The sequence below is a fragment of the Phalaenopsis equestris genome, unplaced genomic scaffold (genome assembly GCF_001263595.1).
Source record: "Phalaenopsis equestris unplaced genomic scaffold, ASM126359v1 Scaffold000002, whole genome shotgun sequence".
Classification (NCBI taxonomy): domain Eukaryota; kingdom Viridiplantae; phylum Streptophyta; class Magnoliopsida; order Asparagales; family Orchidaceae; genus Phalaenopsis; species Phalaenopsis equestris.
The window spans coordinates 67,649,051-67,792,795 of NW_018164444.1; the positions used below are offsets into that span (position 1 = coordinate 67,649,051).

At 34.3% G+C, this 143,745-nt stretch overlaps 12 protein-coding genes and 1 non-coding gene across 20 annotated transcripts in view; 3 read left to right on the plus strand and 10 right to left on the minus strand.

Annotated features, from left to right (window-relative positions):
* Positions 1 to 2,556: 2,556 nt before the first annotated feature.
* On the minus strand, positions 2,557 to 4,578 carry LOC110032468 (pentatricopeptide repeat-containing protein At5g08305). 2 transcript variants are annotated; one of them, XM_020736115.1, is made up of 2 exons: positions 2,848 to 4,578; positions 2,557 to 2,763 (listed from the first exon to the last, which is right to left on the minus strand). In XM_020736115.1, the coding sequence occupies exon 1, from the start codon at positions 4,532 to 4,534 to the stop codon at positions 2,942 to 2,944; it is 1,593 nt and encodes a 530-aa protein (XP_020591774.1). In that variant the 5' UTR covers positions 4,535 to 4,578; the 3' UTR covers positions 2,557 to 2,763; positions 2,848 to 2,941. The 2 variants fall into 2 exon arrangements, with proteins under 2 accessions (XP_020591774.1, XP_020591782.1); XM_020736123.1 differs by having other exon boundaries at positions 2,841 to 4,578.
* Positions 4,579 to 5,270: 692 nt separating this feature from the next.
* LOC110033298 (kinetochore protein Nuf2) lies at positions 5,271 to 13,109 on the plus strand. Of its 3 annotated transcripts, none has more exons than XR_002294929.1 (11): positions 5,271 to 5,531; positions 5,625 to 5,843; positions 5,938 to 6,028; positions 6,557 to 6,736; positions 8,747 to 8,836; positions 9,298 to 9,405; positions 10,716 to 10,769; positions 11,234 to 11,348; positions 11,502 to 11,659; positions 12,401 to 12,474; positions 12,615 to 12,694. XR_002294929.1 is itself a non-coding variant. In XM_020737233.1 (11 exons), the coding sequence occupies exons 1-11, from the start codon at positions 5,368 to 5,370 to the stop codon at positions 12,832 to 12,834; spliced, it is 1,299 nt and encodes a 432-aa protein (XP_020592892.1). In that variant the 5' UTR covers positions 5,271 to 5,367; the 3' UTR covers positions 12,835 to 13,109. The 3 variants fall into 3 exon arrangements, 2 of the variants coding, with proteins under 2 accessions (XP_020592892.1, XP_020592887.1); XM_020737233.1 differs by lacking the exon at positions 12,401 to 12,474 and adding an exon at positions 12,811 to 13,109 and having other exon boundaries at positions 12,615 to 12,710; XM_020737228.1 differs by lacking the exon at positions 12,401 to 12,474 and adding an exon at positions 12,803 to 13,108 and having other exon boundaries at positions 12,615 to 12,710.
* Positions 13,110 to 15,604: 2,495 nt separating this feature from the next.
* Positions 15,605 to 26,926, plus strand: LOC110039404 (lysM domain receptor-like kinase 3). 2 transcript variants are annotated; one of them, XM_020744444.1, is made up of 12 exons: positions 15,605 to 16,557; positions 19,523 to 19,556; positions 19,649 to 19,659; positions 19,750 to 19,908; positions 21,400 to 21,593; positions 23,194 to 23,283; positions 23,676 to 23,772; positions 23,856 to 24,007; positions 24,098 to 24,189; positions 25,588 to 25,726; positions 25,881 to 25,979; positions 26,571 to 26,926. In XM_020744444.1, the coding sequence occupies exons 1-12, from the start codon at positions 15,945 to 15,947 to the stop codon at positions 26,733 to 26,735; spliced, it is 1,845 nt and encodes a 614-aa protein (XP_020600103.1). In that variant the 5' UTR covers positions 15,605 to 15,944; the 3' UTR covers positions 26,736 to 26,926. The 2 variants fall into 2 exon arrangements, with proteins under 2 accessions (XP_020600103.1, XP_020600105.1); XM_020744446.1 differs by having other exon boundaries at positions 21,463 to 21,593.
* Positions 26,927 to 28,214: 1,288 nt separating this feature from the next.
* LOC110039606 (cytochrome b-c1 complex subunit Rieske-4, mitochondrial-like) lies at positions 28,215 to 40,715 on the minus strand. The gene is made up of 2 exons (XM_020744734.1): positions 40,476 to 40,715; positions 28,215 to 29,068 (listed from the first exon to the last, which is right to left on the minus strand). Exons 1-2 carry the CDS (start codon positions 40,642 to 40,644, stop codon positions 28,425 to 28,427), a joined length of 813 nt encoding a protein of 270 aa, XP_020600393.1. The 5' UTR covers positions 40,645 to 40,715; the 3' UTR covers positions 28,215 to 28,424.
* Positions 40,716 to 40,793: 78 nt separating this feature from the next.
* TRNAK-UUU lies at positions 40,794 to 40,866 on the plus strand. The gene has a single exon. It is a non-coding gene; the product is annotated as a tRNA-Lys (tRNA).
* A 3,939-nt stretch (positions 40,867 to 44,805) lies between these two features.
* On the minus strand, positions 44,806 to 51,483 carry LOC110026564 (glycine--tRNA ligase, mitochondrial 1-like). The gene is made up of 9 exons (XM_020727546.1): positions 50,987 to 51,483; positions 50,360 to 50,742; positions 50,143 to 50,260; positions 48,031 to 48,225; positions 47,500 to 47,724; positions 47,067 to 47,126; positions 46,819 to 46,899; positions 46,332 to 46,737; positions 44,806 to 45,234 (listed from the first exon to the last, which is right to left on the minus strand). Exons 1-9 carry the CDS (start codon positions 51,464 to 51,466, stop codon positions 44,999 to 45,001), a joined length of 2,184 nt encoding a protein of 727 aa, XP_020583205.1. The 5' UTR covers positions 51,467 to 51,483; the 3' UTR covers positions 44,806 to 44,998.
* Positions 51,484 to 52,966: 1,483 nt separating this feature from the next.
* LOC110018021 lies at positions 52,967 to 62,062 on the minus strand. The gene is made up of 6 exons (XM_020715232.1): positions 61,666 to 62,062; positions 58,352 to 58,715; positions 58,012 to 58,082; positions 54,295 to 54,393; positions 54,036 to 54,192; positions 52,967 to 53,054 (listed from the first exon to the last, which is right to left on the minus strand). Exons 1-5 carry the CDS (start codon positions 62,014 to 62,016, stop codon positions 54,085 to 54,087), a joined length of 993 nt encoding a protein of 330 aa, XP_020570891.1. The 5' UTR covers positions 62,017 to 62,062; the 3' UTR covers positions 52,967 to 53,054; positions 54,036 to 54,084.
* A 1,412-nt stretch (positions 62,063 to 63,474) lies between these two features.
* Positions 63,475 to 68,608, minus strand: LOC110039168 (uncharacterized protein At1g04910). The gene is given in 6 exon segments (XM_020744139.1): positions 63,475 to 64,433; positions 66,059 to 66,280; positions 67,825 to 67,870; positions 67,873 to 67,906; positions 67,982 to 68,052; positions 68,200 to 68,608. Coding segments are annotated over 6 exon segments (1,389 nt in total). The 5' UTR covers positions 68,483 to 68,608; the 3' UTR covers positions 63,475 to 63,700.
* A 1,713-nt stretch (positions 68,609 to 70,321) lies between these two features.
* LOC110039173 (probable receptor-like serine/threonine-protein kinase At5g57670) lies at positions 70,322 to 73,454 on the minus strand. Its single transcript, XM_020744153.1, has 7 exons — positions 73,046 to 73,454; positions 72,704 to 72,958; positions 72,472 to 72,629; positions 72,314 to 72,393; positions 72,099 to 72,234; positions 71,845 to 71,994; positions 70,322 to 70,906 (listed from the first exon to the last, which is right to left on the minus strand). Exons 1-7 carry the CDS (start codon positions 73,251 to 73,253, stop codon positions 70,754 to 70,756), a joined length of 1,140 nt encoding a protein of 379 aa, XP_020599812.1. The 5' UTR covers positions 73,254 to 73,454; the 3' UTR covers positions 70,322 to 70,753.
* Positions 73,455 to 78,941: 5,487 nt separating this feature from the next.
* LOC110020634 (protein MEI2-like 4) lies at positions 78,942 to 94,617 on the minus strand. The gene is made up of 15 exons (XM_020718798.1): positions 94,056 to 94,617; positions 93,539 to 93,757; positions 93,229 to 93,274; positions 91,098 to 91,388; positions 90,401 to 90,828; positions 90,134 to 90,292; positions 87,119 to 87,235; positions 86,888 to 87,039; positions 81,674 to 81,768; positions 81,104 to 81,544; positions 80,391 to 81,033; positions 80,214 to 80,298; positions 80,052 to 80,120; positions 79,513 to 79,692; positions 78,942 to 79,404 (listed from the first exon to the last, which is right to left on the minus strand). The coding sequence occupies exons 2-15, from the start codon at positions 93,638 to 93,640 to the stop codon at positions 79,246 to 79,248; spliced, it is 2,967 nt and encodes a 988-aa protein (XP_020574457.1). The 5' UTR covers positions 93,641 to 93,757; positions 94,056 to 94,617; the 3' UTR covers positions 78,942 to 79,245.
* Positions 94,618 to 108,148: 13,531 nt separating this feature from the next.
* LOC110035229 lies at positions 108,149 to 111,610 on the minus strand. Its single transcript, XM_020739464.1, has 5 exons — positions 111,507 to 111,610; positions 109,676 to 110,507; positions 109,424 to 109,582; positions 108,430 to 108,691; positions 108,149 to 108,319 (listed from the first exon to the last, which is right to left on the minus strand). The coding sequence occupies exons 2-5, from the start codon at positions 110,498 to 110,500 to the stop codon at positions 108,189 to 108,191; spliced, it is 1,377 nt and encodes a 458-aa protein (XP_020595123.1). The 5' UTR covers positions 110,501 to 110,507; positions 111,507 to 111,610; the 3' UTR covers positions 108,149 to 108,188.
* Positions 111,611 to 119,128: 7,518 nt separating this feature from the next.
* LOC110034905 lies at positions 119,129 to 122,152 on the minus strand. 4 transcript variants are annotated; one of them, XM_020739168.1, is made up of 5 exons: positions 122,034 to 122,152; positions 120,094 to 120,925; positions 119,843 to 120,001; positions 119,493 to 119,754; positions 119,129 to 119,382 (listed from the first exon to the last, which is right to left on the minus strand). In XM_020739168.1, exons 2-5 carry the CDS (start codon positions 120,916 to 120,918, stop codon positions 119,255 to 119,257), a joined length of 1,374 nt encoding a protein of 457 aa, XP_020594827.1. In that variant the 5' UTR covers positions 120,919 to 120,925; positions 122,034 to 122,152; the 3' UTR covers positions 119,129 to 119,254. The 4 variants fall into 4 exon arrangements, with proteins under 4 accessions (XP_020594827.1, XP_020594821.1, XP_020594812.1 ...); XM_020739162.1 differs by having other exon boundaries at positions 120,094 to 120,985; positions 122,034 to 122,150; XM_020739153.1 differs by having other exon boundaries at positions 120,094 to 121,006; positions 122,034 to 122,150.
* A 20,685-nt stretch (positions 122,153 to 142,837) lies between these two features.
* LOC110035644 overlaps positions 142,838 to 143,745 on the minus strand; it is a 2,055-nt gene continuing 1,147 nt past the window's right edge. Inside the window, 3 exon segments of the mRNA XM_020739913.1 lie at positions 142,838 to 143,132; positions 143,233 to 143,434; positions 143,437 to 143,511. Coding sequence (XP_020595572.1) covers positions 143,005 to 143,132; positions 143,233 to 143,434; positions 143,437 to 143,511 — 405 coding nt within the window. The 3' untranslated portion in view covers positions 142,838 to 143,004.

Here is a 143,745-nt window from a genome sequence, read left to right on the forward strand (position 1 = left end):
CTCCAATTTCACCGCTGAAGGAAAAAAAATCTTCCACCAAAGGCTTTCTCCAGGAAAGGAATCTTATCAGCAAAGGCAATTCAAAGGAAATTTGTGAAATCAAAGATTCCTTATTCTTTTCCGCCCAGCAAAATTTCCTTTCCTGCGCGCTACCTCCGTCGCCCGCGGAAGCTAAACAGGAACTTCGCCGCACATAGAAACCTGGCTGAACTCCGCCTTTGCCTCTACCTGCGTCGCAACCCTGCCGCAAATCTTCACGATCCTATTGAGAGTCGCGATCAACTTCTTCCCTCCGAAATCTGAACGATCTCCCTGTCGCAGAACCGTCCGAGCCGAAATCTGGACTGCCGCCAACCTCCGAAATCGTTCGCCGAATTCCTCCGAACCGTCAAAAACCTACCCTTCGAACTCTTCTGCGCCGCCGAGACTTTTCTTCGTTGCCCTCGAACCTGTCTCTGATACCACTTGTTGAGCAAATTAGGACGAAGAAGAAAAAATCGACACAAATCCAGAAGAACACAAAGATTTAACGAGGTTCGGCAAAGATGCCTACGTCCTCGGGAGCAGAGCGGCGAGTTCCTTTCAATATTTAGAAAAGAGGTTTACAGAAATCAGGGATACCTCCTGGGGTTACTAACAGACCTATTTATAACCCCAGGAGTAAACCTAGTCACAAAATGTAATTACTAAATTACCCCTGTACCAAGCCGCGGGGCTTTGCCCCCGCACCCCAACCCCCAACCCACGTAACTTACCCACGTAACTTCCCAAATTGGACAGATTATTCCGCTCCGCTCCGCTCCGCTTCGATCCAACATCTGTCCCGATATGGTATATGAGCCATACCATAACACATAAAAAAATACTACCATCCAAACTTTCAAAAAAATGAAGATATATTTTCATGCATGGTTAATATAAACATTTAAAAATTTTAGTTTAGGTGTTTTAAGATATGCAAATACATGGGAATTGAGTGGTATGTATGTAAATTTTCATTGTTATTTTTGCTTCCTACCTCTTTAATTACGAAAAATTGTTCCGTGCGGACACCGAATTCATCTCTCTGATGCGACGTCTGATCTCCACTGTCCATCAAGGCTTTGATGGGAATTTTTTTTTTAATGAAAATGGGTCCACCGAAAGCCGTGATGGACGGTAGAGATCGGACGCCACATGAATCTCTGCGGTTATCAAAATTTTCTTTCCTCTTCCATGAGAGAATTAATGGCAGGAAGCTTCATCCCCGTCTCTTGGGAGACAGGCATCCTATTTCCTAAATTTAAAGGGAGCGTTTGGTCTTTATTCAATTCTTCTGTTGCAATTCTTTGTAAATCTTTTATTTCTAAGGCCATCTCTAATATGCTTTTTATGAACTTGTTGGAGCTCTACTTAGGTTCCTTTATATATATATATATATATATAATGAATGTAGAGGCTATTACATGAGCCTCCAACCACTCTTAATGTGCCTAATGATTTAAGTATCACCTTCTTATGATCAACTCCGATAGAATGGACTCGAACCACTGACTTGAGCGGTCTTTTACCATCGATGCCAACAAATTGGTCGGGTATGCGATACATATATGCAAGTGGGGATGTCAAATCAGCCACCATTTAGTGGGAGGGGGGGGGGAGGGGGGGACTAATTAAGCCAATTTGACTCAAGCTCAATTTGTTTAGTGGCTTCTAGTTAGCTTTAACTCAACTAGTTAGCTTATGAGCTGATTTATTTTTAAAAAATATATATTAATATAAAATATATTAAAATTCAGCTTATTGTTTTTAAATTATTAAAAATATTTTAAAAATGATATTTTTATATTTGGGATAATTATTTACATAGCACTCAAAATATTATTATTTACAAAATTTAACATTCATGTGAATTTTTGACTGTTTTCACGTGTCATGATTAAATCATTATGAATTTGATAAAAATAAAAAAATATGGGTTTGGATTTTATTATAAATTTTGATATTTAAGTGAGATTGCAAAATGGATGAAAGTGGGGACTACATTTGTAAATAGTATTGTTTCAGGTGCTATATATGTAAAGAGCCCTTCATACTTAATATCAAATAATTGATTATTATTATTATTATTATTCCAATCGCTTATTTTATTTGTAATTTTATTAGAACCCTAATTTAAATTAATATTATTTCTCTTTTTTTTATAATAAATGATTCAGCACCTTGCTGAAACATTTTGATTAATTAAGACACGTAATTATGATTTTGTATGGTGAAACAATATCGTATGAATTTAACCATTTTATTTAGAAATATTTACATACATACCACTTAATTCCTCAATATTCATAAACCCACCTAATAACCCAAAAATGAATAAGCTTAAGCTTCTATTTCCTAAAAAAAATAGAGAAATTTACATGTATACCACACGATTTTGTTGTATTTACATATCAACACCTAAAAAAAATAGAGAAATTTACATGTATAGCACACGATTTTGTTGTATTTACATATCAACACCTAAAATTTGATATTTACATTTAACACTACAGTGTCACCAACCTATGCATGAAAATGTCTATTTCTATTAAAGATCTAGTAGTGGTGATGTTTTTTAAAGATTGGATTTTTATGTATGTAATTATGAAAGTTTAGTTGTTGGATATGTAAATACGTAAGACTTGTGTGTTATGTGTGTAAATGCACCAAAATAAATGATAAATAATTCAACCTGGTTATAAATCTCTTCTGACTGCTTCAATCAATTTTGCTCCCTTGAACCTGCAAAAATTTCAAGATCTATTTTTAGAAACCATTATAACAGATTCAATGAAAACATTGTAATAGATTCAAACAACCTCTTACCAGCCTTTGTGCCAGCTACCGCCACTGAGGAGGAAGAAGAAGAAACACCATTACAGAGCACCATTACCAGCTCTAAAGACCAACTGTCCCCTCCTCATTCCAACAGCAACTCTGAAGTAAAGCTCTCCAACTCCATCTTCATCTCCTTCGTTACAAAACTCAGCATCCAATACACCTCATTTGAATCTGGATGAGACATATCATGAGCAATAAACCTCTGCAGAGCTCCTCCCACCTCAATCTCACTCCTCCCAGGAGCCTTCCTCACCCCCCTCTTCTCCATCTCCTCCCTCATCTTCTTCGCATCCTCCCACCGTTCCGAACCAGCCAAAACATTCGACAGACCCACATACCTTCCATCATGTTCCGGCTCCAACGCCACCAGCTTCTTCCCCACAACCTCCCCAAGCTCCATCCACCCATGAGTTTGACAAGCGCTGAGCAGAGCACCAAGGAGAGACCCACTTGGCTCCATTGGCATTGTCCTCACCAACTCATACGCCTCCTCCATTCGCCCCGCACGCCCCAACACATCGACCATGCATGCGTAATGCTCCACATGTGGCCTGAGTCCCTGCTCACGAATCGATCCGAAGAACTCCCAAGCTTCTCCCACGAAGCCTCCGTGGGCACAGGCGCTTAGTAGTCCCAGGTAAGTGATTTCATCTGGATTCATGCCTGCTCTGAGCATTTCCCTGAACATTTCTACAGAATCTCTTGCCATCCCCTGCATGGCAAGCCCCCCAATTATGGAATTCCAAATCAAAACATCGGTTTTGGCCGCCGGAAATGACCTGAACACGTTCATGGCTTCAGCTATTGATCCGCATTTGGCGTACATATCCACCAAGGAGGTTGTGACGGCAAGGCTTTGTACCAAGTTGTTGTCTTTTATGTATTGGTGCAAGCTCCTTCCTTTTTCTAGTACGCCTAAGTGTGCACAGGCGCACAACAAGCTCACCATGGTAATCTCATTAGGTTTAGGTCCATGGATCTGCATCCTCTCGAAGAGAGCAAGGGCGGCTCTATAATCCCCACCTTTGACATAACCATCAATCATGGCGCTCCAAGAGACAACATCCCTTTCAGGCATTTCATCAAACACCCCCCTCGCACCGACCAAATCTTCACATTTTGCGAATCCGTCGAGCAGCGCATTCCATGACACCAAATTCGGAAGAGGAATTATGTCGAACGCCCTGCGAGCGTCGGGCATCTGGCCGCACGAAGCGTACATGTGAATCAACGAGTTGACAATGAAGAGATCCAGTTCGTGGCCATGCCTGGTTATATGGCAATGTACTCCTCGGCCAAGGAAGAGGGAGGCGAGGCGCGCGCAGGACTTGGCGAGGAAGGGGAAAGTTAGGTGGTCCGGCTTGGTATGGCTGCGGAGCATCTGGATGTATAATGAGATGGCCCGGTTAGGGTTTCTGCTTCGGGAGAAACCACGGATAAGCGTGTTGCAGACGAAGGTGGAGGGAGAAGTGAGGGCGAGGAAGATACACTGGGAATAGTTGAGGTCCCCGGAGTCGGAGATGGCGGAGAAAAGGAGTAGTTTGGAGACAAGGAAGCTGTCGCCGGCGAGGCCGAGGGTGGTTAGCTGCGCTTGGATTTGCTTCAGGTCCGCCATGGATTTGCAGCGGTCAGCCAAAACGGGGAGCCTCGTGAGGTGAGAGCTAACCACCATGGACGGCTTCTTAGCTTCGGAGAACTGAGCGGCCTGGCACTTTCATCGATTAGCATGAATTAAATCCAATTTTTATTTGTTCCGTTCATTAAATTCGAATTTATTAAATTTACAGAAAAAAAAAAATTAAATAAGTTTATCTCAAACACCTCAAATAAATTTAATTATGTTTAATTTTAATTAATTTAATGTTATTTAGATTTAGTAAATTCAAATTTTGCTAATATCAATAAATTGAGTGGCTTAGATATATAAAAATTAGGGCTGTCAAAAAAGCTTCGCGTTAAGTAAAAGAGCAAAAAATGAACAAGTCTTTAAAGCTCGAATTATAAATGAGCCGAACATGAATAACTCTTTGTTCTAACTCTTTGTTCGCTCATGTTTGCCTCACTTTAGCTCAAAAAAAAATAAAAATAAAAATAAAAAAAATAATATATATATATATATAATTTAAATCATAATATGTGGTTATGTGACTTTTTTTCTATACATTTGGTCAATGTTTAAATCCAACATTTTACGTTTGTTTTTTTTTAATTTAATTTTAACAAGTCAATTTCAAGCCGCACGAATATAAACATAAATATTAAAAATTAACCGAACACGAATATACCATTCACAATCCAATTTTGAATGGGAGTAATTTTGAACGAGAACAACACGAGCCAGAGCGTGCGCTCGACTCAAACCCGGCTACTATACAGCCCTAATAAAAGCACATAGTGTAAGGCGGCAAAATCTTTTTGAAGGGTCCGCAGGCTACAAAGCGAGAGAGAGAGAGAGCACTCGTCGGTCGGACAGAATAATTTTCCGAGAAAGAGAGGAGCAAGAATATGTCGTCAGCCTTCTACTGCCCGGAGATGTCGGCGGCGCAGATTGCCGGCGTTCTCAACGATAGCGGCATCGCCAACATCTCTGAGTCGGACCTCGCCGCCCCCACTGCTGACCTAGCTTGCGCTCTCTATGCCAGCGTCATCAACTACTTCCAACCCCTCCGGTACCGAAAACCCTAAATCCCAAAGCCAAAACCCTCATACATTCCTTCGCGGGATCCAAGATTTTCATACTGGTTTATTTATCTACTCTGCAGTGAAGACGTCAATGCCGACCTTGATTTTGGCGCTCTCCAGCTGCTGGACAACCCCGAGTACCACGAGGAGGCCATCCGAGCCATTAACCTATTCCACCGGATGAATGAGTTCCTTGTTTCTATAAATTGCGATGGATTCAAGCTCTCTGACTTGTTGATGCCGGAACCCCGGAGGATGATTCTCATCTTTAGCGCCATTGTCAATTTTCTCTACTATAGGCAAGATTTTGTAGATTGAAGGAGGTTTGCGTGGTTTTTGTAATAATTTGTTTTATCATGGGCTTATTTTTGCTGTTTTCTTTGAGTATTTCAGAGAGGAAAAACTGGCCGCTTTGCAAGTGTTTATGGATAAGCTACCTGCGTGCGATGAGAGAAGAAGTGAACTCGAGGAGAAGCTTGCAGTGGTATGTTTGTATCATCGCTGGGTTGTAGATGGAAAAATTTTTATATTTATGTTTCCAAGTTGCTGATATGTTTTAGGTCTTTTGGTTTGTGCAATGAAAACAAGCACCAAACCTCATTGATGAAAAAATCCTTTCTTTATTTTTTTGGTCACAATGGAAAATATATGACACTGGGATCTAATCTTCTTGGAGTTAGGATTTACTGCCCTTCATTGTTGTTAGCACTTTTCAGGCAATATGATGATGTGATCACCAACTTAAAATTCTAAGTGTTCTATAAATCTTTTTACAGTTTATATGTAGTAAAACATACAGGAGAAGCCATTCTATGCTATGATTCTTGGTGAACTATATCAGGAAATTTTGTATACAGTTGAAACTTTCTGAAAGCTTTACAGAGCAGAATGAGCCCTAGAGCTGAAATTTTGAGAACCTGTTGTTTTGATTGAATTATCATTTGCTTGCTCACCCACCATAGCAGTTTTAAAGGAATATCTATCAGGATTTGTTTTTATGGAAATCCCGCAGTTAAAGAAGCAATGTATGGATTATGAAGTTGCACGGAAAAAGGAGGAGCCTATGGTTCATGAGTTGGATGCAGACGTGAACAAACTAAAGCAATCTATACAGGAATATAACAAGCAGCAAATGTTGATGAGGAACCAGGCTAAAGAGCTCAAGGAGAAGGCTGATGCCATCGATAGCAAGGTTTGCTACTCATTCATTCTTTTTTATAATTCTTCAAAAAATATATCTTATGGAAAATATAGTTCAAAGACTTGCTTTCTCTATTTCATGCCAGGTAATAAAAATTTATATGCAAGAAGATAATGCTTCAATGAACATTATGAGTACTTGTTGATGGGTACTTCTAGTAATAATAAGTTTTATCATTTATAGGATATGCGCTTGGATGTGAGGGTGTTTCTAGTAGCTTTTGATTGATCAAACCCTTTGCATTGCAGTAAAGATAGGATTGGAGGTTCATTTTTGTTTGATGTCCAACCAAGGAGTTGGCGTGGATTAATTTTCTTAAGTGGTAAAGTGAATCTACACAGACTTTTCAAAATTTAAATTGATAAGTTTATCATAGATAAGATGTAATTAGCTAAAATTTATGGATATTTTGGTGTTGTTCTAAAGTTGGCAATCTTTCTATTTCTAATAATATAGTGTGAGATATTTTCTTTTCCTATTTTCGCTTAGTTATTCTCTATGTATACGTAATGAGTGCATAAATAAGTACAAAAATATCCTTATTCTACTACTCACAGATGGAGATTGTTTTTCATATGTCTAAACTTACTACATATTTCATATGTCTACAGATTAAGATCCCAATATTAATTTTGAAGAATATGTATGCATGTTGATCTTGAAATCATATAGATTCTACACAATTCACTTTTTATTTGCAAGATAATACACTTATACTTCATGCTTGTATGATAAACTTGAGAGAGTTGTGCCTATTGTTGTTTGAATGTATCATATAAGTACATTGGTTATTTTGGATTATTCAACCTCATTTCGGAGATGTTTCTTACTAGATCAAATGTTTTTTGTGCTTCTTCATTCTCAATTCTTACAATTAAATTTAGGATAGTGTACCTTTTGTTCTGTTTGAATCTATCATCCTACATCTATTTTCTAATTAATTTAAACAAGCTCTACACGAGCTGAAAACGATATTGTTTACGAGCCATTTCATGCACGAGCCAATTTTAAACCAAAAAAAAAAAAAATAAAATAAAAAAACCAAATACAAACAAATGTTTAGCTTGCTTAAGCTCGGCTCGTTTACACCCCTATTTGTCACTATCGCCCAAGCTTGGTCTCTTTGGGTCTCATTGACCCGCACTAGCTTTGCTTCGCCTGATCACCATTTCATTTGCTTACAGGTTGCTGCACATGTGCTAATTCACTCGCTAACTCTCCGCTACACAAGCATTGATTTGTTTTCTTGCTATGATTGCTTGCAATCCTATTTGCCGCTCGCAATCTGTTCACAGCTTGCTGACCTCTCTACAAGTTGTCCTATTGTCTCGTGCTGGCCCTTCCATTGCTACTTATTTCGCTAACTTGGATATTCATTGCTTCTTAATTTCTTTGCTTTTGTCATGTCTTGAAGATCCCATGACAACCTGTGAAGATCCCTCAAATATTTGCATGAATCTTATGAGGATCCTATATCTCATGATTATTTCATTACCTTTGGTTTTGACAAATGTTGGCCCAATGTTAATTTCTCAATTGGTCCTGATTTTCTACTAGAGAACTCAGTTTATCATTGATTTGCTTAAATTGACAATTTTGAAAAGCTGTTAAATATTCCTTACTTTGATCTCTTGGTTCTTGCACTATACAAACTCTCTCGATTGCTTGCTATAACTTCATAAGTTTGTGGGAGGGTGTTGAAGGAATTTAGAATTATTAGGTTACCATATTGATATTATTACATGGCTTAATATAGCGAAAGAATTCTTAGTATTTTTATGCTTGCCTTGAGTTTTTGGCCATCTGATTGTCTCCTCTTTGTTTTGTTTGTGTCTAAATGCTTATCCATGTAAGCTTGTGTTGTTGTCCTAGTATGCTAATTTGCTATTCTTTTGAGTTCTAGTTCTTTTTTAATCATTACTTATGATGCTTGTGTTGATAATTTCAAATTTTTATGCAGTCATAATCATATTTTTTTTCTGATTATAACTTTTTTCGTAGATCTCACAAGCAGATTTTGAGCTATTGAAGAAGGCGGAAGAAAACAACAAATTATTGTCTGAAGTTGTTCAGTCTCCAGACAAACTACAGGTGAATTTTACAGAATTTTTTTTTTACCTATCCTCTCTGATTATTCTGTACGTTTTTATAGGTCTTAGTGAACTTAGTGGATTGGAATGATTTAATTGGAGTAGCTTGACTTTTCTTAGATGGCCTTTTTAGTTAATCATTACATATATTTGATTGTAAATCAGCTGACCTTCTTTCTCAAGATTGATTTTTGATAGAGCTTTATCTATATTTACTGTCATGCCATTACAGTCATTTTATTTGACTCCCAAATGTATTTTTGTACAAGCAAGCTACATTATCTGCTCCTATTTTACTATTGTAGATGCAAATTCTACCTGCTTTGAATCTGTATCACATGTTTTTTCTTCCCGGCCAAACTTCATTTTGTTTGATATATTGATCAAAATTTTTATTGTTATTATATTCATTTTAAAATGATTGCTTTCTAATATATATATTTTTATTTTATTTTGGTGCAGCGGACCCTCGAGGAAAAAAGAAAAAAACTTTCTGAGGTGAAGAATTCTGAGAGAATGTCAATTCAAAGTGTCCATGAGAAAAACACGGCTCTAGAGGTGTGCTCTAAGGTAATGAAGAGTGTTCCATTGTACAAACTGATAGTGCAAGTTGCAAGTTTCCTTTCTATATGAAATTGATTCTTTCGAGAAAATCATTTTGGTCTTTATTGTTCTTCTATATTATGCTTGATGATTCATGCTAGACTTAATTATTTGTTTGAGATCTGCCTTATCTTGTATTTTGGGGACTTCTGTTTGTTTTTTTTACCGCTTTCATGGAACAGCATAAAACATTTCCAGGATAGATTTGATAGGTTTTTTTGTTTTGTTTTTTCTTGAAGGAGTCTTGATAGTTCTCACAAATTTAACCCGCCACAAACATCCTTGTTTTCTAAGAATATTGAACACCATTATGATCTATTTCAATAGAAATGGGTTGTACTAGCAGAGCCACTATTTTTTATATTAGTTTATAAACAAAGATTCCCACTTAGTGGAATAAAGGCTAGTTGCTGTTGTAGTAGTAGTTTGTAAATCGAGATATAGGGTTATTCACCCAAACTTCACATTATATTGTCATTAATCTTTGGTAGCCGCTCCCCATATTATTTAGGATTTAATTTTTACTTTGGCTTCTAACTATTAATTCTTAGGCGGTTATTGTACTGATCTTCTGAAAATATGTTCGAAGTGCTTTTTATACATGGAAACATGCAATGCTGTCCCGACGAGTTCGCTTTCTGGCACAACTCAGAACTAGGGGTGTAAACAAGCTGAAGCTCAGCTTGTCTTTGGCTCGTTAAAAAAAATACTATTCTTTGTGTTCGGCTGGATTATATTTCGAACAAAAAAAATTTGTTTGTGTTCGGCTCGTTTGCTTAACGAGTTGAACCCGAGTTGTTCGCGAACAAAAAGCAATTTTGATAACCCTAATCACGTAGCAGTTAGATGTGAAGGGTAAAGGCGAGATTTAAATCTTATTATTTATATTAAAGCATCATTTAAATATAATTTAATATATTTTTATTATATTTTTTAAATTATTAATTTTAATTGATTATAAATCTTTGTAGCATTATAGTCTAAATATATATATATATATATATATATATATATAGATGTACCCAAAACAAGTCAAACACGGACGAACAAATCTTCGTTTGTGTTCAGCTCGTTTATATATCAAGCACAGAAAAATTATTCGTGTTCGTCTCGTTTGCTTAGCGAACGAATTAAACACTAGCTTTTTAATGAGCCGAACATGAATTATTTGCGAATGACGAGTCATTTTGACAGCCCTACTCAGAACAGAAAGTTGTGTTTATTTATTTATTTACTCATATACTTTGCAATGATAAATTTTCTCTTTTGCATTGCAGGCTTCTGAAAAATTGTCAAAACTTTTGGCCCTAGGCCAGGCTACTCAGGAACAAGTATGCTTGCCAATTTTAATTTTCCAAGCCTAATGCTTATATCTAGTCAAATGTCCATTAAGTAGTAATAAATGTTTTCATTTCAATGTATAAAAAAATTGATACCTAAGAAGGATTTTTAATGGTGCCTAGATTTTAAAATTCATGAGTATTTCTTTTTTAATGGTACCTATAGTCTGTGCCGGTATAGCATAAAATGAACATGTTTAATTTGTCTTGACTTATATTGATTAGCTATGCCAACTTACAGAATTGATGGGTGATTGATCAATCAACTATTTTACATTCATCTCAAAGTAATTCTAATAGAGAGAAAATTCACCTTCATTAAATTTTAGTCTGATATCCTAAGTATCCTCCCTGTGATAATGTTACGTATCATTATCTTTCAGTCGCATCAATTAAAAAAATAAGTCCAATCACATAAGATACTATTCATAATGCTGCATTGCTCACTGTTTCAGATAAATTCAGCTAAAAATATAGAGAAGGACTTGAAGGCTTTGAAGCTCAAGTTGAGTAATGATGCGGTTTCTGATATGTCCCTTGAAGCAAAGATGTTTGAATTGCAAGGGAAAGGTTGTGGTTATTGTAATTAATGTAAAATTATTTTATATCTTCTGCCAGCATTTTTACTAAAAAACCAACCCTTTTTTTATTGCTATGAGTTATTTTACCATTACTTTCACGGTTAATCTTTGTTCTGCAAACAAAAAAAATGTTCTTTTTCAGTAAAACAAGCTGAGGAATTGCTGAGAGCAACAGAAAAGGAGAGACAAGTGAGACAAACAGAGGATATTCAGAAACTCAATAATGCGAGGGCAGAAGTGGAAGAGAAGCTGAAAAGCCTCGAGCAACGTGAAAGGAAGCTTGAAGATATGGTTGCCAGGGTAAATCTCCTCCACAAAAAAACATTTAAGGGCAGTTACATTCTTACCACCCAATTCCTATGCATTTACATATATGACACCTGCTCTACTTTCACATTCATATCACCCAAATCTTTCATACCACATCATAATATCACTATTTTAACTTTAAAAAAGTGACATACATATTTTTATGCATAGGCAAGATGACGTACATGTAAAAATTAAAGTTTCGGTGTAAGATATGTAATACATAGCAGTGTTATCAAAGCACAAATCATAATACAATGTTTAAGATTTTATTTGTGCTCTAAAGCCTAAAACATAAAGTGAAGTGACGCTTTTATTAACCAAATCACTATTAGGTTATACAAAACTATTAAGATATAATTACATTCATTAATTTTTATAAAACATAAAGTATGACTTAAAATTTGATATAAAATAGAAAAAAATGGTTGTACAATACATAACTTGAAAGCAAATATTGAGGTTAAACCTACAAATTAACATTTCAAATAATTTTTAATAATTTACAAGAATAATTTAAAACTTAAAAATTACAACAAAAAAAAAAAAATGTCAACAAATTAATTTCAACTCTTTGAAATGTGTTTGCGAATATAAGCGAGCATCACACGCTTTGTTTCTCTTTTCTCATGAAGCATGCTTTTATAAACCTTGATACATAGGAATTAAGTGGGATGTATGTAAATCTTCCAAACATCTATTCTAAACAAAGGCAATCATTCAACTATACAGGTTTAAAGGGAATGAAAAAGCAAAACATTCGAGTCATGTTGGGTCTCAAAATTATTGAATATGCTTTCAGATGAGTAAGATACATGAATAATCAGTTGAAATTCATATTGATTCATCTCAAAGTAAATACAATCCTGACAAAAAAGGAAAAACAAAAAGCTTTGCAAAGCATTTGCTTTAAATTTTCTAACATTCTTTTCAATTATTATGTAAGATTGACAGTTTACGTCAAGAAGCTGATTCAGTTAGAGAACGTGAAAAATTAAAGCAGCAAAAGCTCTTGTCCAAGCTCGAAGAACTTGTACATGCGGTATGCCCACACTGTTGCGAATTTACAGATATACCTTGAAAAATATATATATATATATATATATATATATATTAATTTTCTCTTTATTTTAGTTTCACAGCTACCAAAGAAGCAATTCACTTGAGATATCTAGAACTAGTGATGTCTAAAAATAGCATCCACTACATGGTTCCTCCCACCTGATGTGAAAAGTGATGCTGCTCTGTTTCTTTTTCTTTTTGTTTTTGTCTATTTTGCTTTGGTTAGTTTTGTTTTGTGTGTGTGTAAATACAATGAGATTGAAATGTTATGTGTTAACTGGTTTTTTCTTTTACTTTGCTAGCATAAATATTTGTTTCATTTGCAAGTAGGGGTGTTAAAGCTCGCTCGTGTTTGGCTCGTTTATATTTCGAGCTCAAAAAGTGTGTTCGTGTTCGGCTTGTTTGCTTAGCGAGTCAGCCACGAGCCGTTCACGAACAAAGAGTCGTTTTGACAACCCTAATCACGTAGCCATAAGATGTTAAGGATTGTGGCAAGATTTAAAACATTATTTGAATCTAATTTAATATTTTTTATTCTATTTTCTTAATTAATACTTTTAATTGATTATAAATTTTTGTAGTCTTGTAGTCAATTAAACTTTTTAAAAATACTACTCATCAAATATATATATATAATTGATCAGTAGTATTTCGAGCCAAAACGAGTCGAACAAGAACGAATAAATATTTGTTCATGTTCGGCTCGTTAACTTAGCGAACGAGCAGAACACAAGCTGTTCGCGAACAACGAGCTGTTTTGACAGCCCTATTGGCAAGAAATTCTGTCATTTAACGTAATATGATGTTTATTAAGATTCATAAAGGAACGAGTTCCATTAACTGAACAGTAAGAGCAAGTAATTGCAGTGATTTTTTTTTTCCTTGCTTGTAATGTAAAACAGGCATAATCATGGTGGGAATTTAGTCCTGTGTGTCTTATTCTCTACAATAAAGTACATAATCTACTAAAACAAAATCTTAATGTACTTCTTAACACTGCATGAATCAAATTTTGAATTTTTATATGAGAAACAAATTAACATTTCATAAATTTAATTTTAGCTTAATTTTTCCAAGCTAGAAAATGAAAATGAAATACATTGAATATATTGAGATGTTTTTAGCTTGTTTTAAATGGAGATGGTGGAAGTTTTTCATAGTGGTAGTCTTAGCCATTATGCAGTTCTCATTTTGTTAATATCATGATCAATGGTGGAATTAGGTTATGTCAAAGGTAGTTTTAACATATCAATTTAAAATATTAGACCACTATCCAAGTCTCCTCTCCACCAAAACTTATCTGAAGAAGGTTTGAAAGGGAGAAAGCATTATAAATGGTGGTTGAATAAAGTAAGAGTAGATGGACCATTCTTATGGTGCGTTCTTATTTATATGCAAATATATTCTTTTCTAAAAACTAGCACAAAAGCCTTGTCTAAATCTATTAGTTTTATTTTTTCATATTTTTTAACATAGAGCGTAGTCGTGAGCTGTAATAACATTTGTAAGATACAAAAGGTTAGTGTTGGGTGCTACATGAGTTGCAGATTGCATAGGTGATAGTTGTTCACATATGTCATAGTGTTTAGCAGTAATAGCATCAATGGGTCACAGAAGCTAGAGTTGGGAGCTGCATGAGCCACGAACAACGTATGTCGTAGTGTTGTGTTGTAATAACATATATAAGCCAATAAAACTAGGAGTTGGGAACAACATGAGTTGTTGGCCACATGTGTCATAGTGGAGAGATTTAAGGAGAGAGCTTTATGGGTATGATTGTTGTAAGCAATTATTACAAGTATTTATCGCCAGATCCTTGATATGATGCTATTCATGATCATTTTTGGAATATGCCGTTGCAACGTATACGTCATGTGTTGTTACATTGTCATCTGAGTGTTTCATTGCACAGCATTCGGGACATTATGATGTTACCTTGCACAGAACTCCATTGCGAAGTATGTTGTTACTATGTGAGGTCCATCAATGGCGACGAGTAGGAGGCAGCCAATGGGGGGTGGTCGATAATGGTCATTGCTAGTGAGACAAGAAGTGATCACCGGACCTTCGGTTCAGAACAACTCTGGAAATTTTCTCCTTCTCTTCTCCTTCTAGTCTAGCTCTAGCTCCTCAGTTCCCCTTCATGAAACGGGCTAGACATTATTTATAGAGTTTGGGATTGGTCTCCCTTACAATTAAGAAATGAATCTAGAAAACTTCATCGAACTCCCCAAAGATAATCTCTCGATTAGATGATATTTTGTAAAAATAGAAGTGCCATGATAATGTTGGAATCGAGTGATCATATTCATTGGATTCATCTCATCAAGATATTCAATACTATAAACTTGTTAAATTTGAAATCCATCTGATCTTGTAATTTGCCACCAAAAACTTCAAAAAGTGATTTAACAGTTTGATATGGACTTGAACTGACTCGGATCAGACCCATATTGGTGCCAACGGGTTGACTGAGTTTCCTAAAATCAAGATTTTGTATGATTTTCAATTTTTGTTTTGAAGTTCTCTCTTAAGAAAATTCTTTAAGATTCATATCAATTACCTCGAAATTCATACCAAATGATCGAATTTTTTGATGACATATCAATGCTGATATCCGTTATCTTATATGTTAAATTTTTATCAGAAAATTTTTTTTAGCTAATCTTATTGACAAGAAATAAATAAAATTAATCATCTTATTTCCATGCAAAAAAAAAAAAATAAAAAATAATTGTCGACTGATTCAGATCTGAAATCTGTTAAACTCCGACTAATAAAATAAGCATTTAATAAAAAATATATTACATTTTCAAAATAAATTTTAATGAATTTGAATTAATCTTCATAAAAAAATGTGAAAAGAATATTCTATCTCGCACTTTACTTCACAAATCCAAATCACGAAATGAAGTATTTTAACCTCACTTCCATCTCCTTTTGTCTGTTCTGTTTGGACACCAACGAGCCCATGGTCTCCTCTGCCGCCATTAATTACGTCAACCTTCTTCACCCCAATCCTCACAAATGGCTGCTCCACCGAGGCCGACCAACCATTCACGGCTGCCGACCAACTATAAACCTCGGCCTGCTCTTCAGTCTGGGGTCCTCCGCTTCTTCTATCATCCGAAGGAGAATGCTTCGCCTTCTCCCGATCAGTGCTGCCGAAATCTAGGGTTACGGTTCGGATCGCTTCTTGTTGCCATCGTAGAAGATGTCTGCCGCCATTCTTACCGTCCTCATGATCGCATCGCTCTTGCCTATCTCTGAGTCGGGGTGCACGAGGGTTTGCGACCTCGCTATTGGATCGTACTACGTCCCCCCCAATCTCAATCTTTCCTACATTTCCGCCCTATTCGGCATTTCATCCTACGATGAGATACAGCCTTACAACCCTGCTATTGTCAATAGAAACAGCATCCTTTCCGGGTCAAGAATTAATGTTTCATTTCCCTGCAACTGTATCGACGGCGGCTTTCTGGGCCACACCTTCACGTATGTGAAAGTTGGAAATGAGACGTATGACCGGATTGTCACTGATTACGCTAATCTTACTACTTCGGATGGTCTATCGAAGGTTAACGGTCATCCGCTCACGAGGATTTCTGATAGGGGGAGGATTAATGTGACTGTTACTTGCTCTTGCGGAAACCAGTCGGTGTCGCTGGACTATGGGCTGTTTGTGACGTATCCGCTGAGAGCTGGAGATAGCCTCGAATCGTTGGCGGACGGCTATGGATTTTCGGGGAAGGAGGAGCTGCTACAGAGGTTCAATCCTGGCAAGAATTTTAGTGCGGGGGAAGGCATTGTGTTTATTCCAACCAAAGGTGAGTTTTTTTTTGTTTTTTTTTGTCTTTGGTGATTACGATTTCTTTGTGAGTTCTATCATATAGACTGCATATCAAGACTCTGGAATTTATGATTGTTTTGCTGTTTCCTGATGCTTTCATGGGACTGTGAGAAACGTCTTTTCTTGTGGGGCATTTGGCTTTATCTTAGGTGTTTATTATATGCTTTGTTATTTCTTAGCGTGGACATCTTCTCCTTAAATGCGGATGTTTTAAGTTACTCTTGGCGGGTTTTTTCTTTTTTTTTCTTTTTTTGCATGCTAAAGAATATATTTAGCAGGTATTCTTGCGAATTCTGCAATCCTCTTTTCAGGGACTTTGGTTCATAAATTTGAAGCTGGTCCGTTTGGCAGTATTTTAATTAATTAATTTAGAAGAAATATTCAGCGGGTTATTATTGTATCATGACCATTGTCTCTTCACCAAAAGACAGAAACTCGATTCTTATCAACCAAATAAGAAAGAGAAGAAAAAACCTTAATATGGTGAAAAGTAATTTTAATTCAATTTATTTTCCTTTTTCACTTTCATTTCCTCTATTTCAATTATGTTCAACCAGAGGGAGCCAAAAATGTAAAGGAATATGTATCTCAATCCTACAGATTATTGATTATTCTAGAAAATTGAGATATTGCTGCCAGTAAACTTATTTTATATCCCCTTTCATGCATTTAAGTATTCAAAGGTTTTTTAGATGCGCTTCTTTATTTCACTCTTGCATCTTAATTTGACCATTTTGCTGACATAAACTTAAGGCTGCGACACCCTGGTTTAGAGTGCTCTATAAATTATTTCTTGTGTGGTGTACATTTTTGTATATTACTTTTATAGCCTATGCATTATATCTTTTTCTTAAACGAATATACCTTATTTATTTTTGGACACAAATTTTTTTGTTCCACTTTTGCTTACGACTTAGCTGTGTTTAGACCTGAGGAGGACTATGGGCTAGCCAACTTCATTAGCTTAACCAGAATTTTGCCAAGAGTAGTACTTTTGTCATATGAAATAGGTACTCTTGTTTGGTGGGCATTGTTAGCATTCCATGACTCGCACCTCACGTTATGTAATGAATATCGATAATGCTGCATTCTTTGGCTAGAACTCAATGCTTTTAAATTTTATTAATAGGCCTTATAAATTGTTTTCTCTTAATGTTTGTGTGTTATAGTTCAAAATTTTAGTTGTCATTATGTATGAATGTATATGTATTAAGAAAGATTGGCCGGAGTGCGGACCCCGCAATCAACCTCATTTGACTAATTGGAGACAAGGCTCGAACCTGTGACCCCGAGGTCTTACTAACGCTGTTAACCAATGAGCCACGGTGGCGTCACTATATATAAATTTGTGCGTGCATGTGCGCGTGTGAAATGGTAAGAATCTTTCTGCAAAGTTTGAAAACTCTATCATCTTGCATTGGGAAAACTTTGTTAGGTTTTACCTGTTTGAGGATTCTGGATTTTTTCATCAATATTTTGACAGGAGTTAGTTAATCTTCTGAATAAATAATACCATGTCATATTGATTGGAGTTTCTTTGAGAAAATTGAACTTATTGCAGCGGCCTTCATTATTTATCTTGATAGCTTTTTGAGAGAAGTAAGCGAAATTCAGTTGTGTTCCTGACAATTTACAATGGTATTAGTATTTTGCAGCTGGCCATTCCATGCAGAACATTTCAATTTGGTTTCTGGGAACCATAGACAATTATTAAATGTACATGAATATGCAGTTAGAATTAAAAGTATGAATTATTTATTTGAAATGAAGATATAAAATTATGTTAATCAAATTCATTATCAATACATCAAAATGAGACACATAAAGGAATATTTTTATATATATGGGAGTTTAGCACACGAAATATATGATTTGTACCATTTGAATATATTTTCTGTATTTTTGAAAAGATATTGGAAATTAAACTTGTAAAACAATCCATACATTCATATATTATATATGTGTAATATTTGATTTTTCGAACAAGGATGGGGACCTAGCCTACCAACACTTGACTTTACAGAGAGACATTGGAAGTGATACCAATTTTTGAAAGTAAAATTCATTGTTAATAGGATATCTTTGACCCGAAGAAGTTAACGAGAATAAACCGATTGCATGTTGGAATCCAGTTGTAAATAGAACCACATGACAACTTGGTCAACGACTTTGTCAACATGAAACTAAAAAAAGCCACACTCTAAGATTATCATCTCTTCATGTCATGTTTTTTTTTTTCTTGGCCACTCTTTTTCCTTGGAGGGTGTGATGGAGGGAGAGAGAAACCTAGAATAATTAATTTCTCTAAGCACTTAGCAATAATGAAATAAATAAAAAGGTGGGAATAATAAAGATAATCATATAGAAGGGGCGGGATAGCAGATCATTCTCTGATCTACTGAAGGGTGACCAAACAATCATGGTGAGGTGCTGCCTCAAGATGCTGTTATTTTCTTTGTAATTGTGTTGCTTTTTCTTGATTATTATTTTTTTTAATGTAGTTTTACGTGTGATTTTATGTGATTCGATGAAACTTGAATTTTTTTAACCCACCTTGCCCGGGTTAGTTTGGAGTAACATAACCTTAGTGTTAAATTAGCCTAATGTAGACATTCATGATGTATTAACCTTAGACGAGTTATTTGGGGACTAGGCTTGATAGTTGATAGTGCTATTTTTGATGTGATACTAAATATATGAGTGCTCTTCATGTAAATATGAAAGTTTGGGTGTTAGATGTGTCAATACATAAGAATTGTGTGGTATTTATATAAGTGCCCACAATTTTCTGTTGGAGTTTTGCATAAAATAAATGTAGTGTGGAAAGTAGATAATGATCATGCTTTTTTTTTGTGGTTGCCATACATAGTTTCTATGAACTTATGTTTTGCTTAATTTTGCAATAATATCGTTAGATTGTTTTTTTTTTTGTTTTTGGACAGATCCAACAGGAAGCTATCGCCCTCTTATTTCAAGGTAAAATATGATATTTGAAAAATAGCTCACTATTGAGGTAAACCTTGCAGTATTTTTTATTCTAATGCCAGTTTAATTCATATATTCTGCAGCAACACATCTGGTTGGCCCACAATCTTCACTTTTATAAGTATGGACTGGCAAATTAATGAGAAAGTTATAACTTATTATTTTTTACTTCAAGCTTAAGCAGGATTAACAGGCGGAGCTTTAGGTGGAATATGTGTAGCTGGAGCGGTTGGATTTCTGGTGGCTATTTGCTTCTCTTGCAGGTTTTGTAGGACAAAGAAAGCAAGCACCCCTGCATTGCCTGCACTGCAATTTGACAATAACACAAATATGCATGCAAATGGTAATTATTCAGTAAGGCTCTAATTTTTTTTTCCCCCTTGAACAATTGTGCCGGTGTTTTAGTGTTATATCTTTCTAGTAAATCAGCCGCTGCAAACTTAAAGTTAATTATTTCTTCATTTATCAGATGCTTTTGTTCACTTGCTATTGAATAATCTTTAGATATCCTTGATTCTTTCTTGCCCAAAAATCTTTTAAACTATTTTGATTTAAGCCCTTTGTTTTCCCGTAATGATAGACTGATGAGAACAACCTATTTAAAATGTATCCGTTAATTTTTTAGTACCTGCATTTTTATTGCAACATCTTTATTGTATTCGTATTAGCATTTTTTTCTTTATTTTCTTTTGATATTATGCTTCTCGTGCTCGCTCTCAGGTTCAGTAAATTTCATCATAGACTAGTCTACGCCAACCTTGCCGCTTTATTTTATTGCATTCAAGCTTCTTGAATGGTCGATAAATGACCGCGACCTTTCCAATTCTGAGGGACTCATTATGATAATTACAAGGGGACATTTACATACAGACCATGCAGTTTCTATGTATTTACATATCTAATACCTAAACATTGCTTTCTACATTTATACCACCCCAATCTTTCATTTCATATCAAAGACACCTTTTTTTAATTTGAAAAGGTGAAATGCACCTTTTTTTTTGCGTAGGAATGGTGGCATATATATGTCCAAATTGAAGTTTAGATGTTAGATATGTAAATACATAGCAATTGAGTGGTGTATATGTAAATCTTCTTTATGAAAAATTATATTGTGTAATTTGTTGGAAAGTCGGGTTGATTAGTAGCTTAACTTTGGGGTACATCTGATTGATTTTTGAGGACAATGAGATTGTTTTTAAATCCTTCTGTTATTGACTGTCTTAGTCTCAATGACATGAAATTTTAATACTTTGCCATATTATATTTCTTTTGCTCAAACGAACTTATGGGATGAATCATGAATTATATTTGTTTTTGTTTTATCTATTTATTTGGAGAAGTTAAGGTAGCTTATATTTTTATTGTAATATGGTTGATGATAATGTGTGTACTTAATAAGCTTTACTATTTCATCTGTTGTGCTTTGCTTCATGGCCTCCTCTCCAGTGCAAAATAAGGTAAGAAAAGATGAAAGGTCCTTTTTTAGTTAGGGGCATTTACATGCATACCACCCAATTCCTATGTATTTACATATCTAACATCTTGACTTTGTTTTTTACATTTATACCACCGAAATCTTTCATATAACATAAAAAATACAATCATTTTATATTTCAGAAGGTGAAATATACCTTTTTTATGCATTGGTAAGGTGGAATGTATATAAAAATGGAAGTATAGGTGTGACATATGTAAATAAATAGGAATTGAGTGGTAAATCTTCCTTTTGGGGCTCCATCAATCTAACCACATTGAAAATTCTTCATCAAGAAACAGCTATGAAATTATTATAGTTTTCTATTATTGTAATATAGTTCTTTTCTTGGTGAAGCTTCGGCATCTGCAACAGACAGAAGTCAAGAGCTGATTCCCAGTATTGGTACACCATTCACAGGCATCACTATTGATAAATCTGTGGAGTTTTCTTATCAAGAGCTGGCTAAGGCTACTAATGATTTTGATTTGTCTAATAAAATCGGCGAAGGTGGATTTGGTGCTATTTACTATGCCGAGTTAAGAGGAGAGGTTGGTTGTCATCATTCGATAAAATGTTATGACCATTTTCAAAAGCTATTTTTAAATTATATATTATATTTTATAAATCATTTCTGTAATCAAAATGTTCATGATTCATCAACTGCTTTTTTAAATCCCATCACTGTATGAAATCAACTGCTAAGTTTATTTTGATTGAATACATTGAATCAGATTGAAATTGTGTAAAACTGTTATAAAAGGAAGTAGTAGTTTTAGCCTTATTTTTTTGTATATGATATTAAAATTAGAGTGGTATCTATCTCCTTTCTATTTCATTTACTACTATGTTGCTGAAGAGTAAATTTTATGTTCCTGTTTCATAAGTTTGTGTGAAAATTTGGGTTTATTTTGTCATAAAGGCAAAATTTCATAACTTCTTTTGAAATCTGCTATAAGACACCATGATTACAAATTTCTTTTATGAATTTTATGGTCATGAGTTTTGTAGATCGTGTTTGGCATCGATTGTTGGTATTCTTTTTCGTCTTAATTATTTATCTAAAGTGTAATTGATACTTCACTGGGTCGTATGCTGTTGACTTTTCTTAGTTTGGAAGCAACATCCTTGGATGATTCACAGATTGCATTTGCAATTAGATCTCCAAAGCTTCTTTATTTTTTATGTTTGTCAACTTTTATTCAACAAAAAGAACTTTTAGGTTGTTATGCATTGTTTATGAAGTAAAATACGGCAGTAGATCTTTTATGAATGGATTTAGATAATTTACTTTTTTTTACCTTTTGTCAAAAGTATTAGGATTATTTAATAAGACATGAATGAATCGTGTTTAAAAGAGAGACACTAGATGTGATTAAGGAGTCGTGGTTGTTTAACACACAATGCAGCATCGCCATAAATAATTAATCACATATAAATTTCTTTTAATCATGTTGAATATATTTGGAGGGTATAAAATAGCTAAACATCATTTTTAGTGCCTGTTGGATAAACTAATGAAAATTCAAGCTCCATTGCATTTGAACTCTAAAATTATTACTAAATAGATGATTTTTAACTAGTAAAGTTAAATTACATTAATTTGTAGGTTATATGGTACGGTGATATTCTAATCTTTTGCCACTTTTCATTCCATCGCCGTCCTCATTCATACTTTCTTCTGCATCATTAAATTTATAAATCTTCATCTTAATCTTGAAAATTTACCTTTTTGGAATTGTCAAAGTTTTCGCACCTTCACTTTAACAGTTTATTTTTAGGAGCGCTTTTTAATTTCTTTTTCTTTACTAATGATCAATGTCAAGTTATCGTCATATAATATTAACTCATTGTTGGCATTCAAAATATTATCACACATTTTAAATCAAACAGAACTTTTAAACATTAGGCCAAGTATGTTGCACTGATTGATATTAACTTAATTAGTGGATATAACGTTATAAAAAAAATTAAGTGCGGGAGGCAGTCCATGAATTTCTTCAATGTATGTTTGATAAAGGGATGATAATTATGGGTGGTGACTTAACCTGATGTTTGGGATTATTGTTCAAACTTATGTTGGATGCTTGCTTTCTATTTCCCCATATTATCCACTTCTACTAAAGATTTTCTCTTTTCTCCATCTTGCAGAAAGCTGCTATTAAGAAAATGGATACGCAGGCATCTAAAGAATTCCTCGCTGAACTCAAAGTTTTAACACATGTCCATCACTTGAATTTGGTAAACAAATACTCTTTACTACACATCTCCTTTTAGCTTCTTGTAACTGTCCACTCATCTTTAATCGTCTAGCTTTCAAATATTAGCATCATTTGGGGCTCCTTGGGATCACTCTTGTTTTGTTTTTAGTAGTTTAGTGCATTTTTTTGTTTTTTTTTTGAAAGCAAATTAGCTTATTTTAAAAATACTTGGGGCATTTTAAAGTTATTTTAGTGTTTTTTCAAACAGCTAAATATTTTATAGCATGCCAAGCCTGTTTATTTCAAACAAAAACATAAAATAAAAATAATAATAATAAAAAAATTTATCCGAAACTGCCTCTTTAACTGTCACCATCTCAGAACGAGCAACAAGTAACTCTTCTGAACTAATAATATTCAAAACGCATGCAGGTGCGGCTGATTGGCTATTGCACTGAGAGATCGTTGTTCCTTGTTTATGAATATATTGAAAATGGCAACTTAAAGCAACATTTACGTGGGTCCAGAGGTAAAATATTCGTTGCTTGTCAGCACAATTCTCAGATTATAAATTGTTTTTGTTAAGTCCTTTGAATTTGAATGCTCTTATAGGGAGAGATCCCCTGCCTTGGTCTGCTAGAGTGCAGATTGCCCTTGATGCAGCGAGGGGGTTGGAGCACATTCATGAGCATACTGTTCCAGTATATGTCCACAGGGATATCAAATCGGCAAACATTTTGATTGATAAAAATTTTCATGGAAAGGTTTCTTTTTTTTTTTAAGCAGTAGAAAGGTTATTACAAAATGGCAAACTTTGTGACTATGTTGATGTTAAGAGAACTCATATCTTGCAGGTTGCAGACTTCGGATTGGCAAAACTCACAGAAGCTGTGAGTACATCATTGATGACTCGTCTGGTTGGAACATTTGGCTATATGTCTCCAGAGTATGAAACCACCGTCCTTTTTTTTAAGGGGAAATTACTCTCAACTCTTATTTATTAACATATCTATCTCCTAAATTTTAGTATTCACATTCATAACACTCAGATCCTTATCATGACATTAAAAATACCACTTTTACCTACATTTTAAAATTTAAATCCACGTTTTTATGCATAAGGTTATAGCACCAATATGCTGTAAATGTAAATATCAAATTTTAGATGTTAGATATGTAAATTATAAGAATTGTGTGATATGTATGTAAATTTTTCTTTTTTTTTAAACGGTCACATCTATATGTAAATGCGTCTCCTTTTCCCGACTTACCACCAAACTAATCAATTAATAACTAGTCTAGTTATGATCCTCACTATCCTTAAATCAATTATTGGGAGAGAGATTTGGGGAGGATAGTTAACGTTCAACTGGATGAAAGGTGGATTTTAAGATCAGGACGCTAGCTATATATACACTTATTTATCACTTCTACATAGCATTCCTTATTCTGTTGGTTGGGAGCTTGGACTTTCAAGGCCCAAAATATGCTTCGTGTTTGTGAGTTCTCCATTAAGTTCGCTCCAAATTTAGATAAAAACACTTTTTATCACTTCTAAAAGTTTTTGTTCTACAAATGATGCTAGTTATAGGATAAAGTTGAATTATCAAATTGAAGGTTGAATTATCTTTCTTCACTACGAAATTTTGTTGCTGAATTGAGATCAATTTTTGACGTTCAAATTTGAATATTTTGTGACATGCTGGACTCTTCCACATTGTATAGTAGAAATTTTAAAGGTTGGCATGGGGTGTCTGACAAGTTAGAACGCCATCAACTTCACATGCTTTAGCCATTTTTTTATTACACGCTTTAGCCATTTTTTAATTTCATCAGCAGAATGCATCTCTTATGTTATCATATGCGGATCAAATCAATATATTCTATTATGATAAATTTGGAGAAAAGTGTCAAAGTAGTCCCAACTCTGTATAGGGGGTCATTTTAATCATGAACTTTATATATGTGCTAATTTGGTCTTCATACTCTTTTAGCATGTGCTGAAATAGCCTTGATGGAGGATTATTTCAACCCAAATTTAAAGAGTCCGCAGATTAATTTTTCATTTTATAACGTTGAAACTAAAATAGCCCCATGTAAATAGTCGGGACTATTTTAATACTTGAAAATTTGTTTCAGTTGGCTAGAAATAATTTTCTTGTAGTCGACTTAAAAAGATTCGGGCTTGTTGTATAAAAAATTATCTTAATTTATTAGAATTAAATGAAAATATGACACTCAATAGCACACAATCGAGAAAAAAAAAGGATTCATGTAGCCTATGCCGCTTAGTGCGATGAAGGCTTGCTGTTGTTGGCTAGAAATAATTTTCAATTTCTCTCAGATATGCCAAGTATGGTGATGTTTCTCCCAAGGTGGATGTGTACGCTTTTGGCGTTGTACTTTATGAGCTGATTTCAGCCAAAGAAGCTATAGTAAAGTCTAATGAATCTGCTACTGAATCCAAAGGCTTGATATCTCTGGTAAATTTTTTCATTCACTTGTCAATAGCAATAGTTTCTCAATGTCATCTCTCTTGAACAGTATATTGTTAGCTATCAATATGGTGATTATATTGGCATGAAGCACTCACGCCTGGTTATGCTTAAGATAGATTGAATCATATTTTGAAAACAGTTTGAAGGCGCTCTTAAGCAAGAGGAACCAATGGAAGAACTTCGGAGCCTAGTGGATGCTAGGCTTGGCGACAACTATCCAATTGAATCCGTGCTGAAGGTGATGACCTCTACACACACATTTTGAGTAAAGGATTAAAATGATCTTCTGACATTTTGCTTGGGGACAAAATAGTCTTATAGACTATGTAAAAGATTAATTTACTACCCACTCTGATAGAATTATTTGTCTCAATTTAAAGTGTTGAGGAATAGCTTTTTGTAAAGATAGTTATAAAAGTTATGGTGGGGGAAAACAATTTATTAGAATGATGTAGCGAGAGTTATAAATATTTATTTTTTTCAAACAGTCAATCAGTAGTTTTCTTACAACCACCTTACTTTAACAGGTTTGGTCGTAAAAAACAGCTTTCCACCACAAACACAAAAGTTTTTATAAAGCAGCATTTATAAAGCAGCAAAAAAAAAAAAAGTAATTCTTTAAATATAACTGGGATGACAGTCTGAAACTCAAAGTAAATGTAAAATTGTCCTAGACACTTAATACATATTAAATAAGTTGGGAAATAAATTGACCTTTTGTATAATCTGAAGTAACTTTGACCCCCTATAAACAAGTTTTGATTCTTCTCTCTCTATAATCCTTTCTGAACTTTCATATAGTAAGTTTGTCTGTCTGTCTGGTTTCCAGATGGCCCAGCTTGCCAGAGCTTGCACCCAGGAAAATCCCCAGCTGCGGCCTAGCACGAGATCTATTGTAGTTGCACTAATGACTCTATCCTCCCCCAATGAGGAGTGGGACATGGGATCCTTCTATGGGACCCAAACCCTTGTACATCTCAATCCTGGAAGGTAAAATCCTGTCTTATTTTCCCCCTCCCTGATCTCAACTGAAATTTGTAAATTTGTAAAGCTGAGACTTTGCCGGCTTTAGTAGCTTTCTGCCAATCATTGAAGTTGGTGATTGGTATGTAAAGCTTATGATGGTTAGTTAGCTTGCTTGCTTTGGCCCTTCCAAAAGTATCCTATTTGTATAATCCTAATGTAATCTGCTTGCTTTACATTGGTTCTTTGTAGGGAGCCATTTTAGTCCTTAAATTTTTTTTTTTTTTCCCATGAGAGTTAAAATAATTCTCTTAAATTCATAAATTTTAATATATTTAAAATATAATTTATATTAATTATATTTAAGTAAGCTGGCTCATTAGCTAATAAGTTGTCAAGCTTGAGTTCAAATTTGGTTTGTTAGCTCATAAGCTCAATTTGTGAATCATTTATTAAGTTAGACTTGGAGCGCATTCATGTGAAGGAAGCCACTGAAATACCATTGCCATGTTCATTCTTTTCATTGAAGTGTCATAAATGATGCAAATATTTGTTGCCGACTGTCATACCATTTCTGAAAAAAATATATTATACTGACAAATATTATCAGGCCAGTTGGACCACACCAACTCATTGTTTTGGCCAAAAGAACCACCTTCTAAAATTCTAGTAGGGGTGCTTATATTTCTAATATTAAAGCTATGTTTCTTCTTTAATTTTTTTTTTCCCTTAAGATTTAAATAACTTTTCTTACAAAAATTTCTCAATTGTTAAAGTTTTATTGAGAAATTCGATTTAAACAGATCAAGTTTTAGAAAAAAGTCCAATAATGTTATGTATTTATGCTTCTCACATAAAAAAAATTTCATTTTTACATATCCAAAATTATAATTAAATATATATATATATATATATGTAATGTACATGTCATTAATGTCATTAATTAACTGATCTACATACCGACAATATAAATTTATAGGCCACTTGAAAATACATTTATTTCAAACCGCTCCTAAAAAAACACTTCCTACACATATCTGATATATTTGGGTGATTGTAGTTTTTTTAAAAAATAGTTATAAAATTATGGTAGAGAATAATTTTCTAAAAACCAGGTGTAAATTGTAAATAAATGCCTTTTTTTATTAAAAAATCAATTTTTTTTACAACCATCATATTTTTAACATTTAACATTTCGCCACAAAAAATTCTAGAGGACCAAGAAGGTATTTCTCCTAAATAAAGCATGCTGGGATGATGATTTGAAACATAAAGCAGGTCGAAAATTATGCCAAACTAACTCTTCATTTGTAACTTACAACAATTGAGGGAACAGGATTGATTAAAGAAAAAAAAAAAAATGAAGTGGCATTTACATGCATGCCACCCAATTCTCATGTATTAGCATCACATCAAAGCCCTCAACATCATTTTTTTATTTTTATATCACTCAAATTTTACACAGCACATAAAAAAAATATCACTATTTTAAATTAAAAAAAAAAAAACACTTTTTCCTTGTAAATAGAATCCCACATTTGTGGCTCACAATATTATTACAATGAAAAACAAACCTCCATTAACGGGGAGCCAATTATGATAAAAGCAGTGCAATTCCATCCCATAAAACATCAAAATCCATACACAGTTTAAATAAACAACAAAATTGATGGAAACAAAAGAAAAAAAAAAATTGCAGATTGAGAGAGTAAATCAAACCTCAACCAATCAGAAGCTTATTATCTTCCAGGAAGGCGTATTGTGGCACCTCCAAGTTGAAAGGAGCAGGACCCTTCCGAATCCTCCCAGAAACATCATAATGAGATCCATGACATGGGCAGAACCAACCCCCAAAATCACCAGCATTCGGCAGAGGAATGCAGCCCAGATGAGTACAAACCCCGACGACGATAAGCCACTCCGGATTCTTAACCCTCACAGAATCCTCCTCGGGATCTCGAAGCGACGTCACATCCACCGCATTTGCCAGCTTGATGTCTGCTTCCGTCCGACGCCTTATAAACACGGGCTTACCCCTCCACTTAACCGTCACGGTTGCGCCGGGTTCAATGCTCGAGAGATCAACTTCGAGGGAGGCGAGGGCGAGCACATCCTTGCTTGCAGACATGCTCAGAACGAACTTGAGAATGAAAAGTCGGAGCAAGGAGGCGTAAACGAACCTTCCACCGGTCAGCACGAAATAGGCGAAGGCTCGTTTGGAGGGATCGCCGGGAGGGTAACGTTCGTGATTGTATTCGTCATAGATGATGTTGGAGGATGGGTTCTTTAGTGCGGCCACTGTGGCTGGAAGGTCGATTAAAACCGAATCATGGTGTTTTGGGACGAGAGATTCAGCAGAAAAAGCTGCAGGGTTAAATGGCAGGGAACGGATGAGGAAGAGGAATGGTAACATGCTTCCAAACTATTTGTTTAGATAATGTGATATCCCTCAGTTTATTGATCGATTTGCAATGAATAAAACAATTATATTTGTTCTAAATACATCCAATTCTATTTCGGTCAGATAACTACAAGTTATATTAGGAGTGTAAACAAGCTCTTTGAAGCGACAAATAAATCAAATAAACTTAAAAGAATATAGCCTACATTATCAATTTTCAAGGTTCAGCATGTATTCAAATATAAAGGTGTTTGATGGAATCTATATACGCAAAAACATAAAGAGGTGTTCATCTGCCTTCATCCACGGTACACTGAAAATTTTCATGATGTTCTATGTTGCCATGCTTAGTTCCATACAAGAAATAAGGAAAAAAAGATCATTAACACTATTATGTTTTGACAGCTGTATGAAAAAACTTGTAGAAGATCAATTATTTTGTTGGAATGGAAGAATATGGTATAGTTGCAGCATCAGAGTACTTTCTAATTTGGCAATCAGGCTGGTCAAATATGAATGACAAACAGGCTGACACAATTCACATTCATAAATTATGTGTGAAATGAAAAAAAAAAATCCTATAAAAAATTCACCCCCTCCTATAACATTCGTTGTCGTAGCATTTGAATGCTAAGCCTTGGCACTCTACATAAGCCGTGGGATTCTACAATGCAGTGCTAAAATGCTCGAATTGAGAACCTCGCACTCAAGTCATTACACATAGCAAGCCTATTTTCTCGCGTACTCAAATTTTGGGACTCACCATGAGTTTTTAGATAAGATAAATAAAGATAACTGCCGGTAATGATGTCCCGACCATAGCTTGCTCTCTTCCCTTTCATGTCCTTTAATCCTAAATGACTCCTTTATGCTCTCTATATTTCCTCTGGTATCAGATCGCCTTCTTTCTAATGATGATAGAAGATTAATAGCTGAAGTGTGAAATCTCCTTTGTTGTGTATCAACTGTCAAAATAAGTTATGGTTTTAGCTAGATTTTTTTTTTTCATTCTTTCCTTCATATAATCTATCTACAAATTGTGCTTTAATTCACAATGTTTTAGCAAAATATGCATTAATTATGTTTTTGAAATCATGTTCGATTCTCCCTCACTTACCTTGTCAAAGTACTAATGTTGGTGCAAGGCAGCACAACAATTAGAAAAATGAAGCAAATTCTAAATAAGGGACCCAATGATAGAGAAGAATCAATGAGAAGAGAGGATGGGAAATGAAGAGGAAGAAAGGGACAACGGTGGGGCATCTTTTGAGCATCTCAAGACAATTAATCCACAACTCAATAATAATTCACCATTAGAATCATACGGACATATTTATGATAAAATGAGTGAGAATTATTGCAAGAAACAAACAAAATAAAAGAAAGCTAAATCTCATTAAATAGATAAATCCAATTACGTCAAAGAAAACTCTGATATTTCATATCACTGATAAAGCAGAAAAATGACAAATCATTCTCCCACTATTGATACAAATATACTCAAGTCTCTATAAAAAAATTTTATCCATCGAGACACAATCATGGCCCATCCTTTGCATGTGATGAATTCCTATCACCAAAGCCTTAAGCAACCTGGAAATCCAAACCTATTACACATCGACTGTAAACTCAAACACCGTGGCTATCTGTAGATTTGCTTACCCGTTGTTTGTCTTCCGAAGTTACAAACCTACAACGTCCAATTCTAAAGATCAACCAAATCATTCTAAAAAAAATATTTTTTTGAATGCCTTAACTGATGAATTAAAATTATTCTGAACACTCCATTCTAAAAATCTTCAATTTCAATGGGGGAAATGCCCTGAACAAATACGAGTAAATACATCTCAATGCATCGAACAGAAAAGACATTCTTGAAAAAAAATTGAAGTATGTTACATGGTCAAACAAGAAAATGATTGTACAAAAAGAACCTTATTATTCAAAAAAATAGAAAAAGAATTATACCAAATAACATCCATGATCATCGTATTATCATCAGAAAATATATAAGTATTATGATCATTCACACTATAACCATATCATGCTCCATAAATTTAAAAATACTTATTAGAGATGATAAACTCTAACCAAAAGCCAAGTGTCTCGAAGAAATATAACAAGGGTGTATTTATACATGGCATTTCCTTCAAAGAAACAAGTCCAAACTAAATATAAATGATGTTTACATCTTTAGTAGAATTGGGCAAGCCCAATTGAAGCTTATTGAGAATAACAAGCAATTGTTTGATTAAGATGACAAATATACACAAGTTGAATGAGTAAAGGAGGTTTACTTAAGCCTAAACTTAAACCTTTTTCTATAGTGATTTATGTTGTACTCAAGATTGAGCTTGGTTCTACACTACTTCCAGAGATCGTTGCTAATTCCGAGCATTGTTCAAAATTACACAATACGAGACACATCTCAAGGTGTTCCTCAATGCCTTTAAGAATCTTTTGCCATGATGTGTTCACATCATGAACTATCATGCAACGCCTCAAAATTGAAGATGTGCGACTCATATTTAAGAGTTTAGGTTAGTTTTTCAAAAAAAATATATAAATAAAATATATTAAATAAAATCCCCTTTTATTATTGAGAAAAATACTTTTATATGCCTCATAATAACAAAAAATTAGATAAATATAGCTGCTGTTTATTTTCTTGGGGAAATATGCCCAATGGTTTATTTCGAACCAAATTAATTACCAATAATGAGGGATGCCATCTTGTATTCATAGAGTACATTAAGCCAAAATAATGAGTTGAACATGTTCAAATTCGAACCTCATTCAAATCAAAATTTAAGCTCGATTCAATCAAAATTAGGTTTGAACCTTGTTCTAATAAAAATCAAACAGTTTGAAATGCTTTTTACTTTTTGGAATTGGGTTAGAGATACTTATTATGTTGAACTTATTTTGGCTTGTTATGCTCTTTGATGCTTTATGATAGGATGTTAATATGCTACTTCTTACTACATCCTCTAATGTTTGTATAATATTTCTTATTTTAGGCAATTTGTTGATCTAAGGCTTATACCTAAAAATGCTTTGAGCCTTATGTCTCACCACACAGACAGAAAATCCCTCAATACCTAATAGCGCAATTTTAAACTTTACATTGGGCCTTTTTAGATGACATAATAGGATGATCTATAGTTGCCGGTATATGTCTTCTCTTCGGAATTAGTTCTTATGATTGAGTTCATGCTTTTTGCTTTCACCAAAAGTGCACTAAAATGAGATCATATTTAGATATCTTGCGCTTGTGGACCACTTGATAATCCTGTTAGGATAGTAGATGTTTATGTTAAGAGAAATGTAGAGGTAGACCTAAATAGACTAAGACATGTTGCATAAAATATGATATTAATTTATTAAAATTAAATGAAAATATGATACTCAATAGGACACAATGGAGACAAAAGTTATATAACTGACCCCACTCAGTGGGATAAAAGCTTGCTATTGTTGTTGTACATAACATATATAAGGAAAAGTACAATATTATTTTGTTTAATTTATAATTTTGCCATGTTAAATGAATGACATCCACGTTGATCTTAATCAATTCTTTATTCACAACAATTCATTAATTTAAAATTTAAAGAATATAAAATAATTCAACTTTTGAATTTATCAATTTTGTAAAAGCAAAAAATGACAAATCAATAAACAAAAACTTAAAAAAAAAATCAAAATTAAAATAAACTATGTTTATAATTGTGCAATATGAGGCAAGTCTTGAGGCCCACATCAATGCTCTTAAAAAAAAATCGCAATGAGATTTATGCCTTATTGTCCACACCTCACCCAAGCTAAGGTCTGTCTTAGCACAAAAAGCCCTTCAAATTTTTTATGCTATCTACAATTAAAAAAAAAAAAGATATATATATATATATATATATCAACCGTCATATCTCACACACTAATAACAAAAAATAATAATAATAAAATAAACGAGAGATATCCATACAAATTTATGCAGTTGAAGTTTTAGCTATCAATATAAGTATTATTTTAATTAACATTTTGATTGATGATTATTTAGCAAAAAATAAAAAGATAACTGAGATTAAAAATGAGGAATGAAAGCATATGGATAAGACCGAAGATGTGTGGTGGGTTAAACAATTCATTATGCCGATTATTCCAGTGAAAATTCATTGGGTGATGAGGACAACATGAACTTCTAAATTTAAAATTTTAAATGTCAATGAATTGTTGGATTATACTTGAGTGAGGGGGGTTATGAGGGGAGGAAAAGACTTATGTTGAATTTATTTTGATTATTATGTTTTAAAATTTTAGGTTTTAATCTTATATCTTAACTAAATTTGATGATTTAATGCTTGTATAGCTTATTATTTTGCATGATTTGATGTTAAGATATAAATGTGTTACTTTTTATTTCGTAAAATTTATTACATTTTACATGGTTAGAAATTATATAATTTTTAATGTGTTGATATGTTATAATATTAAAATGTTATTTATTACTTCACACTTTATAGTTTATACAATATTTATTAATATATATAATTTTTTAAAATTTGAGACTTACGCCTTGCGTCACGAAAAAAAATACCTTAATACCCAAATACATAATTTTAAACCTTCATAATAAATAATGTTTATATAAAATTTAAATACCAATTCTTTAAAAACTGGGCCAAACTACAAATAACATTTTAGTTTATTATTATTATTATTATTATTATTTTATTCAAACAATGCACACCTCAAATAAATGGTATCATAATGAATGACATGTTAAATTCTTTATCTACTAATTAACTCACTATATTCCAGGCATTCAATTATGCATTTCTTAAGGCATTTAAAATTCACATGTAAATATATAAGGCAAAAAATGAACATAAATTTTATTTAGCTTCGGATTAAAGCATCTTAAATTTTATATAAACAAGAGTTTGATCTAAAGAGTGTGATGTTTTTATCTTTTTCTATTTTCTTAATGAAAGTACAGCTAGAGTGTCTTTGATTAAGCAAAAAGTGTCACTACAAACTAATAATATGTATAGTGATTAATAGGTCTCACTGGGGGACTAATGTTTCACACAGCTCAACTGCAGATTCATCCTAAGAAGAGAAAACTGCAGAAACATTTACTGGATCCTATCTACGAGAATTGTAATAAAGCCCTAAACCATAAAAATGGTAAGCGAGTTGACATTGACGAATCACCTTAAAGCTCTATTGATGATGGTCAATAAGGCTCACTGCAATGAATGATGGTCATAGAGATGAATATATTAGTGATGATCTAAAAATGCAGATGTAATCAAATGTTAATTGAGAAGAAAGAGTATAACACTGAAAAAACTAGATTTAAATAGCTTCTTCGCAAAGGATACCACAGATGATAAGAATAACTTTGAAGATAATGGTTTTTAAGAAAAAAAAAATGAAAAAATTGAGGCACTGAAGAAGTATTTGTTATAAAAGGGAGCAAAAAAGACTATTAAGTTGTGATTGCCTTCTGGCTTTTCCCCTTATTTCTGGAATTAGGAGGAATCAATGGATATTTGAACTTCTAAAGTGCTCCGTAACTTGCCTGCAATATTGGTTTCTAACAAGATTATGAATATAGCTTAATTTGAGGATAACATGATTCATTTTACATTGATTTATTTTAAATTTATTATAAATTTTCTCAAGTCATCATCATAAAAAAAAAGTGGTAACTAGAGGAAGAAATGGAAATTACGCGGTTGTAAAACAAATGAGATAAATGAAAGACCGGTTCTAAAAAATTATAGAAAATCAAATATTAAGAGCACTTGAGATCAAATTTAACAAGTTCTGAAGGAGAATACCATACAGCTGATGAGTATTATGAACTTAACGAAAGATTTACTTCTATAAAGTATGTAGCAGGGGTCCAAGAACTTGAAAGAGACTTGAAATGATTCCAAGAGTGGAATATCTAAACGAAAACCCCAAAGACTATTGCAATAATGGAAAATAATGAGATCAGCAACAACTGAAAAGTTGAAAGCTCTCCCAAATTGTAAATCCAATAAAGAGAAACAAGAGAGAAGCAGCATAGGCAAAGACCCTACTGCTCCCATTGCACTTTCTAGAGTAATTAAAACTAGAAAGGTTGGCAATTTGCATTGAAAAGAGGTCAAAGCAAGAAAAGGCAACGAAGACTCTTACTGCCACAACTAAGGATTTTGAAACATGCAAGCTGTGTATAAGGGCAAGTGTTGTAAATAATGACATAAAATAATGAAATGCATACGAAAGATCTCTTCAATATCAATCTTCAGCTAAACTATTCAATTATCAATAAAATTACTGACGCAATATTAATAATTAATTTATAGAGGCAAAGTTATAAATTAGGCTTAGATAACACTTCGCGCCTAAATTCTTATGATTTAGGGTAGACCAAGATAGTTTAATGCCACTGAGGTAAAATAAGATTTGCATGTACAACATACGATGTCGTAAATTGTGATGTAATTCCCCTCAATGTTGGTCATATAGTCCTAAGAAATCCTTAATAGGATTTAAATGTTTACTATTGGTGAGAAGAGAAATATGATTTTGATGAATTTTGTATTTCACATGAACACAACACATGGAGAGAACGGCAACCATCAGCAATAGTTACAATCCCTCTTTGGCTATCCATCTACAACAGCCTTCAACCTTCTCATAACTCCATAACAAAAGGAAGAAATGAACAAGCCAAAATAATCTGTTCAAGGAAGCAAAAGAAGAAACCCAAATGTCAACCAAAATAAGCCCAAAAGAAGAAGCAACTCGGCAAAAGAAAGCACTCCCAAGCGACATACCAGAGGTAAAAGAGGGCTCACTTATCCAACAATTTGTACGACAAAATTACTTCTAAAAGGGTATCCATGATACAAGAGGATCCAAGCAAAAGAAGAAGCATGATTTATTTTATGCATGGAAAGCTACATCGATACATAAAAAAGTACAAAAGAGGAACAAATAGAAGACCCCCAAGGCTATATCAAAGGATAAGGCAAGAAGATAAAGAAAAATTGAAGCAATAGAAAATTCAAATCCCAAAGCACAAATGGAGGTAGGCCAAAGGAGGATAAGAGAGCAATCTTCATAAAAATAATACATAATGCATAATGCAAATCCTTCTAGAATTTGTATAGGGAGGATTATATCCAATTTTCAATGAGATGCCCAGACTTCAAGGCTGTTATCTACAATCAATCCTGATTATTTTTATTCATTTTAGATAAAAAATTATCATATAAATTGTATTTGAGACATTGCATTCATCCAATTAAGAGAATCCAAAAGAGTTCCACTCCAGCTCTTTCTAGTTTTAGTTGGCATAAGTAAAGTCTATACCCTCCTAAAATCGACCAAGACTATTTCTCTATTATTAAATGTCATCTACCTCTTTTGTCTGCTACCCTCTTTGTCTGCATTCTCTCTACACCAAAACAAGCACGGAAGGAAGAAGACTTAGTTCAATTAAAGAGACAAGTCAACAGATCCAAAGGGAAAAGAAAATGAAGAAGGCAACTAAGTTAATTATCAAATGGCATCAATAATTTATAATAGGAATAATCACTATTTATTATGATAATACATTTTTTTATTGAGAACATTTTGCTTTATTGTACTTCATTTAATTCTTTCCCTAGTTATAAGCAATATATGCTAGTATATTATAGCAATTAAGTATAAGATGTAGTGCTTTAAAATTCTATTTCTTCTAATAAAGTATCTAAGCTATCAAGGTTTGCATTCACCTCCATACATCTCATTGATGTCCTCATTGCCGGACAACTTGCACTCTTCATCAAACAATAAAGCTCCTTTCATTTATCCAAGGGTGATTGTGCGGACAACCTTTTTACGCGCTACATTGATGCTCTATTCAAACTCCCTGTGAAATCACTCAATTGATTTTCTTTGAAAATACTCACAATCATGCCTTTTATTAATATCATCATTCAAAGATCTTATCCATGGCTTCCCTAACATGAATTTCATAGCCAATTTTTTGTGTTTGATTCATATTACTCTCTTTGATGAATCGGACAGGTTTTTAAGACATTCCTAATCAACAAACAACAAAATAATTAACAATTTCAACTCTGATTACTAGTATTGTTAAATTAAAGTTGACATTTTTATGCCATATTGAGTTTGCAAAAGAGTATTATCATTTATAAACTACAACATGGCTTGAATTATTTACAATAAGAATCTATATTGTTATTATTAAGATAACTCCTCATAATGAAGAATTTCTCTATTGTATTTTCCATTATTGATCCTTTTTCTTGACTACATATAGGCATAGATATGTTTTTACCTTATAATAATTTGATTAAAATGGAGTCTTTTAAAGTTCTCTATCTTCTAGCAAAGCTAATCCATCTCATTTGTACACTTTCAATTGATTTTTTAAACCAATTTTACTGAACTATTCACCAAAACTTAACTTTATGATTGGTTATCATATTATTAATTTTCAATATTAATATTATTTACAATAACCGAGGCTAAACTTATAATCTTGATCCTTTAAGCAAGCAAGCCAATTTAATCACAAGTAGGAGGGTAAGATTCACAAACAGCCACTACTCACAATCCTATATTATCTTTTTTATGGATATGATGCCTGGTTACAAAGCTAAAAATAAATTTAGTAGGGTCATAACCGAAGAAGTGTGGTTGGTTTGGGTGCATAAAAATAAGGGTAAAGGCAATAATTAGAAAAATGTGGAAGAAATTTTAGTTTTGGTACAATAAGATGGATTGATATGACTTCAGTATCAATTGATGAAGAAAATCACAATGAAATCAAGTTTTTGAGGCACTCGCAGACATTAACATTAGAGAGTGAATAGAGGAGAGGTAGGAGAAAGATGCTAGAGATAGGAGGTTGCTTATGAAAGGGAGGTCCCTGAGAGAGAGAGAGAGAGAGAGAGAGAGAGAGGATAAAGTGAATAGAAGAGAGGAGGGAGAGAATGAATCAATCATCCATGCTTTTGTTTTCAATTGTAGTATCATCAATATTCTTCATGCAAGAATATAGAACACTTTATGTAAACTAAAGACTAGTACACTATACATAAAATATCCAAGTAACAAGGCAAAATAACATGAAACACAGTGCAATGAATAAACATGAAACATCAAATAAATATGACATGTTGCATAGTATGATGCTAGGAATAAACATGAAACATGAAATAAATATCGCATGCCACATGAAATGATGCAATACACAATAATCATGATGAGCTCTGGATGACACTAAACATCAAAGTGGCTTTTAGGTGCGCTTCTCATATTTCAACATCATCTAAAGATAATAATAATCCCCTCATTCAAAGGAGAATTTCCCTGATATATTTTTACTTAATTATTTAATAATCACTAAATGGCACTACTTGAATATTTCACTACCAAAGTACACCGGAAATAATTGAAATCCACAGTGAATACTAAGAGTAAAAAGTTAAGGAATAAGTCAACAAGCATGCTCGACGCCACATCATTTTTATTACGCAAATAAGATATTTAATTGAGACAACATAAGAACACATAAGAAATTTAGTCAGTTCTATACTTCTACCCATTTCAATACAAACAATTGATTGACCATCTATGAAATTACCTTCCTCATCAGTCATTAGCAACATAAGCAGCACCAACTAATAGTACAGATCACCAACGAATTATTTTATTTTATTAATTTTATTACTAATTGAAAATATGACACTAAATAGGACGCAATGGAGAAAAACGATTCATGTAGCCGACGGATTAAGGCTTTGTTGTTGTTGTTGTTGTTGCTGTTATTTCCGATCACCGAAGATATTATGTTTTATGAACAATGGCCACTTTTAACTTATGCATCTCCAAACACAGTAATGAAAACCACACTGCATGACAATCACGGGAGGATTTGGGAGGGGGCCCGAGGGTGCCCCCTCTAAAATTTTGTGAAATCTACAACTGCCTACATTTTCCTTTGAAGAAGTCACATTTAAAAGCACTTAAAAATTCAAATATACATGCCTCTACAAGCCATGCTAGCAGCATGCAATCCCTCAAGGTCGTTAGGCTTTGATGAAAGGTTATATTTAAACACCATAAAGAGCAGTTCCCTCAACAATGAGGGACTAAATAAATAAATAAAAAAAAAAACCTGGAATGATTTTTTATTAGTTTCCGTGGAGCTTCAGTTGTGGAATTCGAATTTATTTGGGCATTTACATACATACAAGACAATTCCTTTATATTTACCTATCTAATACCAAAACTTTACTTTTTTACATTCATACTACCTAAATCTTTTGTATCTCATAAAAAATGCCACGATTTTAACTTAAAAAAAAATGATATACATCTTTTCATTCATGGGTAAGATGGCATGCATGCAAAAATTGAAGTTTAGGTGTTAAATAAGTAAATACATGAGAATTGAGCTGTAAGTATGTAAATCTTCTTCTTTTATTTGGTTTAGTTAATTAGTTTTTAAATAGTTTTTAGTTAATAATATAAAAAATACTAATTAATTGTAAAATTAGATTTTAAGTACACTTTATTTAGGTTAACATTATAAGATTTTTGAATTGAAAATATAAATACATAAGAATGTAAAATATATTGAGTACCTTATACATAAAAATATGTAATTTTACTTCAAAAAAGTTAGTGATAGTATTTTTGATGTGATGTTAAAGATTAAGTGATATGAATGAAAATATGAAACTTTAGGCGTTAGATATGTAGAAATATAAGGATTGTGTGATATTTATGTGAATGCACAACAAAAAGAGAAAACCCCAGGCCTGAAGGAGAAACACTTAATGTCAATCTCAATAATGAGTTCATCAAACCAAATGATTAAATGAAAAAAATTCAGCCTATTAATTTTATTTTTCAAAAGCGATTTGATTGTGATACAATTGAATACCGTACTTGTTTAAATGCTTCAGTTAAAATTGTCAATGCTTTGTCCCAAGCCCGAATGAAACACATCGAGGGAATTTTTGAAGAAGTTACTTCGTGCCCCTACTTTGAAAATTTTTTGGCTCCACCACTGATGACAATCATACTAGTCTGAAACGGTACAGATCTTCAAGAACACAAATAAAAAAATTTCAAGCAATGCACGGACAGAATGAACGTATTCTACAAATCTCCGGGTAAAAAAACAAAAGAGAATGCAACAATAAACTAGCAGGACATGTCTGATGCCATTGCAACAACATAAGCGTATCCATACGACAAGAGGATAGTAGAAAAGTCCTCTAGGGGAACTATACGATTCGACAAACAATCGGAATGCAAGAGAAAAGAGGGAAAACAGATAACCCTTACCTCTAATCCGTCCTATAATACACGATTCGAGGGCGAGTCGGGTTGTCAGGGAAGAACTGACCGACATAGAAGAAGCGCCGAAGATCGGATCCCTAGAGAAGAGGGAGACTCCGGCAGAGATCGGCCTCCACGGCAAAGGAGGGAGACGTTTTCCGGCCGTTCTAAGCATCTTCAACTCCTCTCCTCCTGCACAGAATCGTCGTTCTCCTACTCGAATGGAATTTGGACGTGAGAAGGGTGCGTGCGGTATGAAGCAAAAATGAACATGTTTTTTATTTTAAGTATATATTTAAATCCTTTCACTAATACAACAGCCAAGCCGTCTTAGCTCAGCTGGTAGAGCGCATGGCTTTTAACCATGTGGTCGTGGGTTCGATTCCCACAGACGGCGTTGTTTTTTACAGGATCAAATTTATGTGAAAAAAGTTATTTTTTTTTTATTTTTAGCCCTTCAAAATCTATTACATGATATTGTTTTAATCTTTTAATCTCATAATTTATACAAATATCCTACTTAAATATAACATTTAGATTATTTGAATAAAATAGGTAATTATTGAAAATAAAAGTTCATATTTAAATTAATGATATTTTTACATATCAATTACTTAAAATAGTAAATATAATATTTTAATCAATTAACACTTAAATATAATATTTTAATTACACCTTTTGAAACCAACTCATGAAATTCTTAAATAAAAATTAGGTGTCAATTCAAAGAAGCAAGTCGGGTTAACACAGCTTGAATAATAAAAGGGGCTAAAATTAAGACTCGATTATAATTAAACGGTAAAAAATTAAGACCAGAATCAAGCTTGTCCCCCAAAACCGAATACTATCCAAAATTTTGTGCTTATTCAAGTCAGTTTTGGGTTTTCGGGTTCAATCTGACCCAAATAATAAACTGGTCTTGTTTTTTGACATGAACCCGACTTAATAAAATTTTAAGATCAACCATAATCCGGATTTTTCGAGTCAAGTTATAGTCGTGTTGACTTGTCGTATCAATTTTTGACACCCCTAGTTAAAGCATTGAGTGGTTAAAATATTATATTTAATTTTTAGGTTGTTAAAATATTAAATTTAATAATTTTGGTGATTGACATGCACAACCCCCTAAATTATTAGAATGACATTAAGAGAGAGAGCATTATAAGATTGCATCCTATTGAAGATAAATATTATTTTATTATTATTATTATGCGATTTTGAGAGGGCAAATGAGTTTTGAGTTATCATATTTGAGCTTGCAAGGAAGTGGATTAAGAGCTGATTTGCAGTTGAGCATGCCTAACTTTCAGAGTAGAGATTTGATATAAGATGTTTGAGTGAGGAAATACCTAACCAAGCCAAGTTACTTCAGTTGAAATGCTGGTTTGAGATCTGGCAGGATCGTTGAGATGTTTGTTGCATCATTTCCTGTGAGTAGTGTGTCGTCCACATACACGAGTAAATATATACATATATTGTTATTTTGGTAGATTAGAAGAGAGGAATATGTTGTGCTCAGTCGGAATCCTTTAGTTTTGAGGTGGCTGGAGAAGAGAGAGTATGATTAACATGTTGGACATCTTAAAACCCTTCTGGTTGGGTCATGCAAATGGTTTCATCTAGGGGTGTGCATGCAATAATGTGTTTGAAATGTCCAACTATGGTGCATGTCACTTGTGGTGGGGAGATATGGTGAGAAGAACTCTAATTGTAGTCAGTTTAGCCACTGGACTGAAGGTTTCCATTTTATTCAATGGCTTTTTCCTATTTAAACCCTCGAGCAATCAACCTTGCTTTGTAATTGGGGATCGATCGATCCATCATGATGAAGTTTGGTTCAATATATCCAACTACAACCTATCATGTTTTTGTTGGGAGGAGGAGATAGAAGAGCCCAAGTATTCTGTTTTTGCAAGGCTTGAAATTCATTTGACATGGCATGTCTTCAGTGGAGTTGCTTTACCGCCGAGGTTTGAGGTTGTTGTCATGATGGTGTGAATATCAAGTATTTCTTTGGGGATCGACATTTCATTAAAAATAAAATGTTGATAGATGATAATTCTCCTTGTTTGAGGATTTTAGCGTCCATACCTTTTATGAGAGGGTGAGTATTCAATGAATATACAAGGTGGAGCTAAAGGTGAGAGTTTGTGCAAAATTAGAGGTCTTTGCCCAGGAAACTAGAGACACTCAAAGATGGACAAATTATTGAAGGTAAACATGTGATGTAGAAATTCATACAAAAACAACATCTTGGAAGTTTTTGATTGATGAGGTAAGAAGTAGTGTTGACTTTCACCCCATACATCTGAGTGAACAAGATCAAAATGTTCCTTGGACCTAAAAACATAAAAAAAGAAATTGCCATTTGTGACTCTTGGATGAGTTACATTCATTACAAAAAAAAAAAACTAGATATAAGAATGTTGTGAGGTCTATTCTTCGAAGATATGGTTGTTGTTGTTTTATGGTGTGGATGTCCAAGACGACGATGTCGTGGCTCAGATGGAGATGTGGAATGATTAATGATTGAGAGTGCAATAACTGGATACACTCCATTCCGATTGGGTCCATCGAGGATTGCGGTTTGTCCTCTGACCCTTAATGACAACCAAATTTATTAAATGAAATCTACCTTTGTTATTTGAAGTTAACAGATGTACCGAGATAAAGATGTTGGATAAGCGGGGAGAATGTAGGCGCTGAGGACGAAGTAGCTTATGTTGAGAAATGAGGATAATTCTCTGCCCAATGCGTGCGATAGGAAGAGCAGACCAACCTCCTACTATCACTTGTTAATTTCCCTACTACGAAGGTGCACGTTGCAGGTGTTCAATGTTACAAGTTAGGTGTCATGTAGAACCGGCATCCAGAATCAATATAGTTGATTTTTGGTTGGTTGCTGCCATGAGGTGTATCTTATTTGGGGTTGCTAGAGGGGTATGAATCAAAGTTGGTTCTATGCCAACATATATCAGTGTAGTGTGCCCATATTTCCCACATATTTGACAGATAGTGGTGTTGCCTGAAGTTCTACAATCCCTGCTGGTGTTAACTTGAGCCGCTCCTCTTCGTGATTGACTACTAGAGGTTCTTCCATGGCCTCTGTTAGTGATGCATCCTCCTCTTGTTGAGTTGGTGTAGAGAGCAATGGAAGTGAGTAGAGTTCATCAAGCTTGTTTGGTTTGAGTCACAGTCTAATTGCTATTTTGAAGAATTGATAGGGACTTCGGAGACAAGTGAGGATGTGTATGGTTATATCTTGATTGTCAATATGAACCCCCGCAACAACAATGTTACCTACTAAAGACTTTCTAGTAGATATTGAGATGCAAAAGATTTCTCATGAAAATATGGTTTCTTAGTTGGACAACCCTGAACCGGTTTGTGGATTGAAACCGCCTTTCTAGAGTGTTTTATATTTCGGTGGTAGATACCAGATTGATGATATATGACAGAATTGAAAGTGAAATAGTGGAATAGATCAGGGTATAAAGATTTTGATCAATGAGTTGCCAAATAAAAAACTGAGGACTTCGGAATGGAAGTCCATTAGTATTTTGGATTCGAGTAGGCGGACACGTTGCGGAGCCATTTGCCTTGAACAATTTCTAGAGCTGAGATTTCTAGGTGGGATAGTTTCTAGATGTTAGCCGAATGCTTGCTGTAACCTTGATGTTAGACATAAAAAATGTCTGCCATGGTCGAAGTAGAAAATGTTTATAATTACCTTATATGAGAGAAGTTGGACAAATTAGGAAGAAATGGAACCTGCAGGAAGAGAAAACAGGGAAACTAGCAGAACTGGAATGAAATGTAATACAGCAAATCAAAAATATTAATTTCACATTGAACCTTCATTACAATAGTGCAAATGTCAAATAAAGTTGAGAATGTTCTGGACCTAATACAGTGCTCCAGAGCTGCAGAGTTATTTAGAAAATGGAGGGAATACAACCTGTGATGTAGTTCCTAGCCTTAACGACCAAGGGTTGTTACAGTTGGTTAAACCGACTTTTAAAACCATGCTTACAAATACATACATAAAGGGGAATTTACATACATACCACCCAATTCTTATGTATTTACATATCTAACACCTAAACTTATCTTTTTACATTTATATCACCCAAATATTTCCCATCACATCTAAAATACCACCATTTTAACTTCTAAAAGTGAAATCCATCTTTTCATGCATATGTAAGATGGCATATATGTAAAAATTGAAGTTTAAGTGTTAAGATATATAAGTACATGAGAATTGAGTGGTATGTATGCAAATCTTCCAAATATAAATTGCACACATCACATGAGTTAAAAGGTACATAAAAAATAACCTTTTTCAGTTGCTCAGCTTCCTTAACACCCAAAACAAAATTACTTCTATTCAGCCATAACATTATAAATTATAACATTACCTATGTTTGTTTCACCATGAAAAGTAATGGATTTATCTTGTTTCACCAGTTCCCATAATCAGTCTGAACCCTCCCAACCGTAAAAAAGATAGTGTAGGGAGAAAAGTTTCAGTCCTCATCAGCTTGTGATACAGAATGAGTTGGAAACCTCCACATGATATCAGCCCAGGTGCTCTGCCCATCAGTTACTTCCTTCACCACCGAAGCGACTTCGTCAATGCTCACACGGATTTGGTCCTTGCTATCCCTGTCGCGGATCGTCACCGATCTGGTTGAGTCGACGGTGATAGCAAAGGGCACGCCTATTTCGTCTGTCCTCGCATAGCGCTTCCCAATTGAGGTACCTGAAATATAAGTAAAGAAGCTCTTACGTGCATTTTAAAATTAAAAATGACTTGAAATGCATGCATTTTAGAAATGCACGAGGAGTTTGAATTTAAATGCAAATCAAAATGAGTTGAATTTTTTTTTATAGGAAATTTATATATGTAGCACACAATTCTTACAAACTTACATATCTCGCACATGAACTTCCATATTTAGATACATAGCACTTTGGTGTTTTAAACTCATGCAAGAAAATGTGTATTTCATTTTTAAGAAGAGAAAATAGTGCTATTTTTCATGTGATATACACATTTGAGTGCTATGTGTGTAAATATGACAGTTATATGTTGTGCGCAATATACACAAATGCCCCATATTTCAAATGCATTAAAATGAGGACGAGATGTATAGTTGGGCAATTTTAGAATATAGGAAAAACAGAAGTTCTGATGTATTTCAAATCTTTCAAAATTTTACTGTCCTTTATTTGAATCAAAGGACAAAAATTTTGAAATGAAATGCACTCAAAATACTGCTAAACAAACAGCCCCTAAGTTGTTTCCACTTGAGGCTTTACAAGAAGAGATTCTTATTCTTTTAGGAAGATTTACATACATAGCACTTAATTCCACCATATTTACATATCTAACAACAAAACTTTAATTTTTATATATTTGCCATCTTACCTATGCATGAAAGATGTATTTCACCTTTTAAATGTAAAAATTTATATATATTTGCCATCTTAAGTAAAAATTTATATATATTTGCCATCTTACCTATGCAAGAAAGACGTATTTCACCTTTTAAAAGTAAAAATGGTGGTATTTTTTATGTGAGATGAAATATTTGGATGGTATAAATGTAAAAATAAAGTGTTGGTGTTAGATATGAAAATGCATAGGAATTGAGTGATATGAATGTAAATGCACCCTTTTTAATATCACAATGATGGAGCGGGCATGAGCGCAAGATAAGAGCTTTTCAAGTTTACCACAAATGAAAATTGTTTTCAGCTGAAGTATTAACAGAAAAGTACTCTAAATTACGAGAATTTCAAATGAATAATTCTGATAGTTTTAACCGAACCATTAAGAAAATTTTAAAATCATACCTGTAACATCAATAATATGAGAAATTCCAGCTGCCGTTAAAGATTTTGAAATGATTTTGGCAGTTTCATCAAACTTCTCATTCTTGACCAGTGGGAAAACAGTGCACTTAATGGGAGCTACAAGAGGTGGGAAGCGGAAAACATTCAGGTGCTCATCCTCTGATTTGCTCGGTCTCGTGTAGAAACAGTGCTCAAATAGGCAGTAGATGATTCTCCCGATGCCAAATGAAGGCTCGATAACCGAAGGTGTGAAGGTCCTTTGGTGTTCCTTCTTCTTTTCAATGTGGATCGAGACCATGCTTTTCTTAATGATGACAGATTTTTCCAGAGAGCAGACTTGGAATTCAGTTTCTCCTTTAGATTCCAGAGAAGCTTTCATGTCCAAAGCTTCAGCTTCAGTCATGGCCTAACCAGAAGGAAGAGGGCGGGGGGAGTTTCATTGCGGAAAGGTGATGGGTTTAAGAAGAGAAGGGTAACAGTCGCTCACCTCAAGTGCCTCAGTAACCATTTTTTGGTTTGCTTTAAATGCAATGCCCAATTCTTTCTTTGATGGAGTGATCAACAGTTTCTGTATTTATAATATTAAAAGATAATTAAGCCATGAAACAATAAATCTCAAAGTAAGATAAGGGTGGCAAAATCAGTTTTTTTTTTCTAGCTGCTTGAAAGGGAAATCTGATATCTTGCTGAGGTAAAGAAAGGAAGGTCAAAGAAACAGTGTAGAACAAAACTGACCTCCACCTCTATGGGCTCTGGATACCTCTCATGAGCAACCAATGGAACGCCACTCTTCTCCTGTTAAAACTAAGAAATTTAGCACAAATTTAGAATAGTTCCCTAACTTTAGGATAAATGATGGGTAATAAAATGCAAAGCAATCATAAAGAAACTCACAAAAAGATTAAATATTTAGATAAAAAGAAGAGCAGAGTTTATTAAAAAAAGGTTTTTGCCAATAAAAAGACACTACATGCAGACCACAAAAAAAAAGGCATAGGAGATTAAAGCTTAAAATACTGGTTCAAGTGATATTACAGTTGTTATTTGAGGCAGATATTTAAAATGTTGTAGCCATCTGAGCAATTTTATGCGAAAAAAAAAATGCAAACTGACATCTAGACTTCTTCCATAAGCTGTGGATGAACATTCCAAGAAAATTAGAACCTACAGTATGAGCACGTAAATCATAAGCAGATCTATCTGCAATTCCAACACATTCTATCCATCCATACGAGCACTCTATCTCCGCATCCCAACAGTCCACAGCATAGTGCGCCATCTCATTCGGCAAATGCTGTCGGAATCGAAGGCGTTCTTTGTCAATGCCCAGATGGGTCAGAAAGAGGTAAACTCTCCCAATGAAGTAACCAAGAGTTTCATTATTTACAGTTCCCTAATAAAATGAAAAGGAAACTACATCAGAAGAAAATAACATTTCAAAACAGGAATACACCTTTACACATACCACCTAATCCCTGTGTATTCACATATCTAGCACCACAACTTTACTTTTTACATTTATACCACCTAAATCTTTCATATCACATAAAAAATACAACCATTTAAGCTTTAAAAAATGAAATACACATTTTCATGCACAGGTAAGGTAGCATGTTATGTAAAAATTGGAGTATAGGTGTTAGAATGTTAATACATAGAAATGGACTGGTATGTATGTAAATGAAGACAAGAACCAGACCTTCCTAACAGCTTCACCAAGAACAACTGGTTTTGCCGATTCACCGGCCATTTGTAGCTCTCGAGGAAACATTAGGAACTCCAAGTCAGCCACATCGACAAATTTTGGATGGGATTTGTCTTTAGGGTCAACAAAGTGCTCAATCTCAGCCAATGTGAACTCACGAACTCTTAACAATCCTTGCCGGGGTGAAATCTGGTGATATAAACGGCTTAGTTCTGAAGAAAATAGTATTCAAACAAAATGATAAAAGTTGAGGATATTTTAGTGCGAGTGTGCAGCTGCCACAAAACAAGAGATTCTTTTTAACTACAAATAATTTCTAGTCTGCATAAATATTTCTGATAAGCTCAATCCTATGATAAGCATTCATTACCACCAAAAATATTACAAACACAAAGTAAGAAAAAAAAACCTTGCGACGAGATAGGAGAAAAAAAAAATGATATTAGAGCCTCAGAGGTACAGATTTAGACTAAATTTACACCAAATACAATTATAAATGCTTTAGAAACCACAGAATCATCTAATTTAGAACAGCCATTACGATAATAGCATGTTGCTCATTAGATCAACATGCAAAATGACTACGATATAGGATATTAATGAAGTGTATTAAAAGTTTATTAAAGTACACGACAACAAATGCTGGGAAGTTGCACCTTTGGATTATTTTTTCTTCCTAGTATTACATACCACCCCTACAGAAGCTAAGGCATGGTTTGTTCCACTATTAGGATGGCAAAAAAGAATGTCTTTAACTGAAAAGCGGCGGCTTTCATAGGGCATTGTTTACACTTATTAAACAGCCAGATTTTGCTTTAATTAATAGATGATAAATTACCCACATACTGTGAAATAAATGTAATATGAAGCACTTGCTAGATAAATGAAGAAATAAAATGATTTAAAAAACTACGTGTGCTCATTCAATATATCCTAGTACAATATACTCATTTGTTCCAGAATATAATCCAGTCGCACAAGCAACATGTATGTAGCACAAGTGAAATATGATAAAATTGTCAAAGCAGAACCTTTAACTAAATTAAATTGCACCAAAGTCCTTTTCAACTATCTAAATTAAACAAAAATAGCACATGTGCTCCTATTTGATGAATTCCGAAGTGAGTTTAAGCGTTTCTCAAATCTAGGCTGACATGGGAGATTGCTACAGTAACGCTGGCCTAAAGAGGTGCGGAAGCAGATCCCGCAATTTCATCGTCTAGACCTCTCCCATGTTGGTTTGGCGCCTCCTTTCCATTGGGGGATCCAATTCTAAGTATGTTAATGTGAATCCTTTGTTTGAGGTTTTTAGTTTTTCGCGTGTTTTGTACCTGGACGACCGCCGGCATCTCTTCTTCCCTTCGATGGTTGTATCCGAGGGTGCTCCGGCTATATCTTTCTCCCTAGGCGGTGTTATCTTCCCTGTCTCCTTCCGAGTTCTCCTCCACCCCGCTCCCGGCCGCACTTCACTACTACAGTCACCCAAGACAGCATTCTGGTTGTTATTTTCTGCAGTTCCAGCCATCGTCGTCGTCGTCGTCATTCCCTCCCCCCACTTCGCTGCCCTAGCAGAACTAGCCACCAACATCTGCCGCTATCCAACCATCCTGTACTGCTGCCACCACCAAAAAACCCCTTTGCCATGTTGTTTGCCTGCCGCCTTTAGCCTCTCAGCCATTCCCCTTACCTTCTTGAATTGCTGTCGCGCAGAACACCCATTTCCAGCCAGGGATCACCGCCTTCCTGCTGTTCTGCCACTACCAACCCCAACTGCTAGCTGTCACCATCAAGGATAACAACCATACTTGCTATCCCTGCATTTTCGCACCTCTCCCTTGCCGCTCCCAGTATTCCTTTACTGCCACCACACCCCTTAGCCATTCCGATCTCCAACACCCTTGGGAAATACTTTAGTGGTGTTTGTTGTTGTATTTCTCTTTCAAGTGTATTTGCCTGTAACCGCCTATTTGCCTTTTAGTAATAACATTTATTTTTCCTATTATTGGCGTTAATAAATTTGAAGATAACATGAAATGCAAAAGCCAAGTATAAATTTTGCATTATTGAACCAAAAAGTAAAATAGAAGCTGGTGATTCTAAAGATACCTCATTTCTAAAAGCTTGGCCAATCTGAGCTGCTGCAAATGGAAGTCTGTTTCCATTGTAATAATACAAATCCTTGAAGTTCACAAAGATGCCTTGTGCAGTCTCCGGCCTCAAATATCTAAAATTTAAAACCAAAAAAGTATCCAAGAAATGAGTGACAAAGTAAGATCCATAAAAGAAAAATAAAAACAGATCTTTAGTGAGCAACGAATCTCACCCAGGGCTCAAGCCAGACGGGCCAATCGAAGTCCGAAACATGAGATTAAAGGGATAAGGATCAGATAGAAGATTCTTCGTATCAGGTGCAACAATGCCATACTCCTTCAGTTTAGCCCCTAGTTCCTCTGCAGATAAATCATCCAACACAGCCAAAACATGCTTTAATTCAGTATTTTTTTCAGCAGGAAGACTAACATCCTTCTCTAGTTTGTCTTTGCAATAATCCTTGAGTAAATGATCAGCCCGATAGCAGGTTCCTGTCTTCTCATCCTTCACCATAAGGTCCGTAAACTTCTCTACATGGCCTGATGCCTTCAGAACTATCTCTGGTGTAACACAGGGACAATCTACCTCCAACATGTTCTCCTCCAATACAAAATGCTACAAAACAAGGGTATATATTAATTAACTGCAAAAAAGGAAGTCAAAACACACAAATTTCCAAATTCTAAATCATTATTCACAAGGCATGTTGAATGCTTTGAATTTCAAATTAGAATTAAAGAAAATCATGTGCAAAACACATATAAAGCTGATGAAAAAAAAATATCCCATCTCGATCATCGTTATCTCTCCAAAAAGCTAGACATATTTGCTTCCATTAAACCGATGCTGAAACCCTGACCTGACGCCAGAAAGCGAGAACATTAGACTTGACGGCGCACCCAGGAGGGCCGTAGTCGTAAAGGCCGGCTACCCCACGGTATATCTTGAAAGAAGCAACATAAAAGAGCCTCCTCTCCAGCGTGTTCACAACCGCTTGCCGGAACGCTTCGCGATCACCGGCGCCGCCGCCGCCGTTGTTGCTGATAACGGTTTGAAGACACCTCGCCACCGCGGAAGACTCCACCTTCAGGGCCCTGAGGGCATCGACGGCCGCGTTGATCTCCGGTTTCTCGGCACCCTCCGCCTTGAGCTTACGGACGGCCTCCGCTTGGGCCTCCACGGCTGCCTGCTTCTCGGCCAGGTTGCTCCGCAGGGTTTCCTCGGAGGCGGTGACTTCCATCGGCAGCGCAGCAGCAGTAGATGAATGGCGGAAGATTGGGAGGAGGAGAGTGATAAGGGTTTTGGATGGCAACGGGGATCTAGAAGCGGAGGGAAGCATTCGAGGAAAAAAAAAATTCTTAATTTATTTTACTTTTTGAACATTTGCCTTCACAAGTCCACCTTAAAAAAAAAAAAAAAAAAAAAAAAAAGTCAAATTTACACTTATACCTCAAAATTCATATTTTTATTTTTACTTTTCTAACATTCTAACTTTCATCATCACATTTTAGTATCATAAATTTATGCAATAAAAATATTCAATTTTAAAAATAAATAATAGTAATATTATAATGTGATATCTAAAATTCAAGTGAGAAATATACATATAAATAATAAATTTTAGTAGTAAACACGTAAATGTATAAGATTGCGCGGTGTGTGTAAATGCCCAAAAAAATAATTAGGGTGTCTACACACATCACATAATTTTCTCTCCAATTAGAAGACTTTCATTAAAGCCACACACTAATCATTGATCATTAATTTCTAATATTATTCACACACACACCCACACACATACAATACTTAAAATGTTAACATCACATCAAAGCTATCATCATTACTAACTTGTCAGAAGTAAAATACTTATTTAATTGCATAGTTTAATTACACTATTGTTGAGTGCAAATATTACACAATGTTTTAGATACGTAAAATATATATATTTCATCGTGTACCCGAACTGTTGGTTGTCATTCATAGTATTAGACCACTCATGTCGGTATTTCGAATCACAGTTAGCCTTAAGGTTGTGGTACTTGAATTGTTAGGCACGTAAGGGGGCTCGAGGATTGTATAATAGGCTCTGGGCAATCCTTTCAATATATATATATATAACATAAATTTAAATTATATTTTAAATTAAAAAAAAAGTATAATAATTTATTACATTTTACAAACAAGAAAAAAGAAAGAACTTTGAAACTCTGGCACACACATACTAAATGTCTTGAAGCTCTGTTATTGTTACAACAATTTATCATGCAACTCACACATTACAGCATTCACCTAGGGAAAGTCTTGTAATGATAAATGAAAGGGACAAAACTATTTACTAAACAAACATTCCAACATATTAACTTAACCAAAATTTGATCAGAAGTTCATTGAGGTGTTCCTTGTAGCTTATTTAGGTCTTATAAGTCCATGCAAATGCAAATATGATTATTTATAGGAGCATTTACATATATACAACCCAATTTCTACTTATTTACACATCTAATATCTAAACTTTACATTTTACATTATCAAAAATACATTACAACCCCTTGGGGGCTGTTGGGAAACTCAAGGGATACAATGAATGACCCAAATTTGAATATTGACCCTCACAAATAAAAGGACATCATTTATTCCTAAAATCAATAACAGAGTTTGGAACAAAGATGACAACAACATAATTACATGACTCTACCAAGTAAAAGAAAATTACCTGTTAAATATATTACAGATATACAGTGCAGTTTGAAAGCAGGCAAAACAAGTTAAACACAACTCAACATTTGGTTCACTCTTCTTATGGCATTGCTCGCATTTTATCACATATGACCCCTATATATATATATATATATCCAACATGAAATTCAATCTCAAACTGACCTTATAGTATTTTTATTTGTAATTGCCTCATGCTCTGACATTGTAACCTGCAAACAGTATTGATAAAAATATTGAGCTAAATTTCACCTCACCAAAAAAAAAAAAGGAATTTACATGCATACCACACATATCTTATATTTTACATATCTAACATTGAAATATTCATATTTACATGCATAACAGCCAAATAATTGACATCACATAAAAAAATATCATTATCGCTAACTTTTTAAAAATTAAAATGCACATTTACATGCATAGTTTTTAATATCAAGGGGTTACAAATATAAATATTATATTTTAGGTAGTAGATATGTAAATGCATGAGAATTGTGGGGTATGTATGTAGACAAAGCACAAGAAAATAATTGAAGTAGGCATCTTATATTGAATATCTTTTGTTAAGTATCTTTATTACTATGATAACAAGTTACAAAACTAATGTTGATCATCAATACAATCATACTAATACTAAAAAGACTTTAATAGTCCACTCATGGCTGGAGATACAGTTCGTCTTTGGTGCCAATAAGTCTGATTGGTAAAAGTGTTACTTTAATAGTCCACTCATGGCTGGAGATAAAGTTAGTCTTTGGTGCCAATAAGTCTGATTGGTAAAAGTGTTAGGGGCGTTTGACTGCAACCCGTATTTATGTTAAATAGGATTTAGTAAACCCAATAAATCTGGATTTTATTGATGGAGATGCGATAAAGATGACGCTCACAACAGGACCAAAGAAATTCTTAAATCCGCCTCGCAATCAGATTTAAAAAATCCGTATCGACGTCGTAAAAGAGACCAAAGGCGAGAAGGAAAGCCAGAACTAGAAAAAGTTCAATTTAATGGAGCATTGGATTTAATTTTCAATATTTTTTATTGTTTAACTGGATTTACACTAAATCCATGGCTAAATACTACTAAACCTATGCTACCAAACACCCCCTTGAAAATTACTGCATCTATTAACTATTTACATGTATAACTTTCTTCGATGCTGGTATTTCGAGCAGAACAATAAACGACGTACCTCGACAGCATATCATCCTTCGGCTGAAACGTGATCATCTAGTTTCACACTAATCAACTAAGCTATCATCCTTTTGCTGGAGTTTCTTGAGTAAAACTTCTTTATCTGCCTCAGGCAAAGCGTTGAAGATGAATACAGATTTGTCACCAATGTCATCCTTAAAAAAAAAACATAGCGGGAAGAATGAGGGGGATGTTGCCTTCTAGAAAACTATAAAGTCAGAAGATTTTTTTTTTTTTTTTTTGGAATGTAAAAAAACCTTAATGGGTTGCTGAAACTTTCTTGCTGCAAACACTACAAAGAGAGCCATCCACAGGCCTAATAAATTCAGTTTCACACCATTCTCCATCAATCCAGTCTGCACATCATGAGTATCTAATCAATAGAATATATGATGACATAATAAATGCTAGAAAATATAAAACATTTGGAATCAACTTATAACGGTTCCTAGAAGTAGAAAAAAGAAGAAAAAAAAAAACTTTTTTAGGTTGAATTATTAATGGGCTATGCTTCATAAAGCGAATGCATTTATTTGGTGTTTAAATAATGTTAAACAATATATCCAGATGATGATTCTGGTAATAATCATGTTTAAAGGGATAGAATATAAAGTGAACTTATTACCTTGCCAAATTTTCAATCAACAAGCTGAGTTTTTCGATAGTTAACAAAATAATATCCCAATCATGGGGCATCTCTAAAAGCACTTTTGAATGAAGCTTATTTATTCTTTCCTTCAGAAATCTCAAGAAACCCACTGAATAGAGCAAAACATATGACTGTACATGACCAACTTATGAACTTCAAAACCACTGCTTGTTCATTAATAGGGGTGTAAACGAGTCGAGCCGAGCTTGAGCTTACTTGTACGAGTTCAAGCAGGCAAGAAGCTGGCTTATTTTTATTATAAAAAAGAGAGAATAATATAAAATCCATCTAGTGTTATAATAAAATAACAAATATAATTAGTAATTAGGAGATAAATAATAAACAATTTTAAACATTTTTGTAAGTTAAACATAAAATTTTGAATTTTAACATATTTTTAATATATTTTATATTAATTATTTTTTAAATGAGTCATCTTACGAGCTAACGAGTTGAGCCAGGGCTGGCTCAAACTTGGCTTGTTAGCTCATGAAGATTAATTAACGAGCCACTCATCGAACCAAGCCCAAGCCGCATCACGAGTCGGCTTGGCTCAATGACACCCTTAGTCGCTCGTACCATGATACAATAACATTGGCAAGAATATACTCAAATTGAAACACATTACATCTTCATCTTCTGTTTATTTTCTACTTTTCACTTTTAATCCAGAGAGTAAGAACCCAATGCAAAGTTCATGGAAGTGGATGCTAGATTTAGGTCCTCAGGTATTTGGCTTGTCGAAAATGTAAGCCAAGCACAGAAATGCTTGTTAGTTGCAGGCAAGGTACTAAGCATCATTAGTCATTATTGGTGCAAAATCATCATTAGTCATTATTGGTGCAAAATCCAGCACAAAAACTTCAAAATTTTGACAAGTAAATGCTGATAAGGTCTAGAATGCCTACTTCTTTAGGCTTTTTTGCTATAATGTTCACAATGCATTAATATGCAACAATATGGACTGATCAAAGTAATATGCTTCGATATCGGTAGGCTCATCAGAAAACTAAACCAGTTAGTGTTATTAAGATTGATCTTTTCAAGCGAAGAAACTTCTTTGGTCACAGGCATGATTTGAGGAAGTGAGATTTAAACCATATTCCTACTTCTAGTGTGTTTAGCCAAAATTTTATGGCGTTAAGCTTTTCATGTTACCTTTTTTTTTTAAATATGTTTATCGTTTGATGTTGAAGAAGAAGAGTTTGAATAGGTAATCAATGCTAATTGTTCTTTTGTGTTATCTTTTGTCATTTTTAATAAGATGAGCGCTCTCAAAAAGGTGAAATTTTTTAAAGTGACATTTTAGCATTTGCATTGCAGCATTGATGTTAATTTTATGTTATCTATCAAGATAACCTTCTAAGCTTCTCCATTCCTAACATGATCTTCCTATGCTTTTTTAAATATTTTGATCCATTTTAACAGCAACATTTCATCTAAACTTGATCTCTTATTACAAATAAATTGTTGGAGTCTTAACAAGCCAGATACAAATTCAAAGAGGATGAATTTTGCATCAAAGTATATCAAGTTAAAATTAGGTTCAATTACTCTCTCACATATATATTTATCATGAAAAGAGGCTAAGAATAGTTTTTATCCAGTAAAGGAGCATTTTTATTGGCTCAATTGGAGTGTTCAAAATAATTAATACGAGCAAGTGTGTGAAAATTCCTTCACAGATGAAGTAGGAGTATTTTGCATACTAAGAAGGCATGAAAAAATTAACAGGGAGTTGAATATGAAACATCAATAAATTTTGATGGACAATTTTGAAGGAATAGATAGTTAAATGTGTATACATTTAGGATAGACACAAATTGTTCGTTTTATATTATGGAAAGCAATAATGGGATCGATATCAAAACAAATATCCTAAAGAAGAAAGAGCGCATTGGCAAATGTATGTATACCGATCATAAAAACAAAAGAATATTAAAAAAGAAAGAATCAATGAAAATAGAGATTCAATTTCTTATTTATTTCCAATTTGATATTGTGTTCATAGAGTTGTTTCATGAATCCCAACATTCTAAAACTGCAATGAAGCTTCTTGAACTCATCAATCCATCAATTCAGAAGTTTGGATAAGAAAAAATTATGCTGATGGTTATTGATAACCACTCTAACTATTGTTTGGAATTTTATTATTTTTGTAGTATTTTATTTAAATATTTAATTTATGTAAATTAAGTGTAATCTAAGAATTTTGAATTTGCTTCTTACAGGTTAAGGCACAAAGGAGAAAATGTCTCATATATATGAAATATCATATGCAATGTGCTGAATAGATATTATATTAAAAGATATTGAAATATCAGTAAAAGAAAGACCATCGTCGATTATGTTAAATTGAGTTGGTAATGTATTCCATCATTACCAGACTATGATGAAGCTTGTTGAACTTCTTGATGCACAAATTATGAAGATTGCACAAGAAACATAACAAAAAATAGTTATTAATAACTACTTCAGTTATTATTTGGCATGTATCTACTATTATATTAATTTATGCTGACTATGTGCAATCAAAGAAATTTGGAGTTCCCTTTGAGGTTAAATGCTTTATGGAGTAAGAGGCCTTTATTATAATGAATGTCATATGTAGTGCATCTAACAGATCTTATTTTAGAGAATATTGAAAATAGTAGTGAGGGGAAAGCCATTATTAAAAATGCCGTGAAATTATTTGGTTTTGTAGGTAAACACAGCCTAATTTCTTTAACATGACACAAAAGTTCACAAAAGATGTAAGGTTTGGTGTCACTCATTTTGAAACTTCTTTAAAACCCTTCGAAGCATGCATAAACCAAAAAATAATTTGCAGGGTATAATTAGCTTGATGTTTTATAAACTTGCCTGCAAACTCATCATCATTATTTACCATATCCCAATTATTTAACGTTGGCTTTATGAATTCTCATTTTTCATAATTAGCTTGATGTTTTGTAAACTTGCCTGCAAACTCATCATCATTATTTACCATATCCCAATTATTTAAGGTTGGCTTTATGAATTCTTATTTTTCATTTCTGTCCACTAAGCATTGCTAGAGGTGTTAAATTTCAAGATTTGTTTTAACAAAATTATTTAAGAATTTTTTTTTCAATTTGGCACTTTGTCAACTTCCATTCCAGTCCTAAACCCGGATTAGAAAGTTGAAAGGTTGTATAGCCTAGTAGGTTGATAAATAATCATAAAACTTACATCAAAACCAAATAAATAAATTCAAACTTGAAATTTGATATTGAAATAAGCCAAAAAACTTCATTAACACCTACATATCTCGCCACAACAAATTAAATGTAAATGTATTATGTACCAGATGACCAAGAAGCAAAGCAGGAATAATGAATGTCAGTACACCAGCTTCCAGCTTTCCATAGCAAAGACCTGCACGCATCACATCAGCATTCAACGCTAGAATGGATAAAAAATTGGAAAATTTACATACATAGCACACAATTCTTACGTATTTACATATCTCACGCCTAAACTTTCTATGGTGTTTCAAACCTATGCATAAAAAGGTGTATTTCACTTTCAAAAAGTGGTAATAGTGCTACTTTTGTTGTGATATTAATGATTTGAGTGTAACAATGAAATTAAAAAAAAATCAAAAACAATTGTTCGTGTTATTTTAAGGAAAAAATAAACTTTACCTTCTTTGAAAACAAGACCAGTTAGAGAAGCAAAGAGGGGTCCAACAAACCATATAGCAGATGGGTTTTCTATGACATATTGTACCAAACCCTCATCTAATGGACTAGCCAGATTGAGATATGTTGCAGCAGATCCAAAAGTACCAATAACCCAAAGTGCCTGGAGAAAGCGTTTAATCGGAGTGACATATATATGAATCAAGACTAATGATAAGCCTAATCCACCAGCTCCAAGGATATATAAAAAGTCGATATTTTGCTTGAGAAAGTCCCCCAAAATAGCATTTTCAGGAAGAAAAGTAACAGCAGCAGCAAGCACAAATGATGTAGCAGCAGTTACCAACCCTGTCCTATACAAGATCACCTGAAAAAGCATATAAATAAATTTAGACAAATTAAACAAAAAAAAAAAAGAAAACCAAGTTGAGTTGCCTAGTAAGACTTTGTTTGATCAAACATAGCATGAAGAGAATTTATCACCTATAACATAATATGCGTACACATTCCCAATATTATCTTACAAAAAAACCAAAAACAAGAAAGAACATGAGGGAATCATTTTTCCTTGATGTTGATCAGCTCAAAATATCAATGTGATTAAACCAAATTTGTATAAATCTTTTTCAGCAACTTCTATTCATGTTATCATCAATCCACTCCCTTTTTTTAAATCGTCAAAAGCTCATAAAATTGAAAAATGTTTCATCAATCCTTCTAAAGAGAAGAGGACAGAAATAGAACACATATGTTAATAATCTTAGATTTAAGAAAAAATCATGGCTAAAATAAACTTAACAGTCTTTCCCCTAATAGTCAGTATAGCAAGCCCAAACAGGAGGGGGAAAAAAAGGTAACAACACGTCTTTGCAACTGTTAAACACAATTTATCGATTTCAAAAGGCACTTTAGTTTTAAAATGCTAGTTTTGATTAAAATAATAATGTTATCATGAAACCGAAGTGCATTAGTATCATCAAAAATATCAACATTGATGTGTGCTAGAACATTCGCAGTGGTAGAGAAAAATTTATCGGCTTAGCGCTGCACGAAGATTCATCACACACTCAGATAAAAGAAAACAAACATTAGAGACATCATAAATTTTAACGTGAAAAGCCCAAAAAGAGAAAAACCACGAGGTTTGACCCAATTATAAAAATCTACTATAAGTTTATGAGTACAGAGACCCATTGTCTCACAGGCGGGAAATTGTTATAAAACATTTTAAATTACAACATCGATGTGCAGATAAACTTGTTAAATGAACAGATGGTGAATGATGCTGATCGGCGACGTCGATGAGTGGTAGTTGACGCGGTCGGCGGCGGTCGGCGGTGGTCTACGATGGTCGACGACGGTTAGTAGTGATCGATGATAGCAGAAGTGGTGCTATACTTCAACTCTTTCTCAAAGCTTCAAGCTCTTCCTCAAGCCTCAAGCTCTCCTCTTCTTATGAGAGCGGTGGGGCATTATTTATAGAGTTTTGAGTGTAATTAATGCAGGAATATGAACCTCTTTAATCGAACGGCTCAGAGGGCTTCCTTACATCAGATGATGTTTGATGAACATTTAAGTGTCTTAACGATGTCGAAATTGAGTGAACTTGAGCTCATTGGATTCATCTTGTCGAGATGTTCAATTTGACTATGAACTCACCGGATTCGACATTGGTTTGGCCTTACAAATATTCTCGAAGCTTCCAAATGTGGTTTAATGGCTTGATATGAGCTTAATTTGATTTAGATTGGACCAATTTTGGTACCATTGGACCCGTCTCGTCGAGTAAGCCAATTTGACTGTAAATTTGCTCAACTCAGAGTTTTGGTTGACTTTTTATCAAAGTTTGAACGTTTCTCGCTCAAAATATTATATTGAGATTTGTGTCATGCCTCGAGATTTGTGTCGGATAAAAGAAATTGTTGATGGCGTAACAAACATATTTATAATCCAATGTAATTTTATATTCAAATAATGTGTTTGATTAAGGCTCCTCATAACTTGACAAAAACAGATCTCTTCACCCCATTATAGGTTGTTTGGTACCCTATTTTAAGCAAAATCTACGCAAGATTTAGCTTAAATCATGTCAAACAGAATTTTGGAAACTTCAATCAATTCTACTGTTTTGATAATTCCTTTTTTAGCCAAATCCTACTGTTTAAACAAATCACTTTTCAGTATCATTATTAGTTAAATACAGGATTTGCCAAATCCAACAAATTTTAGAATTTCTCCCACACAGATCCTAAATCCTGAAATAAATAGTCCAAAAATTATCAAAATTTTAAGAAAATGTTGCAGTTGCCATGCCATACAATTTTCAGCCTTTTTTCCTCTCAAGATTTATAAATCGAGAACGGTTTACTAAATTCTCTTTGTAGGGAAACAACCATAAACATAATACTGTAAATTCAAAATATTTATAACTCAAAAGTATCAGTGTGCATTGAAAAAGTGTTTGCACTGATCATAAAAAAATCTAACAGTTCATAAGAGGAGTATGAACGGAGGCAGCTCTTCTAAAAGAAGATCGTCCCCACTTGACCGAACGAGCAAATCCATGCAAGCCAAGCCAACTAGGCCAAAATCGAACAAGCCACAATGCAAGCAAGAAGACGACGGGGTGATCCAAGCACGAGCGATCCAACCAAAAACAAGACAATAGAACACTCAGTCATTCATTGCAGGAAAGCCGACTCTACGCGATATATCCAGCAATGAAGCCCATCAAAAAGAAGATTCAATTCCGAAAAGTATCTCTGACCATCCCGGGGAGACCCCAAATACTGAAGTCAACAAAGTGACTGAACCTTACCCAAAAACTCAATCAACCGAGCTGATCCTATCGACCTGAAGTCAACAACCTGAAGTCAACAAAGCTTAGCTGGTCAAGCCAGAAGGCAGTCGGACCATAAGCCTACACTTGTAAAATACTATAAATACCCCAGAACAAACTCCTTCCACACGGGGACAAAAATAACACCATTATATTATCTCCTCTATAAACAAGGAAAACATTTTATGAAGAAGAGATCTCCTCTACTGCTAAGGGAAACATTTTATGAAGAAGAGACACTTTTGAACATTATTCGTTACTGTAAACTCCCTCCCTCCCTCATTTACACTTCATTCATTGGGTGCAATTAAGGGACAACCTCAATTCAACTATCAGAAAATCAAATTAATATTAGCAGGAGCTAATAACACCCAAGCCGCTATCTTTATCTATAGAACGATAAAAAAATGGGAATATGTATCGAAACAAACACTCATATACACTTGAATTAACGGAAGTGGGAAAACGATGCACCAACCTCTCTGACGTCCGAAGGCTCGACTCTCCACGGACCGTAGATGCCCTTGTATACAGTTCCATCAAAGCTTCCCGGCGACCCTTCTCCCGCCGCCTCACAACGCACCGATCTGGAGCCGTATCGAGCACGAAGATGAGACCTCGGGGTGGAGGCGAAGATGTTGGATAAATTCCGGGCGCAGCAAATAGAGGTGGAAAATTGTGCCTGTAAAACTGAAGGTGCAGAACCTCCATACCAGCGCCGTTCAAATGCCTGCGATTTTCTTTCCGGTGGCCGATACGACAACGGGCCGACGAGAGCAGAAGAGAAGATAGAAGCCATGGCTTCTGGTGCTGAACGCGAAGCCCTCATCTATCGCCTTGCTGTAGCATCATAAGGGGACATTTACTTAGAGACCACATAACTACTATCTATTTACATGTTTATCGCCTTAACACCGCATAAAAAATATTATCATCACTATATTTCCAAAAGAAAAATATATAATTACATGCATAAATATATAAGATCAAATTTTTATAATTATAAATATCAAATTTTTAATGTGTGTGATATGTAAATACATAAAAAACGTGTGATATGGATGTAAATTTCCCTAATCATAACAGTTAATATGCAGTTCATTCGTTCATCCAATCAATTATTCCTTTATCATAAAACTTACTAACTAATTAATCATTAGTTGATAATCCCATTAACTAATGCTTGGTTAATATTTTAAGTGGCTTTAAATTAAATAATAATTATTAAGCAACAATGCTATAAAATCCCATTAAATTTTTATATTTTTAGTAAATAATTAGATTAGAAATTAGCATAACAAATTGATTAATGAACTATAATATGACTTAATGAGCAATAAAACTAAAAGATAATAATGTTTAATAATCATATTCTAATGATAAATGATTATCAAAAACTAATCATCAACTCATACTTAATTTTAAAATTGGTGACTACCAGCTTAAAATTTATGTGCATTTGCCCCCCTCATCTCTCATATTCATCAAATCATACTAAAAGTATAAATGGCCATTTACATACATACCAGAAAATTCTCATGTCGTATTTATCTTTCATTTTTGTATTTATAATATTAAAAACTTTAAAATAACATAAGAAAAAAACTCCCTATTATTACCTTTTTTTTAAATAAAATACAGCTCTTCATGCATAAATTTATTTATTTACAACACCAAAATATATATTTATTTATTTATTATTTTTTGTATTTACTTGTTATAATATTTGGCTATTTGTATCTCACAGTTTCCTAAATTATATAAAAATAATAATATAAAAAAATAAAAAATTATGTGCAAGCAAATACAAGAATGAAACATTTGTAGTTCAATCCCACATCTTTAAATTTTGAGTTTCACATTTCTTTTATATTGAAAAACATGAGAGCATAGGATAGTTACAGCAATAGGGCTTTTCACCTTTAAAATAAAACATTAATAATTATTGTAGCCTATTTAGAGGTTAAGCCGATCAGCTTTTGCTGATTCCAGGCCAGTTCGAACCGGATTAATCCAGTTCGATGCATGGGCAGTTATTAAGCCAACCAAAACCGAACCGTGAACTGACTGATTTGATTCGGTTTACTAAACCATGCCTATGATTGTAATTCTCAAAACTCTAACATAAGATTTTAAAAGCCAAAACAGGTCAAGATCACCCTAGCCAGACCCCAACAGTAAAGAACAAACAAACAATCATTAATTCAAGGAGCGTTTACATACATAACCCACTATAATTATGTATTTATATATCCAACACCTAACTAAACATCTAAACATTCATATTTTACATGAATACCAATCAAATCTTTAACAGCCCATCAAAAACACCACAATCACTATTTTTCTGTAAGGAAAATACACATTCTCATGCATAACATTTATGACACCAAGGTGCTCGTGTTAGACACAAGAATAAAAAATAAATGTGGGTATGTATGTAAATTTATCTTAATTCAATAAGCTTAAAATTTGTTCCTCAGAGATGAGAAGAGAGAGAGAGACAGAGAGAGCTACAGCTTAACCTCACAAAAGCAATCAGGCAAAGCAAAACCTCTCCCAGTTACAAAATCATCCAAATGTTCTCTCCACATAGCCCCTGCAAGCCCTTCTCCCTGCAAGCCCTTCTCCCTGTAATTGGCAAAAGCTCTTCTACTCAGAAACAAAGTTCTGTGCCTCCCATTCAAAGCTCTCACCGCCGAAACCATTTTATCCATATTTCCAAAATAAGTGGCTATATATTCATCACTGTTTATCGAAACATAGTAATCCAGCGCTGCTTTCGTGTTCCCATGCATCTTCCCAAAGTCCTCAGCTGTTAGAAAATATGATTTGGAATAGACATTAGTGTAAGTTCTTGTGAGGCCTTCGATCTCCATCAGACCATCACCAGCTGCTAAATAAATGTTTGTGTTTGTGGGAATTGACAGAGAACGAAGAATGAAGGCGGTTTCATTCGGTGTTAGAGGGCACTTTCCGCGGTTACGCCATTTCATGGCGGCTTCGCCGGTCCATGGTTTTCGGTCGCCTCTGGCGGAGTTTATGGCGGCGGAAGAGGTGGGAGATAAGGCGGAGTATTCGCATTGGCTGTAAGCAACCATGTCCGGCTCGAATCTGAGATGAAGAGAGAGGAAAGGTTTAGGAATGGCGTTGAAAAGCTCCATGGATTTAGCTTCCAAGGCTTTGTTAAGGCGAAGTGCTCTGTAGCAGGATTGGCATAAGGTAGCCTTGGCATAGAGCGGATACCTGCAGGCAGAAATAAAAGAAGAAGGTGAGGCCCGATTATTATAAGGAAAAACAGTAAAGATTAACTGCAAACGTGAGCAGAGAAAGATTCTGAAGTTTAAATGCACAAACTCTGTAATCATGATTCAGAAATGTCAGTTAAGAAGGCGTTTATTGTGCAAATTATTGAAAACTTCGGAAATGAAGAATTAGAGCAAAGCGAGCAGGTTGTATACAAGAGTGTTCTAAGAAATTAAGAGCGGGGAAAGAAAATTTAGGCAGTGTTTGACTGCAACTTAGATTTACATTAAATAGGATTTAACAAATCTGATAAATCTGGTCTGACGGTGGAGTTTGCGAGTCACAACACAACAAATCCGTCTCTTAATCAGATTTAATAAATCCGGATTTAAGTCAGGACAGAGACAAAATGAGGGGAAATTTGTTTTATCGGGGCATTGGATTTAATCTTCAGATTTATGGTGGTTGGCTGGATTTAAGTTAAATCCATCCTAAAATCCTATTAAAAGTATGCTACCAAACACCGCCTTAGGGTCTCTTTTACAAGTCTGCATTAGAATTTTATTTGCAAAATTTAAGTTAACATCCCTTTCTCTACATTCAACGTAATCATGGCACCGATGTCACTCAATACTCATCCATAACATATAGTGATCCAAATGTTTTACATATATTTCAATATAGAGTCATTAAAGGTTCTAAGTGGGTTTAAGGCAACATGTTGTCGAATGTCTAATGCCCAAGGTATTAGGTATCAGTTGAGGCACTAGCCCAAGCAAGGTGAAGTGCTAAAAAGTTTAATTATCGAAATTATGATAAAAACAGGGATTGCGTAAGATAATCATCCCAATTAAAAATTACAATACATAGCAAAAGCACATTTCCAAGTTCTATGTTATTAAAATTACCAAAAATACAAAAGCAAAACTATGCCAAATGGGTTCTCTAAAACAAAGAACCCACAAAACGCAAAAGTTATTTTCTAAGTTTAAACAAACAAGAAAAAACTCAAGTAAGTCACTTCCATAGTATAAGACTAATCTAATCTTTGTTACTATCTATTTCATGCATTTCAATACTCATACTTGCTTCCCTATCATAGACTTGCAGCCCTTCATCATCTAATATTGTTGCGTATACAATAAGAAATAATTACAAAAACTGTATCAAAGAAACAAGCAATCGAGCACTTAACACCTTACAACACATACCAATGCCAAACCTTTACTAATGATCATCACAAAATAAAGCCAAAAATAATTATTTCTATGATTTCAGAAAAAAAAATAAACAAAATAGAGATAATAGAATCAAAGCCCGCAAAAAACATCTTATCAATTTACTATATGAAATATTTAAGAATATGATAATGAAAAAAGAAAATATAGAATCCTGGTTATACTTTTCAACTTCATTACTTACCAAGGTTGCATCACCTATAGATTTTTGGTTATACTACTTCAAACTCCCTAAAATAAGATAATATTTAGAGATATTGCATGAAAGACCTTGTAACTTTGCATACAGGATTAGCTAAAGGATACCATAATAGATTATGCTTGCAAGTTGAAATTTATGAAAGCACCAAAAAGGATATTTTGTGTAAATTAAAAAAAAAATGGTACCTATCTCTTCTTTGGCTCATAGCAGGTGTGATGGAGATATAACGATGTTCCTTAAGCGCAGGAAGAACTGCTTCTACATAGTCAAAATTCCCTTTACGCTTGCTGCAGTCCACTTTGAATGGTTCCCTTAAGGCAACATCATATGGAACCTCCTTTACGACATTTACAAATCCTTTGGTTTGCTGGATGAAGAAGTCCACATCAAAAATATCCTCAAAGCCACTGAACAAAATAATAAAGTAAGATTACATACCGCTCAATTCCTATGTATTTACATATCCAACACCTAGACTTCAATTTTCACATACATACCATTTTACCCGAAAATGAAAAGGAACATTTCACTTTTTAGTGACACTTTTTATTTTGGTGGCATAAATGTAAAAAAAAAAAAATAAAAGGAAAATTTACATGCATACCACTGAATTCTTATGTAATGCCTACAACTTCAATTTTTACATATATGTCACTTTATATATGCATGAAAAGGTGTATTCCACTTTTTAAAGGTTAAAGTAGTGCTTTTTTTATGTGATATGAAAGATTAGAGAGGAAAAAGTGTAAAAAATCAAATTTTAGGCGTTAAATATATAAAAGCAGAAGAATTTGGTGGTATATATGAAAAATTTTGGTGTTAGATATGTAAATACATAGGAATTGGATGGTATGTATGTAAATGGCCCACTAATAAATAAAGAAAATTTGCATGCATGCAACTCAATTCTTATGAATTTACATATCTAATACATAAACTTCATTTTTTACACACATGCCACTTTATCCATGCATGCACGGTACATTTCACTTTTTAAAGTTAAAATGATTATATTTTATACAACAACAAACAAGACATTATCCCACTAAGTGGGATCAACTATACGAAAACGTATCCACAATAAAAAATTATAAGATGGTGGTGAAATTTATTGTGTGATAGAAAAATACTAGTTAGGCTTCAAAAGAAAATTTTATAAGATGGTGTTGAGACATGCAATGCTCTTTGGCGCAGAATGTTGGCCTTTAAAAGAGAAGCATAAAACAAAGTTAAGTGTTGCTGAGATGAGAATGCTTAGGTGGATTAATGAGTGACACTTAGAGACAGAATGCCAAATGAATATATTCGTGATAGGGTTGGTGCAACACCAATGGACGAAAAGATGAACGAGTCGTCTTTGATGGTTTGGTCACATTAAATGTCGACCATTTGATGATCCGGGTAGGATAATAGATGTTTTAGATTCAACTTATATTAAGAAAGGCGGATGTAGACCTAAAAAGACTTGGGCATACATCCCACTTCAACCAACCAACTTAAAATATACTCTAATAACATCCCCATCTATATCACCATCACTTTGAACAATAGGCCTGAGATATCTAAAACGTTCACACGTTTTAATGATTTGTTCGCCCATAGTTACAACTTTGTTATTATAGCTACTACAAATAAATTACATTCCATGTATTCAATTTTACATCTACTCAAACGAAGGCTCTTAGACTCCAATGTAGACCTCCATAATTCAAGTCTTTTCTGAACTCTTTCTTTAGTCTTATCCACAAGAAGGATAAAATGATGATATTTTTTATGTGATATAAAAAATTTGAATGGTATAAATGTAAAAAAGTAAAGTTTAGGAGTTAGATATGTAAATACAAATGAATTGGGTGGTATATATGTCAATGTCCCAATAATAATATTTAATTCTCATTAAAGCTTCTGTTCACCGAATAGAACTGAAACAGCTTAGGTTTAAAACAAACACCTTGATTCATTCCAATAAGCTGCGACCTCAAACTTGGGCAGAACCAGTTCAGCAGGCGAGCAATCCCAACTCCATCACAGAACTAAAATTGTGCCAAACATCAAATCCATGCAAAATTTGAGAGACAAAGAGAAGAGGAAATTAAAAACATACTTACATCGCGTCTCATCTGATTAAGGCCGCCGTAACAGTCGACTCTAACGTAACCATTGCTTCTAGCAGAAAGAGCTGCAGCATTTCAACAAAAAAGGAATGGAAACTTCTGCAATGACGGCAGTTAGGATGGATTCAGGAGTAAAATTACAATACTGAGAAATTATAAGAGATCTTTAGAAAGATCGAAATAGAATCAACCCTAATCATAAGAATGAGTACCGGTGGAGGCATTGGCAGTCCACCAGCCACATGGTCGCCATTCCACCTGTCGACTGGCGCTCCAGATTATCGATCGTCGCCGCGTGGCGGGTAAATAGGAGGGGTTGCGAGAAAGTGAGAGGGGGGAAAAGTTGGAGGAGTGGGCGGCGAAGAGAAAACCGACAAGGAGGAGAGGGAGCGTGACGAGAAGCGTGCCGGAAAGAACCCTTACGTGATGGTGCCATGAATTTGCCGCCATAACCAGGTTCTTTAACCTAAATCCTGCCGAACAGCAAAAAATCATAAATTTTTAAATCTTACAGGATCATAAATCCCGTTTTTCCTTGAATCCGTGAGGAAGGTAGATTTACGGGATCTAGCGGGGCTGAAGCCCGCAAAATGGGTGGGAGGAAGGGAGATAAAGACGAGGGTTTGTCGGGTAAAAGTGGAGCGGAAAAAGAAAGAAATAGGGTGGGAATCGTTGTAAGCCGCGATCCCGCAGTTGCCTTCCCGTAGGTTTTGTGATTTAATATAATTTTATTTGAGTTAATTATAATTAATAATAAATAACAATCAAAAAATATATTATTAACTAATTATAATATATAAACACTTTATGCAATTATAAAATTAATTAAAAAATAAGAATATTGTAAATTTTTAATTTTTTAAAGAACTTTAATTTAATTAATAATTAGTCTGATAAATATTTAATCAAATATTAATTAATTATTTTAATAGATTCCTATTAATGATTAATTAATTTAATAATTAGTTGATTATTTATTATCATAATTAAAAATATAACTTTATAATTAGATTAATTAGACTTAATAATTACGTCATTAATATGTAATATTAAATTTATATTTCAACTAATTAAAAATATAACTTTAAATCAAATTAAAATTATAACTTTATAATTAGATTAATTAGACTTAATAATTACGTCATTAATATGTAATATTAAATTTATATTTCAACTAATTAAAAATATAACTTTAAATCAAATTAAAATTATAACTTTATAATTAGATTAATTAGACTTAATAATTACGTCATTAATATGTAATATTAAATTTATATTTCAACTAATAAGCTAAAATATAACTTTAAATCAAATTAATTAGACTTAATAATTACGTCATTAATATGTAATATTAAATTTATATTTCAACTAATTAAAAATATAACTTTAAATCAAATTAATTAGACTTAATAATTACGTCATTAATATGTAATATTAAATTTATATTTCAACTAATAAGCTAAAATCCTACAATAAATCTTCAAATTGTTTCACATAGTTTAACGGGATTCAGCATTTATTGTGCTAAATTTTTTTCAGGATTTAAACACCTCGAAATGTACTAAATTTGAATTTATAGGATTTACAAAATCCTACTTACAGCCAAGTAGCCCTTAAATACCACAAAATTTTAAATCTCTTTCCTCTTCCATTTTGCCTTGGATCTCGAATTTAGCGAATCATGTTGTTATGTGGTGTGAAACCTCATTGCATAGAAGCTGAACTCTTAAACATTGAGATCCCTTCTAGTGTAATGATTGAAATTTCATCATAAACTTCAATGTTAAATCTGCTCATTATGGAAGCACTCCTGAGAAGTTACACATTAATGTAAATTTGTGGTGTCATTAGGCCAAAACAAACAATATCTCAAGAGATGAGAGTTCGGTCTATCTTAAATGGTATTTGAGCATTACACTAGTTTGAAGATAAGAATATCTATCTAGAGGATGATTAATGGTTGAGAAAATTGATGAGGATTTCAGCTACGTAAGCATGGAAGATCATGGAACTCTTTAAATAGCTCTTAAACATCGAGGCTTATTTTGGTGTAATAGTTGGAAATTTCATCAAAAACTCCAATATTAAGTGTGCTTATGCTTGAACACTCAGTAATGGGTAACCACTTGAGAAGTTATATCAATGGGACAAAACCATGAGGCCATTAAACCAGAATAGAATATAGTTTCATCATGAGAGTTTGGGTTGTTACACGAGGATTTATGAAATTTTGAAACTCCAACATGAGGATTTATGGATTTGGAAGTGCCCACTTCTTCTCGTCAATAACTCGAGTAGGAATGGAGGGAATGGGAGAGAAAAACGAGAATTTTGGAGCTCAAACTGTGATCCTGTGCATTGCCTTCCCAATGAGCTCCAGTCATGATTGTGGTGAGGGCTTTGGGCATGAAAGTCGATGTCTATAGTTTGCTCTGATGGGGAAAGTGCCGATTGAATCGCTCTATCGCCAATGCCTTTCTTGCCAAGAATGGTTGCTTCGATGAGAGCTCTTTTCTGTTCATGCTTTTCTAGTATAAAATACCATATAAAATATATGTAATATAGTATTTAATGTAACATGAATTTACTGTAAACAAGAGCACACTGCTGCGAATGAGTAGTTGGTTTATGTACATTCCTCCCACTTTACCTCTCCTAATGGGGTTAGGTTTCTTCTTCTAAATTTCTATTTTACATACAATCCTTTTCAAATTTACAAAAACTTAGATTATCTAAGAGATTTCAGCTAACAAATCAGTAAAGTTATCAACCACCCATTGTTGATGATAAAGAAGAAGATGATGACGTGGGCACATCACAGTCGTCCAGATCATCCAAATCCCACAATTCCTCCTCTTCTACCTCAGGCATCTTCCACCTTTCAGAAGACACATCTCCACCTTCTATAAGATTCAAAACCTGCCATCACCCACTTCATTAAAAAAGTTCATATAGTTGTTGATTAAATTAATGGGGCATTTACATACATGGCACACAATTCTTATGTATTTACATATCTAACACTACATATACATTGCACTCAAAATCTTTATCATCAAATAAACCTTTACATGCAGAGATTTATCACACCAAAGTGTTATAAATGTGACTACTAAAGTTTAGATGTTAGATATGCAAATACATAAGAATTGTGTGGTGTGTATGTAAATTTCCCTAAATTATTTTGTAATTCATCTAAATGCGTGAGGTGGCCTATCAAAATCTTTTCTTTATAAAAAGGTTTCCAGCAAACACGGCTATGGCTTCCATGAGCATCATGTGTGGAGTGAGTAGAAGTTAAGAGAAAAGCCATTAGTGGGTCCTTCGCTCTATGGAACAAGAAATAGATATATGCTTTTTCAAATCAGAAATCAAAATGGGTAAATCTGCAAAAAAGTTCACCTCTTTTTCTATAATATGACAGAAGCAAGCATAAATGTAGGAAATATATTAATATATAAATATATGTAAACAAAAGATTACATGTAAGGAATATGGTTTACCAGCACAAAGATAACAGTCAAATCTTTCTATCTACACCACCAGGTTATATAGATTTTGAGATTTAATCAGCTTATTTTATTTATGAATACAGCAAAAAGACAAAACTTTACATATAAACTACACAATTCTTATGTATTTACATATCTTACACCCAAAGTTAGATATTACACTCATAACATCTTTTAATACCGGCTAAAATAGTTACCAGGAGGATTATTGTTGCACTCATTATGGGAGTCTAGGGACTAAATTAACACTTTCATAGATTGAGCCTAAAATAATCCCTTATAAACAGTCAAAAAGACTATTTTAACATTTTTCTAAAAAAAAAATTACATAATTTCATTGCATACCTCAGCCATGGAAGGGCGCCAAGCTGCATTTGGCCTGATGCAAAGAGAAGCTATGAAGGAGAGCCTCTTCAACTGATCAATATCATACTCCTCTCCCAATCTTCTATCTACCAATAATTGTATCGTTCCATCATTTAAATATGGTTTTGCCTACATAAACTTGAGTTTAGTTGGCATCAAGAATCACAGAAACTTCATCCAAATGAGACATACCAAAAGAAATATTTTTGAAGTTTAAGATGATAGAAACCTACGCAGCTAAGCAGGCTCTTGTGGGATCCATCCACTGGTTTCTTCCCTGAAATAATCTCTAGAATAAAGACCCCAAAGGCAAATACATCAGTTTTCTCATCCACAATTCCATGGGTGAAGTACTCAGGCGCCAAGCATCTGATCAATATATCAAAATCCATTCATTATGAATCACATATTGCACAAAATAGCTCAATTCAAATGAAAAATGACTAACCCAAATGTGCCTTCGATCGGCGCAACGGCCCGGTGAGTCCACTCAGATGGAAGCCATTTTGCAAGCCCAAAATCTGAAATCTGAAAGCAGATACATGTTTTGTGAGCATAACATCAAACACAATGTCATCATGCGCCAATGGCTTCATTGTAAGATACCTGTGGCTCAAAGTTTGCTGAAAGCAAAATGTTTGAAGACTTTATATCCCTGTGAATGATCCTTCTCTGGCATCCCTTGTGCAGATAATGGAGTCCTCGGGCCGTTCCCACCGCCGTCTTGTGACGTAGCTTCCACGGCATTGGCGATGAATCTGCATCTGCAAGATTGGAAATTTAACGCAGTTTGCACAACAAGCTTGGCTTTCTGAAAGAATTTAGTGTTTTTTCTTACTGTGTAGATTGGAGGAAACGGAGCCGAGAGAAGAAAATTCAAAGATGAGATGAAGATCTCGATCGATGCAGCATCCCAGGAATGCGGTAACATTAGGATGCCGGACATGGCCAACAGTTCCAAGCTCTGTCAAGAACTCCTTCTCCGTCTGCTCATCACTCGCTGCTATTGTTAGTCTCTTCACTGCTATCACCTGGCCATCATCAAGCTCTCCTCTGTAAACTTCCGCATGCCCTCCTCTCCCTACCAATTTATCTAAACAACAGAAAGGCATGATTTTGGCATTTAAAAGAAAACAAAAAACAAAAAAAGGTTGAGACAATGGCCGGCCTCTGATTTTACTTTGATGGAAGCCGTTGGTTGCTCTGTGGATTTCCTCATAAGCGAAGCACCTCCATGTAGGCTTCTTCACCAGCTTCGCCTCAAGCTCGGCCTCACTGGAATTTCTCTTGGGGGCCACGGCGGAGCCATTCTCCTCCGCGCATCTCCGGCCTGCGGGGGAGGAGAAGAAGCTCCTGATACTTCGGCTCCGCAGACAGAGCTGTTTCATCTGGCCAACCCTCTGCAAAGTGAATGCTGGCGAGAATCGACCAGACTGTCAGGTGAGTGGTGCCAGTAGAATAATGGCGGAAACAAAGCGACTATTTTATTGGAGAGTTGACGAGATTATGCACAGAAATGCGATCAGACTAGACTGAAGAGGGAGGGGAGGGCCTGACCATCTCTTGCTCTTTTCATGTTAGTAGATATGAATTTCTGAAACCGATGAGGCGGTCTAATTTACCAAAGACGTTAATTTTATGGGGTAGGGAGTGGGTTTAACTGTGATTGGTTGGAACAGGGAGCATTGATCGTGGCCGTTGGTTTCATGTGGATTGAGGAAAATAAAAATTATAATTAAAAGGGAACTTTACATATATACCATGTAGTTCTTATGTTTTTACATATCTAACACCTATATTTAATATTTACACATACTACATATGTTTTCATAAATTCATGCATGCAATTATATGTTTCACTGTTAAAAAAGATACTGATGGCAGTGTTTTTGAGGTGATGTCATAATTTATAAAGGTAGGTATGTAATTATGAAAGTTTAGGCGTTAGATATGCAAATATATTGGATCTTGTGATATGTATGGAATTATTTAGGGGTATGGTAGGGGAGCTCCACTTGAGTTCATGACTTGAGTTCAAACTCGGGTTATGGCAATCATGCCTAGCTCAAAAGCTCGGTTTTGAAAATTCTATTAAAAATGCATTAACAATTTTATACAATAGTAGAAAAAATTTATTTATTATTTGTGTCTTGAGATTAATCAATGAATTAAGTAATGATTTGACAATCTCACGAGCAGTGTCGAGCTAAACTCAAGCTCTGACTCGTATAATAAACGAGCTTGAATCAAAGCTTGAGCTTCAGCTCATAGTTTGATAAGTTTGACTTGCGAACTCATTAACGAGTCAAGCTTAAGCTGGTTCGCAAGCTGACCAGACCCACTTATTGTCACACTTTGGGTACAGAAAGTGGAACACCCCGGGACTAGAAGGCGATACACTCCGTCAATGTAGTGCATGATAAAATAAATTGAGCATATTTTATATTCTCAAAAAAAATTGTGTAATAAATAACAAAATTTAACAAAAAGGATAAATTATTTCATAAATAAGAGTCTAACTGATACAGCTGAAAGAAAATCAATACTAATTGAAGTGAAACTAAACTGACTGCATGATAAATAACTACCCAAAGCCCAAGAGACGAAAGAAAAACTAAAAAAATGCTAAAAATACAAAAAGAATCAATCTAGAACTAGAAGATTTGATTCTGTGGGGTCAATCTAGCCAGTGGCTAAAGATAACCTACTATACAAAAATAACAACGGACGACTTTGATAAATCAAACTCAATAAATAATCACTACTTATTAAAGCATAGACAACAAGAAAATGAGTCATCCAGTATAGACAATAATGAAAGGACAATTTATTACATGCATAACAAAATTTGCAAAAGAATTATCTTATGCTTATAATCATGAATATGAGTGACTTGAATACATGCACTATTATGTATATATTTATAGCTTAACATATCATATGTGTTTATACATATATAGAACAATCTATTGACACTACCTGATAATATAAAATTGTAGATGTATATATATAATTACATTTGTATAGTCATATTTTTTTAGACACCCTAAAATAAGAAAATTTAAGCACGAATCTCAAGAAATTGTATTGATTTTTTTTAGAATATGTGGCTAGCCATAACGAAATGGCTTAATGCTGACATAATAATATTATAATGTCATATATCTTTCATGCACCATAATCAAAGCATAGGAATATAATTACAACATACTCACCAGTATTTATAAATAATTATGAAACAACTATAAGGTAAATATTGGAAAATGAGAGTGGTTCAATAGGAGCATGTGCAATAATAAAACAAGACTACTTACATATGTAACTCGTTATGAACGATAAATAAAATCTACTACAATTATACTAATAAAATTTAAAGGATATGATTGACAAACCTACAATTAGCTAGGAACTAGTACAAGTATCAATGATAACTTTCATAACTTGGACATGTATGCTTATTCTATAATACATAACAATTACTTACCTCGAAGTGCTAAATATCGGGTTTCAAATTTATCAAAAGTTTAATTAGCAATGTCCGACAAGATTCTCCAACAACAATGAATAACCAACTAATTATAAATACATTATTGGGAGTATAACTTTACTTTTTTTTTAGTTCAAGATTGTTCGTGAATCAAACCTAAGAAATTTGCATAAATGAGGTGAGAGAGGGGGAAAGATGAACAATAAAAATAGAGCTCATTCTCGATTAAATGTTTCAGCTGTTTATAAAGGATATAGTACAACAATGATATCAGATTTTTACTCCCATTTGGAAAGGGTATGTACTAGGGTATTTCTAATATTTTACAAGCGACGGATTATAGTATGGTTGCCTTATGGCTCGATCGGCTAAGCTTAGTTTACTTGGCCTTACAAGATCAGTTCGTTTAGAAGCTTGATCGGTAGAGTTTGGTTGGTTAATCCAACCTGTTTGATTATCTTCAATCTTTAATAAGGATTTTTTGGGTCTCCATTGGATGATTAAAGATATTTTGTCGAACTAACACTTCCATAGAATCGATTCCAATGTTGAACAGGCTACAACATTAAATCGGCTTTCTTGCAGTTAACGGTTCATAAGCCCTTTTGTCTCATTTCTGGTCGAATGGCTTATGCTTGGATAGCTCATTCGTCTTCTTGTTGTCCTTTTCGCTCGGTGGGTTTTGGCCTAGTTGGCTTGGCTTGCATGGCTTGGCTTATTCGATTTTGTGGACCTCACAATCTCTTTGCAGTAGATCTGCCTTTATCATATTCTTTTCTTCTGAACCGTTAGATCTCTATAAGATTAGTGCATAGACCTTTTTGATGTGTACTTATTAACAAATTAATTGGAACCTAGCTAGTTTAGATGATTTTATAATATAACCAAATTCATTATCAATTTTTTTAATATCACCCTCGATATTGATTTATGTTAACCTTGACATGATTTAGATGAGTAAAAAAATTGAGCATGAAATTTCAAATTCAGAAATGCTTAAGACTTTCGTTCATAAAATTAATAAGAAATAATAGAAGTAGAAATTAAAGAGGTGTGAGCTCACCTTAGATCTCGACTAAGGTGGTAAGGAGGATGGGGCTACAAAGTTGTTGGGAGTAGAAATATAGGAGTTTTTGTGGTTTTTATACGCTATGATCTCCTCGTTGCTTTCATGGATAGCTCTAATCGCAATTATATCGCGAGGGTTCAGATAAGGAGGAGAAAGATAGGAGTATAAGTGGGCTATGTAGAAGTATGAGGTGTCAATGTCGTAATATTCAAACCTTTTAATAGAGCATAGAGGCGGTTCGATAACAGACACAAGCGAAGAAAAAAGAGAAGGAATATTATGGGAGATCGCACGAGTCCTCAAAAGGGAAGGCGAACACGATAAAGGAAAGAAATTTGTATGATCAATCAGGCAAAATGGTAAGGGAAGAAGAACAGGAAAATTCAAATCTACACTTACACCCCAAGAGTTATTCATTCGACTCATTTGAGTTAAATTGACAGTGGTGGTTTGATAGGTAGAGCATGTGCAAGGGCGAAACCATAATTATTTTTTAGGGGTGACAAAATCACTAAATACTTTATTTTTTTCAAGTATTAGGCAAAAAAAAAAAAAAATCATGAGGGGGCAAATTCTTAAATTTCCAAAACTATATAAGAAAAAATATTAAATTATACTATTTAAATAGAGAAATTGCAAATTTCAATGGGAGCAATTGCCCACCCTGAGCATAATCTCATCACGATCATTTTGGGCCACACCCGTTACTCGGACCTGCTCAACCCGATCAGTTCTAGATGAATAAATTATTGAGTTGGTTTAGCTAATGCCTAATGATTTTATTTATTTATTTATTATATTAAATATTTTTTATCCACACTTAAATTAATCATCAGTTAGCATATTTTATTTCTTAATCATTGTCAATGAGAAAAATTAGGTAACAAGTTCATAAATTTAATATAAAAAAATGTATATATATATATATATATATATATATATATATAGACGAGTTTATGAAGTTTTTCACTTACTGAATCAAGTTCACATACCAATCTAATTATACTCGTCCTCCTCAAAAGAACATCCTAGCCCACCTATGTGAGGGTAATTATCGTAATCATGACTATTAATGATATATGTCAATCCCTTATTAAAGACGACACCCAACGCTTGAGACTCGATCTATTTACCCAAACACTAGGAATGGTCGTCTTACTGGCAAAATCCGACACTCACATCGCGGTCTTTTCTTCAAGACACCAAAGAAAAGCACCATACAATACAAGATGGACTAAGTTGATTATTTTATTAATTTTCTTTGCAATACTTCTTAATCTAAAAATCATATTTTTGACCAAGCACAACATAAATGGAGGAAAACCAAGTTCAAATTTCTTCAATTCCTTGAAAAGTCACAGCTGAAAATGTTGTTATATGAACTTACAGTGGGTAGAATGGAATAAACATTTGAATACAGAAGTGGGCCTTGGCCTTGGATCGGAGAGGGGAAGCCGATGTTGATTTTGTCTGGGTTTGCTTGAGCGAGTTTCAGGATGTCGACAGCTGGACACAAATAAACAGTGAAGAACTGCATGAGGAGGGCAAAGAGCAGTCGGCTGTGCTCGTTTGCAGGACAGGTTGCCGACGGTGAGCTTAAAGGTGGGAAGAAGTGCGGTGGCAGGAACTCTCTATAAGTAGATGTTTTAGGCTTAGATGGTTTGGTAACAATAAACTTTGGTCATCTGAATAGGAGATTAGATGTTTTATATTCGATTAATATTAAGAAATACAGATGTAGACCTAAAAAGATTTAGGCATATTATATAAAAAAAACTATCTTAATCAATTAAAATTAAATAAAAATATTACACATAATAAGGCAACAAAGAAAATGAATTCATGATCACACTTGATGGATTAAAGGCTTATTGTAGTTGTTGAGTAGAAGCATAAAAAATAATTTATTAAAACATTAGTATTCTTAAAAAAATATCTCAAATTATCCTCAGAGTAAAGAAAAACCTTACAACCAAAAATTGAAAAATATCCAAAAAAAAAAAAAAAAAAAAAAAAAACAAATTCAGCAAGCACCAAAGCTAGCATTCTAATAAAGATTTAGAATTACAAAAACCTCAGGTCACAAAAAGTGATGAAAAATTCAAGTTGTAGAGATTATATTTAATATTATCACTTTAAAAGTTTAAAAATATATTTTAAAAAGTATCTCTCAACAAGAAGAGAGCATATTTAATATTATCATTTTTACACTTTAAAAAGTATTCCAACCAACAGCTTTAACATAAATTAATCAACAGCACACAATTATCATGAATTTACTTATTTCACACCTAAAGTTTCATTTTTACACATAAAAGTCTTAAACTATGAATGAAAAGATAAATACAAACAAGCTCCAAACCTTTTGAAGGCTGCATAACCATCAAGATGGGAACTATGAAATATAACATACATATCCTCCAAAAAGAACCAAAGCTCCACATAAAATGGAGTCACAAAACTTGGAAATAATAAAACAAAAAAGCACAAAAAAAAAGGGGGGATTAGAAATATACGAAATGACCAAAAAAATAGACGAATGTGCAGAGTGAGGACGTGCCAAAACACGGAGAAATATCAACAATAATCGCTCTCCCTTTCCTCTCAAAATCTTGCTGTACAATTTCCTTTTTATTCATCGCAGCCACCAAAATCTCAACTCAACTCAGCTCAGCTCCTCTCTGCTTTTTGCATTTCAACACAATGCAGAGCTCACAGGAGTGCAGATGTGAGAAAGAAAGACAAGACAAGAAGAAAAAAAAAAAAAAAAGCTTATGTAGGTTGTAAGGTTAGTGCCCCCCAGGAAAAATGGCTTGGGTCCCACTCAGTCTTTGGCAAAGCTTGAAGAAGAATCTGTGCTGTTGTTTGACAGGTCGTCTCCAATGCCAGAGTCTGGTGGACTTCTAGGGGGCAGATCTTCGTTGTTTGAGGTCCTGGATCGACCAGGCCTTGATCTGATGTGGGTTCCCATGGGAAAGGGCTCCTGCACCACAAACAAATGTACATTTGCAAATATTACCCTCCCATCACATTAATGATTTAGTGTATCCTAATTTGAAATCTAAGCCTGACAATTGTGAATTTATTATACCTGATCCCCAGCATTTGGGCCATCGGAGTGGAAGAGGATGGGACGGCATCGCTTGTCTTCGTTCATCAAACTTGAGTTCTGGAAATGAGCAATCAGGGCGGCTTTACCTTGGATTCTGGCGTACGCGAGTGAAGCCACTTTTTCACTGTTGAATTTCTCCCATTTCTTACCATTAAATGCCTGCAATGGTCGATCTTAAAATTATATAGGTAGAAGTACAACAGGTTAAGAAAAATAGGGCTATATATTTGAGAAAGAAAGATTTACATACATACCACTCCATTCCAATGTATATAGTATTTACATGTCTAACAGCTAAACTTCAATTTTTACATAGATACCACGTTGCTCATGCATGCAAAACTGTATTTTACTTTTTAAAAATTAAAATGTAGTATTTTTGATGTGATATGAAAGGATTTGGATGGCATAAATGTAAAAAAGTAAAGTTCAGATGTTAGATATGTAAATACATAGGAAGTGGGAGGTATGTATGTAATGATTCTTTGAGAAATGCGGAAGGGTTTAATGAATCTGACCTGGTGGAATTGAATAATGTGCTTGGGGTCATTCAAGTTGATAAAAGCATAGCCCACATTGCATTTATTCTGAAAAGAGGAAAGAAACAGAAGTTAATGTTAGTTAGTAGATAACAAGATGAGTATGATTTCCACCTTACATACAATAATTAAAAAATCAACCTTGAAATCAATGGGCAAATAGATGAAATCGTAAGTTCCTTTGTGGTGCTCATCGATTGTAGCCAGAAGCATCTTAGATGTGTACCTAGGAATCAAGTTTCAAGCACTTTAATTTAGATGGTTATTGCATCAATATCAAAATCATATAAGCAAGAAGGAATTGAACGCCTGGCTCACTTGTTTGGAATGTTCTTTATCATAAGAGTGGTTCTGGTATCTTCCCCACGGATAATTCGGCTGATATCCAGATCAAATTGCTTCTTGTTATCAGGTTGAGTAGCACTTGAATCGCATCGCCGGCTCCTGATCCTCTCACCAGAAGAATCATAAGAACCAGCGGCAGAATTCAAGCTATTCCTTCCATGAAGCATGAAAGACCGCTGCTGAGGCGACGGGCTCCCAACATGTGTGGAAGCTGATGGGTCGATACAGTTACGACAGTCATGTGGATAAATATTATGAGAAGAGATTCCAAATGGATGGATGGGAGAGCTTCCAGAGAATCCTATGTTTCCAACAGAGCCTGGGTGGAAAGAAGGCGGTGCCTCCATACAATCCCCAGCATATGTAGTGCGCCTTCCCCAGAGTGAGGGATTAAGAGCAGGAGCAGAACCAACGTGATGATGGTGTACAGAAACAAAGTTGTTCATTATATGAGATGGCCCTCTTGGAAGACCATGCAGCTGTTGAGGTTGAGCTGGAATGTTGTTTACAAATGATGGTGAATTGGTCCACATCAGAGAACTGGGGGAATGGTGGAAATTTAAATTTGAATTGCTTTGAAAATACTGATGCCCACTTATAGGGGAAATTGCCTTACCTGAAAATTTGAATGATGTTAATAAAAAATCAAGGACAGCAAAATGTTACTTTTTACTCTTACAAATTACCTTCCTTTGGTTCGAAGGAATGGCTGTTTATGTGACCTGCCCCCTGTCTATTTTGCTGAGTATCAATGCCATCAGATAATCTGGAATTAATATTTGTGGCTATTGATGGAATAGCTCTTATGGCATTGAAAGGGATGCTAGGAATTGGAGCATTATGGAATTCTGGTAATGAATGAGGATGGAAGGTTGGCATGTTTTGAAAACCAAAGTTCATTTGTCCTAAAGAATGGCTAAGATCATCAAGGTTAGATTGACTGCCATGATTTCCCACCATTGAGACTCTAATTGGTGAGGACAGGCTATGAGGCATAGTAGAAGATATTCCTGGGAATTTGCTCTCCATGAATGGGTTGATTAGTTTCTGGGGAGCAGAGCTCTGAATAGAACCACTATCAAGTCCCACAGTAGTATTAGCTCCATATGCTATGGTTCTGGAGGAAGCTGAAATACAGAGAGAACATACAATAAATAGAAGAAAAGGCATAATATTGCGAGATCATAAAATATATCAAAAGCTACTAAAGATGAAAGCATAAGCAAAATCATCTGAAAGAGGGAAAGGCATCATACCACCATTTTCCAATGCGGAGTTACTAAAGGAACCTCCATTTATGCCTTTGGTAGAACCTTCCAGTTCAAGTTTTAATAAAGAGTGCTTGGGTGGGCTGTCAAAAAAAATAAGGATGTTACATGCAGTCAGAATATTCAAAACTGGTGAGTATTTTCTTTTTATTCTCCGGGGAGAATAAAAAGGCTAAAAAACAATGGAGGATATCTCTCTGTAGTATATACCAGAAAGCCAGAAAGAAACAGAATGAAAAAAGATTATGTAGTGTAAAACCAAGGTATCAATTCAGGCAATTAACAAATTAGCACAATTCCTTTAGAAACCTATTAATGTAAAACATCATTTGATTATAGTAAGTTTTATAGTAACGTTAAAGAAAACCGAGCTTCTTTGAAACCTCAGCCTCTAAGCATTATGAAAATAATCTGACTAACAAGACATGAGTGCCCGGGAAGCCAAGTATGACGGAAGATTAAAATAATATATAAGAAGACAAGAACTTATGCTACTACATCAAACTCTTATGTGATAAATTCATGAAACTTCTGACATTTTTTTTTCAATAAATTACAACCGAATTTCCGAGGTTAAAGTATCACTTCCCATTATTCAAAATTTTTAAAATACTGCAATTGAGTCGATGAGTCTTATTATATGCTTCAACTTGGGCCTTTCATGACATGCCCATTAAAATCCTTCAGATTCCTAAAATGCCTTTAGCTTATAAGATGGACAGACAATGAATTGCCGGTGATGATAAAAAATTCTCCACTCCACTTTATAACGGCAAGCTTACAGTTAAAAAAGCTGGCACAAAGAGTTTTCTTTACAGTTTTAAAAGACACGAAGTGTTACATGGATTTGATGAAAGATTTAAGTGCTCGGATTAGTGATCATGATCTCATAAAACTCCAGTAGGCTTAGGTTTGCGGCATTTGAAACCCTTCTTCCACCTACAGCAAAGCTTGCTGTCTTGGACCCCAAGCGCAGCTTGCCAGTGTCTTGAAGTTTGTGAAATTAGCAAGGATAAAGTGGACCTAAACATCAAGACGACCTAGTTTCCATGGCTGGATTGAGGATGTCATTCATGAAATTGAGCATCATGCAGACCTCTCCACAAATGATGAGCTATAGGTCATGGTTGATAATTTTAGGATTTAGATCACTTTGAGCAAGGATAAATGTAACTTTATAGAAAAAATCATTTATAGCACTAGAAATGTTGAATATTTAATAAATGAAGGGGCTTTAAAAAAAGTGGGTGGATATTCTAAGCACTATCACACGTTAAGCCTGTGGTGCCAACAAATAAGTTGAAGGGTTTTTAAAAAAAGTAAACAGATATGAATCACCCATTGAACCAAGGAGAACCCTAGAATACTTTACACAATTTTTTATATTGGAAGTTACATCAAAGTACCATAAGCAACCATATTCAATAATAATATTTATAGGAGAAAGGATAAAAATGTTTGTCATCTTTTCCTCTAATTTTTACGATTGAAAACAAAATTTAGATTTATTTTACTCAAAATTTTCACGGCTAGAAATTATGAGGGCAATAGAAACAACTCGACTTACAAGTCAGCTTGGGCTTTACTTAATAAATAGCTCATGAGTGGAACTCAATGAGCAATCGTTCCAAGCACTAACTCAAAATATCAGTTCGAGAGCCAACTTGTTTAAGAAAATTAATATATAATATGCTTAAATACATTAGGAATCAAGAGTTTAAGAATAAAATAATTAAAAATATTCAAAAACTACATATCTCTTATTTATATCAAGTGATTTCTTATTACTTTTCTTGTAATTATTTTTCTTTTCATCATTTTATTACATCAATAATTTAAATCAAAATTTTCTCCTTCGTGATAAATGATTCAGCTCATAAGCTAACTTTGAACGGGTAAGATTTGAGTCAGAGCTAAATCAACAAGAAACTCAACTTGTGTAGACCCTTAATAAAATCAAGCAATCACATATAATAAAAAGCATATAGAAGGTTGTAAAGATATGCTTGTGCATTCAATCTCCCTCTCCCTTTCTATGTGTGTGTGTGTGTGTGTGTTTCATTTAGATCTATGTACATAAATTTCTTGATGATCAGATGTTATGAAAGAATATAAGGTATACTACAAACTTAAAAAATGTATACCTTTTTAAAGGAAAGCAAACAACAAACTATATTTTATTTAAATGTAAGATATTTTAATAATTCACAAACCTCATGATTGCAAAACACACAAGGCTCTCTTGACGACCCTACTCATCAAAACTCATAAATAATCTTTGTAACTCTTAAAAAGAGTTTTATCAAAGCCTAAGGGAGTTAATGATGAACAAGAGCTTAAGTTTAGGATTTACTTTAATTATTTAATTAAAATATATTTTTTATAAAGTTAATTTATTAAAATAAAAATTAAATATCATGTTGGAATATATTGGGATCAAGTTTAGAATGTTGGCCAATAGATTTGATTCAAATCTTATGTTTTGCAGCCCTATTCTAATAAATATGGATTTCTAGCTAATTTTGAAATCTGTTGATTGAAGAATGAAAGTTGAAGCTTCTTGATTTCCTCTTTCAAAATAATTGATTCGTCAATCACATTAACAACTATGCATCATAATTAATGCAGGGGCATTATAAAATTCTAATATTTTATTTTCCCAGACCTGATTCAATCACATTAACAACTATGCATCATAATTAATGCAGGGGCATCATAAAATTCTAATATTTTATTTCCTAGACCTGATTCAACATTAGATTGACTATTAGTTCCATAATTTATGATTTATGTGTGTTGCATTTAATCATTAAGCCTTTATAATTCCCTCCGTTCTGCTATCACCTTGTGTCTATGTGTTCCTTCTTTCAACTCCTAAGCCCATAATCAAAGCAGATCAAGAATCATTGATACAACTTTTCCCTCCATCACAGACATTGCATCCAACCAAGGTAGCATAAGAAATTCACATACCTTAAAACTAAAAAACCTAAGACCCTATCTTGGAAACAATGTACATTGGAACGAACAAATCTTACAAATAATCCAGTATAAGGCAAGTAAAAAATTTACGTGTCTTGAAGAACTAAGATGCATTAGACCCAGCATTACCTGCAATTACTCCAACTCAAAAAACAATTAACATTGAACATACCCTACAATAAAACACCAAAGTTCATTTCCTTTTACTAATCCATTACAATTCCATAAATATGAGGCTCTAAAATAATGAAAGAGACTTTTAGCTATTAAAAAAAACACTAGTTTTTATTTTGATGTGAAGATTATATTTCTTCTTCCAAACTCTTGCTAGATACATTGTCAGTGTTCAAATGTGAGGCTCTATTGTTCTATCTTCTTTTCTTGATTTCATTTTCTCTTACAAATACTTGGAACAATTAGATCAATTTAATTCAATTTGACTACATATTAAATTTTAATTTTGTGTGTGATCTAAGTCGACATTAGTCCCACAGATGTTCTAAATCTTAATTGTATTTTTATGAAAAGATTAATTATTGAACTGCTAATATTTGAATTACTATCTTCAATTAAATATCAAAAAAGAGGGTTAACGATCCATTTTATTTTAAAATTGATTTTAATTGAATATTTGCATACTTTTGCGCATTTTCTTTACAACCGTGATTAAAATTTCATCAATAGTTTCATTGGCATCACATGTTTTCCTTGTTTTCAAATTGCATCTCTCAACGGATAAAATTTCCTCATAAAATCTTAAACAATAGTTTGTCTAGCATCTCTACATGATTTTGGATCTCCATACCCTACATTCCTCCTTTTCATCCCAACACGCACTATGAATCTTTTTCACTTCCTCTCGATCAGGATGAGCTATGTGTCAATCAATTTTCATAACAATGCATAAATCCAACACAATTGCAGGTCCTTTCTACTCCATGAACCCCAATTAATAGCACTATCACAACACTCAATATTAGGAATCAATCATTTGATTTTGCAACCAAATGAAGCTGGTTTTGCCTCAGCTTAATGTCACGGACAAAAAGTCTCATATCGGCTAGGTGTAGGGCCGAAAAGCAGTATTTAAGTCCTGGGCTGCCCACCACCCCTAAGAGCTCTTTTGGGAGGTGACAAGTGGTATCAGAGCAGATTACTGTCTGTCAGGTGTATGGACTCTCCATGGTCCAGTGGGACCCTCGGTGGAGCCGATCCGTGACGAGGGCGTCACGTGATTGGGTGGAGGAGAATGTCACGGACAAAAAGTCCCACATCTAATAGGTGTAGGGCCGAAAAGCAGTATTTAAGTCCTGGGCTGCCCACCACCCCTAAGAGCTCTTTTGGGAGGTGACATTAAGCTCATAAAAGGGTAAAAAAAGAACAGAGTATTTAGAGAAATAGAATTGAAGGGGATGTAAAAAAACAAGCATGTGCGCATCAATTAGTTTGCATTGTAACTAGAAATCATGGGATCCGCCATTTAGCTAAATGGAGAGTTAAGGCTATGTGAAATTATCCCTTCATAAAAACAAAAGTGGGTGAGAGCCTTTTAAGACAGTGTTACTCCAAGATTTGTAAGGATATATATGATGCATTTAGCAGAAATATAAAGAAATTAGAACATTTAGTTGTCAAGGAAAAGTTTTGCACCAAAAATATCCAGGGCTATCATATAAGTAACTTATTTGGTAACTCTCCACATGAAAAATTAGTTCCAAAAGCTTCAATACAATTGTTACTAAAAATCTCAGCTATCATTTGCATTTAGTATTTGCACATGGATCTGTTTTATTATACAAAATCAGTATGCATTGTTGCATTCCAGCTCTTCATTTATAAACAATTTTATCTTTACCGAGTGCAGGCAAAATATTATATTTTACACAACTACAGCAAACACTTTCAGATTGGAAGTTCAGTAATTGCATCAAATTATTTCATAAATCAAACATAATATTCGAGTGCTAAATCAGCAGATCTCATGATTAAATAAATAAAGAAGCTAAATGGTTGGGAGACTTTTAGTTCAAGAGATATATAAGTAATATATCTAGAAACTAAGTTCTAAAGCAACCGTGAGCAGCATTGGAAACAGTGCAACCTACTAAATTTAAAGTTTGAAACTCATTTATTGAGCTAATGCCAATAACAGAAAACGTGCTTTGAAATCAAAATGTAAAAACTAAAGACAATTGAATTGTAGGGAAGTAGGAAACCCCCCCCCGCCGCACAGCTCCTTGACAGCCAAGCTCAATCTTAATTCTCTTGCCAGCAATCTCACTCATGTTTAAAGCATAAAATGCTGCCTCAGCAGCTCTAACATCATAGAACTCTATTACAACTTGATTTTGATTGTGTGGATCATGGAAAACCTACAAATCAACAATCAAGGGTATTAGCATACTGTATAAAGTTCAAACATTTCATCCAAAGAATATTTGTGCACCTGACCTCTTTAATTTCACCATAGGAACCAAATATTTGGTGTATATCATCATTTGAAACAGCGGAATCGAGGTTGGATATAATAAGTGTGTCATTATTAACATCTTGCTCAGAAGAGTTATCCTGCTATAGAATGGCCGTAAATAATAAATATTACAAAAATTTGTTAAAACTGCAGAAAAGAAACCGGGATAATCAGAAAACTTTGTGAAGATAAATGTGAAAATACAAAATTGAGCAGCATGATAATGAGATTTTAAAAAGAAAACCAATTAAGACAACTCAGGTACACATGTTGGTTTTATCATGCTTCAAATGCTCTTTCTTTTTTTCTGTGCGCACTTCTATATAGTGAATGAAGTGACAATGTTTAAACAGCCTCAGCATCATTCAGACAGCTGGGCAATCAAAACATTTCAAGACTGTTAGACATGCAGTGTTCCACCTTTTCTATAAAAAGAAAAAAATCAGACGCTTGGGCCACATGGGCACACCTCAGGCTCTTTGAAATGAGGTGTCAGACATATGATACACAAATTGTGCCATTGTAACTCAATTCTATACCAAATCATTCTTCCTTACTATCATGCTCTGTTTCTATAATTCTCATGTCAAGCATTAATCACTTATCGCGCTTCACCATCCGATAAGGAGAAATAACTACGTTACTATTATTATTAATCACATTTAATTTAGAAGTTTATTATAAGTATGACGGATGTCAACACCAAGTAGTTTAGATAAGATAAATGAAGATGATAATAATTGTTGGATTCAAAATTCTCCATACACAAACCGATTAGGTTGGAGTGCGTAGGACGAGAGTGGAATGAAAAGAGAGAAAGAGAGAGAGAAATAACTTTTTTTATTAATGTTTATTCAACTTTTAACCTCCTGTTTATAGATTTTTGGAGTGGCCTTAACTTCAGTACAAGATTTGACAAAGATTTAATAAAAAATACATAAAGGTTCATAGAAGTACATAAAATTACATAGTGTTGTGTTAAGTCCTATAATCGTGCCATGCTATCTCCTGTAACTACACAAGGCGTCGGGCCCAAGGAAGAATCGCGAATAGGAAAGTAACTAGCATGGTAGCTCATCACGCCTGAGTCAGTTATAGAGTGAACTCCGTTGCTTCCCGTGGCCAAGTAGTGGGTTATATGTAATAAGGGAAAATGAGGCCAGGTTCACCAAACTACTTGCTTAAATGACCCTTGCCCAGATTCATTTATAGGTATTGTGAGAAGGTTATTTGGTAGTGCTTGTGTCGCGAGTATTTTGTGTACAATAATTACAGATGATGCGAGCTTATGAAAATATAGCACAACTCATATTTGTGTTAAGTATTGCTAAAAATTCCCATGACAAGTCTAAGTCACGCCTCATACATAAATCTTAGCATACAATACACAAAACTTATAGTTAGTATATATATATAAAGTATATTGGACATCTTAATAGGATAGTTATTTATAATTAACAAATTCTTGTAATTTTGCTATTTCATAAAGGGAAGAACTGGAAAAATAGGCAGAGGTGTAAACGATAGAGCTAGAGCGTGCCCAAGAATTGTTCGTGTTCGGATCGTTCATTTTTTTTTCTTTTTTTTGTTCTTATTCGGCTCGTGTTCGAAATTGCTCGTGAGTAGCCTATTTTTGCATTTGGCTCGATTCAAACTCGTTTGTTCCCTAAGCACGGCAGATGTCGTACACTTGCGTGGCAAAGGATCACTTCTGTGAGGCTCGACCAAACCTCGGAATGAAATAGTTCAACCGAATTAAGCATATGTTCAGCTCATTTATGGTATTCCCTTCTGCATGGCTCAAGTGTTTCCCATCCACACAGTACAATATTCTTTTGCGTTGGAGCTTTAGAGTTGTATGATTATTGTTTTTATAAAGCTTTTCTCACATTAACTTCCCTCCACTATGGAACTAAAAAGATGCTTGGTTAGCTACTTGAGAATCTGAGAGGAGACCATTCCCATTCCTTCGAATTATTTTGAAACAAGTACATACATCCCACCCAAATGCTATGTATTTGCATAACTACCACATAAATTTATATTTTTTATAATTATACAACTCAAATAATTTTTATAATTAATAAAATTTGGTATTTTTTAAATATATATAAATAAATATTATTATTCAATTATTTCAAGCTAAAATAAACCAAACACAAACAAATTAACCCTAGTTCTTGTTTGACTTTTTATAAACCGAGCTAAAAAAATAGCTCACGTTCGCCTCATTTGCTTAACGAACGAATCAAATACGAGCTATTTAACGAGTCGAACGCAAATTGTTCGCAAGCAACAAGCTTTTTTGACAGTAATAAAAATAGGGCTAAGAAAACAAAGCTTTATGACAATGTCAGTCAACAAAACAAGGCATGAAACAAGCCAAAAGAATTGACAACTCTTGTCAATAATAACTATTTTTTAAGAATTGGTATGATAGTATTGTTTGTAGATTAAAATTTTAAAGTTCATATAGAGTGCTGGTACAGTTTAGATTTAGATAATCAAACTCATTATTCACACAACAACAACGGAAACCCACCACAGTTGTAAAGAACGTTTTTGACTATAACCCGTAGAGAGACTCAAAATATTCAACAACACGTTCAAAGACATGTTTTCAAACAGTAAGATCAGAAGATATAAATTAAAAACATTTTATGCTCCTATATTCCAAAGCAGCATATTAGCTGATCTCATCAAACTTAATTTCATCATCCGACTAAAAAATATTTGATTTAAAAGAAAACTTTGCCACAAGAGAAAGAACACATGACAATAAAAACCATCAGAAGTCACCTTATATTTCCTAATCATCGAAAATACTAAATGCCACGCACCCTCACAAGGTATCATGACTTAAAAAAAGAAACAACTGACATCAGACCACCGAGTTTAAACATTCATAAAAAAATACACATTTCTATATATATGTCAATTGCATTCAAATAATTTTTGATATATTTAAGAGAAGAAAAATGTACGAGTTGAATTACCTTTGGAAAATAATAGTTTACGTCAATCCTTTGTTGCCTCAGCAATCTGTCCTGAAAAGCTCTCATAGCATTCCTAGCTGATCTTAAGTCGTAGTAAGACACCAACACAAACCCCTGATTTTTGCTGATGGTATGAAGTCCACGAATGTCTCCAAATTGCTAAAGGAACAGAGAGTAAAAGATAGATGTGAAAGAATACACTTTCATGCTATAATGATATGTTTAAGACAAATAAGAGTGTAGTTGACATGTCAAGAAAAAAAATACCTCAAAGAAAATCTTTAGCTCTGCATCTTCAACATTGCTTTTGATATTTCTCACAAGAAGGGTCCTGGAGGATTGCTTTCCATAGGTTAGTTCGCCAGCAAAACTGCCATTCAATCCACCAAGCCGACGACTTGAGGCCACTCCACAGAAGAAATCAGAAGCTCTATTGCAATTAAAACTTTCATCTGATTCTAGTTCCATCCCTCCCCCGCAGTAGAATAGATCATCTTCATCACCACTGTTGGCTTGTCCAACACATTCAATATCATCAATCATTCCGGACAACAAATCATCGTCATCAGGAAGGAGATCTCCAATTGTCTGTGCTTCAATTTCTTTCAAGGACTCCAAAGGCTCAACTTCCACAAATTTAGAGTCATTTGCATCCACTGATTTGCCAAAGTGTACATCACTTGACAACAACACCGCTGCATTACGAATATGAAAAAACAGTAGCCAACTTCAGATAAAAATACAAATTGTAACGCAAGCGCCAAAAATATAGGTGTCAAAAGGCCAGTCAATAAGGCAAGATAGATACTTTTCCACATTAAAAAGCAAGAAAAAAATCATTAATAAATTTTAAAAATCATAGTTAACACTATATCAGCTTCAACAGGTTCTGTTGATTACAAAATTAAACTGCCTCAGAGAAGCAACTAATATAATCGGCAAGTAAACAAAAGAAATCACTCACATTTTCCGAATGTTTCCGACAAAGAGCTCGAGAAGAGACTGTTCTCATAATGAAAGTCGTTAGGAGCCAATTGCATAAATGTATTTTCTTGAGATAAGATATCCCGGTTAGAAGCTCCCAAACTATTCACTGATAGGTTAGAAGGACTTTCTGCACCAAACAAATTATTTCCAGCAGATGTCCTAGCTTTCTGCCCATTGGACAAAAAAGATCGTGGGGAATCTAAAAAGTTCATATAATTTGATGTAGAAAATGACTTGTCCCCAGACATTAATGATATTTCTTCTAGCCCTGCAAAGCAAATATACAAGAATTAAAATATGCTTTAATTTCATTGCTGTTCCTGAGGAGCTTAATTGGAAAAACTTGACCAGGCCCAATTGCATATGAAAAATAAATTTCAATAAAGTAAATAGCTTTTATAACGATAAAACTGAATTTAAAATGTTAATCTCCATGAACCTTTTTACCATAAAACCCCACTTAACAACAGATTTACTTCATATAACGTAGAATGTAAAATTATGTGGCATAAAGAATGGATTTTGACATTACAGGTTGTGATCATAAAGCTTGCCATACAAATAGTCACCCTTGGACATCATTATTTCAGACAAAAGTATGATGCCTTGAATAGCTTTTTTTTTTCCAAGAATAAAAACACATCCCAAATATTTATTCTATTAAAAATGGGGCATGAGACAAGAAACAAATAAAAAGGACTAGTTACACTAGTTGGAGACTAAATTCTATACAGGGAAATAATGAGTATTTAGTATAAGAAGTTCACACGCCCAATTTGAACCTGCGAACTCTATTATCTCACTTGAACTAGAGATGTTTGCTAAAACTTTGCATGGTTATATTGTGGAGAACCAGTGACGTAGCATACATAGATTAACATGTGCAATGGTAGCATTCTACATCAATACTTCACACTAGAGATATTTAGATGCAACACTTGTTCATTTAAAATGAAAAAACAGGAGCAATTAAATAAGCCCACATAAAAATAAAACACATCAATTTTAAAAATTTTTAGTAGAGACTCCTAGCCGATCATAAACCAGCAGCAATACTTTCTAAGCACTAAGAATTTTGCGGCATACGTTAAAAAGCAGTAAATCACCAACTTCATCAAAATATATAGATGATCAGCATCTTAAAAATGTCACTTCTTTTAATGTATGAGATCAAGAGTTCAAATATATAAATGAAAAAACTTCATAGTGAAACTTCATATCATCATCATCGTCATCATCACCAGCCTTATCCCAACTAAGCTGGCTGAGGTCTCTATACCATGTAGGATATAAATATAATCACAGGTGAAACATTATTTATCTTTTGCTATTATTCTAGACAAAATAAAACCAGCACATTAATCCTCTATCTCTTATTTTCTTTTTCATTTAACCGACTACAATAAGCAAATATAGAATTAGAAGTCTGCTCATCTACTATTATACACATTTCGCTCTTTCTGATGGATTTCAGAAGTTTATGTGAACTGCATGGGGTTTCTGTAGTGAAAATAAAAGGAAAACAAGTGGCAAAGCATTCATTATTCATTAAAAAAAAAAAAACGCCCTAGTTTATATCATATATGAGTTGTTGCAAACTTTGAATCATAAACCTGTCCCATGTATTGATTTCAACAAACCACTAGATCAGTAAAATGAAAAATTACTAACGCAATAATGCTTCATCAAATATGAAGAGCTGTACAAAACATTAGAAATATATGCAACGATCTCCGACCCCAATGCCCCGCTTTAAGAAAAAAAATACATATGCCGGACCAGCCCAAAGTTTTACCGAGATATTGTAAATTAGATCAACATGAAGAATTGAAAAGACACGATATCAGCCATAATATTGTTGCCATGGAGATGAAAGAAAAAGCTTGCTGCTGAGTTTTCTCTGATATCCCATAAACCTTATCTAGACCAATTCAGAGTATTTTTATGAGCATATAGTAAAATTTCAAAATTGCACCCAATATTACAATAATTAGAGCACTAAAATCTAATTTGCTTAAGATATAGATCAGTAGAAGCAAAGATAATATAACCAACTTCACAAAAAAGGTGCATATCTGTTTTGAGTCATCAAGTCACGTGAAACTCACCAGAGTTTTCTGGCACAGACTCGGGCTTCCGGAAACCAAGCTGCCTCTGGAAAATAAATAAGATTAGAAATAAATTTAGGGCAAGGTTAAAATTCTAAGATACATGATCGAAAAAGAAAAAAAAAATTACAACAGAATGATTATGATGGGGATGGGGAAGAGCAAATAATGGCAGCAGCATAAAACAAATGATCTGCAGGCTTGAGATTCATTTTTCTAATAAATTCTGATCAATGCTCTGAAATAAACAAAAAATTCACTAAGATGTTTATTGAATCCAAAACAAAACAACCGCATCTAAAGTCCTCACCTCCGAAGAAAGGCAGCTTTCTTCTGAAAATAAAGATGACGGGGCCGACGGTATGAAGAATGACGGCAGATGCCTCTGATCCATCATATGTGAAGGCATCATGCAGCTCCAAGCCCCAAAAAGCAAAAACCAAAGAAAAACTCTAAATTCTAAACAGAACCCTCATCGGCTGCTACATCTCCTAATTGAAGCAACCACTACGAAAAACACGTCGGATCCCTGCAATTCAGACAGATAGATCGCCGCAAAAAAAAATATAATAATAATAATAAATATTCGAAAAAATCATTAGCTCAGACGGGCATTTTTTTTTTTAAGCAACGTTAAGCAGAAACAAGCAACTCCAACTCGAGAGTCAGTAAGATCGTTCAGAAAATCAGACAAAAAACCCACTCCACCAAAAAGAAGAAGAGCACCAACCTAAATCCAGAGCTACAAACCATAAAAATCGACTCCGGTCAACTGAATTTCCAAAAATTCCAGAAAACCGAAGAAAAAAAAAACAAAGAAACATTACCTCGGACCAATCCCCAACACTCCGGCTTCCAGTCAAAACCAATCCACCAAGCCAGCAACAACTACACAACGCAAAGCCAGCCAGTGACCCGGATCCACACAGCACTAAACCACCGAAACTACTTTCGTATTTAAAGACCTTCATATGCGCAAGAATTGATTATAGCGTAAGGCAACGATGAGCCGGAGGAGGAGGCGAAGAACGCGGAAGGGTTTCTGCGAAGTGATCCCCCCACAATCCGTGCCGTGCGGAAGCTAATGACACCCCGATTCCCCGTTTTCCCCTGCATTGCAAGCAACCAAATCCAAATCCCCTGTTCCTTATTTTCAAAGCAATTTTCACCCTCCCCCCCTTAATTTACTCCCTCCCCTGATCCTCTCAGGAACCTCCACCCTTTCCCGGCGATCCTCACGCCGGATCGGCCCCCACCCTCTTCCCCGCGTTAACAAAAACCAGCAGAAACGGTAGAGATCTCCCCCTTCAGTGATAGAGATGGATAAAGAAAGCACGTCAGAGATGAAGAAGAAGGAAGCCGAAGATGGGAGCGTTGGGATTTATTAATATCTCTTTAGATATAAAGGGTAAACTCGAAATTCTCAACCCGGTAGAGTAAGGTGGGCCGGTGTTTGTGGATAACGGCGCTGTATAAGGCCGAAGAAATGCAGTACACCGATACACCATTCCCGCGATCTCTTTCCTGCTCCCATGTTGCCGTTCCTGCTCCCTCTTTCCAATTGGCTCCTTCCCTCTATTTCCGCTGACATGGCGTCCATTTGGACTAATCAAAACTTTCCATCTGGAATAGCTGGAGAAAGACAGTAACACCGTTTACTTAACGTCACGGTTTCTCTCCGTTTGATGAAGACGTTAAGTTTTTTACGCCGCCGTCGATCCACGCGGCGGCGGTTCTTTGCTGCTCGGCTCCGTTATCGTGAGAGAAAAAAAATGTTTTTTTTTTTTAATTATTATTATTATTTTAATTTTCTTCCCACAGTTTTACTTTCTTTGTCTTCGTTTGACGCCGAAGAAACGGAGATTTGAGCCATTTGCCTAAATGTTTGCTGCAGAAGAGATGGACACGTGGAGTGCTATGAGAGGGGAAATGGTGTATGCTGTTTGGGCCAGACAGCTTGGTCTATGGGATTTCTATGGCCACCGCCGCACGCAACAAAGGCGTGACGGGTTGTGATATACATAGGATGATCCCACGGGGGTATAATAGACAATTACGTACAGGGATGTGAATTTTGCTCCCCAATTGTTGATTACTCTAAAGTTTAGTTGATTTATGATCTAAATTTTGTATCGAATTTATTTGGATCAATATTAGTCTCGACTTTAATTATTTTTTATTTATAAAAAATTATATATAATATTGAAGAAAATTAAATATAACGAGCTACGAGCTGATTTCAAGCTCAAATGAAACCAAATAATTCGATTTCGAGCTGGAGAGGATTCAAATAACTCAAATTAGAGCCGGCTTGTTTTGATTTTGAGTTGAATTGAGCTCCATTTAATTTTGAGTTGAGCTGACTCAAAATAGTATATAACGAGCCACAAACCGTTTCGATTGTGTGTGAGAGAATATATAGATGTTTTGGTGAAGAAATTAATTCATTGAATGTGTATGCTAGAATTTAATATTTGGGGCATATACATGCAAAACACATAGTTCTTTATGTATTTTATATATCTAGTGCCAACATATTTATTTTTAGGTGCATACCACTTAAATCTTTTAACATCATATAAAAAATAATACAATTAAATCTTTTTAAAAGTGAGATGCAAGTTTTCATACATCGGTCCAAGATATTATAAATTTAATTTAAATATCAAACATTACTGCTCTGTGACACGAGCAACTGGACTCGGTAGGACTTCGTAGACTTTAGATCGTGGTGGGATGGCTAAGACATGATGTTGTATTCTCTTAATATTATTAGTAGATTTCTCGATCAGCTTAATTGTGGGCACACTTGATATTAGGGTCTAGAACTCTTCGAAATTCGTGTCGGCTATTTATGAATGTTTGTTATAGTGATAAAATGATTTTTTTTTTGTTTAACAAAATAACACTAGAATTGCTTGGACATTGAAGTAGTTCATATAATTCATACATAGTACCAAAATTAGAAAGATGTTATGAGAGGCTATCATCCTCTTTAAGTAGTATATTATATATCATAAATTGTAATCATTTGTCAAATTATAATAAAGGATAAATGATTGCATGTTGCTATACATGTTACAAAGTATATTTATATTGGAGAATCATTTTTTAATTAATTGAAAATTATTACAAAAATGTATTATTTAACATTATTCAATGGTGATTGACTCATGTGGTGATTTTATATTGTATAATAGTTATTGATCATACTGAATTTATGAGGAATAATAGTTATTAAATAATGGAATTAGGAAATCATAACATATAAGGTTTTATTTAATTAAGTATTTGTTGTTTGATAAGAGCTGAGTTTATAGAATATAATTTTGATATGTATTGATATGAATGATGATTTACATATTATTAGAGATCTAAAATAAAGTATATTTTGGAAAAGGCTTAATTTATTGATCTTCTAAATGGGCAAAATACACAGAACAACCAACACAATATTGTGACTATCATGTAACATTCAGAGGGCTTCATAAAGTAAATTGTATTAATGAATAAATCACATGTATTAAGTTGAATAAAAATTATATAGAACAATAAAAAATCAAAACAATAATACATTATGTTCCAAAACCTATGCCTGATATAAATGTCATGATCTCTTGTTTGGTGAAGTAATTTAAAATACAAATAAAAGAGTTCTAGTTAGCTTTACTATTTTGCTCAATTTCCTCTCATGTGGCTTCAATTGAGGAGTTAGAAGGCGAAAGAGAGAGTTATCACGACCAATTGAGTGAGGGCATAAAAATGATAGGAATGCATTAAAAAAAGGTCACTAGCCATGCATAAGAGAGTTTGATTGAAATGAATTTAGGGTGGGTTATGGATTGATTTATTGAAGGATTCAAACTCGAAAATCGATGATATACAAATAATACACTAATAAAGCGTGTGTGTGTTAGACTAAAAATTTATCTTTGAAGATGAATAACTAATTAGTATCACATTGTCACTTGTCTTTCTAATCAAACTAAAATTGATATAAACAAGATATAAGCTTGGCTATAATTGATGTTTGAACAACCTGACCCATAATCAAACATAGTTCAACTTGGTTTAAGACCAATGATTTGTTTGGGGCAGCTGTAGTTTATTAATAAGTTGTTGATAAGCAGCTGATCCAGATAAGCTGCTGAGCAGCAGCTGATCCGGATAAGATGTTGGTTGTTTGATTTTGTTAGGTATGACTCATATGTCATAAATGAGACAGATGCTAGAGCGGGGCAGAGCCCATGAGCGGAGTGGAGCAGAAAGATATGTCCAATCGGGGGAGTTTCATTATGTGGGTTGGGGTGCGGGGCAACACCCCGCGGTTTGGTACATGAGTAATTTAAGTAATTACATATTGCACTATATGGTTATATATATGTCATGTTTGTAACCGTAAGTTAGATCCCATATTTTATATTTTGTACTCTTTTCTGAATATTGAAAATGAAGTCGCCGCTTTGCTCCCGAGGACGTAGGCATCTCTGTCAAACCTCGTAAATCTCTGTGTGTTCTTCTGGATTTGTGTTGATTCCTATTTTTATTATCCCTAATTTCTCAACAAGTGGCATCAGAGAGAGATTACAGGGCATAGAAGAAAAATTTTGATGGCCCAGGAAAAAAGAAGATTTTGGCCAAAGAGTTTTTGCGGCTAGGACTTCCGCGATTTGGCAGAGGTGCTCAGTCAGGGGTTCAGAGAAGAAGATTGGCAGTCGCGCGGGCTTCTTTTGCAGGGGAGTTTGCAAAGGATTGGGCAGAACAGGCAGCTGCTAAGGAACTTTTTTTTCTTTTGCTGGTGAGGTGAAGAATTGGGAAGGGAATCTTTCATTTCTTACTGTGCTGCCGGAGCTGCAGAGGGGAGGAATTGTGGTGGATTTCCTTCGAAGAATATTCCTCCACAGATTTGTTTTTCTTGAGCTATAGAGCTTTTCTAGAGCTTGAAGAAAGGAAATAAGATTTTATGGCTGAAGCAATTTTCAAAATTCAGCAGAGGAATTTGCAGAGGAGTTCGTTGCAAGATCAATTTTAGATGGCAAATTCTGGTACAAAATTCGAGGTGGTGAAGTTTAATGAAATTAGTAATTTTGGATTGTGGCAAACAAGGTGAAACATTTATTGGCTCAATAATGAATCTTGAAAGCTTTGCGGGCAGCGAAACCAGATGCCATGAAGGATGAAGATTGGGAAGAATTGCAACAATGAGGAAATTTAACTATAGGTAATATCTAGAAATTATTGGGGAGTACAGTTGTAGATGAAGTTCACTATGTTGGATCATACGATGAAAATGCAACAGATATGTTGACCAAGCCAGGTATTATCAACAAGCCCTTGCATCGCTTGAACTTGTTGAACATTTGCAATTGTTAGACGACATAATGACCCAACCCACATTAGTGCATAACAAACTCCTTGAAATATTTCTCCTAAGGGGTTGGATATTCCAAGGCAGAGATTTGTTAGATATGACTCATATACCATAAATTGGGACAGATGTTGAAGCGAAACGGAGCACACAAGCAGAGTGGAGCTGAAGGATATGTCTAATCGAGGGAGTTTCATTATGGGGGTGCGGGGGCAACACCTCGGCGTTTGGTACAGGGGTAATTTAAGTAATTACATATTGTACTATAAGGTTATATATATGTCAAGTTTGTAACTCTAGGTTAGATCTCATATTCTGTATTATGTACTCTTTTCTGAATATTGAAAAGAAAGTCGCTGCTTTGCACCCGAGGATGTAAGCATCTTTGCCGAACCTTGTAAATCTCTGTGTGTTCTTCAGGATTTATGTCGATTCCTATTTTCTTAGCCATAATTTCTTAACAGGTTTGTACTGTTGGAAAATAACTATTTTGCAGTTGTTTCTGGATAGATGATCATTTTGACTTTTTGATGTTGTTTGCAACATAATTGTCATAGCAATATATTTGATACTTGAGAATAAAAAAATGACTTCATAACAGTACAAAAATTGAATTTGAGCCAACTAAACGTTGAGAGTCAATATTGAATCAACTCAAGATAGAATAATTAACAACCCTAACTAACCAGGTCTAACCCATTAGCCTAATAACCTGTTTCAACCTACCCTCTAATCAAGCCACAAATAAAGCAATCCAATGTTTCGACTCATCCTCATCCTTCGAATCAAGCACCTAACCCAAACCTTCTTTTTATGTTATATTCATTTAATTCTATTTATTGTTTTAATATTAATTATTAAATATTAATTGTCATTGATTGACAAATTTTAAAATTAATAAATAATAGGTATATGTTAATTTTTTTTCCCAAAAATACAAGAGGATAAATTCATTATTATAAGTCTTTATACACCATCAACAAAGTTCCAACATCCGACATGAATCTCGAAGCAATCTTTTAAGCGATAAATATTCAAACTTTGATAAAAAAAAATCATCCACAACCCCAATTTTAGCAAACTTACAATCAATTTGACTGGCTCGACGAAACGGGCCGAATGGTACCAAAATTGGTCTAATATGAGTCAAACTAAGCTCAAATCAATCCATTAAACCAGATTCGGAAGCTTTAAGAGAATATTGGAAGGTCAAACCAATGTCGAATATGCAAACTTATATTCAAATGGAGTGTCTTGACAAGACGAATCCAAAGAGCCCAAGATTGTTCGATTTTAACATCATTAAGACATTCAAATGTTCAACAAATGATATTTGATCGTGGAAATCTTTTCGGACCGTCCGATCAAAGTGGTTCATATTCTGTCATAAAATGCACCCAAAATTCTATAAATAGAGTTTCATCGCTCATATGAGGGGGTAGGAGAGCTTGAGGCTTCAGGAAGAGTTTGAAGCCTTGAAAAGAAGCTGAAGTCCAGCACCACCACTGTCAACCTCTGTCGACCACCACTGACTTTCGTTGACCCCCATCGATCGTCTTCAAATTTCTCCGATCTTCATCGACCACCATTATTAGTCGTCGATCGTTTTCGACCGCCGCTGACCTCCATCGACCACCGCTGACCGTTGTCGATCACCGCCAACTTTCGTCGACTACCGTTAACCGTAATCGACCACCGCTCGTCGATCATCACTGGCCTCCGTCGACCACGCTCAACCGTTGTCGATCACCGCTAATATTCGTCGACCGCTATCGACCGTCGTCGACCAGAAGTCGCCAATCGATATTGATCGTTCGTTCATAACAACAAATTCATCAGCACGTTGACATTGTAACTCGTGAAACCTAGCAACCCTTTCCCGCCATGGGACAAGTAGTTGCGCCCGTAGTCATCATTTTTATAGTGAAACTATTCAGTTAGGTCATTCCCCATGATTTTTTCCTTTACAGGTTTTCCACATAAAAACATATGTTGTCATTACTTGTTTTCTTCTCTTTTCGGAGACTACGTTGAGTCTTCATGTCATGTTAAGACAATAATTTACTAATCTATTGCCGTGAATTTTCTAGCACGCATCAAACCTGATAACATGAACTCTCTATTCATACAAACCCAATTAAATTCACAAAGCCAGATCAAATTTACTAAATTTAATGACATTAGTACACAATAAAAACTTTAATAAATTATGATGGAATTAGAATTGGTTTAAGCTCTAATTATGGACTCCAAAATAAAAGCATATTCTTGTACCATGCTTCTGTCACAATATCATAATTTCCTTGCTTCATGATTGTGCCTTCTATGAACTAAAGCATGTATATTCCGTAGCATAATGGCTAACAAAGTTGTTGTACAAATTTACTTCCAACCACATGCATCTAACTTTGAACCTCAGAAAAGAGAACACATCAAAACTTCAACCCACGCATCATAAGGAAACAAATTAATTCATTCATAGTATATAACTCCTATATATTTATATTTTTTTATAATGTAAAAATATGAAATATTCAACATATATTTGATAAAAATAATTATATAAAAGTCGCTACTAAGATAAAATAGAAGAGGAGAATCGAAGTGTATCTTTATCAATCAAGTTATTTGAAATGCATTTTTTATATGATGTTAGTTGAAGCTTTTCATATCAAAGGAAACAATGTTATGAGAAGTCAATTGTGCATTGTCTATGTTTATTTCATTTTGTAGTTATATTTTAACTTTCCATTGAATTTTTATGTATTTACTTATTTAGCACATAAATATTTATATTTACATTTTTAGTATTAAAGTGTGCTGGAAGATGCACGGTGATATAGTTATTTTTTAGCATCTTAGTATTGCATGAAAATCTAACATACACTCATGTAATTGAAGTGACATGTAACAGGAGAAGACATATAGACATTTTACACTGAAACTCGTGGAAATAAGAAAAAGATCACGGGTAGTAGCATAGTTGAAATAATTCATTATGTAATTGTGAGTACACAAACTCACTCTTATCTTGAGTTGCACTACCGGAGGTGTTTGAATTAACGTCGAAAAATTGCGTCGGATTTTGCGACTGTTATGCGGCGACCGTAATTTTATGCTTTTTGCGTCAAAGTAGTGCCTGAATATTCGACAAAAAAAAAGGCAAAAGTAACATTGTTGTTGCGGCGGTATTTGAGTCAGATTTGCATCAAAAAAATTAACGCAAAGACTACACTTAAAAGCATCAAAAAAATCTGACGCAAATTAGACAAGAAATCCATTCCTCACCTTCCAATTCATTTTCTTCTTCGCATGTCACGCCCCCGTCTCCTCTCCTCCCTCCCGCGACACCAAAACCCCTAACTCCTCCTCTTCTTTCTGTCTTTGTCATAGGTTGTTGTACCTCCCCGTCGCTCTTGCAACATCAAAACTAGTCACTATACCTTTCTCCTGCTACCGAAATCCCGTCGCGACCCTTGCCCGACACCTCTTGTGAAAGGAAAATGTAATTTTACCCAATTTTTTTCCTTATTAAATTTTAGTATGTATGTAAGATTTGAAGTTTAGATGTTAGGTCAATATATGCATAAGATTTCAGTGGTATATATGTATATCTCCTTATGCAATGAATTTTAGGTGTTAGTTATTTATATACATAAGTATTGAGTGGTATGCTTTACAATCTTGCTATTTCTATACATAAGCATTGAGTATTAGCTTTGTATTAAAGCATATTTGGGAGAAATTAGAGTTAGTTTTGGGGTAGGCATCAAGTGGGATTGGTTTTGTTAATGATTTATATTTGAAATATATTTATCAATATTTTAGCTTTAACTTAAGATTAATTTAGATTTTATGTTTAGTTTTATGTTGAATATAGTTTAATTAAGTTGGCTACGTTAGGAGATTAGCTTAACCAGTCTATTGCACAGGGTGAGCAAAGAGGTATATGATCACCTAAGGCATGAGGTTAGAACCCTAGGCTTAGTGGGTTACTCTCTCCATTCCCTCTCCCCTTTCCTATCCCTCATGGTTTCGCTCAAAATCATTGCCTTCCCGAATGACCCTTCGCAGTGCAGTCATTGTTAAAGCAAGTTGAGAAAGTAAACAGTGACCGTCGAAAGTCTTGTATTTTTCATCCTTCTGGTCCGCTCCAATCAGTAAACATTGAGGAAGGTAATTCTATTTACTCCAATCTTTTTCATTTTAATTTTGACAAGTGAAATGAGCCTTATTGCACAGGTAATGTGTTGTGCATGTACAAATTGAAGTTTAGGTGTTAGGTTTATATATACATGAGAGTTCGGTGGCATGCATGTAAATATTGAAGTTTAGGTGTTAGCTTTGTATATGCATAAGAATTGAGTTATATATATGAGTATATGCATAGGTTATATAGTGTGTCTATACAAATTAAAGTGTTGGTGTTAGCTATGTATGTAAATACATAAGAGTTCAATGGTTTGCATGTAATTATTGAAGTTTAATTAGGTGTTAGGTTTGTATGTACATAATAATCGAGTTATATATAAGAGTTATATGCATATGTAATGTAGTATGTGGGTATAAATTGAAGTTTTAGTGTTAGCTAGGTATTTATAAACATAAGTATAAGTTAGGTATGTTTATACATAAGTATTAGCTAGGTATGCATGTAAATATTGAAGTTTAGGTGTTATGTTTGTATATACTTTAGAATTAAGTTATATGTATGAGTTATATGCTTAGGTAATGTGGTATGTATGTATAAATTGAAGTTTGGTGTTAGTTAGGTATGCGTATACATAAGAGTTCAATGGTTTGCGTGTAAATTGAAGTTTAATTAGGTGGTAGGTTTGTATATACATAATAATCGAGTTATATATATGAGTTATATGCATATGTAATGTAGTATGTGGGTATAAATTGAAGTTTTAGTGTTAGCTAGGTATGTTTATATATTAGAGTTCAATGGTATGCTTGTAAATATTAAAGTTTAGATGTTAGGTTTGTATATACATAAGAATTCAATGGTATGCAAGGACTACTGACACTTAGCAAATCTCCAAATTGAACTTTTTCTTTGCTTTTGTTACCTACGCCATACTTGTCCTATTTTTTATTTTTATTTTAGGCATAGTTATGATATATTTTCTGTTTAGATTTTACATATTCCTTCTTTTACCGATGTATATTGCTCTTGATTATTTTTGTTGTTTGTCCTGTTATAGATGGCTACAAGTGGTACTGGTGATCAGCAATCTCAGCATCCGCATGTTCTTCACATTATAGTGAACACTTATAAGAGCAAAACGAAGAGCATGTGATCTTCCACATCTGTTGCTGCCATCTCACTTGTTGCTACTGCCACAACTGAGCTTTCTCTGGCACAAATTCGACTGCCCGCCCGATTGGTGAATGTAAGAAATTGACTTTTTCACATTTATTTTGACTCTTATTATTTAAAATGACAATTAATAATTGGTTTTTATTAGTAGGAGGAGGATGAGCAGCTTTGGGAGAGGCAGTTGCCCTCCCATACCCCGAGCATCACCAGTAGGAGTGGTAGTCAGTCTACCATTGCACAATCTAAGTTTGAGCTATGGACATAGGCAACGAGTAAGAAAAAGGTCCAGAGCTTTCGTGCTTCTATGGGTGTCATGAGCTCGTCACACCTGAATATTGTGAAGCTTGTCAGGTGGGTCGATGTTACGAATGAGTTGAGAGTTGTGTAGGTGTAGTTGGTCACATAAGCTATATTAAAGAAACGTAGTAACATTTGTAAGTCATAGAGATGGAAGTTGTGAGCTGCATGAGTTGTGACAACGTCTGTTGGTCATAGAGGCTGGAGTTGAGACCTGCATGAACTATGGACCACATAGATCATAGTTGGATATATAAGTCGTAGTGGTGAGTTGTAGCAACATTTGTATGTTGCTGATGCTAGAGTTGGGAGTTGCATGACTACTGACAATGTATGTAGGTCAAAAAGGCTAAAGCTAGAATTTGCATGAGCTATGGACTACGTAGATCATAATTGATCACATAAGCCTTTGTGTTGGGTTGCGAAGAGAGAGCTTCAAAAGCTAGTATCTTGAGTACATCGGTTGCAAGCATTTTAGTGGGGTATGTTGTTACATCGTCTTTGGAAGGTGCATTGTACAGTATGCCGCGTCATTGCACCATATTCATTGTGTGTTGTTGTACCGTCGTTGTGGCGCATTGTTATTCCACAACGTACATCAGGATTCCAAAAAGAAAGTCATGATTCCATAAGGGGCTTCATTACAATGAGCACAGGGCAATCAACGATAGAACGACGGTCGACAAGCAGTGGTCGATGGTGATCAATTATTGTAGAAGCGGGCGGCGTTCACAGGACCTTTGTTGTGGGACACAAGGCCACAACTCATTCTCTTAGATGTCTCAGGCTTGTTCCAGTTCAAGATCTCGATGCTCCTCTATGAAAGAGGTATGAATCTATTTATAGAGTTCGGGAGAGCTCTCCCTGTAAATAAGAAAGAAATTCATATCACTCCATCAGATGATATGAAGAGATTCCATTTAACGAGCGACCCGTGAACATTTGAGTATTTAATGATGTTGTAATTGAGCGATCTTGCGTTTGTTAGATTGTTCATGTCTAAACGCTCGATTTGACTACAAACTTGTCAGATTTGAAATCCGTTTAGGACATTCCAACCTTGCAAAAGAAGTTTCTAGAAATCGTTTAGTGGTCTGATTTGGGTCTAATTTGACTCGAATTGGACCAATTTTGGTGTCATTGAGTTCGTCTCGTCGAACCAATCAGTTTGATTGTAAGTTTGTTAGAATCAGAGTTCTAGATCATTCTAATTGAGATTCGAACATTACTTGCTCATAAAATCTCCTCGAGACCTATGTCGGATGATGAAAAGTTGTTGATGCCGTGTCAAATACTTAGATCTTTCATATCACATAAAAGTGAAATACACCCTCTTATGTATGGATTTATGACACCAACTTATTATATATATAAATATGAAAATATATGTGTGGGATATATAAAAGCATTAAAACTGTTTGGTATGTTCATAAACTTTCCTTTAGTTTATTGAAATAAATGAGTATTTCCATATTCACATTAATGCATCTTAATTTTCACTGAAATAACTCATGGAGTTAGAAATAAAGCCTTAAATGTTAACTACTCCCATACACCATTTCACATATTTGATAACAACAAAAAGCAATGAATTGGGAAGTGCTGCATTACTTCTTCTTTTAGAAACTTCAAGCCATTAATTGTTTACTATAACTATTTCAACCACCTTCATTTTTTTTTTTTTTTTTTGTGGAAAATATCAAATTAAATGCATTAATAAATAGTCTACATAAATATGCAATCTGAAATCAATATAAAGGTTAAATCCTTATTAACTTATCTATTTTTTTTTTATAATTTCATTTATTTTAGCCATTTTGTCTGAAAATAATTTTCAAGGCATTCTTTTAGGTTTCATTTGAGTCAGTTGTAGTTTATTAAGAAGCTGGGAAAGAATAATCTGATATTGCAAAAAATTGTAGCGGTCATTAAATTTTTTTATATAAAAAAAAGTCAGATCGCAGATAGAAATCTGCTATCGCACATAGCCATGAGCAATGCGAAAACACTAGTTTCAGCGGCTGTTTTTTTGAGAAATGTGTCAGAATGCGGTTTACCCTAAACTGTCAAAACAGCGGTGCGGTGCAGCACCACTGTGTCAAATGGAGTCATAAACTAGTTTCATACTTTTATTCTAAATTAATGCATAGTTAAAATATTTAAAAATTTCATTGTGAGCAAAAAAAAAAAAAAAAAATTTGGAATTTTACTATTATGATCAAAGAAAAAAAATAATAATAATATAGAATTGATGTGATTTATTTCAATTTTATAAAATTCTGTACCTTAAATAAATCAAAAAGACTGCTTTGGATAAAATGTCAATTCAAATTACATCAAATCAAATCAATCGTTTTCATCCATTTAATTTTGATTTTCAATTTATATGCTTTTCATATTTGGTAAATCTAATTGGGCCTTTACTCGGACTCCTCCAAAAGAATTAAAATGGATTGTTTTGGGCCTATTAAACCTACCGATATTTTCCACATATGCCAATGAAAATGCTCTTTTCCTGCAAGACCTAATTCATATATATTTACGTATCTACCACCTAAATCTTTTAAAATGTAACATACACATTTTCTCATAGATAAGATGACATATATGTAAAAATTAAAAGTTAGATGTTAGATATATAAATATATGGGTGTTTAATGGTATGCATGCAAATGTTCCTAAGAAAAAGTAGGCGAGGCTCCTATCAAGAATTTCTTGCAATTAAAGGCACATGCACCACTATAAAGCCAACATCATTACATGTAAATGGATGATAATGTAATTTATATTAAAAAGTTTCATTTTTTACATTACATATATATTATATATATATCCACTTAAGAATTATAAGAAATCTAAAGGTCCACTTTTTCATATTTTATTGCTTAAGCAAACATGCAATTGTTAGCATTACACAAATGATGGCATTTCATGTTATTTATTCTTCACAATGAATAATGATGGGAGGGATTTTTTATGGTTGACATGATTTTAAGTATGATGAATTTATTATATTTTTATTATTTAGTTTTGTGTAATTAAAAAGTGACATGAATATTTAATTTCATAAATATGTTAAAAATCGTTATGAGAAATAATTTTAGTGTTTATATTTAAAATAATGAAACAAAATCATCATTTTACTATTTTTATGTGGAAGCAATCTAAAGTGAGTTGTGGATGGATGCATGGAAGTTTAACACATGCATTTATTGAATTTGCTTATTAAACATTGGGATTTTAATTATTTAATTATAAGTTAGATTATTTATGGGCACGTTTGGGGTTGCGTCAGAGCGGCATGGAGACCCAATTGGGGCCGCTTGGGAACTCGTGGCGCGACAAACTCTTAAATGATGCCAAAGGAAACGCAGCAGCAAGCATGCCCCAACAGCCAACATTCCTTATTTGTAGCCCTGTTGCCCCTCTCCTCACCGTCGCAGTTCATTCTCTTGTCTTGGCCTAGTAGTGTGCTCTTCTCCCACAATCCTTTCTCTCTCTCCTCTCTCTCTCTCTCTCTCTCTCTCGCAATATTTTCTCTAAACTCTCTTCTCTCTCTGTCTCGCACAATTCTCACAGATAGAGTTGCCTCTCACTCTCTTGTGATTCTCACGGATAAGGTGAGGTCTCTCTCTCTCTATCCTCACAAATAGGGTTCCTTTGTGTGATCACTGTTTACTTTTGTGTTTTCTTGTTGTGTGGTGCCTTTATGTTGTGGTGTCTTCTTGTCGTGGTGTCCTTTTGTTTTGTCGAATTAACACATATAGAATGAAAATACACATATTCTAGTCCATTATATATATATATATATATATATAAATATAAATGCCTAGAGTCGAGTCGAATTTTGAACTTCTTCATTTAAATTAATAGCACTAACAGAAATCACACAAGATCACATCACCAATAAATAGATACCATATGATTCAAAGAACACTACATATTCAAAACACAATTAATTAACTCTAGTTAATTAACAATCCTATCATACCCACCATCTCCCTCCTTCCTCCTCCTGTAGATTGCAGCAACAGCAATAGCCATTACTAATCCTCCTGCAAGCAAAAGCACCCACCACTGCTCCATAAGATCTGCTATACCTTTTTCACACAAACAATCACAAATATTAAGTCTCTTATCTTATCTAGCTATATACATACTAATTATATATTAAATATGCAAGAAAATTAGCTAATTTGTAAAAACCTACGTGGCACTGTAAGTTCCTGTGAGAGGAAAGAAGTAAGCTTTGGCTGGGGCTCTGCGAGCAAAATGTAGAAGAATCCCATAGCTCCAACGTGCATTCTTAGGTTGCTGTAATTGGAAACCAGCGTTAGAAGCTCTCCATCTCTGATATTGACAGAGCCAGGATTGGGGTAGCAGGTTGACATTCCTACAATGTAGCCAGCCTCATCTCCCGCTTCTTCTCCCTCGCCATATATGGGATTGAAAGAGCATAAGAGTCGTCCATCCTGATAAATTAGATTACAGATCGATGTCTTATTGTTTGTTTTACTGTAAGAGTATTATAAATGTTTTTTATTCAAGCATGGATATAATATTGGTTTGTGTTTATGCATGTGAATTAAACATGTCAAAAATCTCTTTAAATGAATGAAAACAAATGGATTATTTGATTAGTTAAAGTTCCTAAGAAGAAATTATTTGTTCTGGTTGTTTATGGCTGTTGGTTTTATAGTTCAAATCTTCTACTTTCTTTGATAAATCAGGGTAAGAAATAATAAAATTGGGGGTGAATAAATTTATTGATAAGTTGGGCTAAGTTGATGTCGACTAATTTGCTTGATATGAAAATATTTAAAATTATTATTAAAATTTTGGGTCCGGCACTATAGCTTTATGTGTTTGGAAAATCAAGTTCTGTTTGTTTTCTCAAATAGATACTGTATTTTACAATCTGACATAACATAGTGTGGTGGTTGCCAGAAAGTTGCGGTCCGTTAGCCACGACTTTGTAGTAGTCATCATAATTTCTTAAATAACAATTTATTTTATCACAGCTTCACAACTATTTCTTTAAACAGATTGTTGATATCTCAAACATACCCTTAATCTTGTTGTTAAATCATATGAATGTCTCATCCTTCAATCTTCCAATCAAAAAATAAGATTAGTATAAAAGAAAAGTTTTTCAAATAGAGAAAAGAATGAAAAGAAATTCAACAATATACACCATTAATTACCTCTCCATACATAGCTGAACCAACACCACCAGTATGCTGATGAGCAGCACCATAAATTATATCACCACCATGAGAAATAACAAGCTTAGTCTTCCTAACATCAACACATTCTCCATTATCCTCTGCAACAGAATCACATGATGGAATATTGTACTCTACCTGAATAATTTACTCAACTCAATCTTCAAAAATTCACAAATCCAAACTCATAAAACTAAAATCTAAACATTTTTTTATATGAAATTCACATACCTTGCAACTGTAAGAAGGATTTACAAAATTCAAACCAGTGGGGAGATCTCTAGTAGCAGTAACATCAAGGATATAAATCTTAACTGGAATTATTCTCGGACTCCACTCAATCCACTTCAAAGTATACCTCAAATAGAGCTTCCTCTCACCGCCATCACCAAATCCTTCTTCTACTCTGCACTGAGTTTCATCATAACAACAATGGAGACCTCCCATATATCCATTAGCCAACTGCCTTCCATACTCATCAGAAGTTACATTATAAAGGCTACATTTACATTCTATGCATCCCAATCTATCCTCGACCTTCCTTGTATCAATGACGTGAACATTCATAAGCCATCGCTCCTCATAACCTTCAGGAACTTCATTAAGGTTTCCCACTTCTATGCCATAGGGATCAGGCACCCAAGTACTGGTCTTCCTTGTTTCAGGTCCAAGGCCGTAGTACTGTCCGATATTTCTACAAACACCAGAGTTTCGTACCATTATAATCCTTGCTAAATCATCATCTTTTACTGCTTTCTGACCGTAGTACCTTTCTAGAACCCAGTGATGAAGATAGGTTTCATGGAGAGGTATTGAGTCCCCATTCCCGTCAACTACTTCGGCAGTAAAGCTCTTTAGAGCTATGTGGCCTCTTGGGAATGGGATGTCGAAGTATACTTTGTCTTGAACTAAGCCGTGCTTGAGGACGAATGGAGGAGTGAGGAAGACAGAAGTTTTTACAGAGTTGTTTTCTTCTTTAACCCTTAGAGATGCAGCATGACAAGAAGAAGATAAGAGAATGGATAAACTCAATATCCATAACTGAGATCTCCACATTTTGTTCCTGCATATATTAGAATAGGCTGTAAGCTCTGAACTTTGTGTTTGTCTGCTTAATTCTCTTCTGAAATAGTTTAAGAAAAAGTCTAATCACAATAATTGATAGAGAAAATAAATTAATAAATTAATTAAGAAAAAATATGCCTAAACTTCGATCTTTATTTCACTATTTAATGGTTAAAATTGTGGTATTTTTTTTCTGACATGATACATTTGGGGGGTATAAATATAAAAAAAAAAGTTTAGGTATTAGATATTTAAAAACATAAGAGCTGGGGGTGTTTATTGGCATATACATAAAATTTTTTGTTTACATTTTCCTAGCTATCTAACAAATTAATAAATAATACTTATACTTCTTATACAAATAAATTCCTAAAACTCAAAACATGACTAATGTAATATCCCATTTATAGAAATCACCCAAAAACTATCAAAATTTAGATTAATTGTATGTTTGAGGCAGCTACAGTTTATTAAAAAATAGTTGTGAAACTGTTGAATAATAATCTGATGATCAAAAAGCTGAAATGGTTATTATAATTTTTTTTAAGTCAGATCGTAGCTAGAAATCCATCACCGCAGCTAATCAGGAGTGGTGGGAATATGCAGATTTCAGCATAAGCTTTTTGAAAAAACTGTCCAAACACAATTTATCCAAACAGACAAAACTATGATGAGGGTCGCACCGCGGCCCCAAACGGACCCTAAATCTTTCAAGTAGTTGTTTAAGTCATATTTAAGTCTCTCACTATTTTTTCAAATTTTCAAACAGAATTTCAGATTCATTAAATCTGAGAGAATTAGGTTTTAAGCCACTCTTCATCACTCCATTACTTTCTTCTTCCTCTTCATTTAAACCATAACTAATAAAATCATTTGCAAAACAGCTGACTGTGATCTGATCAGCAGTTTTCAGAATTCAGCACATGAATTTAATAAAAAAGATTCAAAATTTACTAAATAATTAATGCAAACTATGAAGGAGAAGAGAATTACTTACCTTATTTACAGAGCAGATTGCTGGTATAATTATGCAAACTGCAATTTTTATTTCAGCTGGGAAAAAAATCTAATTTTTATTCTTGTTCTAGAGTGTTTATAGAGAGAGAGAGAGAGGCCAGGAAAGAGAACAAGAGCCGGCCGGCCTGGGATATTTTTCATTATTGCATATGGGATCCACTTAAAGTCAATTTTCTATGTATTTATACCTGTAACACTTAAATTTTATCTTTTACATATACACTCGGGTGGAGAAAAAATAAGAATAAGCACAAATTCAGAAGAACACATAGAGATTTAATAAGGTTCGGCAAAGATGTCTACGTCATCGGAAGCAGAACGACGAATTTCTTTCCATTCCAAAAAAAAGTACAGAATACAAAATAATACATAGGGTTACAAACATATCTATTTATAACCCTAGAGAACAAAAACCCTGAAAAATAATATATAATTACGTATTCACCGATGTACCATATTGCGGGGCGTTGCCCCCGCACCCCCAACCAACGTAACGAAACTCCATTGAATGGACAAATTCTTTCGCTCCGCTTCGTTCCAGCATCTGTCCCTTATATGATATATGAATCATACTTCTTATAAATTTACATGACTAATACCTTAACTCTTATTTTTACATGCATATCCAGGCAAAAAAAAAATTTTTTTTTTTTTTTTTATAAAAATTAAAATAGATAAATAAGGTTTTGGAGATATGAATGTATAAAATAATGTTTAGATTGTAGATATTATGAGAATTGGGGGTTTAGCATGCAAGTAGTAATATTTTTGTAATTATCTTAAGTGTATTTTTTGTTTAAGTGGGGCGGAGTTTAAAATGTGTGTCGTGTGCTAACTTTATCCATTCAAACGAAAGAATATAAAAAATTATTTAAACATGATTTTATAAATTGCAATTAGAATCTGAAGCAGATAAAATCGGCACCTCATCCACAAATTAAGATTGATGAGTTTAGGGTTTTTACAAGATTTTTTCCTTTTTTTCATTAGCTCTAATTAATTTCTTGAAAATATGTTAATTAATTTTTTATTTTTTTTTTATTTAAGCTTAGTACATATTAGATAAATACAGCTCTCAAAACGGCTTGTTGTTCGTAAATGGCTCGTGTTTCGCTCGTTAAATAGCTTGTGTTCAATTCATTCGCTAAGTAGATGAGCCGAACACGAATAATTTTTTTGGGCTAGATATACAAGTCAGCCGAACACAAACAAAGATTTGTCTGTTCATGTACGGCTCATTTTTTCTCTAAATAATTAATTTATATATATATATATAAGTGATGAGCATTATTTTTAAATAACTTAAGTTAAGTAACTATAAGATTATAAAAAACTATAATCAATTAAATATATTAATTAAAAAATAGAATAAAAATACATTAAGTTCTATTTAATGAATATTTTAATATAAATAGTAAGATTTAAATCTCACTCCAACCATTAGCATCATACAACTGCGTGATTAGGGCTATCAAAATGTCTCGTTCGAGAACAGCTCGTGTTCGGCTTGCTAAACAAACGAGCCGAATACGAACAAATTTTTTGAGCTATATATATTAACGAGCATAACACGAACAACAATATCTTTTAACGAGTCAATGTTGGGCTCCGAAAAATCGTAAAGCTCTCCGGACTCTCGTTGAGAGCTTAATGGTGTGTATGTGTTAAGTATTCGGGTTAAATTTTCATAATGCAAATGAAATGGTAGATAAGACACAACCCAGAGATTTCACCCTCATTTTGTGAGGACTTTAAGATCTATGGTTTGAGGTTTCCCTTATGTGCAAGCCCTATGATTAAGTTCCTCCCAATAACGGGAGAGCACTTTTGATTAAGGCTGGTCATTAAGCGCTAAGTATTTGTACTTGCCATATAGTAGCATTAAATTTGAGAATTTAATTTATAAAATTATCACCGTAAACTCAAATCAGATGGCGGGGGAAACGACGACGAACCCGATCATGATCCCATGGTTCCATCATCCCAAGTTGTCATATTCCCGGGTCTACTTAGTCAGCGGAGGTAGTTAACCCAACATGACAAAATAATCATTGTCAGTAACTATGGGTTACTTCGTCCAATGACACCTTATAAACCTAAGGTGAATGTTTGCCTTAGGGGATCAATCTAAGTCGACTTTAGCTTACTGAGAGATTTCTACTCTATCGAATATATCATATGATTCAATACTAAAAATGTTAGAATGTCATTCGGGAACATACATACTAAAACAGTGATCGTAATATAATGGTGTTATTTGGCGGTAAACCACCTGGTTCGAGCACTATGGTCATAACTACTTCTTTATGTTGACATTTGGCAGCAAGAATTATGCGGACAGATGACTCGAGTCACATCCTTACTAACTTAAGATTTGTTATGAGAATAAATTTAGTAATATACTTAATATATCATTGGTTCTTTGTGAGCTTGAGTCAATATTAGATTTTTCCAACTCGGGAAACGATTGCAGAAATGAATGAATTTTGCTTTGAGTATCAAGTGGGATAATTTTTCATTTGAATATTATTATTTTTTATTAAATTTTTTTTAATTTTATAAATGAACCGACAGGTAGAAATTTACAATCAACACCACCATCATTGGGGAAATGATTATGGTTGACCCTATCAACTCTGTCTGGCTTACAAAGGATCAAGATCAATAATTGAAATAATTGTATTCAAAATAGATTTTGAGACATTATTTTAAAATATAGTCTTTTGGTTGATAATCACTATCAACATGGTCATCATTGAGGGAATGATTATTTTTGAGCTTTATCACTCTGTCCCGTTTACAGAGGATCATGTTCAATAATTGAAATAATTGAAGTAAAAATAGGCTTCGAGACATAATATTAATATAAACCGCTTCAGTTGAGATTCACTATCGATACGACCATCATCGGGGATTGATGTCCTTGAACATCATTAAGAGCATTAATCTCTTCAACTCCAGTCCTTGTGAGAGGGGTTGGATTGGCTTAGCGGGGGCTCAATCTTCAACTCCAGTTCATGTAACGAGGAGGATCAGATTAGCCAAAATATGAGACTTAAGATCTTGCCCTATAGGCAAGGCAGCCAGCGCCCACACAATATTCTCAGACCAGTCGTATAAATGGTAGCGAAGTTTAAGTTTATAAGCATTAAGTTTTTCACACATAGTTGAGTGACAAAATTTGGCCTTTTCATTAAATTTGGGCAGTAAAATTTGGCTTAGCATGCATTAAATTTGGGCGGTTAATTTAGCTTTACATGCATTAAAATTTGGGTGGCAAAATTTATTTGTATGTGACTTTTTTTTATCTAAAGTGGGCATGACTTCATTTTCTTCTATAAATAGAAGCATATGACTTGATTTATTTCACACATTGAACATATTGAGAATTGGAGGATTTCATTGGTCTTATGTAATTTGTAGCATTTCAATATTTCAAGTTAGTTTTTAAGCTTTTGGCTTTCTTATACTTTGCATTTTTTTCGTCTTTCCTTTTGAGTGTCTTTGCGTTTCACTTTTAAGTTTTGTTTAGATCACTTTAAGTACTTTTTAAGCTTTATTTAGATTATGTTAATTCGCAAAATCATATAAAATTTTGGTATCATCCAGGCATCGTCACCTCTTGGGGTTGCACCGAGACTTTGAGCATGCCCACCACTTCGAGAAAGGCATGCACGGTTGGTGTCATTAGACACAACTGCCAAATCTCTAAAACCCATAATGGTAAGAAAGACGTACATGAGTTACTTGCAAGCAACACCTCACAAGTAAGTATTTTTCTATTGCATCATGAGTATTGCCAACATGTTTCTCTCGTCGCGCTAAGAATAAACATACACAAGTTCCGCTCATCACTTCAAAACCACCGCAATCAGCTTTAAAAGTCCAAAAATACAACCTTTTATACTTTTACGTTGATCGACAATGACAGGAAGATGGACTTGTGCGAATCTCTAGATACGCCTGCTTACATATGCATACACAAACATACACACACATACATTGTATACAGCAGTTATCCCAAACTTTTCTCCTCACAAAACAATCATAATAGCAACATTTAATCTCAACAAAAATCAAAATCTAAACAAGCTCAAGAAAAATTTCTATAGGTGGGCCCAGTTACATACGTAAAAAATATCACATATGATCCTACTTGTGTATAGAAATATAATAATAGCTATGACATGTATGTCATTGCATGACATTTTAAATGATGCTCAAGTACATTTTCTTAATTTCATGAATAAAAGAGGATCGGAATCCGTCGCCGTTACGTTGCGTTCGTCTTCAATTGGTGTCATGCGATGCTTTTTGTCCCGAGTCGTAAATAGTAATGCATGACATCATATTACTAAAGTTCATATTTTTAATTATCAATAAACTTCCCTACTATAAGTGCATGTATTTATTTGTGATGGTGAAAAAATGAATTTTGCACCGTAATTTATAGGAAGGTCAGACACATAAATAAATAAATATTCACCATTAAAATCAAAACTTTTATACCTGTGATTCTTGAGTAGAGAGATTATAGAAGAAAAACTGGCCTGATTGGAAACATGAAGGATGGTGAAGGTGATGAGATGGTTGAAAGATTAACGTTAAGAGATGTCGATTAGAAAGTAATTGTCAAGCGATGATGATTGAGACACGGTGGTGGGGTCGTAGCGATTAAGTAACGATAGTTCAAAGAAGATGGTTGAAACAAAAGTGGGCAATGATACGCGGATGATAATGATCAAATGATGGTTAAGCAATTGTCGAGAAATTAGGGCAAAGAAATTCAAGAATCAACAAAATATTCAAGAACAAATATAAGGATTTAGCGAGGTTCGGCATTCGGCAATGTACCTACGTCCTCGGGAACAATGAGTGGCAGCTTCTATTTTTTTTCTTGAAAACAGTACATCCCTTTAGAGTTACAAATACAAAATATATATAACTCTAGTGTACAATATGTAATTACAAAATTATCATGTACCGTACCCAACACACTTAACGAAACTCCTCCAATTTGACATATGCTTCCGCCCCGCTCCAGCATTTATCTTTTAATTGATATATGAGTCATAAATAAGAAATCTCCACTTTGGCAAATATCAAACCCTTTAAGAGAAAGATATCAATAGAATGATTTTTCAATAATTAATTTAATTTATCGTTATATAAAATAGATTATCGATCGTTCATTCAATTTTGAAGTATATTAATTATCTCAAAATTGAATGATCATTAGCTCATTATATTTCTTATATTTAGACATTCAATTCAATTATAAACATGTAAGATTAGAAATAGTTTACAATCAAAATTAAATGAACATAAAACTCTCTCCTCACAACTCATCACTACGAACTACATGACCAAATGTGACATATGTGGCCCATAGCTCAAGTAGCATCTGATTTCAACCCCCAAGTCTATTGATGTCATCACAAGTCACCACTATGACCTATATGACCAACAATAATCTACATTTCTTACAACTGATACAGCTCCCAACTCCGGCCTCTATGACTTATGTACATCATCACAACTCAACACTGCAGCTGACATGACCAACTATGATCAACTTGTTCCACAACTAGTGTAGCCTTGACTCAGACCTCTGTGGCCGACAAACGTCATCACAGTTCACCACTACGGCCCACCTGGCTTACAGCTCATGCAGCTCCCGAGTCCAGCTCTTGTGGCCTACAAACATTGGTGCAGCTCACCACTATGATTTACGTGTCCAACTACGACCTATGTGATCCATAACTCATGAAGCTTTCAAATCTGGCCTCTGCATCCTGTGAGCGTCATTACAACTCACCATTGTTGCCTACATAACCAACTACGACCTATGTGGTCCACATCTCGTGCAGCTCTCGAATATGACATTTGCGGCTTATGGACGTCATTACAGCTCACAACTACGGCCTATGTGACCAACTACATGATCATACGTGATGGAGAATGGAGTAACACCAAAAGTTTGTTATACACTTTAACACCTTGGTGTTATAAGCTTATGCATGAAAAAATGTGTTTTTCGTTTTCAAAAAGATAGTAATCAACCACCTAAGTAAAAATATATGTTGAGTCAGTCAGATTGGAGAAGCACAGAGACTTCTTTTTGGGATATGCAATATGATGCATTGAACTTATCAATCCTAATAAAGGGGCCCAATTAAATTGTTGGGGGGATATAATCATGTTTGCGGCTCGTTTAAAATTTGGTCTGAAGGTCATGTAGAAACGTAAAGATAGGTTTTAAAATCTTGAATTATTTTGAACCCAAAATTAAATTAGTCTCAAAATTTTATTATTAAACTTTTTGTAGAAAGTTTATTAGATTGTAGGACCTAAAGGGTATAAACTATGCGCACTCTTCACAGATAAAATCACAAGCCAAAAAGGGCGAAGCCAATCTAAACATGCAAATTATAAGAAAATAAAGCAAGTAAAATATAAAATAATAAAAGACCAGTGTCGTTGGATCAACAACATATTTTTGAAAAGAAAAAAGACTATCAGCTAACTACATACCTGGTCCTAATTATATGCATCAATGAGATTTAGAACTAAGATATGAAACATGAGCAAAAAGCTCTCGATCCCCGTCACGTGGTTCCGCCTTCCTCGTACCTTATTTCCAACACAAAATTCTCCTAAGAACTCTAAAAAAATACATATAAGAAATTAAAAATAAAACTTGACATGCATGGAAAACAAAATTAGTAGTATAGTCAACCACATGCAATGTATATGAGTCATGCCTGGCTGAAGGAGCTGAGCAACGCCTACAAAAAAGAATTAGTATTTTATCAGGTGAATATTGTCCTACGGGGGCTGGGTACGGCCCAAACGAGCTAAATCCTAATTTTATGTCCGAGTGTCTGTAAAAAGGTTTCTACTGATCTGAAAGCTATGATAAATCATGTATCCTTAAAATAAGACAACTCAGGAATGTACATTACAGATTCTTTAAATTGGGCTTTTGGCACCAACAAACATCCCATACACTCTCACGAGTAGTTTAGTCCGAATCCCAATTTTCACAAAACGCGCGCGAGAGAGTCTTTGATCACCCTTGATCACGAGAGGTTCCGAATAAATGGAGCATGGTCTCTAAACACCAGAATTGACATAAATATGTCCCATGTTAGAATTATCACATAACGGTGAGCATTCTCGGGTACTGTTGAATCAGTACATATCATGATTCCCTGTTGGAGACACGTTTCAGGATGTCCGAGGATTAGAGGAGTCCTTGAATCATGAGAAACAAATTCACAAGCATTCAAGTGGACACCCCACATATAAGACATCAAAAGTGATGCCAACATTCCATATTTACATTTATAATATGTTATTATTATAAATCTGTACATAAATTGAATGGTGTATTTCACTTTTACAATATAAGTGCTAGTGACAGTTTATATGTGTATTAAAAATTTAACCGGTATGGATGTAAATATGAGAATTTTGGTGTAAGATATACATTAAATTTGTGTGGTATATACATTTAAATGCCTTTTTTTTCAGTAGAAATGAAATTTCAACTTATCCTTCCTTTTCAATAACAGCATTCGGACATAGCTAGAGAATCACTGACAGAAACATGATATCTCAAGCATTTATTTTCAACTGAAATCGCATAAGATCACACCACCAATAAATAGGTACCATATGATTCATAGAACTCAGCATATTCAAACCATAATTAATCAACTCTAGTTAATTAACAACCATCTGATACCCGCCATCTCTCTCCTTCCTCCTACTATAGATTGCAGCAGCAACAACAACCATTATTCCTCCTGCAAGCAAAAGCACCCACCACTGCTCCACAAGATCTGCAACCCCTGTTTCGCACAAGCAAACATAAATATTAACTCTCTTCTCTTATCTAGATATAAACATACTGATTATATGTTTAATATGCAACAAAACTAGATAATCTAAAACTACTTACGTGGTACTATAAGTTCTTGTGAGAAGAAAGAAGAGAGCTTCGGCTGGGGCTCAGCGAGCAAAATGTAGAAGAGTCCCATAACTCCAGTGTGCATTCTTAAGCTGCTGTAATTGGAAACCAGCGTCAGAAGCTCGCCATCTCTGATATTGACAGAGCCAGGCTTGGGGTAGCAGGTTGACATTCCTACAATGTAGCCAGCCTCATCTCCTGCTTCTTCTCCCTCGCCATACATGGGATTCGAAGAGCATAGATGTCGTCCATCCTAATAAATAAGATTACTGATCAATTTTTCATTGTTGGTTTTACTGTAAGAGTAAAATATTGGGTTGCATTTTTGCAGCATTAATTACCTCCCCATACAAAGCAGTACCAACACCACCAGTATGCTGATGCGCCACACCATAGATTATATCCCCACCATGAGGAAGAACAACCTTAGTCTTCCGGACATCAACACATTCTCCATTATCTTCCCCAACAGAATCACATGACGGTATAGTGTACTCCACCTAAACAATTTACTCAACTTGTTATTTATGAATTCCCAAATCAAACCTCATAAACTAAAATCTAAACATTTTTTTATACAAAATTCACTTACCTTGCAACTATAAGAAGCATTAACAAAATTCAAACCAGTTGGGCGATCTCCAGTATCAGTAACATCAAGGATATAGATCTTAACTGGAAGAATTCTCGGACTCCACTCAATCCACTTCACAGTATACCTCAAATAGAGCTTCCTCTCACCGCCATCACCAAATCCTTCTTCTGCTCTGCATTGAGTTTCATCATAACAACAATGGAGACCTCCCACATATCCATTAGCCAACTTTCTTCCATACTCATCATAAGTCACATTATAAAGGCTACATTTACATTCCGTGCATCCCAATCTATCCTCGACCTTCCTTGTGTCAATGGCGTGAACATTCAGAAGCCATTTCTCCTCATAACCTTCAGGAACTTCCTTAGGGTTTCCTATTTCAATACCGTAGGGATCAGGCACCCAAGTACTAGTCTTCCTTGTTTCAGATCCAAGGCCGTAGTACTGTCCGATATTTCGACAGGGACCAGAGTTTCTTACAATTATAATCTTTGTTAAATCATCTTCTTTTGCTGCTTTCTGGCCGTAGTATCTTTCTAAAACCCAGTGATGAAGGTAGGTTTCATGGAGGGGTATTGAGTTCCCATTCTCGTCAACTACTTCGGCATTAAAGCTCTTTAGAGCTATGTGGCCTCTCGGGAATGGGATGTTGAAGTAGAACTTGTTCTGAACTAAGCCGTGCTTGAGGACGAATGGAGGAGAGAGGAAGACAGAAGTTTTTACTGAGTTGTTTTCTTCTTCAACCCTTAGAGACGCAGCGTGACGGGAAGAAGATAAGAGAATGAATAAAGACAGTATCCATAACTGAGATCTCCACATTCTGTTCCTACAGGTTTCAAATTAGGCTGCAAGCTGTGAACTTTCTGTTTGTCTGCTTAATTCTATTCTGAAATGGTTGAAAGTAAGCCTGATCTGATTCAAATCACATAGCATAAAATAAAATAAAAATTAAGCATTGATTTAAGACTAATTTTTCATAATTTTAGTTTACATTGTTGTTGCACTTTTATTTATTCATAATGATATATAAAGATATAGTTTTTCATAGAGTTTATCATTTAATTTCGCAAACAAAAAAAAATGAAAATTAATTAATCCCCTAAAATTCCTTTTTTTTTTTTTTTTTGACTTTCTTCCTTCCATATAAATTTTCATCTGAATTTTATAGTTGACTTGCTCTTGAATTTTATAAATTAATAAATTAAGGAAGATTTACATGCATAGCACTCAATTCCTATGTATTTACATCTCTAAAACATAAATTTCATTTTTTTACATAAACACCTTTCACTTTTTAATAGATAAAAAAGTTCTAATATGAAAATTTGGGTGGTATAAATATAAAAAAGCAATTTTTAGGTGTTAGATATGTAAATACATAATCCATGTTTTGCATAACAGCTGGATTGGAATATCCACTTAATTTTTGGCACTTTCTCTGAAAAAAACATTCATCGCCGCTATCTAACAAATAAATTCGTAACACTGAAAGTGCAATATTCCATTTACAGAAATCACCCAAAAGCTACCAGAATTTAGATTAAGGATGCGTTTGGGACATCTTGTGCGTGAAACGAGGCCCGCGGGTAGGATATTGGGTTCGACCCGCGGCCTGCGTTTGGTGTAAAAACCTAAACGCGGTTCTAGATAAGCTGGCGAAACACACGAACCAAATAAACTGCCCCAAACGGGCACTAAATCTCTCCAAGTTGTTGTTTAAGCCATACGGAAATCTCCCACTTTCCTTTTCAAAACTTCAAACAGATCTAATCAGCAGTTCTCAGAATTTTTAGAACATGATTTTATAAAAACAATTCAAAATTTACTAAATCCACCAACTGCCCCCCTTCGACTTCGTAATAAATCACAAAACAGATGAAAAAAAGATATTTAAAAAGCGATTGGACTAAGAAGAAGAAGAGGCTTTTACTCACCTTGTTTACAGAGAAGATTGCAGACAGAATTATGAAAACTGCAATTTTTATTTCAGCTGGGAAAAAATTCTAATTTTTCTCCCTGTTCTGAGTGTATATATTTCAATATATAGTGAGAGAGAGGCGGGAGGGAGAGAAGAGAAGAGCAGGACGGCATGTGATATTATTTTGCTATTGCATATGAGATCATTGATTACATCATGTATTTAGTACTGCCCAGCTTAAATTCAACATTTGAGATTTTTTTTTGTACATTTACACATATACCAACTAATTTCTATGTATTTATCTATCTAACAGTTAAGTTTTATCTTTTACATTTATACCACACATGCTACCACTCAATTCCTACTACATATTTACATAACTAATGCCTAAAGTTCTATTTTTTCTATGCAATAAATAAGTGTGTTTTATTTTGTAAAAATTTAGGATATAAACGATTCAGGTGATATGAATATATAAAATAATGTCTATGGTAGATATGTAAATATATAAGAGTTGGGTGGTTTAGGTGATAAGAATTGTGGGTTTTTTTATATATAACACCCAAATCTAAATTTTCATACAAAGAGTAGCACTTATTGTCATTATTTAATAGTAGAATTTATCTTTTCATTAGTGTCAAGTGCTATGTGTGAAAAAAAGAAAGTCGATGCATCACCAACAAATTTTCTATCATCTATCACCAATCTTGAGGTATGACGCGAATCTCAAGATAATTTTGTGAGAAAGAAGTATTCAAACTTCAATTAAAAGTCATCAAGAGCTCCGATTTCAGCAAACTTATAGTCAAACTGACCGACTCGAAGAGACTGACATAATGATATCAAAGTTAGCCAGATCCGAGTCAAATCAAGCCCAGATCAAGTGATTAAATCATTTTTAGAAGATTTTCGGACACATTTGAAAGATCAAACGAATGTCAAATTCAGTGAGTTCATAATCGAATCGAGCATCTCGACAAGACGAATCCAACAAGCCCAAGATTGTTTAATTCCAACATCGTTAAAGCACTCAAATGTTCACCAAACACCATTTGATTGAAGGAAGCTCTCCGGACCGTTGGATCAAAATGATTCATATTCATGCATTAATTGCACCCAGAACACTATAAATAAAGTCACACCCCTCACATGAGAGAGAGGAGGCTTGGGTGAGAACTTGAGGCTTTGAGAAGAAGCTCATGTCCCACATCATCATTGTCATCGTCGATCGCTGTCGGCCGCCGTCGACCACCACCGCCTATCTCCGTCGACCATCGCCGCCCTTCGTCCATCCCCGCTAATCACCGCCAACCGTCGTCGACCAAACGCCGACAATCAGCATTGTAATCTGAAAAATATAGTTATCATTTCTCTTCTATGGGACATGGGATCTCTGTAATCATTGAAAAATAGTGAATTTTCACACCTGGGCCAGTCCCATGATTTTTTCCTTTCCGGGTTTTCAATGTTAAAATTTCTAGAGTTGTCTCTACTTGTTTATCTTTCATCTGTGTGTGTGCTGAATTCTCGTACAACGCTAAGACAATAATTCGTTACTCTACCGCGCAGATTTTTTAGCTCGCATTAAAAGTTTTAGTGCGAGATATACAATATATATATATATACACGGCACTTAAAATAAAAATTTATTTTTGAAGTGCGGCGGAGTTTAAAATACGTAGCGTGCGTTAAATTTATCCTTTCAAAATAAAGAATGTAAAAACTTTTTTTAAAAACATGATTTTATAAATTGGTATTAGAAAACTGAAATAGATAGAAGAGTTGGATCTTTAGAAGGTTTTTTTCTTTTCTTTCTATTTTTTTTCGTTATCTTTGATTAATTTCTTGAAATTTTTTTAATTAATCCTTGATTATTTTTTTTTATTTAAGCTCATTACATTTATAATAAATTCAATTTTTGAATTCAAATTTATCCGTGAGTCACACGAAGGGAATAGATAATAAAATGAAGAGAGAGTGAGAGAAAATAGTGGGCACCATAACGTATAGTTGAATGAATTTTCGATTAGTCTTTAGTGAAGAAAAGATCTATCTATTTATATGAGAGAGGGGTATAATGTGTACAATTATATAATCACATTTGCTAAAATGTGGGTGTTATAAGATATTTTAGATATTTATATAAATTAGCCTATAGTTTTACTACTCTGTTACTGGCTCGGCTAGATCACTGAGCCTTGGTTAGATAAGGCTAGTTCGGCCCACTGCGCTATTTTGGGGATGACAGTTGACTCTTGTTTATCTTCGATTGTCTGAACTTGGCTCAATCAGCTTAATTCTTATCTGGCTTTTGACAATCGACTCCTAGATGAGGAGCTTCAGCAACCAAGATGAGGCTAGACTGTCGAACAAATGATGAATCACAGTAATCCTACAAGCAGCTCTCCCCTTGACAAAAGCTCCTTCGAGGTATTCGTGGAGTATATCGTAATAACACCCTCGACCTTTTGCTGAAAAGTCGAGAAGGAGCTTATGCGATGGTTGGTAATGTTGGGGCAAGAATTGGGCTCAAGTCTTATCTCGGCTTGACTTAGTTTAGGCTTTGGTTTAGAAGACTCTCATCTGGTCGGTTTCGGGTTCCGATCTAAATAAAGGATCTACACTTGATCAATTAAGTTGGATTTTATATGAAAACCTCAAACAAATGGATATGAAATGACCCACCAAATTGAAAATGTTGAAATATTATTGAAAAGTGATAAAGTGATTATTCAAAATGGAAGTGTGAGGAAGCCGAGCGATGGCCTTTGAATTGTCGGCGATGATGATCAAGCAACAATGGTTAAATACCGGTAATAAAGTAATCACATATGATAGGGGACCTGCAACATCAATTGATCATCACTATTTATTGCCACCCACCCTCTTGTATTGATGTAGAAAATAAGTCTCTTTCCTCTTTAATGCCTACCCACCGTCTTATATTGATCGTCACTAGTTATAGCGAGATTAGTTTGTACTCACGAATAAAGTATACAGAGTATCGAAGCACAAGAGATTTTTAATCTATCCCATTATTCTTATTTTGTATGGCTAATCTTTCCTCACATAAATTTTCTTGGAATTTTTATTTCCTGCAATGCTCATGTTAGCCAACTAGATGGGTCGCCTTAAGGAGCTTTATGATTGATCTGTGCAAGAGAATTTAAGGAGGTAGAGTCTTTAATTAATGTTTTAGCGCTGCACTAGAATACAACACTCACTCGGATAATATAGATGATGGATAGACAGAGACATTAGAAAATTTTTACATGAGAAACTCGAAAAGGGAAAAGACCACGAGATCTAGCTTAATTGAAATAAATCCAATATAAATTGGTGATTACATATAGTATTTTGTCCCATAGACGATAAAAGGTTAAATTGTCTTCCAAGATATATTGTCGGTGTGCGGATGAACTTGTCGCCCGACGGTAGAGATGTTCACAGTAGAAAGAGATGTTCACAGTAGAAAGTAATAATGAAAGGATTCAATGTGTCTTCTTCGCTATTAGCATGGTGACTGTGATGATGCGATGCATCGCATGCTATTTGTGGGGCATCGTAGGTTGTTTTGTACGGTGCTTCGTCACGAGAATAGGGCAGGGGCGATGATGATCAGCGGCGACAAATGATTGGTGGTTGTTTGTAGAAATAGTTGTGGTCAAAGGCTCTAGAAGCGAAAGCGACAGGAGTTGAACGAATCTGAAATACTTTGATTGGATGGTATGGAGAGATTTGCTCAAACGAACGGTGTTTAATGGATATTTAACTTTCTTAACATTATTGAAATTGAGCAATATTGGGCTTGTTGGATTCTTCTTGCTAAGACATTTGATTCGACTATAAGCTTGACATACTTGACATCCTTTTAATTTTCTAAATATGCTCGAAAAGCTTCCAATTATGGTTTAATGGCTTGATCAGGGTTTGACTTCGTTCAGATTGGACCAATTTTGGTACTGATATGCCACCAATAAATTTTCATCATCTGACACGTATCTCGAGACATGACATGATCTCGAGACAATATTTTGAATAAGAAACATTCAAATCATAATAAAAGGTTATCCAGAGCTCCGATTTCAACAAACTTATAGTGAAACGATCAACTCGATGAGATGAACATAATGATATAAAAACTAGTTCGATCTGAGTCAAATCAAACCTAGATCAAGTCATTAAACCACTATTGGAAGATTTTAGGACACGTTTGAAATGTCAAATAGATGCCGACACTACCAAGCCGATACTCAAATTGAGCATCTCGACAAGACAAATCCAACGAGCCCAATATCACTAAATTTCGACATCATTAAAGCACTCAAATGTCCATGGTTTTTAAAGCACTCAAATCATTAAAGCACTCAAATCTCGACAAGACAAATCCAACGAGAAAGATGAACCTGTATATTCATCATTTATAGTGAATTTTCACAACTCGGCCAAAACCCATGGTTTTTCCTTTTACGGGTTTTCCACGTAAAAACCTTTGGTGTCACCAATGTATGTTTCTCTTTTATTTGTATGTGTGTTGAATTCTCGTACAATGTTAAGACGATAATTTGTTACTCTACCGCTGTGAATTTTCTAGCATGCATCAGGTACCATGGGTACGTCTCGCTGAGCCGGCCAGTTTGACTTTAAGTTTGAAAAAATCAAAGCTATGCTTAAAGTTTAATCTAATCGTGAATATTTCTTACTCAAAAAATTACCCTGAAATCTATCTCATACCTCAAGTTTCATTTTAGATGGTAGGAATTTGTCAATGACTTAGTAATTTGGCAAGTTCGGACGCCTAGGCGAGGCTGTCCGTTTTAGGCATTATATTAGCTTGACCTTTCTTTTATTCAAGAGATGAAAATATATTCATGATGTCTTTATAAAAATATATTTGGATTGCAAGAATACCATGCCGGAGGCCCAAAGGGAAGGGATAATTGATCGGACGTCGACCAACCTTGAACCGAGTTGCCATAAAACATCTCTCCGGCGCATTCCTGTAATTTACAGAAATCGCGCAGACGAAATGTTCGACGAAATTCCCCAACCGGATTCAGTATTTGTTTTTATTATTTTCATACTTTGATCTGCTTCAGAGTTTAATTTCAGCTTTAATTGAAAGTTTTTTCTTATGAAGATTTATATTTACAGACATATCACTTAATTCCTATGTATTTACATATGAGAAAACTATCAAAATAACTCCCTTGATTATTTCTATCATGCATTTTAGTCCTAAAATTTATAATAATATCAATTTAGTCCACATAGATTATATATTTAATGTAACAATGATATATTATAATAATTTAAATTTTTTTTTAATAAGATGAATGTTCAAACTTGAGAACTCATCCAGCCCCATAAGTTTAGATTTCTCTACCTCTCTTTAAATTATATTTCAGTGCCAAGTGGGAAGTGGGAACACCGTTTTTCAAATAAACCCTATAATATTCTATATTATTATAATCAAGATAAACTTTTTATTCATTAAATTATTATTGTAAATTTCAACTAAGGGTCCGTTTGGGGCAGCTTATAAGTGCGGGCGCGCCGTACCGTTTGGTTCGCGCGTTTCGCCAGCTTATCCGAAACTGCATTTAGGTTTTAATACTAAACGCAGGCCGCGGGTCGACCCTTGCGGCCGACCCGCAGGCAACGTTTCAGAATAAACAGCTTATCTTGAAACGGATAAGCTGCACCAAACGGACCCTAATTTTTTTATTGTTATAATTATAATTATCATTTTAAAATTAATTATGTTAATTCTGTAAACATCATTTTCTAAAATAATATAAAGTAAACAAAATTATAAAACAATTATAATATCATTGTTATCAGATTTGGGCTTGTGGCCTCCTAACAAGTGCAAGCTTTTTAAGATATAAGGAATGAGCTTGAGACATCTGTTCTTGTACAATTACAAAAAACAACCATGAGGATAAAGCACAAGATATCACCAAACATATTTATCATTATCCAATGGATATGGACTATCAAATAAGCAAGGCTCATGATCCAGATAAATGAATTTAGTAATCAACTCATCTCTTTAGTCAAGTTAGAAGTTTTATATTTTATATATAATTAAATAGTTTGTTGTCTTCTAGAGAATTGGATAAGAGATGTTGAATGCTACCAAAAATGTTTGATAAGTAACTTTGACATCACAAATTGAGATGCTATTCATTGTGACATAGCATGGAGATGGAGTGCTAATCACTAGTTGCTGAGTTGTAAAGTCATATTTGGAACTGCAGCATGCGGCATGAATCATGATGCATGTGTCTGTCTAAATTTTGTATTATGATAGGGGCTATAAGGATATTTTCTATGCTAAGTTGATACATTATAACTTTTATCTTTTGATATTTAGTTGAATTATGTTTTAGTCATAATTTTCATATAATTTTTCTCTTTCGAAATTTACATTCAGTTATGCTTATGTCATGATTATTCTTGTATAGCTTTGCATCGCAACCTCATTATGTTGCATTTGTGTCCTCCTTACTTGCATGTAAATGCTCCTTCTAAACTTTGATTATCATTGCTAGAGGTGTAGCCTTCCCCTTTACACTTTATCTACGTCCCTTGCACATAATCATCTCCGTTAAACTTTCATCAACCTCGCTTTCAGGATACTCATCTTCTTTAAGACATTCATTTTATCCATGCTAATACTATCATAATCATCTCTTTTAAACTTGCATTGCAACTTTACATGCAAAGTAATCATCCCTTTCATAGAATGTCAAATACCTTACGCCTCCGGCCTCCATTGCTTCTAAAACCGACCACCGATCATCTGTCGTCGCTGATCATGATCGGGCCACACCCAATTCTTGTAACGAAGCACCGTACGAAACAACCTACGATGCGTTACATCCTCACAGAAACCACGCCGACCCAGAAAAACCAATATTGAATCCCCTAACTATTACTTTCTACTCCGATTTTCCCTACCGCCAGGTGACAAGTTCATTCACGCACTTACACTGTAGCTCGAGAGACTGTGTAACTCTTTCTCGCCTATGAGACAATGGACTATATATGTAATCACTAATTTATTGTGATTTTTTTTCAACTAGGACAGGTCCTGTGTTATTTATGTTTTCAGTTTTTTCACGTAATTTCCTAGTGTTTCTGCCCATCATTTATATTATCTGAGTACGTGTAGTATTTGCGTGCAACGTTAAAACATTAATTAAACATGCTACATCCGCAAATTTCTCCGACACACACCAATAATAAAGCTCCTCAAGGCGACTCATCAAGTTGGCTAACATGAGTATTGCTTGAAATAAAAAATCAAAGAAAAATTATGTAGGAAAGATTACCCATACAAAATAATAATAATGAGATAAGTTAAAAATCTGTTGTGCTTTGAATACACTGTATACTTTATTTGTGAGGTACAAACTAATCTCTCTATAAATATGGATGACCAATATAAGACAGTGTGTGGGAATAAAGTGAAAGAGACTTAGGCTCTGCTTAACGCAACTGCAGCTTCTCAGCTTTTCAGCTGCAGCTGTACTGCCCCAGGAAGCTGCTATGGGGAAGTTGGCTGTCTGTTTGTGTTTGGAGCAGCTATGTGAAAATAACTGTGAGGAAGTTGTTTCTGTAGAAATGATCATTCTGCCACTGTTTTATAATGTTGTGTTTAACAGAACTATAATAGTCATAAATTTAATACTTTTAAGATAACAGTTCACTTAAAAACAATACAAAATTACAGATACATACCTCACTTCACAATAAATATCAAGAGTGCAAAAAAAAAAAAACCTAAAACTATTAAAATAACAATTAATAAGATGATTATATTAATTTTAACGTTCAGACGGTGCAGCTCATGTGCTAGACTTTCCTCCAGTGATATTCCCCATTCCCGATCACCATCACCAAGTACCCTGAGAGAAAGTATACATTTTCCTCGCTACAAAGAAACATAAAAAACAGGGTGTTTAGAAAGAAAGCTTAGGCCTTATCAAATAATGTTGTTATGCTACACAAGAGAAAATAATCTCTATTCTCATAGAGAATGCGATTTACCACAAAAAAATGGAGTGTGTTGATGCGCCCCTGATGTGTGTTATTTTTCTGCGTGTTTTATGTCAATTTAAATCCCCGGTAACAGTGTCAAAAACTTTAACCGTTTCAAACTTACGCAGTAATTTTGGCTTCCAAAATTATAGCCAAAATCTTGACCCAATTTATATTAAGTATTTAATGTGCAAAATTGAAATGTTATATAAAATATATAAATAGTTTGCACACTATGAGTTCTACGCAAGTGCACATATCGCTTCAAGTAATATAAGACTTTTTATAAAAAACCAAATATCGATCCCACAGAGAAGCACAGTAAGAAATACCTTCGGCTAATTCTAGTATACTACTATCAAGTCTTAGTTTGAAAGATGGAAATTCCTTAGTATACTACTATCAAGTCTTAGTTTGAAAGATGGAAATTCTTATGATAATAACATAAATCACAATATTCAAACTATAAAAATTAAAGTAAGAAAAATAAGTTAAGATGAGTTTAATGAATGCTAACAGAAATGTAACTAAAAGAATTAAGTTTACTAAACTAATTTCTAAACTTCAAAGTTAAATTTACTAAGACTAAACAAATTTTCGTGACGAAGAGTTCAAATTTAAGAAAGCATATTTCCCCTTTACAATGAGTTTATGGATTGTGAAAAATTAAAATTATTTAAAAATATATATAATTGTAATGTGCCAAATATGAACAATCTTATTTTTTTACCCTCTTTCAAGTACATAAAGAACATTGACTAATCCAAAGTTTGGTCCCTAATTTCGCGGTTTGGTTGGGAGGATACCGGCTCTCACTCCAGAGCTCCCACTTCTCCCTCGCCTGAGGGCTAACAATCTCGCATTAGTTTCCAATCAATTGGACCAAATTTGAGATTTTAATATGTCACATTAAAATCTCCAATTCTGCATCCATCAAAATATTTTTCCCTATTTATTCGCACTCAACCCCATGGATAATATCCTCACCCTTGATATTGAACGTGACTTTCACCTTGTTGTAGAAAATATAGCCCTTTTGAATCTTATGTTTCTCAACAAATTTTAACCTTCGAAAAGTAAATGAAGATCAGAGTTCAAATTTACAAATTATTGACATTTAAAACTGTATGAAACAAAATCAATTCTTCACAAATCCAAATCTCATTGTAAGGAGAAAGATAAAGAAGACTATTTATAATCCATGAGAATGATACGATAAAACACAGATTTCACATATAAAAATAAGTTTACAAAACAAAGAAAGAAAAGAATACAACTTATCTCACATTTCTTCCCAAGCAAATCCTTAGAAGTTTCTTTTAAGCACTTTCTCTTTTTACAATCACACTCAATTCTCTCCTAGAAATGTAATGAAAAAGAAATCTCTCACATTTCCTCTCTTCTTACAACCCTAGAAGAAAATTCTCTCTTCTCCAAAACCTTCCTCTTACTCTCACGCCATACTCATGCCTTAAACTCTTCTCCTTTTTAATTAGAAGTTGCCTCTTTCAAAAAGATTTCAAAATTCCTTCCCAAATTCTCTCCAAAAGTCACACCTTTTGAATCCCAAAAGACACATTCATTCATTCAAGAGACGTATCCCTTCATTAAAGAGTCTTCCAAAGTGTTTAGATGCATTGAATCACTCCCATGGGGCGTTTGAATCATTTGTAGCCTTCAAAATTCACTCAAAATTCGTCTTGAACCGCCTTAATCCGTCTAATATCATCTCTAATGCTTCAGGTGCCAGTTCTGGCGCTAGTTTTTTGGATTTTGGCGCCTCAGACGCCACCCAGCAGCAACTCCACCATTTGGCTCTGTTTCACTTCATTTCAGTTGTGTTTCACTCTTAACAGATATACCTACAAAATAAACATTAAAATAATCTTTCTTTAAAGTGTAATTTCATTCAAAAACATGTGAGAAATGTAAAGTAGATTAAGCATAGAAAAACATAACATATCGAAATATAGAAAAACATATCGAAATATGTCAAGTCAGAATTTTCTTTTTTGCTCGTTTTTACTCCAAATTGCATCATTTTTGCTTCATTTACTCCAAAAGTACATTTCTTGTACCTGAAACCAAAAATATGAAAAATATCTTCTTTTAAAGTATAATATCATTAAAAATCATTAAAATGAAGTATAAAATATATATAAAAATGTATGTAATTTTTAGGCGTGTCATGCATGCATGTCTGATATATAAATATTGTGTGTTTTTAGCAGCAAAAAAGCCCATGTAATAGCAAGATTGCTAAAAATAGTCCAGAATTAATGTATTACCAAAACAAAACCCTACACATAGGATTTCATAAAGTTAATGTGAATTATTAAACAATCTAAACATTGCATTCCTCTTCTTTGTTCTTTCTCTTTCTTATTTTTCTGCACTTACATACCCCTGACAAGGAATAAAAACAAAAGCTTCTCCAAAAAAATTTAAATAGTTGAAACAACTAATGGAAGCAAACTTGAATTGGCTCAAAGCCTAAACAAATTAGCATAATTTTGCATAAAAGCCATGATGGATGCCATAATTCTGCAAATAGGCTGCCTAGCATAACTTTATTTGAGAAAATGATAAAAAGTTTTTCGTTCCAAATATATACAGACTATACACATAAAGGGTTAAATATGATGGATGGGGTTGGAGACGAGGAATGCAAGTGCATGAGGAAAAAAAACTTCAATTATTTATGAGCTGCATTTTGATGATAGAAAATGATGTAAATTAGCATTAATAAAAAGGTTTACATTGTCATTGAAATCCAAGACACTCCACCTGCATCCTTGCCAAATTTTTGACACTTGCATTTAAATTTTAAGATACTAGACATAACTAATGAGATATATAACCAGTAATTGTTAACATCAGATTCATAACAAGGAAATAATTCATAACAAGGAAATATGTATGTACGTGTTAAAAGATGCAATGAAGAAACCTGCTTTGTTTAGTTATGTTGTACTATGTTGTGTGCAAGAAAACTGATGCATCAAAAAATAAAGCCAGCATTTAACTGAAATGGCAAATTACGAAGGAAGATTCTTCCATGGCAACAATATTTGAGAAAGCATTGCATTCAACTTGTTGAAATAAATGACATAGCAACCATACCAGGGCTGACAGAACAACTAACAGCAAACAACAGAAGCAGAAAATAACAGGGAACCAAAACTAGGATACATACGGCACCTAAATCTGCTGCATCTCCCACAGAGCCGGATGATCTTTGCGTTAAGTCAGAAGTCCCTCCTCTACATGAGGCACCTAAAACTGCTTCATTTTATTTTGGTAGAGTAACTGTGGTGACTCCAGTTATGCTTTGTATGGTGATTCCAGTTATGCTTTGTGTCTTGTGCATCAGAATCGGTTGGTTCTTTAACTTTCGATACCAAAATATGAACAGGAGTTGTTCAATCTCTCTTGGTAGCTTTTAGAAATTTACATACATAGCACACAATTCTCATGTCTTTACATATCTCACGCAACATTCTATATTAACATATATAACACTTTGATATTTTAAATTTAAAAATGAAAAGGTGTATTTGACTTTTAAAAATAGTAATAGTGCTACTTTTTTTGGGATATTAATAATTTGAGTGTTGTGTGTCTATATATGAAAGTTTAGGTGTGAGATATGTAAATATATAAGAATTATGTGCTATGTATGTAAATGCCCAATACTTGCTCAAATATGTTTTCAATTCCTGCAACGACATCAAATAAAAACTTCTTTCCTCAAAAGAATGCACCACTTGGCAACATAAAAAAAACTCACTTTCTTTGGTGTGAACTCAAAAGAATGCACCAATTGATTGTTCTGAAATCATGGTCTATCAATGTGCTAAATCAAGAAAAGTATGTGCCGCTGATTCATATGCATGCACCACATTAGAGAAATGGTTAAGGATTGCTCCTTCTACTATCAGCCCAGAAAAGAAATTTTGGATAACAGTTTTAGCAAACATAAATTTAGGTAGAGTAATTAAGTTGGGATAAATTAGGCAGCGATGCCAAGCATCCATGGTGCAGAACAACTTCGTAGATTAGTGGAGAGAACTATGAAAGATTTGAAGGTGAAGAAATTGCGGGTAAAGGAGCTTACAATGAGCATAGGTAAAGATGCCTTGGTCGGTGTTTGGAATGGGAGGACATGACCATTTACAACAGCCAACTATTGTGTGCAGTGGCCAGCAAACTGGAGTTCACAAGTTGCTTCGTTAAAGAAATTAAACTTCTAATTGATGAAAAGAGAATAGAGAGCATCAAAACAGATAAGTTGATGGAGGTTACAGTGTAATGGCGGTTTCAGATGAAGGAATGAGATTATTGCAATTTTCATAAAGGCTGAGGTGGCTTGCAGCTTTATGCAATGTGTTGCTTTGTATAGTTATCAACAGGGCCCTTTTTTTTATAATGAAAACTAAAACTCATGCGTAAATATCTTATACTAGAAAGCTAATTACTTTCAGCATTAGCATTGGTGCTAAAAAAATACTGCAAGATTGAGGCAATTCTGAAGTTAGGTTCACTAAACATACAGAAACCCCCCTTTTTTGAAGCAAGTACCCACAGCATTGTGAGGGGTATGCTAAGTTAGCAATGAATGGTTCTCAGAAATGAAAAAGTTTTACAAGACAACAAACAGTTGCATATTCTGTTGCTGAACTTCAGAAAAATAAGAAATATAAAGTAAATAAATATAGAAATCAATAGATGTATTATATCCTAGCATACCATAAAGCACTTTGTTCAATTTCCAAACAGAACCAATAGACAAATTTGAAGTTGAAGAAAAATAAGAGCACCGCATTCATTGACACCTTTGACATAATTGCATAAATGAAAGACTGACATGTAAATTATCCAATCATGTGCCTACTATCACATCAGTTTTCCGTTCGCTCGACTCTGTCATTTCGTTTGTACCTTCCCTGTCTACAATACAGGTGGTGGAAGCCTCATTCTCCTCTTCTGTGAAAGACTGACCTAGGCGGTATTCAAAAGCTTTTACAGACACATGTTTTTCGTCCTCTTCCGTCAAATGGAAGTCGATATCGTTACGGGAATTATGTCTTCTAATGGAATTATGGAGAGTCATTGTAGCAAACATAATATGTACCTGCTTGGAGAAATTGTAGGGCGACATATCACGGAGTATCACTCATTTCTTTTTTCACACACCAAAAGTCTTCTCAATGACACAACGTAACAATGAATATCATTTATTAAACATTTTCTTTCTGTCTCGTGCAACGTTGCTTACATGTGTGAAGTCTGGTATGTGATATCTTATATCATGAAATGACTTTAGATATCTTCGTTGCAATGGATAACCAACATCGACTAAGTAGTATTTGTATGATAAATTGAATAATTAATATGGAGATTCAAGTTAAGCATTCAATGAGATCAATCCCGAGCGTGTCTGTAGGTGGATGTGAAAAGTTGATATTGGGATCCCGCGTTGCAGATTTAAAAACTCGACTATCATATGCGCCACCCTCCCAACCAGCATTAACAAAAGTGAAATACATGTTGAAGTCACAGAAGACCATGACATTTTGGGTGAGGCTGCCACAACGGCCAATAAATACAACATTATCATTATTTGAGATATGTGCATCAACATTTGTTCCATCAATCGCGCTGATGCATTCCTGGTTGAGTTAATATTATGATCAACCTATCATTGCATACTCTAACAAAATTAACTATATTGCATCCAAGAGAATACCTTGAAGAAGGGCATACATCGCGCATCCTTTGATATCTCAGTGGGTGTCTGTTCGAACTTATAATATAAGGATCTGATGACATGAGAGGACAAACTAACAAATGCGCTCAATCCGATTGAGAAGTATCGGCTTATTGTTTCGGAGAAGTGTTGAAATCGCTCCATCACTCCTCGTATGGACTCATTTGGGGATAATATAAACAGTGTTATTGTGAGCACCTCACGTGGAGTGGTCCTCGAAGATCCATTCCTACGAGTAATTCTAGAAGATCGATAAATACTCTCTTGCTCGTTCAAAACATATTACAAAATCTTGTTGGGTGCCCTGGAAGAAACTCTCCAACCCATTTATCGCTAATATATGAAGATGTCATGCATGACAACCAATCAATATATGTGTTGTAGTACTCCTACATCAAGCATATTGCCGTCAGAAACATCCCTCTCCACTTTCTTCTGCGTGAATCCATGTGCGTCTCTATCTGTCTTCTTCTATTTGCTTCCATGGTAATCGATATCCCTAAATGTAACCATGACGATAAGTACATGAGAGTTTGAGATATAAAAAAGAAACGTTTGCATATAATTAAGAGAGTACAACGAAGTTCACAAGTACAATTCTAGAAAGAAATAAAAAAATAATGCGGTGAAAATGTTTTAGTGAAGCAAAATATAAAATATCTCAAATGTTCAAGCGATCATAAAGTCGAATATATGCCACTCTGCGGGCGGCTGACATCTTCATAAAGATATCTCTACGGACCGGGTCCTCTATCAATTCTGTTGCGAACAGATACAAATCTTCATCTGCATAAATTTTAGCAGTAGCGCTTAGGATTTCAAGTGCATCCTCGATAGTGCTTAAATAAGAAGCCAGACATTCTGCCTTGAAATAAGAAACCACCTCGGATAGCTCGTTTCTGATGGAAGAAACACCGGATTTTCTTTTATCAAACAACCTTTGGACGTTTGGAACAAAAAATGGTTTCATATTGTTCTGATCCGGGTTGGGGACATCAATGAAATCAACTGAACCTTCAGGGGTTCCTAAATTCACGACATTGCCATCGAACCCTGTCCCGGTTGGGCTACATGCATAGTTCCACATTGCAATCACCCCCCAAACATGCGATCGAGTTTCTCCTCCAATTCAGACACAATTCCAGAAAACTTGAACTTCTTTGTAGTGGGCACCATCTACACTGAAATTGACAAACACCCAATTAAGAATAAACTATAAAGTTACAAAATAACAAAGTTTACAAACAATGCTCACTGCAAATCTTTCAGCCCACCGTTCAAGCCCACCATTCATCAGGTGTATCAACTGTTCGTTTCACTGGATCCCAACCCAGACCCGCTCAATCCAGACCCGTAGATCTCCTTTTCAATTCTTTCCAAATGTTGTAATCCTTCTTCAGTTGGTCTCACTTGTTCTTCATTTGCAACCTATCGTACTCTCTTTCTGTACATTCTTTAAAATTTTTTATAATATGTTATCACCCTTCCTTATTGAAATAGGTCGTATGCTTATTTTCCCGTTCAATCTCTTTAAAATAAAGATCACAAAATATTATTTTTGTATCTTTTTCCCACAATGTGGGTGTAGCAACCGCTTCAGGTTTATTGTCCATGTTATGACTGTATCAAAACAAAGTCATGAAACACAACAGTAAAATCAATTAGAAAGTAGAAAATTGTGATTTGTAAATCAGTTAGAATAACTAATATGAGCCATCATTAATATAACTCATTAATTTTTTTAAGCAGTGAGACTCATTACACAAAAAGAAATTCTACTAGTAACAAAAAACAAAGATGCAAGGTAAAGGGATACCATTTAAAAACAAATCAAAACTTGTGCAAATATCATTTAATCATGTATTGTTAAAAAAGTTAAACATATTAAGCTGAAAAAGTAAACATTGACAACATAAAAAAACCTAGAACTTTCACCTTAGCAATCATCTGAGACTCCATCTTTCATCCTGAGAAAAAAAAAAACCTAACAAAGATAAAGGAGAAAAAAACATCATCTATGCAAAATCAGAGAAAATGTCACATCTAAAAATTTCTCTTGTTAGAGGAATTCACCAAATTTCATGGGAGAAGAAAGTAACGCATCAAGCAAAAACTACCCAACAGGCCTCCTGCTTAATATTTCGAGAGAAAGAAATTAATTATAATGAAATTATCATTTTATCAAAATTCAATTGTGCTACTTCTTCACACCAAATGAATGTGTTCAAAATCACAAAGAAACGAGCGAGTCAATTTTCAAGCCTGTTCGCTTTTATTTTGAGCTTTAAGAAAATTGTTCAAGCATGTTTTAAGAAACCATATAATTGTATCATTGTCTCCAAGCCTCGCATATTTTTAAGTCACATATAAACGAGCATCAACCTTAGTAATACTCAGAAGTTTGTTTCAAATCCCTTTCCATAAGCCATTGTCAATGCTAAAATAACATTTCCTAGCTTACTCGCTTTCAATGCTTGAAGGAGTTCACAAGGAAACAAAAAAAAGGCAAACAGAAACTCGAACAAGCAAACAGAACTCTTCGTGATTTGCACTTCCACTTGTAGAAACCCTTTTCCAAACCTCAATGCTGAAGGCAAATGGAGGCTACCCATGTTGCTCTGCTCTTCTCTGATGGAAGAAGCTGAGAACGTAGGATTCAAGCGGGGCAATGGATACGGAAACAACAAAAGACAACAAGAACGACTACAAAATACATATTAGTAGCAGCGGCTTCGAAGGACTCCACACCCGTCGCGTGGAAGATGAGCAACAGCGGAAGGAGGAGCGGGGGAGGCTTCGCGACAAGCAGGGAGCAGCGGCGGGTCGATTGACGAATGTCACGGGCGCCAAACAAAGCGAGGCACAGGAGGTATTAACGCTCGAGAACGCCGGGCCGGGGATTCTATTCCGCGGCCCGCGTTAAGAAAGCTCGACAAAAAATAAAGATGAAAAATTATAAACTTCGGCCCCGAACGAAATAAATTATGGTCCGGCAGCTTATAAGTGCGGGCGGATACCGTTTGGTTCGTATTTTTTGTCAGCTTATGTGAAATTGCGTTTGAGTTTTTATATTAAACGCAGGCTGCGGGCCGACCCCTGCGGCCGGCCCACGGGCCGCGTTTCAGGATAAGCAGCTTATCCTGAAACGCACAAGCTGCCCCAAACGAACCCTTAATATATTTTAGTTTTATAAAAAAATAAAAAATAAATTTTAAGTGAGATTTATTGAAATATATCATGATCGTAGATCACCTGATTTATGATCAGGATTGACTGTCCGTATGAAATAATTTTTCCCCAAACGAACCCTTATTTTCTCCACCATTTTTTCTATTGAATCCACATTAAGAAATAATTTCTAGCCAACATATATAATTTATTTTTATTGTTGATCAAATCTTATCATAAAATTCATTTGTCTGAGTGAAACTTTTGATATAATATTTGAGGAGTAAATTTTAAAAATTATATTTACAATATTTTTAAGAATTTTTATTTAAGTAGATTTTTAATTGAGTATAAAAACAATAAAAATATTCTAATCTTAGTTTAAATGAGCCTAAATCAAACATCAATAATATTCATTGCAATGAATATCGAAGCCCGAAAATCTTAGCCAGTAATGGAGGCTGATTTATATCAGTACCTCAAATATCATATAACGCCCCCATTGTAGCAGGGGTGATCATATAATTGTGCATATTGTACTCCTCTCTTGTAAATAGAGGGATCATTTATTCAGTAACGGCTGATAAAAAAATCATTCAACTATATGTTACCGTCCACTCTACACTCTCGCTCTTTCTCCCTTTTGTTTTATTATCCATTCCCTGGGTGTAACTCAGGAATAAATTCAAATTCAACATTTAGATTTATCAAATATGTAATAAGATTAAATTAAAAAAAATCAAGAATTAATTAAAAAAATTTCAAGAAATTAATTTAAAAAATTAGGGAAAATTACATATCTAGCACTTAATTCTTATGGAATATATCTATCTCACATCTAAACTTTTCTTTTACAAACATAATATTTTATTTTTGAAAAAAAAAATAAATTTGACAATTAAAATGTGATAATAAGTGCTAATTTTTATATGATATTTGTAATTATGAAAATGTATGCTTGTGATATGTTTGAAAGCCACAATGCTTATCACCTAAACCACCCAATTCTTATATATTTACATATCTACCATTCTTTAATTTTTACAAAATAAAACCCATTTATTTACTGATTTAAAAATAGAAGTTCAGGCATTAGTTACGTAAATATATAGGAATTGAGTGATAGCATGTGTGGTATAAATGTAAAAGATAAAATTTAACTGCTAGATATATAAATACTTAGAACTGAGCTGGTATATGTATAAATGTAAAAAAAATAAAAATCTCACATTTTGACTGCTCTCTTATGCAATAACAAAATAATATCACATGCCGTCTCTCTCTCTCTCTATATATATATATAACAACTAAAGTTTGCTTTTTTTATATTTAGACCACCCAAATTTTCATATTAGGATAAAATTACACTATTTTTAACTAATAAAAGTTGAAAAAAACTCGCATGCATAGGTATGATGGTGTTTTTGTAAAAAAATTGAAATTTATGTTTTAGAGATGTAAATACATAGGAATTGAGTGCTATGTATGTAAATCTTCCTTAATTAATTTATATGAAAAGATGAAGTGAAACGAGGACCTCTCGTTGTTGACTGCGAGGGGTCCTCGTTTGATCTCATTTCACTTCCGGTGGGTTTCTGCTGAAGCTCTTTTTCATGGCTTGCAGCCTATTTTGAAACCAACAGGAACAAAAAGTGGAGATCTCAGTTATGGATACTTTCTTTATCTATTCTCTTGTCTTCTTCCTTCCTCACTGCGTCTCTAAGGGTTGAAGAAGAAACAACTCAGTAAAAAACTTTCGTCTTCCTCTCTCTCTCGGATGTTTTATACTTTATTCATCGCCGCATCGACTAAATTGCATCGACCAAATTAACCACCATCTTTCATCCATTTTTCAAATTCTCACTCAAATATCAAAATACATGGTAAAATCCAAACTCTTGCATAACTACGACAGTTTTATTGCAAACACTATTATTACACAGTGGTAGAATGATTATTTATCCAGAAACATCTACAAATCAGTTGTTTTACGAACGCACAAATCAAACAACTTATCAGCTTATCTGAATCAGCTGCTGATCAGCAGCTTATCAGTATAAGTTGCAGCTAGCTATCCCAAAGAGAACCTAAATTTATAGTGCAGTGACATAGTAAGTTCACCACAACCACAAAAACTATGAGTATTATAATAGGAATTTTCATACATGTCACCCAATTTTTATCTATTTACATATCAAACAGTTGAAATTTACTTTTTTACATTTGTACCAAACAAATCTTTCACATTGCATAAGAAATATTAATACTTTAAATTTTTAAAAGTGAAATAAAATTTTTCATGCATAAATATGAAAAAATACCTGTAAAAATTGAAATTTAGTTGTTTGATATATAAATAAATTAAACTTAAGTGTTATATATGTAAATCTTCCAGATTATAATTAAATAAATCAAAATTAATTATAGACATCAAAATTAATAAAAAAATTTCCAGGATAAACATATGCTTCAGCAAAGGAATTAAGAAAATGTTAATCAGAAAATTCCAATCATGTGGGGGTCTTTTAATTATGGGTTATTGAAGAGGTTTCTTTGAAGGGTTGAGTTAATTATTAGAATATTGCCAAAACTAAATTCACTTTTAATTCCTTTAATTGTTTAATTTCCTGATCCGACCTTAAAACCTTTAGTTTCATTATCTCATTAGGACTTATTTAATTGCTAGCTTTTTTTTAATATTATTTACAAAAATAATATATATTTTTATTAGTTTTTTAACTATAAAAATATAAAAAGATCACTTCTAAAGGAGTTTTTAGAAGACTTATGAAACTTGAAATCAATATTGATACGCCACCACCAAATTTCCATCAAACGAATCTCAGTGCAATTTTTTGAACAAGAAATATTCAAACTTCGATTAAGAGTCATCCGGAGCTCTGATTTCCACAAAATTATAGTTAAATTGATCGGTTCGATGGGACGGACCTAATGATATAAAAGTTAGTCCAATCCGAGTCAAATCAGACTCGGATCATCAGACCAATCCGAGTCAAATCAGACTCGGATCAAGTCATTAAACCACTACTACAGGACTTTCGGAGGCATTTGAAAGGTCAAACGGATGTCGAATCTAGCGAGTTTATATTCGAATCGAGCGTTTTGAAAAGACAAATCCAACGAGCCCAAGATTGCTCAATTCTGACATCGTTAAGGCACTCAAATGTTCATCAAACGTCATCTGATCAAGGAAAGCTCTCTGGGCCGTCCCATCAAAATTGTTCATATTCCTGCATTAAGTGCACGCAAAACACTATAAATAGAGCCTCACCCCTCACATGAAAGGGGAGGAGGCTTAAGAGAGAACTTGAGGCTTTGAGAAGGAGCTCAAGTCCAATATCATTCTCGCCATCGTCGATCGCCGTCGACGACCACTGACCATCGACAATGACCGTCGACCACCGACGACCACCTTTGAACGCCGCCGATCACCGCTGACCTCTGTCAACTACCGCCGACCGTCATCGACTTGTTAGCCACCGCTCACCTCCGTCAACCACCGGTTACTAGACATCATCAGTCGACGTTGTAACGTGGAAAACTAGTAACCCTTTTCCAGCCTGTGGGACAAGGGATATCTGTAATCATCAACTTATAGTGAATTTTTACAACTGGGTCAACCCCGTGGTTTTTCCCTTTTTACGGGTTTTTCACGTAAAAACTTCTGGTGTTATTATAGCTTTATTCATTTTCATCTGAGTGTGTGCTGAATTCTCGTGCAACGCTAAGACGGTAATTTATTACTCTACCGCCGTGAATTTTCTAGCACGCATCAAATATTAATGTTAGACTATGTACAGGCAAATCATTAACACACGTAACACTTAATGTTTCGTCATTAATCACTAGCTGAAACATTATGTTTCATGCATTTATTTTCAACAGAAATCACAGAAGATCGCATCATCTGCAATAAATAGATATCATATGATTCATAGAACAGAACATAATCAAAACAGAGTTGACTAACTCTAGTTTAGTTAACAACCATCTGATACCCGCCACCACCTTCCTTCCTCCTCCTGTATATTGCAGCAGCAACAACAGCCATTAATCCTCCTGCAAGCAAAAGCACCCACCACTGCTCCACAAGATGCGCAAAACCTATAGCGCACAAACAATTATAAGTATTCTCTTATCTAGCTATAAACATACTAATTATAGATTTAATTTGTAAAAACATTAGCTAATTTGTAAAACATACGTGGTACGACAAGTTCTTGTGAAAAGAAAGAAGTGTGCTTCGGCTGAGGCTCAGCGAGAAAAATATGGAAGAGTCCCATAACTCCAGTGCGCATTCTTAAGCTGCTGTAATTGAAAACCAGCGTTAGAAGCTCTCCATCTCTGATATTCACAGAGCCAGGTTTAGGGTAGCAGGTTGACATTGTTGACATTCCTACAATGTAGCAATGTAGCCAGCCTCATCTCCTGCTTCTTCTCCCTCGCCATATATGGGATTGGAAGAGCATAGGTGTCTTCCATCCTGTATTTATGCATGCAAATTAAAATATGTCAATATCTCTTTAAATGAATGAAAACAAATGGAAGCTTTGATTGGTTGACGTTCCTAAGATGAAACTATTAACTAGTTCTTTGTCACATCATGATAAATCTCATCTTTCAAACTTCGAAACAAATAATCAGAACAAGATAAAATAGAAGATTTTCAAAAAGAGATAAAAAAGGAAGAAAATAAATTCAACAATATGCAACATTA

What these genes read in the sequence shown, in the direction of transcription:
- LOC110032468 (XM_020736115.1), bottom strand. Translation starts at nt 4,534, where the DNA reads ATGGTGGTTAGCTCTCACCTCACGAGGCTCCCCGTTTTGGCTGACCGC.
- LOC110033298 (XM_020737228.1), top strand. Translation starts at nt 5,368, where the DNA reads ATGTCGTCAGCCTTCTACTGCCCGGAGATGTCGGCGGCGCAGATTGCC. An exon ending in TCGAGGAGAAGCTTGCAGTG is followed by an intron (nt 6,029 to 6,556) that starts GTATGTTTGTAT and finishes GAAATCCCGCAG; the next exon opens with TTAAAGAAGCAATGTATGGA. An exon ending in TCGAAGAACTTGTACATGCG is followed by an intron (nt 12,711 to 12,802) that starts GTATGCCCACAC and finishes TCTTTATTTTAG; the next exon opens with TTTCACAGCTACCAAAGAAG.
- LOC110039404 (XM_020744444.1), top strand. Translation starts at nt 15,945, where the DNA reads ATGTCTGCCGCCATTCTTACCGTCCTCATGATCGCATCGCTCTTGCCT. An exon ending in CACAAATATGCATGCAAATG is followed by an intron (nt 19,909 to 21,399) that starts GTAATTATTCAG and finishes TTCTTGGTGAAG; the next exon opens with CTTCGGCATCTGCAACAGAC. An exon ending in TTTGGCTATATGTCTCCAGA is followed by an intron (nt 24,190 to 25,587) that starts GTATGAAACCAC and finishes AATTTCTCTCAG; the next exon opens with ATATGCCAAGTATGGTGATG.
- LOC110039606 (XM_020744734.1), bottom strand. Translation starts at nt 40,644, where the DNA reads ATGCTTAGAACGGCCGGAAAACGTCTCCCTCCTTTGCCGTGGAGGCCG. An exon ending in TATTATAGGACGGATTAGAG is followed by an intron (nt 29,069 to 40,475) that starts GTAAGGGTTATC and finishes TTAACCCTGCAG; the next exon opens with CTTTTTCTGCTGAATCTCTC.
- LOC110026564 (XM_020727546.1), bottom strand. Translation starts at nt 51,466, where the DNA reads ATGCTTCCCTCCGCTTCTAGATCCCCGTTGCCATCCAAAACCCTTATC. An exon ending in TTCTCGCTTTCTGGCGTCAG is followed by an intron (nt 50,743 to 50,986) that starts GTCAGGGTTTCA and finishes CTTGTTTTGTAG; the next exon opens with CATTTTGTATTGGAGGAGAA. An exon ending in TTGGTGAAGCTGTTAGGAAG is followed by an intron (nt 47,725 to 48,030) that starts GTCTGGTTCTTG and finishes TCATTTTATTAG; the next exon opens with GGAACTGTAAATAATGAAAC.
- LOC110018021 (XM_020715232.1), bottom strand. Translation starts at nt 62,016, where the DNA reads ATGAGGGCTTCGCGTTCAGCACCAGAAGCCATGGCTTCTATCTTCTCT. An exon ending in TGGTCTTGTTTTCAAAGAAG is followed by an intron (nt 58,083 to 58,351) that starts GTAAAGTTTATT and finishes TGATGCGTGCAG; the next exon opens with GTCTTTGCTATGGAAAGCTG. An exon ending in AGTTTCAGCAACCCATTAAG is followed by an intron (nt 54,193 to 54,294) that starts GTTTTTTTACAT and finishes TTTTTTTTTAAG; the next exon opens with GATGACATTGGTGACAAATC.
- LOC110039173 (XM_020744153.1), bottom strand. Translation starts at nt 73,253, where the DNA reads ATGAAACAGCTCTGTCTGCGGAGCCGAAGTATCAGGAGCTTCTTCTCC. An exon ending in CCGATCGAAGGCACATTTGG is followed by an intron (nt 72,235 to 72,313) that starts GTTAGTCATTTT and finishes TATATTGATCAG; the next exon opens with ATGCTTGGCGCCTGAGTACT. An exon ending in ACAAGAGCCTGCTTAGCTGC is followed by an intron (nt 71,995 to 72,098) that starts GTAGGTTTCTAT and finishes AAGTTTATGTAG; the next exon opens with GCAAAACCATATTTAAATGA.
- LOC110020634 (XM_020718798.1), bottom strand. Translation starts at nt 93,640, where the DNA reads ATGATGCCTTCACATATGATGGATCAGAGGCATCTGCCGTCATTCTTC. An exon ending in AAAGCTGCCTTTCTTCGGAG is followed by an intron (nt 93,275 to 93,538) that starts GTGAGGACTTTA and finishes TTTATTTTCCAG; the next exon opens with AGGCAGCTTGGTTTCCGGAA. An exon ending in CTCCGCATTGGAAAATGGTG is followed by an intron (nt 81,545 to 81,673) that starts GTATGATGCCTT and finishes TCTGTATTTCAG; the next exon opens with CTTCCTCCAGAACCATAGCA.
- LOC110035229 (XM_020739464.1), bottom strand. Translation starts at nt 110,500, where the DNA reads ATGTGGAGATCTCAGTTATGGATATTGAGTTTATCCATTCTCTTATCT. An exon ending in GTTCAGCTATGTATGGAGAG is followed by an intron (nt 108,692 to 109,423) that starts GTAATTAATGGT and finishes CTAATTTATCAG; the next exon opens with GATGGACGACTCTTATGCTC. An exon ending in ACAGGAACTTACAGTGCCAC is followed by an intron (nt 108,320 to 108,429) that starts GTAGGTTTTTAC and finishes TGTGTGAAAAAG; the next exon opens with GTATAGCAGATCTTATGGAG.
- LOC110034905 (XM_020739168.1), bottom strand. Translation starts at nt 120,918, where the DNA reads ATGTGGAGATCTCAGTTATGGATACTGTCTTTATTCATTCTCTTATCT. An exon ending in ATGCTTCTTATAGTTGCAAG is followed by an intron (nt 120,002 to 120,093) that starts GTAAGTGAATTT and finishes TAAATTGTTTAG; the next exon opens with GTGGAGTACACTATACCGTC. An exon ending in GTACTGCTTTGTATGGGGAG is followed by an intron (nt 119,755 to 119,842) that starts GTAATTAATGCT and finishes CTTATTTATTAG; the next exon opens with GATGGACGACATCTATGCTC.